Source organism: Nyctereutes procyonoides, unplaced genomic scaffold (assembly GCF_905146905.1).
Source record: "Nyctereutes procyonoides isolate TBG_1078 unplaced genomic scaffold, NYPRO_anot_genome, whole genome shotgun sequence".
NCBI classification, from domain to species: Eukaryota; Metazoa; Chordata; class Mammalia; order Carnivora; family Canidae; genus Nyctereutes; species Nyctereutes procyonoides.
The window spans coordinates 16,722,156-16,835,110 of NW_026575159.1; the positions used below are offsets into that span (position 1 = coordinate 16,722,156).

The 112,955-nt window shown below is 45.6% G+C and overlaps 3 protein-coding genes and 1 long non-coding RNA gene across 7 annotated transcripts; 2 read left to right on the forward strand and 2 right to left on the reverse strand.

The window, feature by feature from the left end:
* Nucleotides 1–9,069: 9,069 nt before the first annotated feature.
* On the forward strand, nt 9,070–36,968 carry FAM83A (family with sequence similarity 83 member A). The gene is made up of 5 exons (XM_055314286.1): nt 9,070–9,130; nt 17,292–17,884; nt 27,281–27,448; nt 29,040–29,164; nt 36,304–36,968. Exons 1-5 carry the CDS (start codon nt 9,121–9,123, stop codon nt 36,836–36,838), a joined length of 1,431 nt encoding a protein of 476 aa, XP_055170261.1. The 5' UTR covers nt 9,070–9,120; the 3' UTR covers nt 36,839–36,968.
* A 6,230-nt stretch (nt 36,969–43,198) lies between these two features.
* On the forward strand, nt 43,199–46,322 carry LOC129502574 (uncharacterized). Its single transcript, XR_008662985.1, has 2 exons — nt 43,199–43,914; nt 45,513–46,322. It is a non-coding gene; the product is annotated as an uncharacterized LOC129502574 (long non-coding RNA).
* Nucleotides 46,323–46,339: 17 nt separating this feature from the next.
* On the reverse strand, nt 46,340–66,926 carry CUNH8orf76 (chromosome unknown C8orf76 homolog). Its single transcript, XM_055314287.1, has 6 exons — nt 66,774–66,926; nt 63,287–63,382; nt 62,416–62,559; nt 57,418–57,875; nt 52,407–52,539; nt 46,340–46,711 (listed from the first exon to the last, which is right to left on the reverse strand). The coding sequence occupies exons 1-6, from the start codon at nt 66,888–66,890 to the stop codon at nt 46,514–46,516; spliced, it is 1,146 nt and encodes a 381-aa protein (XP_055170262.1). The 5' UTR covers nt 66,891–66,926; the 3' UTR covers nt 46,340–46,513.
* ZHX1 (zinc fingers and homeoboxes 1) lies at nt 63,310–99,663 on the reverse strand. 4 transcript variants are annotated; one of them, XM_055314285.1, is made up of 4 exons: nt 99,511–99,663; nt 92,030–92,142; nt 79,295–82,144; nt 63,310–63,382 (listed from the first exon to the last, which is right to left on the reverse strand). In XM_055314285.1, exon 3 carries the CDS (start codon nt 81,917–81,919, stop codon nt 79,298–79,300), a length of 2,622 nt encoding a protein of 873 aa, XP_055170260.1. In that variant the 5' UTR covers nt 81,920–82,144; nt 92,030–92,142; nt 99,511–99,663; the 3' UTR covers nt 63,310–63,382; nt 79,295–79,297. The 4 variants fall into 4 exon arrangements, with proteins under 4 accessions (XP_055170260.1, XP_055170257.1, XP_055170256.1 ...); XM_055314282.1 differs by lacking the exon at nt 63,310–63,382 and adding an exon at nt 75,199–76,834; XM_055314281.1 differs by lacking the exon at nt 63,310–63,382 and adding an exon at nt 75,199–76,808 and having other exon boundaries at nt 99,511–99,662.
* Between the last annotated feature and the right edge of the window lie 13,292 nt (nt 99,664–112,955).

Here is a 112,955-nt window from a genome sequence, read left to right on the forward strand (position 1 = left end):
TCATCCACGGAAAGCGGGGTGGGTTGGTTGGTTTGTTTGTTTGTTTGTTTGTTTGTTTAAGAATAGGTTAGAACAAATGCCCGACTATCACGCTAGAACGTCCTCTCCCGCGTGTCCCCTGAGCTCGGCCGACGTGGCGCCGACACCTGTACCCTCGCCGCGTGCCCTGGGCCCGGAGCTGAGAGCCTCCCCGAGCCGGCCTGCCGACGGGTCCTATTTTTCCTGAAATCTGCCATTATAGGATGTGGCGGGAGGAATCGCGTTGGTCCCCCGAGGTCGGGAGACGCGGCGGGACGTGAAGGGGACGGAAGGCCCACGTGAGCGCCGGGAGGTGGAGGCCGCGCCGGCGACCCTGGGGCGGGGAGCGCGGCGGGGCGCTAAGGGGAGGGGCCCTGGCGCGGGAGGTGAGCGCGGTGCGCGGGGGCGACTGCGAGCGAGATCCCGGGGCGGGGGGGCGGGGGGGGCCAAGGAGGGGTCGCGGGTGCAGCGGGAGGCCCGGCTGCAGGACTCGCGGATTGGCTGCACCCTCCCCCCAGGGGTCTCCCCACCCTCACCCGCCCCAGGGGAAGCCCCACGGCCACTCAGTCCGGGGGCAGCTCTCCCTCCCCGCTCCCTGGGGGACCCCGCAGGAGCCGTGCCCCAGGTGCGGCCTCAGGGCAGCTCGGGGCGCAGCAGGGCGAGGGCCGGAGAGGGAACCCCCCAGAGAACACACTCATAGGAAGCCTTGCGGGGGGGGGGGGGGGTCCAGTGACTCGCTCCAGGGTCCCGCAGGCCAACGGATGCCCTCCCCCGCCGCCGGGGTTATGCCCTCAAGCCGCGTTAGACCTGCAAAAATTTGGGAAGAGCCCAAGTCCAGGAGCAGGGACGAGGCCACTGGAAGGAGGGGCCGTCCAGGCTGGAAGCAGGAACGCGGGGCGCTGAGTGAAGCAAGCCCGGGCACAACGGGGTGTGGGGCCTGCCGCTGCCGCTGCCACTGCCGGATGGGGGGTGCGGTGGGGCTGAGGATATGCACAGGTGCTCGTGTTTGCATCCTGAATCTCTGAACGGATACACAGAAAACCAAGATCAATGATCAATATGTATTGGAGGAGGCCGGAAGCTGCACGGTTGAAGGCGTGGATGGGAGGAAGGCTTTTTAGAAAGTAAACTATTATGTTAGCAGGTTTAGATTTACAGAGAAATGGCAGGTGCTAGAGTTCCCATAAAGACCACCCCCAGTTTCCCCTATTACTAACCTCCCACATTAGTGTGGTATGCTGGTTACAATCCCTGAACCAGTGTGGATATTTTATTGCCTGAAGTCCATCCTGATTCACATTTCCTTGGTTTCCCCTAAATGTCCTTTTTCTGGTCCAGGAGCGCATGCAGGATCCCGTATCATGTGTAAAAGTCGTGCCCCCTTAGGCCCCTCCTGGCCTTGGCAGTTTCTCAGACTTGCCTTCTTTTTCTCCTCCTCCTCCTCCTCCTCCTCCTCCTCCTCCTCCTCCTCCTCCTCCTCCTCCTCCTCCTCTTCTTCTTCTTCTTCTTCTTCTTCTTCTTTAGTTTTCCATTTTTAATATTTGGTTAAACAAAATACATCTTTTGGGGGATCCCTGAGTGGGTCAGCGGCTTAGCGCTTGCCTCCGGCCCAGGGCGTGATCCTGGAGACCTGCGTTGTGCCCCCTGCGTGGAGCCTGCTTCTCCCTCTGCCTGTGTCTCTGCCTCTCTCTCTCTGTGTCTCTCATGAATAAATGAATAATCTTTTTAAAAAAATACATCTTTTGTAAACAAACCCAGCACAAGGCCAACAACAAAAAAAAGGAATAAAAGCAAGAAAAACAAAAAGCCTAGGGTTGCCCCTTATTGGGTATCGGGGTCAGGCCTGCCCCCTTCCTTAAAGGAAGTGGGGCTTTCTGCCCTCGGGTATCAGCATGGGCCCCTGTTCTAAGCACCAGAATTGGATATGAACAGAGAACCAGCCCTGAAATGTCTGAGCGTCCTGCGTATCCCCCTGGCTCCTGGCCTCCAAGTGCACAGGGACTCCTCTGAAGTGCCCTTTGCACAGGCCCAAGCAGATTGGTGGAGAGGACCCCCCCCCAACCCCAATAAGTAGTTACTATCACTGACAGTGGCCCTGGACCCCAGTGTTGGGGAGGACTGGTCCGATATTTTATAGACTGATCCTCAGTTTGGGGATTTGCCTCAAGTTCTTCTGGAAGGAAGACGTTTCACGGTTTACCTTTGAATAGTTGAAAATAAAATATTCCAACTTTGTTCTTCTGCTGCCTATTTAAGATGTTAAGTCCATTAACCTAAAAGATCTAAACTGCAGGAACATAGAAGGAGGCGGGGCGCGGCGGAGAGCGAGGAGGGGATGGTGCAGATGGGGAGGAGGGCGTCGGTGCGCGGGGAGGGGGCGCAGCGGTCTCCCCATCTCCGGGTGGGGGTCCCCTCGGGGAGGGGGGAGGGCCCGTCCGTTGGGTTCTAGAGCCCGTGGGCCCGCAGCCCGGGGAACAGGGCGGGAGGCCGAGGGGGGCGCGGCCACTGGGGGGAACCGGGCTGGGCCCACGGGGGGGGGGGGGGGACCGCAGCATCACCCAAACCTTCCCATGCAAAGTAGAGCACGCGAGGAGCGGCGCGGGGGGGGGGGAGCACCGGGTCAATATTCCACCAAATAAAGCGTCTCCATCTTTTAAATGCGCGTGTCACCAATTTTCAAAGACTTTGACAAGGAGCCCGTGTGCACACACACGCACACTCGTGCTTCCTCCGTGAGGCCCGCGCCCCTGCAGAACCCGGGCAGGTGCCGGCCCCCCACGTGGCACCCCCTGGCTGCTGCGCAGGGTCCGTGGCCTGGCTGTGCCCCGAGTCAGTGTCACCTGCCCACCAGGGTGGCAGACGCAGACCCCCAGGCCTGGCTGCCAGTGAGTGACCCAAGGCTGAGGACCTGTGTCTGCGCAGAGGGTCCCCAGACGAGCCCCTTCCACCCAGAGGCCTGGCACCAAAGGCCTGGCAGCCTTTTCCACCGTCAAGCACCTTGTTTGTGACAAGGGTCTTTTCCCTGCTTTTCTCCAGCCTGGTAAACTGGCCACCCCCTCTGCAAAAACCTGATCCCCGTTGCCTTCCTCCTTTGCTTCTTTCCCCGGCCCCACCCCCAAACCCCTCCCTTGGGTGGATGGGGTGGGGGTGGGGGGCTTTGTCCTCGCAGCGGAACACTCTCTCCCTGGGGCTCACGTACTCCCCAGAACAACCTGAAGGGGTCAGTACCACCCCTGCTCTTCACTTACAGGGGTGCAAACTCAAGGAGGCGGGTTAGGTGGCCTGCTGGCCTAGGAACCCCTGGCTGCCAGGGAGGCAAAGACCTCAGCCCTAGTCAGGCACCGGTGGGGGCCTCCCTCCAGCGCCCCCCGGGCACCCCCAGCAGCAACTGGCCAACATGCAGGGGAGGAGCAGAGGGAGAGAGAGAGAGTGAGTCTCAAGCAGGCTCCAGGCTGGGCTCCATCTCACCACCTGGAGATCAGGACCCTGAGATCATAACTGGATCCGAGGTCATAACCTGATCCGAAATCGAGTCCCCGGCTTAAGGGCCTGAGCCCCCCAGGCGCCCCTGGCTGCAGTGTTCTATGTAGTTCACAGAGTGAACAACTATTAGTACGTTTTGCTAGAATAAGATGGGATTCCGCATTAATTTTATTCCTATTTTTCATATTTACAGACATAAAAGTTGAGAAACTGTTCACATAAAGAAGAAAAAAGGGTGGAGAGAGCTTTGCTTCAGCGCTAGAATCAATTCCTTCAGCATATTTCAAGTTACAGCCTAAAAAGCACTTCAGAACTAATTTTCATCCATTTAGCAGCCTGGTTGGTCCTCTTTCAGCTTGGGATTGGAAGCCACGATCATTAGTCGTTAGAATCTTTAGCTTTCTCAACTTCTGAGTGATGTTGAATTGAACATTCCCCTTGCTTGTGGTGCTGGAGCTTTCCACACCCACCTAGTAGTACGACGATCCGAAATATGGAAGAACAGATGGGAAATGGGAGATGGAGAAGGAACAGGAACCCCTCCTCTTGATTAATTTTAGGACCTCTTCACGTACCCCTGCGGGTACTGACAGGCAGTAGAGGCTGTTGTAAACCCATTTTACAGAGTGAAAAGTTGGTGTGCTTGAGTGTGTGTGTGTGTTTTGAGAAGGGGGCCTCAGGGCCAGCTGGACAGGGGAACTTAATGGAAACGTGTTGCAAATTATTGCTTTCCCACAGCCTGGCTGGACCCAGGCAGGGAGGTCACCAGGGGAACCAGACAGACAATCCAGGCCCAGGGAGATGGCTACAGAGACGAGGATTAGGGAGCCAATGGAGACACGTTCTCCAGAAACAGTCAGGACTTGGATCTGGTCAACTGCCAAGGATAGACAGAGAAGCCAGGAGTCATTCCAAATTAGGATGAGCAATGTCCAGAAACATCCTGGTGCCACCACCAGGCAGGAAGACAGAGGGCCTGTTTAAGGGAAACCCAATACATGCTGATTTTGCATCTTTTGTATTACACAAATAACGTGTGCTCAGTGTAGACACACACACACACACAGCTCTCTGTCAAAAATTGCCATACAAGTGCTACTTCAACCAATCATCCAAAAGTCAATGACTTAAACAACAAGCAGGTATTTTTCTTTTGTAAAAATAGCTTTATGGGACGCCTGCCTGGCTCAGTGGTTGAGTCAGGGCGTGCTCCCAGGGTCCTGGGATCAAGTCCCACATCAGGCTCCCCACGGGGAACCTGCTTCTCCCCAATGCCTATGTCTCTGCCTCTCTCTCTGTCTCTAATGAATAAATAAATAAAATATTTTAAAAAATAAAAATAAAAATAGCTTTATTGTGGGCACCTGGAGGGCTCAGTTGGTTAAGTGGCTGACTTCAGCTCAGGGCATGATCCCAGGATCCTGGGATGGAGTCTCGCATCGGGCTCCCAGCTCAGCGTGGAATCTGCTTCTCCCTTTCCCTCTGCCCCTCTGCTTGTCTCTCTCTCTCAAATAAAATCTTTTTTAAAAAATAATAAATTGTAACCAAAGATATACAAAATTTACCATCTTAACCACTCTCACTGTGCAATTCAGTGGCACTAGGTACATTTATGATGCAACCATCTTAACTATCAATTTCCAAAACCTTTGCCTCACCCCAAGCAGAAACTGTACCCATTAAGCAATAGCTCCCTAATCCCCCTCCTCCGTGTTCCTGGTGGCCTGTAATCTACTGTCTATGGATTTGCCTAATCGAGGTATTTCATGTACATGGAATTATACAACACTTGTCCCTCTGTGTCTGGTTTACTCCGCTCAGCCTACTGTTTTCAAGGTAAGCATGTATTTTTCTTGCTCCTGCAGGTTGCAGGACTCACACCAGGTGAGGTTGAATTCAGCTCTGCTCAGGGCTGTCTCCGTGTTCTCCTGGGACCAGCTACCCCCCGGGGATATTCTTCTCAGTGAGGGTCATGGCAGCCCAAGAGGCCAAGCTGCCAAGAAAGCACATTTAAGGCCTCTGCTCTGGGTACATCCATCAAAATTCCGTTGGGCAAACCAAACCACCTGGCCAAGTTCAACATCCATGGGGCAGGGAAGCATTCTCGGCCCACAGTGGGAGGCCGCAAAGCCAGGGAAGGGAGGGAGTGAAGAGGTGAGGGCAAGAAGCCAGTCTGCCACATACCCATATGTCAACACGGACTCAAGCACGTTAGTCCTCCTCGTCCCACCCTGGCCCCTAATCTGTTCCCTCTCCAGAGGGAGACCACTGGTATCAGTATCCTTTTGTCCCGTTACTAACAGTAAGCTTGGAACTCTTTTAACTCTTTTTTTTTTTTTAATTATTCATGAGAGACACAGAGAGAGGCAGAGACACAGGCAGAGGGAGAAGCAGGCTCCATGCAGGGAGCCCGATGTGGGACTCGATCCCAGGACCCCAGGATCACAACCTGAACTGAAGGCTGACACTCAACCACTGAGCCACCCAGGCATCCCGAGCTCGGAACTCTTTTCCTGCCAATACATATACATCTTCCTGTTCTTTGTCACCACAGCAGAGTGTCTCTAAGAGGAGATGGGGCGGTAGACGCACAAGGGGGAGACCGTGTGAGGGCACAGGGAGAAGATGGCAGAGTACAGGCCAGGGAGAGAGGCCACAGAGAAGCCCTGCCGACTCCTCAGCCGCAGGCTTCCAGCCTCCAGAACTGTGACAGGCCAGATCTCTGTTGTTCCAGCCACCCAGGCTGGTCCTTTGTAGTGGCAGCCCCAGCTGCTCTAGGTCTTCTGATTCTGGAACGTCTCATCCTTCCCAATCAGTTACAAGTGCTGTAGTGAACACTCTTGTGCTGGTGTTTGACAGCGGACATCCAAGGGGCTTGTGGACAGCCAAAAACTTTGTTCTGTCCTGGATTCTGGTAGATTTGCTGTTTTGCTCCCAAGGGAGCACAGACGGGGTTGTCCATTTACCTGAGGGTGAACCCCAGAAGCTCCAGGGTCGCTGTGCAGTTAGGAGCTGGGACTTCTCTTTCCACCCTGACCTGTCCCTGCACCTCCACGCCACCCTCGGACCACTGACTCCATCTGCTTGGCAGGGTCACCAGCACACTGTGAGCCCATCTGACCTGACCATGACCCACAGCCCATCTTTCCTCAAACAGCTCTCCTGTCACTGGTCCAGGTAGAGGGAAGTCAGAGTGAGCGGCTTCCAGGGCCCACGCTCACGTGATTCTCATCTCCTTTCCAGCTCTCTCTCTGCTAAAATAAATAAATAAAATAAAATAAAATAAAATAATAAAATAAAGTAATATCTCTATCATCTATCATCTATCTATCTATCTATCATCTATCTATCTATCTATCTATCATCTACCTATAGATATATAAAGAGAGGGCTAAGTGAGGGGAAAGGCTATGAGGGAAGGAAGGACGCTGAGGAGAAAAGCCTCATTTATGGTAGGTTCCCCTGTGGCACTTTGGGAGCAGCAGAGGCTTCCAGGCCTGGCCCCTTGCCAGCCAGGACTTGGTAACTGGCTGCAGGCCCTTGTGTCTTGTCTCATTATCCTGGCTGTGACAAGCCAGAAGTGAGGCCACAGCCAGCTGGGCAGGTCTAGGGGAGACTGAGAGAGACGGAATGTGGGGCCAAGAGAGGAGGATTTTCCTCAGACTTTCCCTGCAGGAAGTCCTCCTGTGCCCCCAGAGGCCTCGGCTTTGGGGTTCATCTGTCCCCTGCCCTCACCACCCTCCCCTCCACACAACCTCAACACCACTTGGGTGCCCATTCCCTCCCGCCTCCCCCAGCTGATTCCCACCACCCCGCTGGTCCCCACCTACACATGGCTGTGACCTGAGAGATGCCTCCTGACCCCCGGGGCTGGGTCAAGCCTCTCTGTTCTGCATTCTCTTGGCTCCCTTGACCTTAAGGTTCACCACAGTCTGACGTGGTGACTTCTCATCTGCTGTCTTTCCCGTGGACTGTCAGAGCCATCGCGACAGGGGTCTGCGGCAGGCTGAGCAGAACCCACGCTGGGCCCTCCAGTGTTCGCTGAGGAGGGGAAGCTTCTCACATTCTACTGTAACGGCTTGCCTTTCCTGGAGGGCGGGGGCTGTGGTTGGTTCATTTCTGGATCTCCAACTTTGAGGCTGATCAAAGACCTATTTCTTAGTTCCAAACATGTGCAGGATCTGATCTAATAACCAAGTGGGCCTTGCCATGACCCGGCCAGGAATGGGCTTCAAGATCCATTGCCCACTGGGTGCCTGGGTGGCTCAGTGGTTGAGTGTCTGCCTTTGGCTCAGGTCATGATCCCGGGGTCCTGGGATGGAGTCCTGAGTCCCATAACAGGCTCCCCGCAGGGAGCCTGCTTCTCCCTCTTATGTCTCTGCCTCTCTCTCTGTGTCTCCCATGAATAAATAAATTAAAAATCTTTAACGACAACAACAACAAAAGATCCATGACCCACTCCCCACACACAGGGTGGGGAGGACAGCCAGGTGTCCTAGCCAGAGGAGAGGAAAGGGTTACAGCACTCCCTTCCCAGGGCCCTCCCACTCCGCCCCCTCTGACAGGTGAGACAGGTGGTGAAGGGTGTGGTCCCAGCAGCCCTGGGGCACCAGCAGGTGGGCCTCCCCCTTCCAGGGTCAGATTGAAGGTTCCAACAGACACAATGACAGTGACAGGGGTCACAGTGTGTGTCCTGGGACCCCAGTCGGTGTTGAGACACAGAGGCTCGAGGCTCCCTTCTTCACAGAGCTAATGGGCGTCATGGTTCCCACCTGCAGTAGCCAGGCTTCCAGGGCCTGGGCTGCTTAAATATTAATGCTTTCAAATCATATCACTAAAATCTACTCCTGCACCTGTATTTCAAACATAGCTTTGTGCCTGAAATTGCACAACTACATTATGGCAAAGTTGCATCATCTGGCTCCTAATTTAAGGCTTAGAGGCTTCAACTAATCTAGGTGACAGTCTGATAGCCAAAGGGAGAAAGTCTGTTTACAAAGTGGCATTTGCTGGGAGGTCCAGGCTGCCTCCTGCACTTTATACACACATACATGCATAGCAGACCCATGGTCGGTGTTTGCAGAATGAATGAATGATCCAATGTCTGCTATTCTGAGTCTGTGGGGTTTTCTATTCAGAAAAATCTGTCCCCACTGAACACACACGGACATACACACACTCATCACGGAGCGGGTCTTTGCTCATTGAAGCAGAGCAAGGAATTGGCCGTGGTGAGCTCATTCATCTGTAGGACCTTGAGTCACTAGAGCCAGGGTGTGCAAGCTGGTATCTTCTAGAACAGTGCATTTCTCTGGGAAAGAGACAGGAAATGTTGGTGGGGGGGCATACATGAAGAAAGAATATCCCCAACTCGATCCAGAAGTGGCTGGTGCTAGGACTACTCCACTCCCCCCTTGGTGCAAAGTAAGGGCTGCTGGACAGGAGCAAGTACTTCACAGATACTTGCCAAGTGCTGCCACGGGACAGCCACGGGGATCAACGCGGTGGATGAGACAGTTGGGTCCTCCCTCATTAAGACATATTAAGTAGAGGCACCTGGGTGGCTCCGTTGGTTAAGCGTCCAACTCTTGATTTCAGCTCAGGTCACGATCTCAGGTGATGATCTCAGGTAAGTGCTATGAAGGAGGTTGGGAGGAGTGAAGCTGAGGCCCCAGCAGCGAGTTCTTCATTGCAGACAACAGAATCCACTCTAGCCGGCTGAGCAGAAGGGGCTTTGTTGCAGAGTATTAGTTCATTCCAGAATTTCCAGGAGGGCTAGGGAACCGTGCTCAGATGCCACAGAGTCAAGGACAAGCCCAGGCAGATGCCTGGCCACACCATGGATGGTTCCAGGGGAACCCTGCTGCTGTGGCTCTGCATCTCTGACACCCGGACTGGAGCCTGCACCCATTCCCACCCGAGCTCCGATCTCTTAAGAGCGAGCACCTTCCAAGTCATGGGGGGACGCTCCTGCCTGGCAGAGCTTGGGTCCTATGCAGAGCTCTGGCTTTGGGGAGTCCTGGGGGGGGGAAGGGAGTAGCACTCTCTAGAGGGACATTACAGAGGGTCCCAGAGAGATCTAATCTATGCTGTGGCCACAACGCACAACCAGTGTTAAAAATTGTGATGTCACTGGTGTGCGGCTGTGGAAGACAGGGTGGGTGGGGTTCCATCTTAATGCATTTTACTCATTTTTGTTTATCTGGATTTTTTTCACAAATTTTTTCTGGGTTCACTTCACAAATGACTATGTAATAGTCACAAAACAAAGGGGAAAGCCAATGGAATTATTTTCCAAAGCCAAGGAGACAGGGTGGAGTTCTACAAAAGAAGTTTCCCAGCTGGGCTTGGAGGGAAGGTCCCTCCGACTACCCACACCTGCCCGGTGGCCACCTTGGGCAGGTTCTGACTATTTGCTGACCTGTACCAGGAACTATATGAAATTCCTGAGAGTCATTTCTGAGTTGCTGAGATGTTGCTGGGTTGACCTACTTATATATTCCTTCCTTTACCAGCTGATATCTTCAGCCTTCTTACCCCGTCCCCTGCCAGCTGTGTGTGGGGTGAGGGTCATCATGGGGGAGCCTCAATGCTCTCACTCCCCCCTTGCTCCCACACAGAGTCAGGGGTGCAGGGGAGGCTTATTCCAGCACAGTGGTTTTCCTGAGGGCCTGTGGGTGCCCTGGCCAGGCCAGGGGTTGTGCCCTGTAATGAAAGAACAGAAGTTGTGTTCTTGGGACATGTGGGTGGCTCAGTGGTTGAGCATCTGTTTTCGGCTCAGGGCATGGTCCCGGGGTCCTGGGATCAAGTCCCACGTCAGACTCCCCACAGGAAGCCTGCTTTTCCCTCTGCTTATGTCTCTGCCTCTCTCTGTGTGTCTCTCAAGAATAAATCAATAAAATCTTAGAAAAAAAATAAAAAGAAGGGCAGCCCGGGTGGCTCAGTGGTTTAGCACCGCCTTCAGCCCAGGGCCTGATCCTGGGACCCGGAATTGAGTCCCATGTCGGGCTCCCTGCATGGAGCCTGCTTCTCCCTCTACCTGTATCTCTGCCTCTCTCTCCCTCTGTGTCTCTCATGAATAAATAAATAAAATCTTTTTAAAAAATTAAATTTAAAAATTAAAATTAAAAAGAAGTTGTGTTCTTCATTCTAGAAAAAGGAACAATGTCCTCAGACAGACAAAGCTTAAGTTAATCACCTAAAGAACAGAATACCCCAAATAACATAATTACCTAGGATCTCAGGGATGGACTTTTTTTTATAAAAAAAGGATATGATAAAAGTCTTTTAATCTGGTATCACAGAGGATGTGCACGTCAAAGAACTCGTTTCTCCAGGCAGCCCGTGGGGTCAGTCCCGTAGGTCCCAGGCTCACAGGAGCCCTAGGCTTGGTCTAAGGCTCTCCTGTCACCATCTTGAAATTCTTGAATGATTTTGATCGTTGAACTGGGGTTTTGTAAGTGAAGTCCAACAGCTTGGTGAGCAGGAGAGAGGCAGCTCCTGGCTGAGCCACTAGCACAGAGCACGGACAGTGCCCGTGAGCTCTGAACCCCAGTGGGTGGGAAGTCAGTGAGACTCCCAGGGAAGACAAGGAAAGTGGGAGCAAGAGCAGACCCCCGAGAGGTCACGCCTTCTGTTGGAACCAGAATTTGCTTTGGTTGCAGGAAAGGGCATTGTTCTGGGAAACAACCAAGGAATTCTCCATATGCTCACTGAAGAGAATGAAGGTACCTCCTTCTTGTCTCTGTCCTTCCTTATGCACCGGTAAGCCAAAGGTAGAGAGTGTTTGTAGGTAGGACATGCACATGGTAAGAAGTGAGACAAAAACAGGTGAGCCTAGGTGGCTCCATCCGGTTAAGTGGGATCATGACCTGCCTTCAGCTCAGGTCATGATCCCAGGGTCCTGGGAGGGAGGGAGCTCTGCACTGGGCTCCCTGCTCAGTGGGGAGCCTGCTTCTCCCTCTCCCTCTCCCCTTGCTTGTGCTCTCTCTTGGTCAGATAAATAAAACTGTACTTGCTTGTGCTCTCTCACTCTGTCAAATAAATAAAATCTTAAAAAAAAAAAAAGGAAAACAGGTGAGCTCGTTTTGTGCAGCATTTCCACTTTCTGGGAAGACCAAAATACATATGCATGTACAAACAAAATGCGATTTGTATAATTTCAGTGATTCTACGTACAGGTTAAATGCGCTCATATTTGCATTTGAAACAGCATTGCACAATATAAAGATGAAGGGTAAAATCCATGTTAACAGTTTTGAATTTTAATGTTTCTTTACTCAAAACATGAAATAGCAAGTAAAAAAAAAAAACACACCACCATGAGAAGTGGAGAGAAAGACTATGGTAGAAAGGAAAAGGCTTTCTATTTTAATATTGTTAATGACACTTTTTTTCTTGAAAATTAGGGCCCTGAAAATTATGCCGCCATCCCTGCTATCAGCAGCGATGGATAGCACTGTTTTTTGAGGTCTACACCCTGGCAAAGATGCAAAGCTCCTGGAAGTCCCATATATTGCCGGTGGGATGCAAAATGGTACAGGACTTAAGGAAACCACTTGACAGTTTCTTATATAGTTGCCTACACACCTAGCATAAGACCCAGCAAACTCACCCCTAGGTATTTATCTAAGACAAGTGCACAAAATTCGTGTTCATACAAAAGCTTATATATGAATATTTATAGTGGCTTTGTTCATAAACACTCAAAACTAGAAACAACCCGGTGTCCTTCAACTGGGAAACAGATAAACCAGTGTATTTGTGCTGTAAGACACTACTCAGCAATACGAAGTAGCTAATCACTGGCACACATCACAATATGGATCAATCCCTAGTGCATTATGCTAAGCGAAAGGAAGCCAGACTCAAAAGGTTCACGCTGTATGATTCCATTTATAGAACTTTCTGGAATAGGACCTCTCGGGAGAGGTCATGGATCAGTGCTTGCCAGGGGTTGGGCGTGGAGAGCAGTTGACTACTAGGAGAGGGCAGGAGATAGAAATGTTCTAGATCTTAGCTGTGGTGTGGCTACATGACTGTAGGCATTTCTCAAAGCACATAGAGCTGAACACTAACGAGGGTGCATTATACTCATTTAAGTTATACCTTCATTTGAAAAAAGCATCTGCAAAAAAAATTAAAATAAATTAATTAATTAATTAAATTTTTAAAAAAGCATCTGCAGATTTGCTAGTCCCAAACTGGGAGCTCCCATGGTTTTTATGCGTGTTTATGGTTTTTACACACACCAGGAATATTGAGCAACACACGGGGAACTCAAAAGTAGGAAGCTGGAGAAGACAAAGGGCTCCGGGGAGTAAAGCTGTGGTTTTGCTGGGTGCCCGGATGGAATCACTGAGGACGGCCAGGGAGAGGCTGCTCTGCTGAAGAGCAACTGTAGAGCACCTGTGGGTGCAGCTTAGCATGGGGGGGGGCGGGGGGCTGGACATCCTGGCCCCTTTGGGCTCCCACCCTCTGCCCTTGCCTGCCAGAGGAAGGAAGGATCAGCTGCAGGAGCTCCTAGGCCGCCTTCGTGGAGCTGATTATATGCAGAATGAATTGATTGGTGTTGACAGGGAGCTATTTACCCGTCTAATTAATTATGCCAACTAATTTTCAACTTAATTGCACTTCTTGGGTCACTGGGTAATGAGCATACAGTTTGCATGCTGCTGCAGGCCCGGATGGAGAGGTGGTAGGGAGGCGGGGGCAGCTGCTTCGTAAGGTCAAACAGGCAGATTCCTGCCCGCAAGGCCCAGGCTCGCAGCCCCTGGCTGCTCCACAGACAAGCTCTGGGGTCCTCATTCCAGAAGATTCTGTGCGAGCTGGCCTCCGCCCCAGGAGCCCTTCGCCATCATCCACCTGACAAATGTGTATTAGGTGCCTACTGTGTGCCAGCTCCAAGCGGCATAGGCCCCGAGGGGTGTCAAGAAGCGAAGTCCTGCCTTGCTTGCCCCCCCATCCCTCACCCTAACTTGCTCACAGCCTGAAGGAGGAGAATCTCACCTAAACTGCTTAGCGTGGAGTCTGCTTAAGACCTTCTCTCTCTTATGCTATATGTTGGCAAATCGAACTCCAATAAAAAAAAAAAATCTGTTGAAAAAACTGCAAAAAAAAAATTCTCCTCCCTCTGCCCCTCCCCCTTCTCTCTCTCTCTCTCTCTCTCTCTCTCTCTCTCTCTCTCTCTCTCTCCCTCTCTCTCTCAAACTGTTCAGCCAGGAAGGGGGTGGGAGACAAGGGAGCAGGAAGCATGGACATTTTTTAATGACATGAAAAATACACTTCTGGGTATTATGATGCTATCAAAGAAGATTAAGCTATAAAATTGCATGGATAGTATCCTACGTAAAGAGCTCAGAAAAAAAAAAAACACTGCAGCTGTCTCAGGCTGAAGAGTGGAGCAAAACTGGAACAAGGTTTGATCATGTATGACACAGGGCTTTCCCTTTATTATTATTTTTTTAAGATTTCATATATTTATGTATTCATGAGAGACACAGAGAGAGAGGCAGAGACACAGGCAGAGGGAGGAGCAGGCTCCCTGCGGGGAGCCTGATGCTGGGCTCCATCCCAGGACCCCAGGATCAGGACCTGAGCCGAAGGCAGATGCTCAACCACGGAGCTCCCCAGGCGCCCCACTCAGGGCTCTTTGGCAAGGATTCCTCAGCATGTGTGGCTCAACAGCTGGCCAGATTTCCTGTGCCAGAAGCGCAGTCCCGTGTGTGTGTGTGGGGGGGGTGTTATTTCAGCCAGCAGATCCAGCAGGAACAGTGATGGTCCCCAGGGCCGGGGCTGCAGAGGAGCAGAGGGGGGGCGACACCCATGACCAGCACCTGCCAGCTGTCTGACGTCCCCTCTCTGGGCTTCCCGTTTTATCATCAGCAAATGGAAGGCTTATGGTACATCTAAGATTCCTCCCGGTGAGGACTTCTCTCTGAGCCCCGTAAAGAGCAGGGGGGGTATGGTCCCCCATTCCTGGGGAAAGAGCTCTGTGATCAACTAGTAATGTCTGCCAGGGACACAGAAATAGGGGGATAAACTGTGTCGCAGCACATTGAATGTATGGGTGTCTATTCTGAAGGATTAAAGTAGAATCTCTGGGGTCTTTGTGAGGGCACAGAGCTGAGAAAAAGAGAAACAGGGCTCTTCTTCCTCATGCAGTTCTAGAGGTGAAAGTTCCATTCAGATGTGGTTTTTTGTTTTTTTTTTTTTTAAATTAGAGCTGCTCTGCAAGTGCAAAGGTAAAAATAGTCCCTATAAGGCCCTGGAGACTGGCCACTGGTTCGGGGGTCCCTCAATCATTTATTCATCAAACAAAGAGAATTGGGGCCTGGGTGAGACCAGAAGCCCATCTCCTCCACCCACTTCTTAGGTCTCCCTTGTATAGACTCTGGAACTGGTAGGAGGATGTGGATTGTTCTGAGGGTAGAAGGGGAAAGGGCAGGGGAAGCTTGGCACAGTGAGCACATGAGCTTTGGGGTGACAGTGCCTGGGCTATGCCACTCGCTAGCTGTGTGATCCTGGACAAGTTACTCAACCTCTCTGAGCCTTGGTCTCCTCATCTGTGAAACAAAGCCCACTAATCTGTGTCTCCCTCAGCACAGATGGCCAGCATGCAATGAGCACTTAATTATGGCCAAGTGTAGGAAGGGTCAGGCTGGAATGTTCCCACGGGTCTCAAACACACAAGGTCTTCAACGCAGGGCTTGGGAATCAGTACTTAACACGGCAGGCAGTGGAGAGCCATGGACAGCTGTAGAGCCCTGGCACGAACCAGGAGAAATCCGGGGGTTATTACTGTCCTCCCCAGGTTGGTTTCACCAGACTGGGCACTGGACTTAGGTGACACAGCTGGAAGAAGGGACCGAGGAGGGCCAGAGAGGAAGCAGGCTCAGAGGCGAACGTGGGGAAGAGGTTAAGTCAATCTGTCCAAGCAAGAGTCAGCCAAAGGGAGAGGCGCGGAGCCAGAAGGGCACTAGGGAGAGAGTTAGGTTTGTCATACTAGGGGTTCTAGGGGTTGCAGGGAAGAGAGAAAGTCAAATACGAGAGAGGGTTGCACAAGGGTGTGAATTGGATTTCTTCAATGACCTTCAAAAGAAGGAATTTCGTTTAATTTCTTTTTCTCTTCTTGGACTGTGATTTTTTTTTAAAAGATATTATTTATCTTTTTGACACAGAGAGAGAGGGAACACAAGCAGGGGGAGCAGGAGAGAGAGAAGCAGGCTCCCCACTGAGCAGGGGGCCTGAGGTAGGACTCGATCTCAGGACCCTGGGATCATGACCTGAGCTGAAGGCAGGTGCTTAACTGACTGAGCCACCAATGAGCCACCCAGGTGCCCCTGGACTGTGTTTTTTAAAATGCTACTACTGTCCTTCTGGACTGAGCCACTTGGGCCATGGCTTTGGTGGGTTATAGATGCTGACAGCGATTTTTCTCCAAAGAATAGATAAGCCACAGACAGACTTCTGGCTCTTTCTACATGCCAGCTGTGTGAGGACCCCACAGGCCCACTCCTCTGGCATTGTTCTCTTAGCAGACATTGTCAGGGCCCTATTTCGCTCCCATTAGCACTCACCACTCCCCTGAATCTCTGACCCTGCCTCTGAGAGTTGGACCACATGTCTCCTCTGGCTTCAAGGTTTGCTTGGTGAGCACACAGGGCGGGCCAGCCACGTGGGGGTTGATGTGGGCCGGGGAGCAGCCCTCCCCCCATGACAAATGGAGATTGGTAGATAAATCCTCACCCTTTAGGTAGGAAAATTCTTTTTTGGGGGGGGAGGCTGTAGGAAAATTCTAAGATGTACTCAATACCATCTCCCAGAGGGCCTGGCAGGAATGACCCCAGATGGTCCCTAGGTGTTCATAAATCCCAGATGTGCACAACAGTCACCTGCTCATTAGCATATGCCCCGGTGGTGCCCTATGGTGCTCCCTGCCCTTCCTGTCTCATTCCTCCCCAGACCCGTTGGCGCTTCTTGGAATGACCTTCCAATGAGCAAATCCTGTGTCATTTTGTTTCTGGTAGGAAGATAGACATTGCATTCCCCCGACACTGACTTGACCATGACCTGACCTGGGGAGAAAATGCGGCTTCTAAAAAAAGGAAGAGAGAGATTGAGAAAGAGAGAAAGAGAGAAAGAGAAGGAGAAGGAGAAAGAAAGGAAGGAAGGAAGGAAGGAAGGAAGGAAAGAAAGAAAGAAAGAAAGAAAGAAAGAAAGAAAGAAAGAAAGAAAGAAAGAAAGAAAGAAAGAAAGAAAGAGGCTTCTCCCTTAGCTGCTCTGCTGCCACCTGCCTCCAGCGCAGGGCGGGCAGGCCCCGTCACCCCCGCGCAGACAGCAGCAGCCTCCCCTCCAGGCGCTTCTCCAAGCAGGTGGCGCAGCCCCCCTCCCGGAGCTTCTCTCCAGGCTCTGTTCAAACACGACGGTGACAAACACAGCAGGGGGAGAGGGCGCCCAGGGAGCTTTTTCGGAGGAGGAGGCCGGGAACCGGGGCGTCCCGGGAGAAGGGAGGGGCGCGTGGCGGACAGCTCTGGGCCGGCCGGTCCTCCCCAACCTCAGGGCGGCATCTGGCCCGCAGGGGAGGCCTGGCTCGAACCAGTGGTGTCTGAACTGAGAGCAGGGGACAGCCTCCCCGCTCTGCCCCGCCGCCGGCTGGGGGAGGGGGGGTGCAGGGCGGAGCGTGCGGGGCGTGCCCCGGGCAGGGCAGGGCGGTGGCGCCCACAGGTGGGCCTGGCCGGGATGCTGATCCCCGGAGCGCTGCTCGGCCAGGTAACCACTTCCCCGCGCAGGTGGATGCGGGGGCTTCCCGGGAGCGCTAGCCTCCCCCCCTGCCCTGCAGCGAGGCCCACTGGCCTCAAGGAGACCTGGAGCAGCAGCGGCCTCCCCAGCACCACTGCGCAGCATGAGCCGGTCAAGGCACGTGGGCAAGATCCAGAAGCGCCTGGAAGACGTCAAGAGCCAGTGGGTCCGGCCGGGCAGGGCCGATTTCAGTGACAACGAGAGCGCCCGGCTGGCCACAGATGCCCTCCTGGATGGGGGTCCCGAGGCCTACTGGCAGGCGCTGGGCCAGGAAGGGGAGGTGGACTTCTTGTCCTCCGAGGAGGCCCAGTTCATCCAGGCCCGGGCCAGGGAGCCGCCGGGCGCCCCCGAGCCCGCAGCGGGGGCAGAGGCAGGCGCCAGGGGACTGGACTCCTGCTCCCTGCCCTCGGGCACCTACTTCCCCGCGGCCTCCGAGGGCAGCGAGCCCACCCTGCTGCACACCTGGGCCTCAGCCCAGAAGCCCTACCTGAAGGAAAAATCCAGCGCCACCGTCTATTTCCAGATGGACAAGCACAACAACATCCGAGACCTCATTCGCCGCTGCATCACCCGGACCAGCCAGGTACAGGTGGTGGGGCCTGTGTCTCCTTGGCCGTGGGGTCGGGGGCAAACGGGGCTGGTAGAGGAGGAATGGGGCTGGGTCCGACCCCACGGGATGGGGTTCAGAGGCTGGGGCTGAGGATGGAGTCAGGTGCTATTCTCTCTCTTGCCCTGGATCACCGACTTTCTGGTCCCACCTGTCACCATCTGGGTCCCGACCACAACCCACCCCTCCCTAGCATCCTGCCTGTCCCTCGACTTCCTTTTTTTTTTAAATTATTTTTTAAGGATTTTATTTATCTGTTCCTGAGAGACACGGAGAGAGAGAGGCAGAGACCCAGGCGGAGGGAGAGGCAGGCTCCGTGCAGGGAGCCGTGGGACTCGATCCCAGGTCTCCAGGATCAGGCCCTGGGCCGAAGGCGGTGCTAAACCGCTGAGCCCCGGGCTGCCCTGCCCCTCGCCTTCGGTGGGGATCCCCAACCACCCAGACTCCATGCCGCCCCCCCCAGTACTTCTGCGCTTCCAGTCTAGCCTGGTCCCTTCCCACTGGGAGCCTCCGGGTCTCCCCGGCGCCCCGCAGTGGGAAGAGCAACTCTGCGGGGCTCCCAGCTCGTGCAGCCGGTCCCGGGACCTGCAGACCCTCCAGCCCGCCTTGCTCCATCCCCCTGCCCGGCACCCCTCACCTTCCCTGCTCTTCACCTGATGATGACACCGGCTGCTTCTTCAGGACGCAGCACCCGAGTCCCCTTCTCAGGAAGGCCTCACCTCAGAGTCAGGCCGCAGAGGCTCATGCCCGCCCTTGGGCCCCCAGCCTCGGCTTAGACCTGGTCACAACAGGCCAGGCAGCACCTGGGTCCAGCTAGTGTCACACGGAAGACAGGACAGGCAGAGAGGTTTCTCCCGCGTGTCTGCACGCCAATATGTGACTTTGGAAGAAGAAAACCATTTCAAGACTGGGGCGTGGTTGATTGAATTTTGGACACGATCTTTAAAAGAAAAGAAAGAAAAAGAAAGAAAGAAAGAAAGAAAGAAAGAAAGAAAGAAAGAAAGAAACAAAGAAAGGGATCCCTGGGTGGCCCAGCGGTTTGGCACCTGCTTTCAGCCCAGGGTGTGATCCCTGAGTCCAGGGATCCAGTCCCACATCGGGCTCCCTGCATGGAGCCTGCTTCTCCCTCTACCTGGGTCTCTGCCTCTCTCTCTCTTTGTGTCTCATGAATAAATAAATAAAATCTTAAAAAAAAAAAGAATTTTGGGAACGGCCGGAGCCACTCTGGCTCATTCTCCCCCAGCTGCATGAGACAACGGTTCCGAACAAACAGGGCTGGGGAGGCTCCCTCCTGCCACCTGAAGCTCAGAGAGGGGAGAGGGAATCATTTTTTTTTTCTCAATTTTATTTATTCATGAGACTCACAGAGAGAGGCAGAGACACAGGCAGAGGGAGAATCGGGCTCCTTTGCCGAGAGCCCAATGTGGGACTTGATCCCACGACTCAGGGATCATGCCCTGGGCTAAAGGCAGGCGCCAAACCGCTGAGCCACTCAGGTGTCCCGAGACTCTTTTTTTTTTTTTTTTTTTTTTTTTTTGAGAGGAGACTCAAAGAAAGAACAAGCTGATGCTTCAGCTCATTTTCTGCCGGGATCCCAGGCCCCTGACCGAATGCCCTCAGAGGGTCGGTACTCTGTGAAATCTTCAGGCTCCAGAAAAAGCCCCCCTTAAGATGGGGAGGTGGTGTGTGGACCGGCAGGGAAAGAGTGGAGTTCTGGAAAATGAAATAAAGTTACAATGGGTGGAGTGTTGGTTTTTCAAGTGGCAGGGCTGCTTGAGAGCAGTATTTCATGTTTCCGGGCCAGGTCAGCATTAGGGATTGACAGATGGGCCCAGGCAGGCAGCCAGGAGCGCAGGCCATGCCTGGGGCTGACTGCGGGACCTGGGGCAAGTCGCTCGACCTCCCCAGGCCTCAGACTCCACTCTGGCCTCTCCACGTGTGCAGTTCAGTGGCCTCCCGAGGGGGAGGGACCACTGGTATGGGGAACATTCTCACCCAGGGCCGCAGCTCGGACCCTGAGTGAGTGAGGCTCCCGGGAAAGAAGCCAGGTTAGGGCTTGTGAAGCAATCCCCAGGCTGAGTCCCTCTCCCCCCACACCCACCCTCCACCCAGAGAGGCTTCCCTCCCTCTGTGGCCCTGAGGCCCCCTCAATATCCTTTGTTTCACCAAAACAGCGTGTTATAAATTTAAGACAACACTGAAAAGCTGAAGATTTCGGGGTTCCTGGGTGGTTCAGTGGTTCAGCGTCTGCCTTCAGCTCAGGTTGTGATCCCGGCCGGGGTCCCTGGATCAAGTCCCACATCGGGCTCCCCGCACGGAGCCTGCTTCTCCCTCTGCCTGTGTCTCTGCCTCTCTGTGTGTCTCTCATGAATAAATGGATAAAATCTTAAAAAAAAAAAAAAAGCCTGAAGAGTTCACTTAGAACTCTTAGAGTGAGAATTTCTAGTTCCTCTAAGCAAGTAGGAAGAGCTGGCTCTGCTGGCGCTGAGTGGTGACCACAACTTTGGGGGAGTGTGCTTTGCCACAGTCCCCACCACGCCCTCTTGTCCCAGGCCTTGATGAGCTGCACCCATGTTGTTGCCTGTCAGGCCCCTGCAGGCAGTTTGTGATATTCTACACACACACACACACACACACACACACACACACACACACGGGGGCTCAGCGGTGGCCATCCCCCACAGAGATGCCAGGGCCGGGGGACCTGGTCACAGGCTGTCCTCAGAAGCAGGCTGTGCCCCTGCCTCCCCACTCAGAGCTGGAGGGTGCATCTGTTGGCGTCCTTCCTCTATGGCTTCAGCCTCCCGAGAGGGGAACAAACAGAGCCAGCCTGCTCAGGGTTTTCCAGACCAGTTTCCACTCCCTCAGCTTGCAGGAATTGTCTGTCTTTCCCTTCTTGCTCACATTCCTTTATCCCACAGAGCCTAATTCATAGCCAGGTCCCATACCCAGGATGGCCAAGCAGAACGGGGGGCCTCCCTCCATCCCTCGGGGAGTGCCCTGCCTCTGTGCCCATTAGGGGAGGAGAAGAGGACACTGGGTGGGAGGCAGCCCCGGGGTGTGAGCAACCGTCTGTGCCTGGGAGGACAGGGTGACTAAGGCTGGCTTCACGGAAAAGGTGGCCTCTGAGCTGAGTCTCCAAGGCTGAGTAAGAGGTTGTGAGGCAGAGAGGGACGGGACGGGAGTCTAGGCAGAGGTCAGGAGGTGTGAGAGGGTTGGGTGTCCCGGAGCGGGGGTGATGTGCAGGCATGGAAATGCCTGGTGTGAAACAAGCTTTTGCTCACAGTTCCTTAGAAGCAGGGGGCATAGCGTGGGCTGCAGGACCACACAGGAAGCACCAGGGGGGTCAGGAGGCAGAAGGGGCGCGGGGAACGCATGCGCACAGGCCCTTACTGTGCTTCTGCAGGGAAGGGAGGGCAGGCAGGGTACACGGATCAGGATCGGCTAGTTGGAAGGAGGCCCTGTTCAGCAGGCTCTGCTGCCCAGCCCGTGGCCCTGGGGTCATTCAGGGCCACTCAGGGCAGGGGCAGTGTTGGCTTGGCGTGCCTACCAAAGGCGTGCTCCGAGGCACGGTGCTTGCCGCCTCTCCGGGAATCAGCTGGCCCTGCAGGACGAAGCATCCTGAAATATGGAAACACCAGGATTAATACGTCCTCCGAGGGCAGTCAGGATCCCCGAGGGTTTCCCAGACCCCGTCCGTGGGCCTGGGCCGTCATGTCCTCTCTCACCACTTACCTGTGTGAGGCCAGATTATCTTCGTTGGCTTCCACCCAGCAACATAGCACAACAGGTTGCTGCAGAAGCAGGTTTGAGAAGCCAGCTGTCTTCCGTGGGGCCAGATACCGCAGGGATTTGCCAAACTGGGAAAGGTGTGCTCTGCTCCCTACATGTGGCTGTTGCTGTTGTTTTTGGAAAACAAAGGAGCCTCAGCACACAGAAGAGAAAGAGGCAAGAGAAATGGAAGCCAGGGTGGGGGGCGATAGTGTTCCCACCATGCTTGGGCCCCACCAGGACCCAAATCCCATCGCCCCTCTTCCACCCTGCCATCCCCTACAGACGGATGAGGCAGCAGCCCTCTAGCCCAGGAGGAGCTCGCATCTGCCAGGCAGGGAGTGAGGTCTCCATAGGATGACCCTGGCATATGGGCATGCCCCCAGCAGAGCAGCACCCCCCTGGGGGACCTCCTCCGTCTCTCTGCAGCTCTGGTTCCCAGAGCCAGCTGCCACCCTGGGCTTCCTCCTTTAGGGTCTCCAGAGTACTTCCTCCTTCTCAGCCAACCCCACTCCAAAGTGCCCATCCCACTGATATGCCTACTTGATTTCTTCTTTCTGCCACAGAGGTGCAGGCACTAATTTTAATCCCCTTCCATAATCCAGACTAAAACATGTTTGCATGGTGATTTTTAGAGATTTTATTTATTTATTCATGAGAGACACAGAGAGAGAGGCTGAGACACAGGCAGAGGGAGAAGCAGGCTCCATGCAGGGAGCCCGATGTGGGACACTATCCCAGGACTCCAGGATCACACCCTGGGCCGAAGGTAGATGCTCAACCACTGAGCCACCCAGGCTCCCCTGCATGGTGTTGTTCTAACATTATTCATACTTGTTCCCAATGCATATAAAAACCACACTAATTTTTAAACTACAAACTAGAATAAAAACTTTTACTTTTTGCACGCGGTTTCCTCTATGTTATCTGGGCTCAGCGTTGGACGCAGCTGGAATGATAGCTAATGCTCTTTTTGGGTAAAGAAACTGAGGCCCAGAGACGGTAAGTGACTTGTCTGAAGGGACTCAGCTCATCTCTGGTAGCACCAGGGCTGGCGCCAGGGTTCCCTAACACCCCATAGAGCACTGTCCTCTGGATTGTGTGCTACCCCTCCCTATTAGTGTCCCAGGGCTGCTGTGACAAGTTCCTGCACAGCTGGTGGTTTCAAATAAGACATATTTATTCTCTCCTAGTTCTGGAAGCCAGACCTAAAATGAAGACATCCGCTGAGCCATACTTGCTCTGAAGTGTCTGGGGGAGGGTCCTGTCTTCTGCCCCCAGCTTCTGGTGGCGGCAGGTGTTCCTCAGCTTATGTTCCTTCACTCCAGGCTCTGCCTCTGTCTTCACATGGCCTCTTCTCCTTGTCTCTCCTCTGGGTGTCTTCTTTTTTTTTTTTTTTTTTTTAAGATTTTATTTATTCATTCATTCATGAGAGACAGAGAGAGGCAGAAGGAGAAGCAGAGGGAGAAGCAGGCTCCATGCAGGGAGCCTGACGTGGGACTTGATCCTGGATCTCCAGGATCACACCCTGGGCCAAAGGCAGGGGCTAAACCGGGCTGCCCTCCTCTAGGTATCTTTTATGAGGATACTTGCCAGTGAATTTAGGGCCCACTGGATAATCCAGGATGATCTCCTCTTGCAATTTTTTTTTGAAGATTTTATTTATTTATTTATTCATGGGAGACACAGAGAGTCAGAGACATAGGCAGAGGGAGAAGCAGGCTCCCCAAGGGGAGCCTGATGAGGGACTTGATCCCAGGACCCCAGGATCATGACCTGAGCCAAAGGCGGCCACTTAACCACTGAGCCACCCAGGTGCCCCTCACTTGGGAGCTTAATTGCACCTGTGAAGACTTTTTCCAAGTGAGGTCACATCCATAGGCTCTGGTGGTTAGGATGTAGACCTGTCTTTTGGGAGGTCCTCATTCACCCCACCACACCTGTAAGGTAGCCTGACCACGCAGGGGACTGAAGAGGTTATGGGCCTTAAAACAGTCTGGCTGGGAGCCAATCCCAACAGGAGGCCAACACGATAAACCTAGACTTCTTGAGCCTGTTTTTCCAAGTATCCCTTAAATCATGACCTGGGGTTATTTGTAAACATGCCCCCTCACTGGAACACAACAGGGGGTGAAGCGTGGGCAGGAGCAGAGAGAATTGTCCCTTTCATCTATACCCCCCTCAAGGAGGAAGCAGTTATCTTTCTGCAGAGAGGGCCTGGGCTGCTGTTGGCATCAGAAGGTTAAATGTGTAGAGACAATCACGTGCTAACAGGGCCATGGTTCTAAAGGAGCGTGGCCTCCTTGTGAGAACATCTTTTCCGACTTCTGACCCAGGCAGTTCTTTCCCCTGTGCAGACACCCATGTCATCTGAGCAGGAAGTCAGCTCCAAGAGGTACTAGACATCTCCTTTGTCTGTGTCAATGACCCTCTTCTTGTCCTTGCTACTTCCCAGATGCTAATGGTCCATATATCTACAGATCTGGGGATCCCTGGGTGGTGCAGCGGTTTGGCGCCTGCCTTTGGCCCAGGGCGCGATCCTGGAGACCTGGGATCGAGTCCCACGTCGGGCTCCCGGTGCATGGAGCCTGCTTCTTCCTCTGCCTGTGTCTCTGCCTCTCTCTCTCTCTCTCTCTGTAGGACTATCGTAAATTAAAAATAAATAAATAAATAAATATCTACAGATCTGTATGTACATATACATCTCCATCTACCTATATATATATAATTACTATACTTTTATAGCAATTATTAGAAAAATGGTGGAACGTTGTTATAGGTAATGTTGAAAGCTGCCCTCATGCCCAGTCCAAACCGCTAGTTTTGGCTTTGTGCCTGCTTATGTATCTCCACGCCACTTGCCCTCACTGGCAACCGTACCAGAAGTACTATCATTTTGTGCTCTGTTAAGCCGTTTTCACTGAATTCGTTCATTGCTAACACACCTGTGTTGAGCATGGATTTCTTAAGATTTTATTTATTTATTTGAGAGAAAGAAATACAGAGATAGTGAGAGAGAGCGCACCAGCAGAGAAGAGAAGGAGCAGACTCTGCTAAGCAGGGAGTCTGACGTGGGACTCGATCCCAGGACCCTGGGATCATGACCTGAGCCAAAGGCAGACACCCAATCTCTAAGCCACCCAGGTGTCCCTTAAGGGTGATTATACAGCACTTTTACTTCGACATTTTGCCATGTCTTACAGTTTTTATATGACGGTTGTAATTATCATTGTGAATGGCTGCTGAATCCACTTGTCCATATGCCATGATCCGGGTGTGAGGACTGACTTTCAATTGAGTGACAGCCGTCTAGTTCTGCTCCCACCCCACTGTGTGGGAGTCTCCCACCACCGGGCAATTCTCAGACCCCAGCTGGGCGTCTCAGGTTGTCACCGGTGCCTCTGCCTGACCAGCTCAGAGTCTGGAGACTCCAAAGGCCCTCTCCTTGGGTTTGATCAATCCGCTAGACTAGCTCACAACAAAGAAATCTTTTACTTTCTAGATTGCCAGCTATTATAAGGGCGAGCACTCAGGAACAGCCAGATGGAAGAGATGCATAGGGAAGGGCATGGAACTTGCACGCCTCCTCTGAGCACTCAGCTCTCCCCGAATCACCAACCCAGAGGCACTCAGAGCCCAGCCTCACACAGGCACGACCCCGACATCATTGGCACTGGCAGCTGATTCAACCTCCACCACCCCTTTCCCTGGGGCAGGGGGCGGAAGGGACAGAAAATTCCAACCCTCCAACCCCTTAGTGGGTTCCCCTGGCAACCAGCCCCATCCAAAAGTCACCTTATTAACATAACAAAGCACCTTTATCTCTCTCCGCTCTCACCACTTAGCAAATTCCAGGTGTGTTAGAGCTTGGTGCCAAAAGCAGGGACAAGGATCAAATATATATTTTTTTATAAATCACAATATCGGGGAAACAACCCCAAACAAGTGTAAGGAGAGGAGCAGGCATTGACTTCCACGGTGGGAAGGTCAAGGGTAGGGCCGGCTTCGGGCATGGCCGAAACCGGATGATCGGATGGTGCTGCAGAGCCCCTGCTCGGCCGGGCTGTCGCCGGATCTGCCTTCACGCTCGGGTACGCTGTCCCCAAGTGGCGGCGAGACAGCAGCCGAAGCCTCCCCCGCGCTGCAGCCCAGCGACCGCCCGCGGGGCTCTCATTAGCGTAACGTGGGTCACGTGACAGCCCCGGGCCAATCCCTGTGGCCCTCAGGGGATGCCGCGCTCTCATTGGCCTGGCCGCGGTGATGGGCCCTCCCCACCCCGGTGGCCCCGCCCAAACCACTTTGCTTGCGGAGGAGAGGGGAGTCCTCCAAGTGAGGCTGGGAGCCGCTGGCAGGAGGAGGGCTGGGTGCCTGGCAGGTGGAGACGCACACACTGGGTGCCTGGCAGGTGGAGACACACACACACTGGGTGCCTGGCAGGTGGAGACACACACGCGCGCACACACACACTGGGTGCCTGGCAGGTGGAGACACACACACACACACACACACACACACACACACACACACACACTGGGTGCCTGGCAGGTGGAGACGCACACACTGGGTGCCTGGCAGGTGGAGACGCACACACACTGGGTGCCTGGCAGGTGGAGACGCACACACACTGGGTGCCTGGCAGGTGGAGACACACACGCGCGCACACACACACTGGGTGCCTGGCAGGTGGAGACACACAGCGCGCACACACACTGGGTGCCTGGCAGGTGGAGACGCACACACACTGGGTGCCTGGCAGGTGGAGACACACACACACACACACACACACACACACACTGGGTGCCTGGCAGGTGGAGACACACACACACACACACACACACACACACACACACACACACTGGGTGCCTGGCAGGTGGAGACACACACACACACTCACATCCCCCCTTTGCTGCATTTCTAGGGCTCTCTCCTCCCCCAGATCCCCCAGATCCTGTTATGATAGAGGTGGCAGTGGCTACTCTGCACGTAGGGGTCTCCAGACACAGAGAGAGAGAGGCAGAGACACAGGCAGAGGAAGAAGCAGGCTCCATGCCGGGAACCTGATGCGGGACTCGATCCCGGGTCTGGGCTGCAGCATTGAGTCCTGGGCCAAAGGCAGGTGCTAATCCGCTGAGCCACCCAGGGATCCCCTCCACCAGGGTTCTGTTGGAGGCGAATGTACGTGGCTTCAAAGCAGGTGAAAACCAGTGGCCACTGGGGGCCTTCGAGCTCATCTGGCTGAGCAGCCCTGTGGTCATATCTGTCCCTCAGCCCTGAACCTGCGTGGCCGCCTCCCCTTGCTCTGCCCTTCCCTCCTGCTCCTTTCTCTGCCTTTCTCTCCTTCCTGCTGTGGGTGCTGCACTCCAGCAGTGGGCCAAGAGGCCCGAGGGGCCGTGGTCGGGCGATGGAGTCAGGGCGGAGGCCTCCAGCTCTTTCCCCTTGAATGTGCCCTGGTGGAGCCCCCACTCCTCGCTCCCTCCAGTGCAGCAGCCCTGGGGGCTGCTCTCCCAGGAAGGCCCACGGGGTCGGGGCCGTGGGAAGCCAGGTGGAAACCAATTAGCACCTGGCCCCTGACTCTGTTTCCATCCCTCTGCCCTGGCCCAGGTCCTGGCTATCCTGATGGATGTGTTCACCGACGTGGAGATCTTCTGTGACATTCTAGAGGCGGCCAACAAGCGCGGGGTGTTTGTCTGTGTGCTCCTGGACCAGGGAGGAGTGAAGCTCTTCCAGGAGATGTGTGACAAAGTCCAGATCTCTGACAGCCACCTCAAGGTAGGGGCCCCCAGTGGGAGTGAGGACAGCATGGCTGGCGCCTGCTAACAGTTCCCTCCCACACACCCCATCTCAATGGCTTAGCATATAGAAAGGTTTGTCTCTCGCTCAAAAGTCCCCTGTAAAACAGACGGCCCTCCCTCACCTTGTAGCTACACCATAGGAATACGTGGCCTCGGGGTGGCAGTGACAGGGAGAGAGGGCAGGGGAATGCCGCAGGACCTGACCTGGAGGACGCGTCCATCATGCCTGCTTAGGCCCTCTGGCTCACGCAGCCCACGGGGGCTGGGAACTGGAAGGGGCCCGTGGGTATCTCGTGGGCCGCAATCTCTGCTGCGCATGCCTGTTGTCTTCTCTGCTGAAGGACCTCGTGGCTCCACAGGCCAGGTCAGCATCCGGGCTGTTTGGTACACGTATAGGACTCCGCAGAACCCCAGGAAGCTGATCCTTTTGGACAGAACCCAATTGCCCACGGACTTCCTTCTTCTGGCAAGGAGAAAAGAAACGCAGGCATAGAGGGTCATTTAGTCATGTCGAATTTAGGGCAGCTACTTCAGGGTCAAAGGTAAAACCGCCTAGTTTTTATGAGCAGGCTCTACTCACCAGGGGTGGGTGGTTCCCTCGGTGACTGGGCTCTAGTTCAGACAGGTCAGCCTCCGGGAGACCCCCCAACCTCCCTTCCTCCATCCCTTGTCCTCCCCACTGCCTGGGATGCAGCCGAGCTCAGGCATCTGGAGTGGCAGGCCTCGGTCCTGTGATTACCAGGCCTGCTTGGCCTGGATCGCACCTCCTCGACACGAGGCCGTCGACACAGGTGCAGCGTCCACGCAGGCCTTGCATCCATGGCCCACACCAGCCACAGCTGCCAGTCCTCTGCTCGCCAAGGGACAGTGAGACGAGACCCTCCTCTCAACAGGTCACAGAGCTTATGGGGAGGCTGGGAATCACTAGGAAGCTCGTGGGTGTCCCCTTCCCAGAGCCTGCCCAGCCACCAGGGACATTCACGGGATCCCAGCAGTATCCTGGCTTCCCCAGAGATCCCTGGCTTTACCCACCCTTTCATTTCTCCAGCCTCCCAAGGGTTCTGGGCAGGGGCTGGGGCAGCAGGTGTTCCTGGGGGCAGAGGAAGGGACACGCAGGGCCATGATTTGGGTTGTGGACACACCTTTCCTTAGGACGATCTAAGGTCCACTGAGGTCTCCACAGAGCCACCCCTCCGGCTGCACTTCCCTGTGACCAGCTTGGGGTCAGGGACTCATGTAACTGAAGCCCCCTACAAGGCAAGGTGGGCATTAGGCCCTCATCTTTCTTTTCTTTGTCACTTTGTTTAAATCCTACCATCTAAAAAAAAAAAAAAAAATCCTACCATCTCTCTCCCCCTCCCCCCACCCCATTTCTCAAATAATGTCAGGACAATGAAAAGAATCTAGAAAATTCAGCAAAGGGAAAAATAAAAATAGCCGATGAGCCTGCAAATTAGAGATAACCCCTGCTCATGTCTTGCTGAGCATCCTTCCAGATGTTTTCCTAGGCAAACATATATCTACACGTACGTAATTAGCAAATGAGGCCTTGACTCTCCTTCCAACAGAACATTTCCATCCGGAGTGTGGAAGGAGAGGTGTACTGTGCCAAATCAGGTCGGAAGTTCGCCGGTCAAATCCAGGAGAAGTTCATCATCTCAGATTGGAGATATGTCCTGTCGGGATCGTACAGGTGAGCGCTGGGTTTCACAGGCCCAAGGCTTTGAGGAGGCCCAGGCTGAGCGTGGCACAGTCCTGGCCGCTCAGGCATGTAGCCTGCAGCCCTCCCAGGGGCTCCCAGGGGGCTGCTTCTGTGCCTGCCGAGCTGAGACTTCATCACATACGTGCGGCTGGAGGCAGGACTAGCCTGGGAAGAAGGGGGCCTTCTGGGCTTGAGGGTAGAGAGGCACTTTGAAGTTTCCCTTCAGATTGCAACAGGACATAGAATCTTCTTTTTCCTTCCTCAGCTCCATCAAGCGTGATTGTAAAACTACGCAATTTGTTTTGGGCTGTGTGTGTGTGTGTGTGTGTGTCCTATTTTGTTTTCAGAAGTGTGTCCCAATTCACTGGGACCTAAGGCTAGTGCTAGATACTGGACGTGGCAGCAGCCTGGACTAGACGTTGGGTTCAATTCCCAGCTCTGTAGCTTTCTGGCTGGGTGACCTTGGGCAAGTCACCATGTGTCTCTGTTCCTTCATTCATTCGACAGCTATGTAGAGACCTACTGGGTACATAGTAGGCATGCTTCAAGGCTGGGGCGCCCCTCTGGAGCTGCCATTCAAACCAAGGAGATAGACTACAGCCGGTCATGGCTGGTTCAGTCGGTACAGTGTGTAACTCTCGATCTTGGGGCCGTGAGTTCAAGCCCTGTGTTGGGTGTAGACGAAGAAGAAAGAAGAAAGAAGAAAGAAGAAAGAAGAAAGAAGAAGAAGAAGAGGAAGAAGAGGAAGAAGAAGGAAGAAGAAGAAGAAGGAGAACCAGTACAGAGGGACAGAGAAAGAAGAGTGATGGGGGGAGGGAGGGGGTCTTTGGAGGGGGGCTGAGCTGCCTAAAGCTCCCCTTTGCTCCCCTCTGGCTGTCTCCACCTTTTCCTGGACCTGGTTTCCTTGGCTGTGCATGGGCCTGTGCTCTCTGCCTCACAGACTGCACCCGAGCTGAATGAGGTGTGGTCCATCTGCAGGGGGAATAGTTGTTCCTTAGCTCCTATGCCAGGAGGGGCTCTGAGACCAGACAGCCCTGAGGGGACACCCAGCGTCCCGGGGTCACTGAGCCCCATGTGCATTTCCTCCCACAGCTTCTCTCCTCATTGTTTTGCTTCACTGGGGCACCTGTGCAAAAGGGACCCCACGTACTTCTGATCCTAGGGCCCCGCATTAGCGCTCGGTTGTTTTATAAGAGGATGAGGTGGGGCTGAGTTACCCTCCCCAAGTGGCCAAAGCCACTTTCTCAGCTTTTTGTTCTTTCAGATTTGAAAGTGACAAAGGCCTCTGGGCAGCAAGCCAGCAAGCCATAAGCTCTGGGTGGGATCTCAGCCTCAAACCCCACATCAGGACTGGAGGCCTCTGACCTTGACCTCTGACCTTAGCTAAGCTGCCACTAGAGACCTAGCTCACCACCTGGATGGGCCGCTGGAGTCAGGGGCCCACCATAGCTGAAGAGTCCTCCTTCATTCTTTTTTATTATTATGGGGAAATTCGCATAACCTAAAATTAGCCATTTTCAATGTGTGATTCAGTGGCATTTAGTTCATTCCCTGTGTGTGCAACCATCACTGCTACCTAGGTCCAGAATATTTTTATCACCTCAAAAACAAACAAACAAACCCATACCCAGTATATGAGGAGGAAAACCCTCATTTTCCTATTACCTTTCTAGGTGCTCTGGCTGGGGCCTGTAAACTGGACAAAAGATAGACTAACAAGAGAAAAGCATGTGGATTTATTTCTAAGTATCATGTGGCATGGGACCTCCAGAAAGAAATGATCCTAAGAAATGGTTAAGCCTGAGCATTTAAAAAAAAAAAAAATTCATTTATTCATGAGAGACAGAGAGAGAGGCAGACACAGGCAGAGGGAGAAGCAGGCTCCATGCAGGGGGCCCTGATCCAGGACTGGATCCTGAGACCCCGGGATCACAACCTGAGCCCAAGGCAGACGCTCAACCACTGAGCCACCCAGGTGCCTCTAGCCTGGGCGTTTTTATATGAGCTTTGATGAAGAGCAGAGTCAAGGAAAGTCCTGGAAAACGTGGTAGGGCAAAAGGGTACGAGCTAAAGGTTGTCACTGGGGAAATGTAGCAAGGCCCACTCATTCGGATTCCTCCCTTGTCTTCTGGGCCAGGGCCAGAGAAAGAAATTCTGAAAGAGAAAATGCAGAGGAATGAGAGTGTCTCCTTTTGTTTGGGAGAATTATGCTTCTTTGTTTTTGTTTGTATTTGCCCTTGCGGAGCTCATCATGCTGCTGGCGAGGGGGGTGGGTTGGGGGTGGGGGTCTTTGCCCTTGGTGGATGCAGAAGGAAGCAGAACTAACCTTGTTGAGCTTTGTGCCAGGCCCTAGGCTGGGTGTGATGAGACTTTTAGGAAGGATTTAACCCTTTGAGGGAGGCATTATTCTTCCCAATGACGGTTGGGGGAACTGAGGCACGGCAAGTGTAGGTGATTGGCCCAGGGTCACCAGCCTTCTCAGCTAGGATCTCCAGCTCTCTAGTGCCTTCTGAGCTTGTCATCCTGATATGGGAGGTGCCGGGAGGAGGGTGGCACCGGGCCTGAAGACACACAGGGCCATTCCTGAGAACCGAAGAACCCAGCTCCTGGAGAGAGGGCAGGACAACTGTAACTTCATGTGCACTCAGCGGTCAGAGGAGATCTGTTTGCTGGCCTTCAGTTAGATCCTTCTCCGTGGGGACTCTCAAGGTTGTCTCCAGTTGAAACAAAACGTGTCTCCCTCCCATTCTTCCAATGCAGCTGTCCTTGGGCTTCGGATATTTTGACCCTGGTTGTATACAGTTCTCCCAAACTGAGGTGCTCTGTGCACATCTTTAGCTGAGGGGTGGGGGTGAGGTGGGGGGTGTACATTTCAACATTTAAGCTCTGTTAGAAAGTCTTACCCAGGGACGCCTGGGTGGCTCAGCAGTTGGGCATCTGCCTTTGGCTCAGGTCGTGATCCTGGAGTCCCGGAATCGAGTCCTCCATCAGGCTCCCTGCATGGAGCCTGCTTCTCCCTCTGCCTGTGTCTCTGCCTCTCTTTATCTATGTCTCATGAATAAATAACAAAAATCTTTAAAAAAAAAAAAAAAAGTGAAGTCTTATCCAGCACAGGCAGTATGCCAGGTGCTGGGGACACAGAGCTCTTCTCTCTTATGAAAAAACATGGACAAATGGCCACAGAGCGGTGTGGCGTGTGTTCTAAGATCAGTATGAGCTTAGGAAGTGCTCTGTAGTCAGCCAGGAAGGAGCTCCCACTTCTGCTGGCAAGTCCAGGAGGTTGGTGCCTTTGGGGTTGGGCCTTGGTGGCCACAGCGTGAGAACCGAACCACCCCTGATTCCATTCCTGCCCTGACCCACACTTCTACCTCTGGGCTTTCTGTACCAGGAACAGAAAGATTTTTAAACAAAAACCAGATCAAATCACTAGCCTCCTTAAGATCCTTCTATGCTTGTCACTGCTCCTAGAAAAGAAAAAAAAAATCATTCTTACCATGGCCTCTGCAGGATTTTCCTTCCTCTCCACTGTGCTGTAGACACACTGTGTTCCTCCAGGTCTTTCATGCCTCAGGGCCTCAGGGCCTTTGCACTTGCTGTACATGCCCTCTGCTGGAGAGGTAATTCCTGCTGTCTTATCCTGCTAACTCCTTATCTTGGAGTTTCCAGATCGTCTCCTAGAGAGCTTCTCTGTGGACTTGTTTATCCAAGATCATAAACATGATGTCAGAACCTGGATCGAGTCTGTTTTCTCCTCTGTTATATCCCTGGAATGAAATATAGCTAACCCAGTGCCCGAACATTATATATGATCGTAATATATGTGGAATGAATGAGTGAATAAATTAATGAAAGTCTATATAAGGTTCTGGCCATCCAATGTAGCTAGAGGAACAAAGTTTTTCAAACCGTGTGCATCATTATCCATTAGCAGGATATGAAATCAAGTTAGTGGATGATGCCTGGAATTATTTTTATAATGATATAGGATAGAATAAACATACAGAGAGCATTCCTGAGGTCAGGAATGTTCTGGAAACTGTTGTGTACTTATGTATGTGTTTGTATATGTGAGTAGGTCAAAACATTAAATGTATCTCTCCAAGATTAGCCGAGGTAAGTCGGAAGAAGAACAGGTAGGGAGGACTTGCCCCTGCCAGGGATCAGGCTGTGTTGTGGAGCTGGAATAATCTAGACAATGTGGCATCGGAGGAGGTACAGGCAAACTGACAAATGGAACAGAGCAGAAAGCCCGGAGACAGACCCACACATGATGGGGCATGTCCGCACAGTGGGGAAAGGAGAAACTGGAAAACAATAATTCTGCACACAGAAAATTGGATTCCATGTCACACATATACAAAAAAAAAATCACCTTCCAATAGATTAAAAACTCTTAAATGTCAAAAAAAAACCCCACAAACTTTAAAACTCTTAATAGAAAAGAATAGATGAATATCTTTTTAGGCCTTAGGATAAGAATTAAGTGTCTTAACACGGACACCTGTCTTTTGTGTGAAACAACACAAAAAAAGCCTTGACACTGAAAGATTGCTATATCTGACTGTATTCCGATGAAGAACTTCGGTTCATTGAAAGATACCTGAAAGAAAGGAAAAGTCAGATTACAGAGTGAGAGCGGGCTTTCCTGATGCCCTGATGCGATTAGTGTCAGAACCACAAGCAGCTCCCGAGGCTCAGCACCAGAATAGGGGGTGCGAGTGGGCATCCCAGCCAGGAGCACGCAGGGAGAGGCGTTCGCATCTCAGTGACCAGAAAGTGCAGATCGAGGCTAGGACCAGTGGCCTTTTTATACCTTTTCAACTGGCAAGAAAATAAGACTGACGATACCAGATGCTGGCTGTACAGGATCTTTCCTGCATGGCTGAGGGGATTGTAGGGCGAAAGAGTGATTTTTTAAAAAAATTATTTATTCATGAGAAACGAGAGAGAGAGAGAGAGAGAGGCAAAGACACAGGCAGAGAGAGAAGCAGGCTCCATGCAGGGACCTGATGTGGGACTCAATTCTGGGACTCCAGGATCACTGCCTGGGCCAAAGGCAGGAGCTACACCACTGAGCCACCCAGGGATCCCCAAGACAGTGACTTTTAAAAGAGTTTGGAATTTCTCCTGAAGCTGACTATTCACCTGGCTTATGATCCAGCACTTCCACTCCCAGGGGTATTTCCAAGAGAAGGAGTCCACGGTGTAGTAAAAGACAGGTATGAGAATGCTTGCTATAGCACAGGTCCCAACAGAAATACCGTGGAAGCAATCCGAATGCCTGTCAACGGGAGAGTGGATGAATAAACCATGATCTAGCCACCTGTGGAATATTATACAGCAGTCAAAAATGGATGAGGCACAGCAACAAGAAAGAACATGGATAAATCTTAGCAATATACTATTAAATGGGAAAACCCCCAAAATATCACATATATATTAAACTCGAAAATATTTTCTTTCCAGAATACATAAAACATTTTTTTAAGGAGAAAGGAAAGTATGGGAACTATGACACAGGATTCAGGGTGATGATTCCTTCTTTTGGGGAGGGAGGGACTGTATGGTTTGATGCTGATTATTGCCAAGATGCTAGCTTTTTATTTTTTTTAGGTGCTGGGTTTGTCGGTGCTTATTACGTTATTTAAAATAACTAAGTAAATAGCTGAATAGATTAAAACGGGCGAGGAATAGACCAGTCATGAGAGTGGTTCTTGAGCCAAAGATTGTGACAACATCAGTTCCATGTACTAAGGGCCAAAAAGCAATAGAAATGAAGCGTATTTCTTACCTCGGGTGGTGATAAAGAGAAAGTGTAAAAGGGCATAGAATGAATGGCAATGCAGGGTGTAAAGGAGGTTCATAGGTGTGCAGGGGCTGCAGGGACACCAAGGACCTGGGGTGGGGGGCAGGTGCAGAGGCCACCAGGGTGTGGGAGCCTGAAAAGTTGCCAGGGCACCTGTGGGACTGTTCTGTTGCATAAAGCAAGCAGTTGCTTGGCCTAATCTCGTATGATTCCAAGCAACACCAGGCGACTGATTTCTTAGTGTAGCCGAGTCCCGCTGTCCCCACGTTTGCTGCCTTCCCTGTCACCTGGCTGGCCCTAGGCTCTGCGTCAGTTGCTCACCTCTCTGGGGTGTGTGGGTGGCTTGTGGGCCGGAGGTGAGGTTTGAACAAAGCCTCATTGTTCTTCCCCGGATTGCTCAGCCTTGCTCACCTGTCCTGCCTCACCGGAGTGGGGACTCTGCTGGTTGGGCCAGGCCTTTTTGGGTAGCAAGGCCCGTGGGGGGTGGGGGGAAGGCTGAGACCGTTGGTGGGGGGTCGTTCCTGTCCCCCATGTTGACCGTGTGTCCCTGACCATCCTGTCACTATTGCCCTCTATGCCTGGGTTCCCATTATTAGGGACCCAGGAATCTCTACCCTGACCCTTTGGGTGGGTCCTCTGTGCTGCCCACCAGGGCTTTTCAAGGGGTTTGAGTATGTGGGTGTGTGTAAGTGGGGTTAATAAGGGGACTTTCCCATCAGAGATAAAAGGGAACTCAGTTAAATCAAGGAATCATAAAACGCAATCCATAAATGCCTTCAGCATTTTGTTTTCATTTGAAACCAGTTAATGGAGGGAGGGCCGAGGCCTCCACCCACCTCCCTGGGGGTCGGGGCAAAGTGCACTCGTCCAGTTCCGTGGGAATCCCCCTCCCCTGCCGCCTGCCCCTTGGGGTCCCTGGGCCTCAAGTGTGGCCACACCCTCAAGACTTTCCTGAGAACCCGCCCTGCCTTCTAAGGAGCAGCCTGCGTTCTGCAGCTGCCTCCGCCAGACCCCCCCTTTGGTTAGAAGAGGCAGGTGTTCCCACATGTCACAGGTGGCCTCAGCAGTCCGGGGACTCGGCTGTCACTTAGCCCTCTTGCACTTTGGCAGGGAGTGCAAGAGTTCGAGCCCCAGGAGGGAGGCTGGCCTGACCCAGGGCTTCGGTCTGGTGTCTTTAGGGTTCACCTGCGGACACTGGCTGGTCCCCTCTGGCTAGTGGTTGGTCCCTTCGGGCAGCCGTGCCGGGAGCCCACTGCCACCGGAGCGGCCTGCGGGGGCTCTGCGGGCCTCCCCGTTGCCAGCCCGCTCTCCTCTTCCCCTGCAGCTTCACCTGGCTCTGTGGACACGTCCACCGGAACATCCTCTCCAAGTTCACGGGCCCGGCGGTGGAGCTGTTTGACGAGGAGTTCCGCCACCTATACGCATCCTCCAAGCCCGTGATGGGCCCGAAGTCCCCCAGGCTGGGGGCACCCCTGCAGCCCAGGGCCGGCTGCAGCCCCCCGCCTGGCCGCCTCAGTGGCAGCAGCAGCTCTGCCAGCGACCACACGTCCTCCAACCCTTTCAGCAGCCCGTCGACGGGCAGCAACCCCCAGAACCGGAATGTGTCGGCGGCGTCAGGGCCCAGCAGTTCCCCGGCCCCCAACCCACCACTGCCCGCCAGGCTTCAGCCCCACCATGGCCCGTGGGGGGCCCTGAGCCCGCAGGCCCACTTCTCCCCGAGGCCCCACGACGGCACAGCAGCTCCCTACAGCAACCTCAATGCCTACAGGCCCACGCGGCTGCAGCTCGAGCAGCTTGGCTTGGTGCCCAGGGTGGCCCACATCTGGAGACCCTTTCTACAGGCCTCCCCTCACTTCTGAAGGGTCACTTCCCCCAGCAGCCCTCCCCAGGGCCAGGGCTGGGCGTTCCGGGACTGTCCGGCCCAAGGACCCCACCTCAAGGACTAGCAGCTTTGAACTTTAGCTTTGAACTAAAAGTGCTTGGACAACATCGTTGCCTGTGTTTGAATGTTTCCAGGCCTGCGACCATTCGCTGGCCAACACCCACCAGTCCTGGGGTTTCCCTCTTTAGTTTGGCCTATGGAGCACATTCCAGAAAGTTCCAGGGAGGTGGGGATGGGTGAGGAGGTAGAGGACAAAAGCATGAAAATAGAGCCCTTTTCTTCCGAAGAACAGCTGGCGCTTTAATAATGTTTCCTGAATCTCTGTATTGTAAGAAGGGGCAGATGTGGTCCAGGTTTTACATATGGGTAAACTGAGGCACACAGAGGTAGGCTGTGGGTGTGACTAAGGTAGTTCTGTTTCTCAGTGCCCAGGGATAGCCCAGTCCACAGAGATTCAGAAGGTATGGGAACCTTGTGGATGTTTCTGGGAAGGGTGGTGAAGGCATACCACTACCCCTGGGCTGGTGAATTAGGGGTAAGGCCGCAGGATGTGCCCCTCTAAGCAGTGGCGGGTCGGTTGAAATGGTAGCCTCCAGGGATGGGGCAAGCCGAGGTGTCTGGGGGGTAGAGTTGGGCAAGGCTGTTCATGAGCTCAGGTTCTGGCTTCAGGGAGCCTCGGGCAGGTCAAGAGGTCCCAGAGTCTGGCCAGGCCCAGGGGTTGGCGCTGTCAGGGTCTGGAGAGATCCCTGCCACAGTGCCCAGGGCAGCCGGGAGCAACCCGGGTGGGGGGGGGGGCGTTCAGCTGAACCGCAAGGTCACACCCAGGGGCTTCTGAAGCAAGGACGCTGGGCCCTCGAAGGCCCCATCATGCACTCACTGTCAGACTCACAGCAAGCAAGGCGAGGGCCGGGCAGCCCGGTCTGGGGAGGTCAGGGGACACTTCCCAGAGAAGTGACAGTTAACGAGACCTGATGGACATGCGTGTGAAAGGTGGTGGTGGGGGGACGACAACTCAGACTGTTCCAACCCCACAGAGGCAGGCACAGAAAGCCCCACAGGCATCCCCGTTTCCCTCCCTCTGCCACCAAATCACCGAGCCAATGTCTTCCTGTTGCTCGAGCCTGGCTCAGAAGCTTTGCCTTCGCCATGGAGGACTGGGAGGACAGAGCCCTTTGTCCTGATGGCTTCTGAAGCCCAGCAGCATCTGGCAGCCCAAGTCACGCTCCCCAGGGGGTACCTCCTTTCAGCCCATCCCTGTGTTTGCCCAGTACTCCTGGCAAAGGCAAAGGCATCTTTGCTTCTTTTAAATAGTATTCCTGTCCTCATTTCACTTTTCCCCTCCTTAGTTCCTAAAAGTCCAACAACAACAAAAAACCCTTTTGGTTCCTGAAGGTTCTTTAAACCCCAGTCCTGATGTGCTGTTTTCCTGCTGACTGCCCTAACGAGGCTGGAGCTGGAACGGTTGGGGGCCGCTGAAAGTTCTAAGCTGGATTCCAGTCTGCTGAGAAAGCTTCGGGAAGGTAAAGCCTGCCAGGGACCAAGAGCCCCAAAGGCCGGCTTTGCCTCGGCCTGCAGCTGGCTCAGTCTGAACGGAGAGGAACGAGCCCCCTTGCCCCCACTCACTCTGCACCAGCCAGTCACCCCCCATCCCGAGGTCTTCTTAGCAGTTCACACATATGGTTTTTCCTCCTCTGGACATTTTGTCATGTGTGACTCCTGCCTGCCGGGGAAGTTAGCTCTGGTTTGCTGTGGTTGGTGGAATATGGGCAAAGTGGTGGGGATCACTTCCAGCCCGAGCTTTAAGAGATTGGGTGCAGGTGGCCGTGCAGGAGCTCGCCTCCGATGGAGCCCCTCCGTCAGCCCAGATTCCCAAGGGATGGTGCTGAGCAGGACCTCCCACTCCCACCCACCGACCCCCGCAGTGGATAAGTAGCAGGAGCCAGAAATCAACCTTTGTTGTGCAAGCCCTGAGATTTGGGATTATTTATCACTGCATCATGATCCACCCTAGCCCGCTGGGACCTGCCTACGTGAGGCTGGGCCGTTCCTTTGTGGAACTGGATTCCCAAGGGCCCCCCAAGCCCTGGGCTCTCACCCCAAGACGCTATTTCCACCAGACACCAGGAGGGTTTTACACACATGGCAAGGGGGTGACTGAGGATCAAAGCAAATGCTAATCCAAGTTTCCAATCCTCCCAAACCCAGTTTGCCCTGTCTCTAATTCTGCTCTGGGCTAAAACCACACCTGTACCTGCCTTGGCTGCCCTGCTCGCTGGGGGCTGTCCTAAACACATGGCGTCTCTGCCACCGTGTGAAATTCGACGGTAGCCAGGGGACACCTGCCATGTGTGTGCTGACACCATTTCAGCTCCAGGCAGGGACCCAGACTCACGTCTGTCCTGGAGAACTCCAAAAGTGGCCGAGGCGTGACACCCACGTGAACCACCATCGTGAAGAACATGACAGAATGAAATAGTATGACAGGCATGGTGGAGGGTGGAGGGGGGCGTCACTGACGGCCAGATGCATGCCCCATACCGGGGATGAGGGCTCATGTTACCCAGAAGGATTATCAGCCAGGACTGACTGGAAATGTTAGTCCCACAAGCCTCTCCTAGAAATTATCTGTTGTGCTCACGTGCTCCTCACCAGATTCTGACCTTTTATCGCCCTGTCTGCCCTGTAAGAGCCCAGAGGCCAAGGTTACCTTTGCTGGCCCTGGGGGCCCTAACCTCAGCGCCTGGGTGGTCCCAGCCCACAGTGAGTGCCACCTGACTGCTGAAGGGGCTTGGCTCCTGCTGGGGACACTGACACAGCGCAGGATGACTTCTCCTCTCCCAGCTCCTGCTCTCACCTCGACGTGGGCTCCCTGTCTCCAGCCTTGCTTGCCATGCTGGCCTGTCACGGAAGGTGCCAGAGCCACATCTTCAAACGCTTCGTTTGCTGGACTTGGTCCAAGAAGTTGTTGGACACAGAGAAACTGCCACTCACTTTCTCAGCTTCCTCCTGAAGAGCGTATGTGTGTCAGAAAAACTGTTACCAGAGAGTATAAATATCACAGACACACATGCACGAGCATAAACACAACCTCCTTTCTTGTTGTTTGCTGTGTTTCGCCTGAGGCAGACATGTTGCTTCCTGAGGTGCGGTGTCCCTCTCCCCTCGGGAGGGCGTGCTTGAGGGGGCGTCTGCAGGAGCCACCCTCGAGGCTGACCCTCCCCAAGGAAGACACTCCTTCTACCTGACTGCCTTTGAACTGGGACATAGGTCTTTCCTGTCATCAGACTCACACTGAAACCCTGGCTGTCCCTGGGCCTTGAGCCTGTTGGCCTTTGGACTGGAACCACACGCTGGACTCCCCCGGGTCCCCAGCCTGTCTGCTCACCCTGAGGACCTTGGGACTTGCCGGCCTCCGGAATCACATCAGCCAATGCATGTACTAGATCTCTCTGGACAGACGGAGCCACAGGTACAGATACAAGTACAAATAGGCATGTTGCGGTTCTGTTGCCCCAGACAATCCTGGCTAACAGTGATTTTGGTGCCAGGCGTTTAAGGGCCTTATCTCCAAATACTTTAAGGGCCTTGTCTCCAAATACAAATGAGGTACTGGGTTAGGCCTTCAACATACAACTTTGGGGCGGGATAGGGGGAGGGGAATACAGGCCAGCCATGACAGGCAGGCCTCCCACGTAGGCCCACGTGGCCAGAGCAGCCTGGCCTGGACACCGGGCTGCCCCTTGCAGCCCTGCCCTTGCCCCCCACCTGTCCCCACGGCACTCCCCTCCTGCCCTGCCGTGGGACAACAGACAGCTGAGTCAGCTCAGCTAGGCCTCCGGAGACGGCCCTTCTCCATTCAAACTCTGGCAGCAGAGTCAGGGGCTTGCTCTGGGGGCTGTTCTTCGAGAACATGTGTGAGTTCCTCACAGGCCCTGCAGTGCAGCCCACAGAGGGGTGAGCCCGCCACTGCTGTGCTGGGAACCCTCCCCGCAGGGCGGCGTGAAGAAACGTCCAGCTCACGTTTCCTTGCTGAATTATTCTATCCCAAGTCCTGGGAGGCCAGCCTCGGTTTCCACACCAAAAGGGCCTGGATTCATGTATTTAATCACAAACTTGGCCCTCTGGGGTGCCAGGAGCTGGGTGGCCAATGTGGATGGAAGCGGATGTGCTCCCTGTTTTCCATGAGCTTAGACAGCAGCGTCAAGGGCCTTGCTGCCTGCCTGCATCTTGCTATCTGTGGTTTGTTGGGTCTGAGAGTGACGGGGGGCAGGGAAGGCCTGTATGAGGGGAGACAGGGGTGGACACTAGAATGTGAGAAGCAGTCAACCACGAAAAAGGTGGGAAGAGCGCGCCAGACAGCAGGCAAAGGCTGGTTGGAGTTGGCCTTCTAAGTGTAATGGGAAGCCCTGAAGAGTAACAAATTCTTCACAACAATGTGAATTCCCTAAGGCCCTTGGAACATCCGGGGGATCTTGAGGCCACCTCCACCTTCCACATTGGTACCAATATCTGGAGCTTTCCTAGACCAGCCCCCAAACACATGTTGCATGAAGCTAAAAGACTTTTAACATTTGGAAAGTAAAATCAGATTTATCAGACCAAAGCACAACCCTAACCCTGCTCAAAAACTTTCTCTAGTTTGGTATTTGTTCCCTGAGTGAAGTCAAACTTTTTACATGGCATCAATGTCCTTTCATAATGTGACGCTAGCTCACCTGCCCTGCCTCATCTCCCATGTCCCCTCATGCCCGCTAACCTGGACAACCAGCCTTCACATCCTCCAGGTCGTGGCTCCTTACATCTTCTTACTGAGAAACTCAACATGCCTGTCTCTTGTTCCCCACAGACCCTGCTGCAAACCCTCCCCTTCCCAAGGTCCAGCTCGGATGTTTCCACCTTCATGAAACTTCTTTGGAAGCCCCACCTTCCTCTGTACCCTGCAATAGCCAGACCTCCCTCCTGCCCATTATCTACTATTTATGTGGATGTCCCGTTACTTCAGCTAGAGAATGGAAGCTCTTGAAAGCAGGTGCTGCATTTTTTATTTGATACCTTCTACAATAATGTTCTATCAAAGTTTTAAAAAGGAAAGTCATGTATAAAAGAAATTGCCTTCTGAGAATCAAATTCTTATTCTAAAACCGAGATTGAAGGGGCCCAAGTGGTCTGTATTAGGATTCTTTGGTTGCAAGTAACAGGAGCTGAAACTAGCTCAAGCAGTCATCTTATGACCACAAACATCATAGCTTGAAACAACACACATTACACACATTCATTACCTTACAGTTCTCTAGTTCAGAACTCCAACATGGATTTCACTGGGCCAGCAGGACACCCTAGGAGAGAGTCCATTTCCTTGTCTTTTGCAATTTCCATAGGCCACCTGCATTCCTTGGCTCGTGGACCCTTTCTCTATCTTCAAAGCCAGTAGCATAGCATCTCTCTGACCCTGACTCACTCCTTCTGTCTCCATGTGATGGTTAATTTTATGTGTCAACTTGACTAGGCGAAGGGATGCCCAGATAGCTGGTAGGACATTATTTTGGGTGTGTTTTGAGAGTTTCTGGTAGAGATGAGCATTTGAATCTGCGAACTGAGTAAAGAAGATCACCTTCCCCGTGCAGGTGGGCATCATTCATCCTGCTGAAAGCCTGAATGGAACAAAAAGGCAGAGGAAGGGCAAATTTGCTCTTTGCTTGAGCTGAGACATCAATCTTCTGCCTTTGGACACTGGCACTTCTGGTTCTCTGGCTTTGGTATGCAGATCAGGACATAGACCGTTAACCCCATTGACTTTCAGGCCTTTCAACTTCTCAGCCTCCATAATCATATGAACCAACTCCCATAAAAAATTTCTCTCTATATACACACACGCATTTATACATATACATGGATAAGTACATACATATATCTGTATCTATAGCTACAGATATACAGATATCTCCTGCTGGTTCTATTTCTCTGGAGAGCCCTAATACATTCCATCTTCCATTTGGAAAGATCCCAGTGATTACACTGGGCCTACCTGGATAATCCAGGATAGTCTCCCTATTTTTAGGTCTGCTGATTAGCAACCTTAATTCCCCTTTGCCGTGTAACCTAAAGTATTCACAGGTTGTGGGAATTAAGACATGGACATCCTTAGGTGGCTCTTATTCTGCTCACCACACTCCAGGTGTCTCATGGAGATTTCAGCCAGGAATGTAGCTGGGGGTAGAGAACAGGAAGGGCTTGCAATCAGGAAGTAGCCAGGCATCTGGGCATTACTTTTCCTCCTCTGTAGACTTTCTCTGTCCGTTCCTCAGTCCACTTTGGCAGAACACAGCCACTCCCAGGTTTTGACCCTGTTAGTTTCAGACAGGAGAAGAGTCTTTGATTTCTAAATCTCTTGGGTGAGATTGATTGGTTGAGATATTCCCAGGTAAACCCTCCATCCTCTCTCCAAATAGAGTCACTGAGTACAAATATGGCAGCCAGGTACCCACCTGTGAGGGTGAGAGGGTAGTTCCCAGAGATAGGGGGTCGGTCGGGTGGTTGTTAACTCAAGGGCTGAGCAGACCCAACACTGAAGCTTTAGGTAGTAAAGTCACTCTGCTAAGGAGGGAGAAAATGACAAGAGTGAGTCCCAAATAGACAAAGGCCAGTCCTCTATTTTTTCAATTATAATCCCATTTGGTGCTTTGGGGGAAAAAGCACAGAGACTATGAAATTTAAAGGGGGACCTAAGCTAGTCTGGGATCAGGAACATTTTGTATGAGAATGACCCCTGAGCTGAGATCTGTAGGAAGGGGAAACTAATGGCAGGGTTGGGAGACTACGGGAAAGAATGTTCCCAGTAGAGGTAACTGCATGGGCAAAGGGCTTGGGTGGGAATGAATTGGGAAGTCCACTACTGCACTGAAAACGATCTTTCTAAGACCCTCTGGCTACAGTATGAAGATTGTGGATGTGTGAGAGCATACAGGAGAAAGGACTTTCATCAGCTCAAATGCCAGCTACAAACTCCACCTTGGGAGAAAATGTTGCAGACAGACCTTTTGGGAGTCACAAGAGGTGAGGATTGCCCTTGGGTCCCACCCCACCCACCTGGAGTGCAGTCATCCCCCTGGTTCACATTTGCTCACCTTCCCTGTGATTCACTCATTGACAAGAGGGTGGGGTCTCTAAGTAGGCAGGCCTGAGATTTTTCTTGAGCATAATCATTGCTCAGTTAACCCTGCCCTTCACCATCTGTGCTGGAAATGATCAAGATGACGTGTGTGAGGAAACTCTGAGGTGCCCAGTATTTCTGAGTGCCCTTCCCCACCTTGCATTACAGCCAAGCATCATGGTGAAGGAGGCTGGCTTCTCACACACATCATCATCATATTGCTGCCAGGAAAGTGAGGTGGGGCAGGGGTGCGGGAAGATTCACATGGAGACCACTCAGGGAGTTCAGGACAGCACAGACACTGGATCTGGGAGGACTGCCAGAGGGCTGAGAGCTGAAAGCATGGATGCAGCAAGAAGGGCACTAGAATGGAGATGGGGAGCCAAGCCAGACTGGAGGGGAAAGGGTATTTCTAGGAGGCCTAGACTAACAGGGGGAAGGTGTTCAGCTCCAGAAAGAGAAACAGGCAGGGTGTTTCCACTGCCTCAGCACTGTGTTGGGTCTTTGGGGAATTAAGTTTTTGTGCCAACAAAATAAGATGTTTTGTAATTAACTGAATTAATGCAGTTAATTCAGAAATTCAACAAATATTTAATGAAATGTCGAGTATTCTGTCCTGAGGATACCTCTATGAAAAAGACAGTCTTAGTCCCTAGTTTTACAAAGTTTAAAGTCTACCGTGATAAACAAGCAGGTGATCACCACGGAGTAGTGAAATAGTGAAGGAGCATGAAAGTATGGGAGTGAAATAGTGAAGGAGCATGAAAGAGGGAAACCTACTGCCACCTGGAGGTCAAGACTTCTGGGAAGCTGTAAGAAGTAGAGACTGGAAAGGCTTAGAGAAGCAGCCCTATGATAGGGGATGGGGAGAGGTGCCAGGCCAAACTGCCAGTGCGAAGGCCTGAAGGCAAAAGCTATGGCACATTTAAAGCTGGGGAGCTGGGAAGGAGGGAGCCTGGGAGCCAAAGGCTTGGCAAACCAGGTTTCTGTTTGGGCTCTATCCTTGGGGGCCATCCGCAACTAGACCATAAACTCCCAGAGCCAGTGTCTCCACGGCAACCACACAATGCTTGTCACTGAACAGGAGCTCCACAGTGATTGTTCATTGACTCCGTGAGTGGATGGATGGAGGACAATGGGGAGCTGTTGAGAGGCTTCCATATAATGGTTCCTAAAAATTAAAATGTCTATTAATCATACCAATCTTTTGTTTCACATTAGAGATAAATGACAACTTAAAATCGCTAGTCAAGCTATCATACATACTAAAAGACCAGTCAAAATAGAAAGAGAATCAGACATTTCTGTTTTGTGAAGGGGCCTGGGAAGGGGTGAAGCAGCCGGTGAAGTGGAAGGGAAATCTCGAGGATTCCACTTCTTTGCCCAGGGCTGGAATTCTTTTCCCTCTGCTGAGAAGAATAAAAAGCTGTGTGGGACACTTGATGAAGTTTTTGGTTTACTATTAAATTCCACTCCTCATAAGGGCGCTCTTCCATTCTAGATGATGCGAGTAAGATGATGGCCTTTTGTATGGAAGATTTTAGAGGCTGTGACTCTAATCAAGTGGCTGGAAGGACAGACCATCACCCTGGATGACAGTGCCCTGTGGGCCTTGTGTTTTTGTGCCTCTGGTGAGCAAGACTGCCCTTCATTCCAGACTGTAATTTCAATGATGCCTGCACAGCAAACAGCCTTACAAAAGAGAAGGTGTCCTCCCCTGGAGCACAAGGCCAGCATGCTGAGTACTGCCCACGAGAGAGAGACCTGAGTTTCTATACTACAGCCTACTCCATGCGCACTCTTTGTTCAGACCCATATACAAAATCTCAGAGCCTTCAAAGACTTTGATACACCCTTCTTAGAAATGGTTTACTTTTATGTTTCAACATTCTCGTTCTTTCCTGATGAATTTACCTAAACAATGTGGATACTTTTATTGTTGATTATAACACAGTACCTGTTTTAAAAAAAAAAACTATTAGTATCTAAAAGCCTCTTTTATTCACTTTCCCAACAGGTACCTTCTAAAGGGATAGTAGGTTTAAGATAAGTGAATGGTAAAAATCTACAATGGAAACAAAAAAATCAAGAAATGACACAGTAGAGGGATCCCTGGGTGGCGAAGCGGTTTAGCGCCTGCCTTTGGCCCAGGGCGTGATCCTGGAGACCCAGGATCAAATCCCACGTCGGGCTCCCGGTGCATGGAGCCTGCTTCTCCCTCTGCCTATGTCTCTGCCTCTCTCTCTGTGTGTGTGTGTGACTATCATAAATAAATAAAAATTAAAAAAAAAAAGAAAACGTTTAAAAAAAATGACACAGTAGAAATAATCTGGAAGAGAAGCTGTTTTTATAAAACAATCATTTTAAATTTACTGTATTCCAAAAAAAATTTTTTTAAATAAATAAATTTATTATATTCCATGATTAGTATGGATTCTATCCGAAATAAATAAGGACAATTAAAACAGTGCAGGATGTTTTCTTTTGTTTTTAAAGGGACCACTAAGCCAAGATTTGTATCTCTGTATGGAACTGATTTTGAAAAGGACAGAAGTGGTCTTTGATCTTTTTGAACCACTTGTCTTCAAATTCTTTCGAAGATGCAATCACCAAGGCAGTCAGGGCTGTAGAACCAACACACTTCACCTCTGTATGAACCTCATCTTTTATTTTTTCTGGGACGATATCTTCTCCCATAACCTGCAGCAGGAGGAAAAATACAAAACATGTCCCAGTGAAAGGGGCAGCAGACATGGAATAGAAGACTATGCTATGCATCAAGTATAAAGGATTTCATACCAAAAAGCAAGCAGAAATATTTTAGCAGCCAGGGGATAATTCCAACAATTCCAACATATTGAAAAGATGTTTGTTCAGAAGTAGTGATCCAAGGACTACATAAGTAAAATACCCCATATTTCTCCTCTTATCTTCCCCCGAGTGAACAAATCACTGAAATGACCAATGTGGCAGCTATTCAGTCTACAGAGAGTGCCCAGTCAACCATCTCAAATCAAAGATCACCTTTTGCTGGCAAGAACACATCTGTGAGTACTTCTCCCTCCTCATAAAATAATCAGAAAGCAGAGCTTGGGCAGAAAACTGCTGCTGGGGGTGAGATGGGGGCATAGATTCTTCCTCTTAGAAGTTCTCCAAAGAAGTCAAAGGCAGCAAATAGGCAAGTAGCAAGTAGCTGGGCCTACCCTCTCCTGACCCAGAGAGTACTCAATCCCTCTGGAGAGGTCACAGCAGCCTCCAGAACCTTGAGGAGCTTGTTTACCCTCCCAAGGCACAACACTGCTCCCTACTGGTCATAATCAGGCCCAGATATTTTGTTAGTTTCTCTGATAAGACTCGCAAAAGTTAAGATGTGGAAAGCTTGCACCTGAACCCACTAAGTGATCAGCCCATCTTTGGTAAGGACAGTGAACTAAAATTAAGTTCCAACCCACTTCATACCATTGGCACAAAAGGTTAGGGAACCATCTGCAGGGATGCTGTAGAGAGAATTTAAGTCACTTGGATTTGGACTAGATTATGCCTAAATTTCTTGCAAACCCTGAGATCCAATGTGTTCATGAATACTCAAATTATAGTGGATTAATAAGCACATCCAAAGAACAGTTTCCACTGACTTTAAATCTTCAAAGACTACTTATTATTTGAGGTGAGGCAGGAGCTAACGAGATGAATAGCTTTCCCAGTCAACTATCAGCATTTATTATAGCTTTGTATTTTCATTAATTCTAAGACAATTTTTGTTTTGTATTTTAACATTTCTGACATCAAGCAACACCGGCATGTCACAGCATAAATGGCATCTTAATTTTCTTTTTAGTGGCCCATCAAATAATGATGTGTCTTACAATTGATGATTTCTTGAACTCAATGAAATGAAGTATTTTAAAATCTAGGATATAACCCTAAAAGTCTTTTTTTTTAATAAAAAAGAATTGAATAGTAATATCCAAATAATACAATATTCCAGAAAGAGGGATTAGCAGGTGCATAATTCACAGTTGTCAAAATAACTGTAAAAACATTTGACCATATAAAATAATTTAAACTTCTATATATCAAAAAAAATCATATACTTCAGAAAATACTACAACATATAAAAGGTTAGCAAGCCTAGTAAGAGAGAGCTCTTAAAAATTATTAAGAAAAACAGAAACATACAAATAGAATAATGAAAAAGCATGACTAGGTATTTCACAAAATAGGGGCCCATAAACATATGAAAAAACTGTTCATCTTAAGAGTAATCAAATAAGTAAATTAACACTAAAAAGTGCCATTTTTACTAATCAAGTTGCAGATTTTGAAAAATAAGTTGACTAATACGTATAAAACTGTTTTTATAGGTCAAAATGATCACCTTGACAATTTCATATGGTTCAATCTAAATAGGATTTAGAGAAGGAAAATCAGTATTCTCATACAGGATATGTAAATTGAACCAGCTTTCTGAATCACAATTTGGAAAGAGTTTCTTTAAAAATGTTTATATATTTTAACCCAGTGATTCTATTCCTAGTAATCTATTCTAAAAGGAATACACTGATTTTTTTTTGGCAAAGAGTTATTAAAATAGACAGCTAATATTTGTTAAATGTTCAATATAGAGGACTTAAGTAAATAAATGATAGCTCATCCAAAGCTATAACTGGACCACTATCCCGCCATTAAAAAGGACATACTTGGGCAGCCCTGGTGACAGCAGTTTAGCCCCGCCTGCAGCCTGGGGTGTGATCCTGGAGACCTGGGATCGAGTCCCACGTTGGGCTCCCTGCATGGAGCCTGCTTCTCCCTCTGCCTGTGTCTCTGCCTCTCTCTCTCTCTCTGTCTCTCATGAATAAATAAATAAAATTAAATTTTTTAAAAAAGGACATACTTAAACAACCCTGTAGAGGTACGGGTTGTGATCTCAGGGTCATGGGATCAAGCCCCACATCGGGCTTTGTGCTCTGCACTCAGTGCAGAGTCTGTTTGAGTTTCTCCCTCCCTGTCCCTCTACCTCTCCCCAAGAAGGCATGCTCTCTCTCTAAAATAAATAAATCTTAAAAAAAAAAAAAGATACAGGGACACAATCATGTTACTATGTCAGGTAAAAATAAGAGTATAAGGTGAAATGTACAGTTTGGCAGTTCTTCAAAACTTAAACAGAATCACCACGTGACCCAGCAAACTCCATTCTTAGGTGTATATATATCCAGAAGAATTTGAATCAGAAATTCAAACAGATACTTGTATGCCAATGTTCATAGTAGTATTATTCACAATAGCCAAAAGGTGGAAATGATCTAAGTGCCATTTGACAGATGAATGGATAAACAAAATGTGGCATATACATAAATGCAATGGAACATTATTCAGCTATAAAAAGGAATGAAGTTCTGACACATGCTACAATAATGGATGAACCTTGAAACACTACATTAAGTGAAAGAAGCCAGACATAAAAGGGCAAATATTATAGGACTCCACTGTTTGAAATATCTAATATAGGCAAATTCATAGACACAGGAAGTAGATTAGAGGTTACTAGAGGTTGGGAGGGAATGGAAATTATTGCTTAATGGTTAGAGTTTCTCTTAGGGATGATGAAAAAATTTTGGAAGTAGTGCTGATGGCTGCACAACACTGTGCATGTGATTAATGAATTGTACATTAAACATGGTTAAGATGGCAAATTTTATGTTATATATTTTTCATCTTAAAAAAGCAGAGAAGGGTAGCTTTTATAGAATAAAAGAGATATAAGAGACAGAAGAACCAAATACAGTCCATGGATCTTATATGGACACACCCAATGTGAGGCTTGTACCCACATTAGAGAAGAAGAGTTGGATGTTCTACCAACTGAGCCAGCCAGGTGCCCTAGAACCTAATTCAAATAAAACAATGATAAGAAGAAAAAAATGTATGCAATCAAAGGATATTTAAGCACACAGGGTCATGCTCATGTCACCAAGTAAGATTTATGGAGCACAAAATGAAGTGTATATTATAATCCCAATGAGGGTCCAGACATTAGTCTTTTTTTTTTTTTTAAGATTTTATTTATTTATTCATGAGAAACACAGAGAGGAGAGAGAGAGGCAGAGACACAGGCAGAGGGAGAAGCAGGCTCCATGCAGGGAGCCCAACATGGGACTCGATCCCGGGTCTCCAGGATCACGCCTGGGCTGAAGGTGGCGCCAAACTGCTGAGCCACCCGGGGCTGCCCCCAGACATTAGTCTTTGTTAAAAAGCTCCACAGGTACTTCACATGCATTGTCAAGGTGGAGAACTACTATTGCACTCAGTCCACAGATGTACTGAGCGTGGTAAATATAAAGAGTATGAAGATTTTTAAGACATCTTGTAAGGATGTCGTCTTTTTAAGGATAACCTTACTTATAAGGAAACCTAAAATCTAGTTGAAAAGTTGAGACATATTCTTGTATTTCTTATAGGGTCCAAAGAGCTACCTATTCAACACTTCACTCTTCCTGAGCTGAGAGGAGGGAGCCATTGCCACAGACAGGAACGTTCAGGGAAAGCTTCCTACAGGGTATGGAACCTCAGTGGGGTCTTTGAGGATGGAAATACAGTAAGTGGGTGGAGATGAGAAAACCCACAAGTCTGTTAGATGTGGCAGATCAGTTTAGAGGATGCAAAAGATTTGTGTAAGGAATTACTAGGTCCTAAGTTTGGGGTTACTCTCTGGGAGGACTTGGATATCATATGGAGGCACCTAAAATAGACTTGACCTCCGAGGTGATGGTGACACACTTTGGTTTTAGGGCAAGCAGGTAATACACTCAAAGCAATGTTGTAAGAGAAAGCCAGCAGCAGCAACGTTTCAGTCAGATCTGAGGGGAGAAAGTAAGGAGGCAAGGAGAGCCAAGCCAGGAGGTCACTGTGAGCCAAGCAGAGGTGGTAGGGATGAGGGTGCTGGCGGTGCAAGAGAAACGAAAGGTGGACCTGAAGGAAGGGTGACTGCGTGCCTGCAGGAGAGGAGATGGCTCACAGCTAGCGAGGCCCCAGGTCTAGATAACAGAATGACAGACAGCAGTGATGAAAAAAACAAAGTCTAGCATGGAGAGGGTTCTCTCCAACTTCTCTCTGCTAGATACTGACAGAAGATTGACTGGAAAGTGTTTTGATGAGTAGCTCCATTTTAGACACTTTGTACCTGAAGTGACAGTAGGATCATCAGTTATCATTTCAGATTAATCACTTAGTAGGTAACTGGTCTGAGACGTGAGACAAGTGTTCCAGAGATGGGACTAGAGAGAGATACAGATTGGAGGCTAATCAACCCAGAGGTGACCACTGAAACCATGAGTGTGGTTATGACTTCTGTGGGAGATGGCAAAGAGAACAGAGAACCTAAGTAGAACCTCAGACGATGTCATTACTTAAGACCCAGAGGAAAGCAGCAAGTTCCAAGAGGCAGAGGACTATTAGGAAAATAGGAGAAAATTAGACTAATATTGCCTCTCTGAAGTAAAGGGAAGTGGAAAGAAAAAGTGGGTGGCTAATAGCTATAAATGCCACATAAGGATGAAGGAAAGCAAAGACTAAAGAAAGGCTACAGGAAACTGAGGATGGACAGACTATCTGTTGCACATGTCTGTGGGCTCAAGGGAAAAAGCCCATGAAAGGGAAAAGGTTGAAAAAGGCTCACAGAGAATGGGTAGGAGAGCGTGGCCCCATAAGAGAGAAAAGGGGTCCAAGTGGATGCTTAGTTTGAAGGAAGAAAGGAGCCAGACAATTGAGATATGCAGTATTTCTTAAAGAATGACGGTGGGATGGATATGGATATAGACTAACTGCATGGGAAAAGCACCTGTATTGTCAAGTTTCAGTTACAGTCAAATGTCAAAACCTTGACATTTCAATTTTTCTGCAACCATCAAGGTAGTCGAAAAGTAGGCAATAAAGAATATGGACTTTGTGGTGGGACAGGCTCCCATCTAATGCTGCAGCTTATGATCTGACCTTAGGCAGGTCCTAACCTGTCTGATTCTCACTCCCAGATTCACCTGTCCCACAGGCCATGCTGAAGGTTCTGAGGACAAATGGAGGAAAAAAAGGTACAGAAATTCTGCAAGAATGTCAACATTCATTCATTCGTTTAATCAGCACTCAAATAACAGTTACTGGGCATTTACGATGTTCAAGCAGGCAGGTACTAACAAGCACCGACAAGAAAATGAAGAGTCCCTGCCTCCAGCATGCTGCAGGAGAGAGATGACGATGAGGCTGCTTTCAGGGATTGAGTGATCAAAAGGCATGTAAAGCAGGGAAAAAGAGTCCCTTCGTAGAGATTTGGCTGTTTCTTAAAAAACGGTACCAGAGCCAAGAAAAATACCTCTGATGCCTGGGGGTTTATGTGAACACTCACCTCAGCTATCAACAGCAAAGTGTCTTCTTTGAAGCTGAACCCTTTCATTTTATCTTCAATTTCCTGCTGAGTCCTTAAATTCTTCTCCAAAGCAAATGATGTTTGCTGAGATTGGGTGAGCTGAAGCAAAAGCCTGAAAAACATTAAGTTCCAACGTGTGAGCAACAGGTAAGGGAAAGCAGTGAGGAAATGTTTGCAGAGAGCACAGGTACTGGGCTGGATGGGAGTCCTACCAGAATAAAGGAAGGTACTCACCTTCGTTTTAATCCCTAAAGCTTCTTACCTGAGCAAATGGAGCAAACTGCAATGGAGAGACATCTTTTCTAAAATTCATAGACCAAAGCTTCTCAAATAAATCTTTAGAGGGCAAAATCTCAAAAGGGCTTCCTGTGGAAGTCAAGTGATTGAAAGCACAAACAATTTGGAGTGAAAAGGACAAGCTTCCTAATCAAAGGCTCCTCCTCACAAAGTGTCTGGGATGCGTTCTTTTGAAGTCCGTGTTCTGCGACCCTTTAAATCTCTCCGAACCCACAGCCACTCAACTTCAAGGACTAATTAGATCCTCCAGCATACTTTAATTACCCCAAGCAAGGTCAAATCTTTGACAAGCCTCTGATGACCACCTGGCAATTGCCTCACCACTAACTTCCATCATGAGCATAACCTGGTTTTCTCTTTCCTCCTCCCTCGTGTCCTCTTCACACAGCTCTTCTCTTCATTGTTTCTTAAAATATCGAATGTGGGGAATCCCTGGTGGCTCAGAGGTTTGGTGCTTGCCTTTGGCCCAGGGCATGATCCTGGAGACCCAGGATCGAGTCCCACGTCGAGCTCCCTGCATGGAGCCTGCTTCTCCCTCTGCCTGTGTCTCTGCCTCTCTCTCTCCTGTGTTTCTCATGAATAAATAAATAAAATCTTTAAAAAAAAATATTAAATGTGGGGGCGCCCGGGTAGCCCAGTCCTTTAAGTGGCTGACTCTTGATTTTTGGCTCAGGTCATGATCTCAGGGTCATGAGATTGAGCCATGTCGGGCTCCCTGCTCAGCAGGGGGAGTCTGCTTGAGATTCTCTCTTCTCATTCTGCTCCTCTCCTGGCTTCTGCGCACTCATGCACTCTAACAAAAATTTCAATCTTTAAAAACAATATTGAGTGTGTAAAATTTCCCAATTTCCCTCAGGCCTCACTGGTCCCTATTGCTATTCCATAAGCACTCGGCTCTTCCATTCACTCATTTCACATCTTGAATGGACCACTCACTATTCTAGGCATTGGGAGATACTGGTAGGCGAAAAACAGGGTCCTGCTTCATGGAACAGAAGGAGAGATCACAAATAAGATGACTTCAGGCAGTGAGGACTGCTGTACAAACAAAACAACCCATGCAGGGGGAATAAAGTGTCTGCTTTAGGTGGGGAAGTGAAGGAAGGCTTTTCTGTGTTACCACTCAAGCCAAGACCTAATGATGAGCCAGCCACCAGAATATCCGGGGGAAGGAGGCCCCTGACACATGAATTAGCTTGATGTGTTTGAAAATTATGAAGATCACTGTGGCTAGAACAGAGAGGAAAAAATAACTGCAGTAAGTGAGGAGAAAAGGAAAGGCAAGGTCAACATCTTGCAGGCCATGGAAAGAAGCGGGGCGTTTATGTAAGTGCAACGGGAAGTCACCGGAGAGCCTGGTAGGAGAGCATGCTCTGACCCACATTCCCCCATTCACTCAAACCTGCTTACTTATATGACCTACCTGGCCTCTGGAGGCATGTATATTTGTGACCCCTTTTATCTTTGATGGGTATCAAAGATGTACATTTCTCCTCTTCCTCCTGAAAGTACCTGAAAATATAGCTTACACTCATTCCTTCCGTGTCATGCTCATTCAGCCCTCTGCCTCGTCATCCATCACCATTAAAACTGCCTTCTCAAAGGCTGCAATGACCTCACTTTCAAATATCAGAATCGATTCTACCTGACTTCTATCATCTGGTTGCTATTTTCTCTCCTGAAAACTCCTTCATCTCTAGCTCCCTTCTTCTGAGCTGAACTCCTCCTTGTGAAAAGCTCCAGCTGGATGTCCTACAGGCACTCAAATGTCAGCACACTGAACCAAAATCTTTACTGCCATCCTAAGTCTGCTCTGCTCTTTGTCCCGTGTGTCCTATCGCAGCAAAAGGTGCCACCATCCACCCAAGGTAGACCCTTGACTGGTCTTGGACTCCTTTTCTCCCCTCCTTGTCTTTCCTACACCCTCAGCTGGTCACTCAGTTTGGGCTATTCCATCCTGCAGTGAAGTCCATTTCCTCTTGGGTCAGGTCCTGGGTCAGGTCTTGATTGCCATCCACTGATGATTCCACAGCTCCTTTACCGGTGTTCTGGGATCCCTACTCTTTCTTCCAAAATATCCTGCCAGCCACCAGATCTCTCTCTTGAAATCACAGCTCTTGTCACACCACTTGGACATTTAAAACTTTCAAATACTATTCAGGCCTTCAGCCTAAAGACCAAATTCTTAAAGATGACGTTTAACATCTTATGCTAATAGTATAGAAGTACAACCTTCACCAAATGCTGTCCAAATACTGTGCACTACACCAAGAGCTTCAGATACTTTAATTCTAACGATCCCATGAAGAAGGCATTTCCCCATTTCTCCATGAAGATGAAGATGAAGGAACTGGAGATCAGAGAGTTTAAGTAATTTGTGCAAGATCAGACCACTAGCAAGTGGAGGAGTCCACACTCATTCACTTAGTAACAATTTATTAGGTTCTTTAACACCTTAACTCCAAAACCCCTCTTCCTCCTTCTCACTATGTCATCCTGGCTCAGGGTCTACAACGCACCTCTCCAGCTCCACCACCAATGCTGCTGTCATTGCAGCAGATTGTGTTACACCAGGCCTTCCACCCCGTGGACTCTGCTTTCTTTCTCTTTACCCAGCCTCTTCTCATTTGGAGACGTATTCCACAGAGTCAGCAAGATACCCCAGAAGGAACACAAGCTGTGGAATCAAAGGCCTGGGTCCAAAACATGGCAGCATTTCCTAGCTGTGCCACTTTGGGCATAATTCTAAGTTATGATGCCTAGTCTCCCCAATGGGATCCAAATGTCCACCCCAGGGAGCAGCGAGTGAAATAAGGTATACAAAGCTCTAGCACACATTTCTCTACAGCTGATGGAGGTTCCCAGAAACATTCGACAGAAGCATCACTCCCTCTGTAAAGGCTTCCTTCTTCCTGCTACACTGAACAGCTCCTGCTACCTGTCCCCATAGGGTTCTACTCACATACCCGTTAGCACCTGTGCCACCTGTCACTGACTCTTCATGTATTTTCCTCAGAGCACTGAGTGGTGTAAGGAAAGGGCCTTTAAAAAAAAAAAAAAAAGATTTTATTTTTCTTTTTAAAAAAAGATTTTATTTTTTCTTTTTAAAAAAAGATTTTATTTTTCTTTTTAAAAAAAGATTTTATTTTTCTTTTTAAAAAAAGATTTATTTTTTCTTTTTAAAAAAAGATTTTATTTTTCTTTTTAAAAAAAGATTTTATTTTTCTTTTTAAAAAAAGATTTATTTATTTTATTTATTGAGAAAGAGAGAGAGCACAAGCAGGAGAAGTAGCAGAGGGAGAGAGAGAAGTAGACTCCCTGTTGAGCAGGGAGCCTGATGCGATGTGGGGTTGGATACTAGGACCCTGGGATCATGACCTGAGCCAGAGGTGGGTGCTTATACGAGTGAGCCACCCAGGGGTCCCAAAAAGGGCCTCTTTTTAACTATCTTTATGATCCCAGCACCCCGCATGTGCCTGGCATACCACTGATTCAACATAACTTCTTCTTCTTTTTTTATTTTTTAAATTTTTTTTAAATTTTTTTAAATTTTTTATTTATTTATGATAGTCACACACAGAGAGAGAGAAAGAGAGGCAGAGACACAGGCAGAGGGAGAAGCAGGCTCCATGCACCGGGAGCCCGACGTGGGATTCGATCCCGGGTCTCCAGGATCGTGCCCTGGGCCAAAGGCAGGCGCTAAACCGCTGCGCCACCCAGGGATCCCCTTTTTTTTTTTTTAAATACAGATCACCTTTTTATTTATTTATTTATGATAGTCACAGAGAGAGAGAGGGTGGGGGGCAGAGACACAGGCAGAGGGAGAAGCAGGCTCCATGCACCGGGAGCCCGACGTGGGATTCGATCCCGGGTCTCCAGGATCGCGCCCTGGGCCAAAGGCAGGCGCCAAACCACCGCGCCACCCAGGGATCCCTGATTCAACATACTTCTGAATCACAAAGTAACACAGTCAACACTAAACATCTGCTGAATAAAGTTTACAATTTTGCCTCAGAGATACCACTTCTCAGTGAGCCTCACTGTTAATATTTCTAGAATTCTCCAGAGTTAAAAACAATGACAACAACAACAACAAAAGCACTCCCTTTTTGGCATCATGTGAGACCCAAGAGAATCCGTTTCTTTCACAAATTATGGGATTTGGTCAAGTGTATGTTCCCCTTTTCCTTAAACTTTTTTTTTTTTTTTCCTCTTAAACTCTTGTTATGATGGATTTAAAGTGTCTGGAGTCCCTAAACCACAGGAATTCTCTGTAGAATGAGTTAAACAGTGTTTATTCATATTATTAATACTGATTCAAACACAAGAACAAATTTTGGTCTTTAGTAGATTTCTATGGAAACTGCAAGTGAAAAATTCCTTGTTTAAAATACCTCTTCCCCTCTGTTAATGTTTTATACATTTAGTTTTCTTTTTCTAGTTTTAATGTTTTTGAATTTTAACATTTTATCTGGAGCAATGATACAAATCATATTCTTGAGCAAACATAGTTTTGTTTTTAAATCTTACTAAAAGGACATGTTCAAAGGATTCCATCTAGACTATAGGGAAAATAATCTCAAAACATACCAAATGTCTAGCCTACCTAGAATTTTTTGAAGTTTAAAATTAGAAAAATAACACCTTTACCCTTGGCCTAGTCCCCTGTGTTGTTTAATCCATTCTTCATTACCTGGTTCGTATAAAAGAGGCACACGCTTTCATCTGAGTCTCTAGCAACACTGCTTCTCTCTTTTCTGCCATACAGTTTTGAATATTTTTCAGAGCTTTCTCATTCTTCTGGTTATTACTGCTGCTTGCTTCCATAGAAAACACAGAGCTCTCAGGCAACGTTTCAGGAAAACACAAAAGACAGTCTTTTCCTGAGTGTGGAAAGGAGGATTTGATAGTTTTGTCACTGGAGGTGAAACTGTTCTGTTTCTGAGATGACGCACACAATGTTGACAGAGCTGGCCCCAGATTCAGGTAAGCCTCTGCCAATTTGCCCCAGTTCCAAGGATTAAAAGGATGCAAAGAAATTAGTTTCTGTAGGCAGAGAATTGTTTTCTCCAAGTTCTGCAGACTTGAACAGATAGCCAACTGGAGATAGAGCACAGTGGTTAAATGGTCTGTGTTAGTTGCTTTATTTTCCTAAGGAGAAAAAAAAAAGTTAAAAACTTTATTATTTTTTTTTAAGATTCTATTTTTAAACAATCTCTATACGCAATGTGGGGCCCCAACCCACAGCTCCAAGATCAATACTTGCATGCTCCACCGACTGAGCTAGCCAGGGGCCCCAAGAGTTAAAAACTTTAAACTGCGGAATGTTTTTCATGTAAAAATGGAGATGCCTAAAAACCCAACTTGTGTATGCTGTAAATGAGAGGTATCTTTCTGTAGCTACAAGTACAGAGAACTGTTTGAAGCTGTAAACCTAGAGAAATACATACTACCTACCAAAATAACCACCAGACACTCCCAAACATCCTGTCATAACTGTAACATAATTCATGTGACAGTGGCCTGACAAAATTCAGCACCCAAATTATAAAATGGCAGTTTATCTTCAATTTTTATTGTAATCTTCATTGTCTTAGCCAGAAAGCTGAAAGACCTAAGCCAACTCTTTTTAACCCTGGGCTAGCGGTTCCATTTTAATATTCCAGGTTTTCTAAAAATCCAAATGGTAATTTCCTTGAGGATTCAAATGGACTCCATTTCCAAATCTGACTTGGCTTAGACATCTTAAACAGGAGAGCCCTGAAGCTCTCAGTGCTTCACGATGCATCATAATTGAATCCAAATGCCGTCCCTGGTAACTATTACCAAGGCCAATTATTTTTGGCCAGAAGGGGTTGCTTGGTTTCCTTCTGATCAGAAAATGCTTTTCAAGTCTCTTTAACCAGAGCCACCACCTCTTGCCTAACTTGCCATATGGCAAAAGCCCTGTGGGTTAGGGAAAACAAGGCTTCTTTTTCTAAGTTAGTCTGTGGAGAGCAGATGGCAGACTAAAATTACCTTTCAGTTAATTTTAAGCCTAAAGAAAACCTGGCCTACTAATATCCAGATCAAACTCCTGTACAAAACTACAATGAGCCAGAAATACAAGTAAAACTACCCAGTATGCAGCCTGAAGAAACAGGCCAGTGAGTGAAAGCTTGGGGAGGATCCTAAACATTTCTCTATTAAGTGAGAATACAGAAAATAAAGCTCCATGCAATCTATCTGGTGATACTGCAACTTCCCAAAGACAAATATATTTGGTTTTATTACTATTGTTTAGCATTTTGTCCTTCCTAACAGAACATTAGGTTCCAAAAGGTTTTTTTTTTGTTGTTTACTTTTTAAAACTCATTTATTTCAACCTTAGTTCTGACCAGATATAAAACTCTTTTTTCTAAAGTTTTTCCCTTCAGAAATCTTCTATAATTTTTTCTTTTTAAGTTTATTTTATTTTCAGTTAGTTAACATATAGTGTTTTATTAGTTACAGGCGTACAATATAGTGATTTACCCCTTTCACACACCGCTCTGTGCTCATCACAAGTGCACTCCTTAATCCCCACTACCTAGTTCACCCACCATCCCACTCCCACCCCCCTCCCCTCTGGTAACCATCAGTTTGTTCTCTGTAGTTAAGAATCTGTTTCTTGCTTTTTTACTTCTCTCATTTCTCCCCGCAAAAGTTTTTCTGTTCAATGCTGAATTCCTAGTAGAGAGCATAGCACCATGGACATAGCAGATATTCAGTAACTAAGTAATACATCTTCATGTCATTTATTTATAAGGAGAACAACACACAGACTTTAAGAAATGCTACCTTTCTTCTACAACTAGTCTATAGTGCTTTATGCTATTTAACAACATTTCATATTGAGAATGTATGTTGGGGTAGAGGCTATTACATACAAACTATGATTTTGATGGAAGAGTTTTTACAGCATAAAAAATAATTCTATGGAAATTAAATTCCATTTAAATGACTTTGTGTGATTTTTCCAGAATAATGCAACTCCTGAAATGCAATAATGATGACAACAGTTAATATTTATTGAGTGCTGGGCAGACCGGGTGGCTCAGCAGTTTAGCGCCGCCTTCAGCCCAGGGCATGATCCTGGAGACCGGGGATTGAGTCCCACGTCCGGCTCCCTGCATGGAGCCTGCTTCTCCCTCTGCCTGTCTCTCTCTCTGTCTCTAACAAATAAATAAAATCTTTTCTTTTTAAAGATTTATTTTTTTATGATAGACATAGAGAGAGAGAGAGAGGCAGAGACACAGGAGGAGGGAGAAGCAGGCTCCATGCCGGGAGCCCGACGTGGGATTTGATCCTGGGACTCCAGGACCGCGCTCTGGGCCAAAGTAAAGGCAGGCGCCAAACCGCTGAGCCACCCAGGGATCCCAAATAAATAAAATCTTAAAAAAATATATTTATTGAATGCTAATATGTGTCAGGCACTAGTTATACTCATTTATTCCTCATGACAATCCTTTAAAATAGATTCCATTATTATCCCATTTCATAGAAGAGGGAACCGAGTTACAGCAGAGAAGTTGGAGAGCTTGCCTACATAGCTAGTAAGTAGCAGAGCTATAGTCAGTCATATCAGAAGGCACAGGATGCAGGGTACTTTAGAAGAGCTGACGCATGTTAGCTGGCTTGGGATTCTCCCTCCAGATACAAGATGAGCAGTGTATTGGGGGTGGGGTATGGATATGCTTCATCTGTCACCTTAGCACTGAACCCAGAACTGGGCATGTGGGACTCAACATTTGTAGAGTACACACATTTAAAAAAAGAGTCATTTACCGTCAGAAAGCAACATCGTTACCATAGCTTATCTCATGAGCCTATCAGTTACTGTAAGATGTTTAATTATTTAAAATAATAAAATATAAATGAGTTCTATTACAAATTCTGCCCAAAAATCATTAAGAAGAGAGTGAATTAGAAGTTGTGAGCATAAAGTGTTCGCATCCTGAGGGGCACTCTAGGACTGTGTATTTTATTCAATGCAATATACCGACCTGTCCCCCGTACAGAATACAAAAGGACAATAACCACCGAGACAAAAACAGAAATGGGCCAGAGCTAATAACAAAAGAGAAAGGTCTGTAAGGAAGAAATTTAAAAAATAAAACAAAACACGGGGTACCAGGCAATGGGAAACTATGCAAATTGGTAGAGGTCTGAGGTCATGTAGAGACTCAAAGAAAGAGTGAAAGCCACTGGCCTACACTGCTGGTTCGTTCTCCAACAAGGGGCCTACAAGCCTGATGGATAGTTCTCGGTCCTGGCAGGGGAGCTGAAGGTCTTCTGACTGGTTCCTCTTCCTGCTTCATAACATCCTAAGCTCTGGACAGCTGGCATCTGCTGACAGGCAACAGATGTTTCTCTGAGCCACAGAAACAGACTTCCTAAGCTAGAAGGAACCACAGAAATGATCCAGACACTAATGCTGCTGCCACTGCCTTCAGTAGGTTAGGCAGGGAAGAGCACAGTGGTGCAAGAGATGCCAGGAAGAGAGAGGGGAGAGAGAGCATAGAACAGGAACGAAGGACGGGTGCCTGATGTCTAGAAAAAGGCACAAAGGGCCAAAGCTGCTACTAATTTGCAGACCCCAGAGACAGAGAATGAATGCTGTTAAATCCCATCAAGTTCACTGTGCCACGTACTTCTGAAGAAGCTAATCTTACCTTCCAGCTTAAGAATTAACCTGCATTTATTAAAGGGGAGAAAAAGAAGAAGACATAGCTGTTTTCTACATTCTAAAGACAAATTCCAAGGTCTGCTCTCACTGCAAGAGGCTGAGGTCTGAGGCAGTGAACCCACCAGCAAATAAATTTAGGGATTTCTCTTAGTGAAATGGAGGAGGACAGCTCAATCGTATACATACTTTAGGCTGACCTCCCAGCAACTTCAACTGCCGGGGTCATGGATCAGTGTCTTGGCGCCTCATTAATTCCCTCTGAGCAAGAAAACTGGTCATCTATAAACTAAGATTGGTCTGTTTTGACCAATCCTTATATAAAATTTACACACAGAAAAAAAAAAATTTACACACAGAAAAACCAGAAGTAAATAAAAAAATGCTTTCATCTGAAAACAAAAACAAGCAGAATCTAGAACTGCAAATAACTGCTTTTCTTCATCCCTTAAAAAGGGATTCTGCGAATTCCATTTAAGAATAAAAAGGCTGTTAAGCTTGGCTCAGTATTGTATTTAGCTTTTTTTTGATTAACTTTTTTTCTTGTTTACAAAAGTAATCCATGTTCATTGTAGAAATTTTGGAAAACAAAATCTAAAATAAATAAAATAAAATAAAATAAAATAAAATAAAATAAAATAAAATAAAATAAAATAAAATAAAATAAAATAAATAAAATAAAATAAAATAAAATAAACGTTACTGATGATCTTCCTACTCTGAACGTTTACTCTTAACAAGAGTAAAACTTTTACAAATGAGATTTTTAGGCATAACACAGGAAAGAAAAAATATTACAAGAAAATGACTGTCTAGAGCTCTGAACTGTTCATTACAAAGTTCTTGCACCACTGACAATTTTCCTATACTTATCCAAACCCGCAGATTTTGCTGCTGGCAAGAAGTTGTTTTTGTTTTCGTTTTAGAAAATAAACTATTCAAAAATCCCAAGAAAGCAAAAGGAAAATAAGCAACCAAACCACTTACCAAGTTTGCAGCAATCTCCAAGGCTTCTGTGTGCCTTCCCAGGTGAGCCAGACACCGAGCCTGGCCTTCCTGGACATCTCTCTTCATGGCAAAATTCGTAGACGGCAATTTTTCAGAGATGCTGGAATACTCTTGCAGTGCTTTCTGCCAATTATTTGTTACATAAAGGAAATGAATAGAAGGAATAAAAAGAGTGGCAAAACTATAGTAGAAATAAGGATTCAGTTATAGGGATGACTTTTTTCTTGGCAGAAGGTATTATGATAATGGACTCCGCAACGAACCAAGGAAGGCTTGAGTAACTTGTCAGTACTATTCTTCTAAAAGGTAGAAAAGAAATGGCTGGAGAATATAACCGCTACCACCATGGGAAATATCACCATAGGGTAGGAAGAGCTTTCTGAAGCCAAATAGACCAGGACTGAATCCTGGTTGTGCCACTAACTTGTTACACTACCTGCCATTTCTCATCAGCAAAGTAACAACAAGACTCTTGCGAAGAAATGAGATCTTCTATGTAAAGCAAGCTGGTATCTATTTGTCCTTCCCTTTTCTTACACATTTTGGGGTGCCCTACCCCGTGATTCCGTGAGGAATCTGTGCTAGAGGCTCCCACAGAATGAGGAGGTAACAGAACCTGGGGAAACAGACCTGCAAGGATCCCAAAAAGATCCCTGTGTTGTAGATAGAGGACACAAAACAAATGACATAGAGGCATGTAGAAACAGAAACTTGGGGTTCTGAGTTTACAAACACTTATCACAGAAGATCAAATTCACCCTCACAAACAACATGCTCACAACTAACATCCTACGACTGACAGAACAAGAGCTTATGTCAGGTAGCGCAACCTCACGGAGCTGAACTCTACCTGATACTCCTGCCGTCTGTAGGCAAGGTCCCCTTTGAATTTCTTCAGAGTTAGAGCTTCAGCATCATCACTGCTCCCCGTTTCTTCATCAAACCACTAGAAATTGTGAAAATAGCATGTTACAGAAATTAAGTTTTGATTTTCCACCTACTTAAATAGAAGCAATTTCCCACATATAGTTGATTAAACCTCAAAGAGAGACATACTTCTTTAAGGTGAGACTCACAGGAAAACATCCAACAAGAATGACAATTTTAGCATTGGTTCAGTTTTCATTAGAGTTATTTTGAATTGGGAAGCCTGGGTGACTCAGTGGTTGAGCGTCTGTCTTTGGCTCAGGGTGTGATCTTGGGGTTCCCGGATCGAGTCCTGCATCGGGCTGCCTGTGAGGAGCCTGCTTCTCCCTCTGCCTATGTCTCTCTGCCTTTCTCTCTCATGAATAAATAAATAAATAAATTATTTTGAGTAATAAACATACCAATAATACGAAACCCCTCGACTGAAAAAGCAGCACAGGCATATACGGTTCTATCTAGAGCATTTTTTTTTTTTTAATCTAGAGCATTTTGAAATGGGGTGGTGCCTGGGAAGCTACATTTTTAACTAGCACAGTTCCCAATGCTGCCTTTTTTTTAAAATTTTATTTATTTATTCATGAGAGACAGAGACAGAGAGAGAGAGAGAGACAGAGAGAGAGATGGAGAAGCAGGCTCCATGCAGGGAGCCCAACATGGGACTCGATCCCGGGTCTCCAGGATCACGCCCCAGTTGAAGGCAGCGCTTAAAGTGCTGAGCCAGGGATCCCTGGGTGGCGCAGCGGGTTTGGTGCCTGCCTTTGGCCCAGGGCGCGGTCCTGGAGACCCGGGATCGAGTCCCACGTCGGGCTCCCGGCATGGGGCCTGCTTCTCCCTTTCCCTCTGCCTGTGCCTCGCCTCTCTCTCTCTCTCTGTGACTATCGTAAATAAATAAAAACTAAAACAAACAAACAAAAAAATAAAGTGCTGAGCCACTCAGGGATCCCACCAATGCTTCTTTAGACTGAGACACATTTCCCTGTAGAGACACTTTTAGAAGAGATGGAACAGGGATTGACAACGCTTTATGGAAAGGACAAAGGAAAGAGGAATTACCTTTATTTACAGTGCTTTTATGAAAATGTCATAAAAGCAAAGATAGACTCTAACCAAAGAGACTGAAATTAAGGCTGAAAGGAGGTTTCTGTGCAATCTAATGCCAAGGACCTGTAGAAGAGAAATTTGAGGAAATGCCATTCTGGAATATTTTATTCACTTTTCTACTGATTTAAACCCTATGGATAGGGATCCCTGGGTGGCGCAGCGGTTTGGCGCCTGCCTTTGGCCCAGGGCGCGATCCTGGAGACCCGGGATCGAATCCCACGTCGGGCTCCCGGTACATGGAGCCTGCTTCTCCCTCTGCCTGTGTCTCTGCCTCTCTCTCTCTCTGTGTGTGTGTGTGTGACTATCATAAATAAATAAAAATTGAAAAATAAATAAATAAACCCTATGGATAAAAAAATAAAAATAAACTCTATGGATAGAAAGGAAAGTGACATTGGATTTGGTTAGTAAAGAACGTCAAGATGAGGCAAAAGGTATAATAAAAAGCAGTCTGTGTGCCAGTTTTTCCAGCTTCACCATAGTAGCTCAACCTCCTTTTTTACTCACAGTAAAACATACTGAGGCTGGATGTAGTCTGTCCCCAGGTAAATGCTATTAAAATGCAACTGCATTTGTGGTGGTGGTACCATCATGTCAAAATTGCTTGGTCCTATTTCTAAAAGAGTTGCCTGGCTATCAGTGCCCTCCTATCATCTTAGTAAAACACTTTATCTCCTTGGCCTGTTCCATCCCAGCAAAGAAAGCTAGTAAGTGCTGTTTTTCTGTTGTCCCTTAAGTATTGCGTAAGTCAACAAGTCTAGGTACTAAACCCATAATTTTCCTTCGTGCTCTGTTGCTTTCCAGTCACGGTGCCAGCCCCAACTTGCTGAACAATAACCACCTAACTGCAACCCTTCTTCCAATTTTCATGATCCCACTGGGAAATGATGGAGAAAAACTGGCTTTCAAATGATTGTTTCTATTCTCCCACATACGCTGCAGGTCCGCAATGATTCAGACAGAAATGGCTTCAAATCCCCCTTTCTGGTAAGAGAAAGCTTGTGAGCAAATGTGGAACTAACAGGAGAAGTACTGGATAAGGCCAACCTCTGTCCCACAAAGAATCTGGGCAGGGACAGCAGAAATCTTCTAACCCAGGCTCCAGGTTTTTCACCCAGGGAAATCAACATGACTCGAGTAAGGAAGGCCTCTTTGAGGTTATGAGCAGTATCCTATACCAAACAAATCCTAAAGACAAGTGATTTTGGGTTTTACCTGTGAGTTCGTACAGCACATCACACCTGACAAAGTATCTCACCCATCGCACTCCACAATAACCCTGTGAGCCAGCAAATATTATTTTCCCCGAACTACAAATAAGGAATCGACACTCTGAAAGGCAAGTAGTAAAAGCCAAGGCTGCAATTCAGGGTCTTGTCTCATGGCGATGGCTTTTAATGCTGTGCCACATGACTTCCCAAGTCTGTTCCTGTTTTTAGTCTGCAAGATCAACTACTACAGGTAACTCTGAAAGAAGGTATGCGTTAAGGAGAAAAGGTAAGTGAAATAAAACAAACATAATCCGGTCACTACTGAGCACCCGACACCTTTAAGTACAATGGGTTTTAAGGAAACATGAAGACAATACCGGAAAAGGAACCTAGCCAGCATTTCCAGAAACAGGTGAGTTTCTGATACATAGTAGGGTAGTTCTTACACATGAGAGATTTACATATGTGCAATAATACAAAGTAATATTCTACGGACTCAAAATATTCACGGAGCTCCTGTTATGAACAGAAACTGCCAGGCACTGGAGGACGTAAAGATAAGCCCCCCACTCTAATGTGATCCATTAATTAGCTTTATGGTACAGGCAAGGGCTGTAATACAAACTGAAGGGGGCGGGGAGGGAGGGAGGCAAAGACAAACATATTTGCTGGAAAGGAGGAATCAGAGAAGACTTCCTGGAGGAAGCGGCAGTCAAGGTGTGCTCCGAGATGGGTGTACCTGCACACCCTGACCCCGCGAGCCGGGCCGACGGCGCTGGGGGAGGTGCCCGAACAGGGGCCGGCCGGTGGGGGCGGCGTCGCCGTTTGGGGAGCAGGTGAGCTTCGGGAGGTGGGCGCTGCCCGCCGGGCTGCAGGCTCAGCGAGGGCGCACGTCGTGACCCGAGGTTTCAGGACCGGGCGCCGCGGGGACCCCCGCCGCCGACAGCGCGGCGCCGCCGGCCAGGCCCACCGGCTGAGGTTCGGAAACGGCCGGGCCTCTCGGGGAGCCGAGGCCTGCGGGGGCGGCGGGCCGCCCGGGACCCGGGGCCCCAGGCCTGCGGGGGTCGGCAGACAGGCCAGCAGGCCCCGCCCTCTCACCTGCGGCTCGCAGCGCTTGGCGCAGTAGGGCGCCGCCGGTCCCGGCCGCCGCTCCCGCCTCTCTTCGAACACCGCGTCCTCGAACTCGCCGCCCAGCAACCAGCAACCGGTCTCCATGGCGCTCCCGCCGCCGCTGTACCGGGAGGGGGTGGGGCCTAGAACGGCGCCCACGTGCGGGCCAACGCGGAAGGGGCGGGGCCGTCAAGGCCAGAGCGCGGCATGCTGGGACTCGTAGTCTCTAGGTGGAGGCGGGGGGACCCAAACCGGGATCCGGCCCGCGGCTGCGCTGCTGGCGTGCAGTCGTGGTGGAACTCCGATCTTTATCTGACTCACACTGACCGAAGCCAGGACAAAATGTTTGACCGCTCCCTTTCAGCAGATGGACAGAGAGAGCCTTACCTGCACGCATCAAAAAGCACTGGCTCCAGGGTAGCTTTTTAAAACTAGTGCATACCAGTTTTTCACCACTGAAGATACTCGTGACACTGTGTTAAGCATGTTTTTTTGCACTTTGTATCCTCTCCTAACAATTTATGAAAGGCGCAGTGATTCTCACTTTCCAAATGAAGCTATTGGGGTTTAGAGAAGTTAAGTAACTTGCTCAGGATCAATTTTTATGTGGCTAAGAGCTGGGAAATACAGAAATGAATCACTAGTCCCCATGTCTCCAGAAAAGAGACACCACCACCATCAAAAACAAAGACCAGAGTAATTCACGCATTTATAGAACGGAGGACAGAAATTCACTCTGATGCTCCATCAAGGACCATTAATTCTACCTGGAGAAAAATACCAAATTCCAGAAGTCAAAAACTAACATTTACTAGATTTCTTATACATTCAAGATATCCCTTGAGACTGGAAAATAGAAATTGACAAAATAACCACCAATATTGCACAACACAATATTACTGTGACATATTACACAGCAGGTTTTTCCTTGCTTTCCTCCTATTTCTCCTCATTCACCTATTCCTCTTCCACCATTTGTCTCACAAGTTTTTTTCTTTCTTTCTTTTTTTTAAGATTATATTTATTCATGATAGACACAGAAAGAGAGAGGCAGAGACACAGGCAGAGGGAGAAGCAGGCTCCATGCAAGGAGCCCGATGTGGGACTCAATCCTGGGACTCCAGGATCATGCCCCGGGCTGAGCCACCCAAGGATCCCTCAAGTTTCTTTCTTTAACCCAATCTTCTATTCCACAAATTCACCCTGGGAGAGTCTAAGCTACTCCCCAAAGTTTCAAAATCTCTCTGCTGATCACTCCTCAAATCTAGAATCAGCCCATATATCCAACAGCCTTGAGTGGAAGGCTTCACCAGGATAGCCTTCAGACATTAGCTACTGATGCATTCATCCATAGAAGGGTCATTAAAAAAAAAAAAAAAACAAGAAAAAAATGTTTGTTTTCCCATCAGAGATGTAATAGTCCTAATTTGGAAAAACTTAGAAATTATAGAAAAGTAGAAGAAAAAGAGGTATCCATAATATAAGCATCCAGAAGTAATGGAGTCTAAAAGGGTAGAGATATTTGCCCTAATCCTAATATGCCCTGTTCTAGCAGAAAAGGCAATATAGTATAGTGTTGAAAGGGCCTCATGGACCAGATTTGTCTGGGTTCATGATCCTGGTTTAGTTATTCACTAGCGGTGTGATCCAATTTGTGAAATGGGCATTGATTAAAATAATGCATGTAAAGTGCTTGTCGGATAGCAAGTGAGTAAGATATGGTCATTCAAAATTCCTGTTTCAGGTGCAAAGTAAGAACAAAGCAAAGGCAGGCAGAGAGAACTTTTTTTTTTTTCCAGTTTTTTCTTTTTTAAGGCTGTTTGGTTTTGGAATCTCCACCCTATTGGGATCTGTGCCCTCTACCTCCCACCTCATTCTAGCCTCCTAGCCTCCTCCTGGCCCAACGAAACTATCTAAGCTAGATATTCTTTTTTTTAATATTTTATTTTTTTATTTATTCATGAGAGACACAGAGAGGGAGAGAGAGAGGCAGAGACACAGGCAGAGAGAGAAGCAGGCTCCATGCAGGGAGCCCAACGTGGGACTTGATTCTGGGTCTCCAGGATCACACCCTGAGCTGAAGGCGGCGCTAAACCGCTGAGCCACCGGGGCTGCCCTAAGCTAGATATTCTTGCCACAGTGGTCAAGAAGCCACAGAACAGCAGCTTATGAGTATGAGAGAGTTCTTCAGCCTTTGAACTCAGGATTCCTGAGGTGCGGGGTTTCTAGCCTTTTTACCACTAAGAAGCCTTTGTTATTTTCCCCAAAGTTGTGGAGGATTTGTGCACACAATAAAACTGCACTAATTAACTAATAATTGCTTCATTTTCCTTTAAAACATTGAATCTAAATTCTATATAACAGCCAATACAAGCTTCTGCTCAGCCTGAGCCTACCAGCCAACGTCATTGTGTATTAGAGTTTTAGTTGAAAGCAAAGAGGTAGCTGTTAGGGACCCCAGGAAGCCTGGGGAAAGGTTAAATGTAATTAACATCAGGCCTTTGGCAATAATGGAAACAGCTCAAAGGGCCCTTATCACTGTTGAGGACCTGGCATCTAGACCCCAAGTTTTAAATCACTGCGTCATTTGACAGAAAGGCCCTAGGATTATGTCATTTTTTAAAAAGAGAGGGAAGCCTGGATGGCTCTGTAGGTAGAGCAAGAGATTCTTAATCTTGGGGTTGTGAGTTTGAATCCCATACTGGGTGTGGAGCCTAGTTAAAAAAATAAAAAGAAGAGAGTAAAATAAAAGAGAAGAGTAAAAAATAAAATAAAATAAAAGAGAAGAGTACTTTGTAACTATTAAATACATAGGAAATGCTAGGTGTTAGGCACTGTTAGGGAGTAAAAGGGAATTCTACAAGTGTTTAAGATTTTGTTGGTTGTCATTAAAATCTGTTTTTATAGATTATTAGATTGAGTTTCCCACCACAAGATACCACCTCCTCCAGGTAGCTGTCCCTCCTCATTCTTCTAATTCCTCCATGCTTTCATGCACTGTGGCATTTATCACAGTCCATTTAACAGTCCACAGTTGGAAATTAAAGATAGTGTCTTTCTCACTCTTTGGAAACTCAGCGCTCAGACAGAGCTTGGTCCAGAGCTGCTCTATCAATGCTCGTTGAATGGACAGGAAGTGGCACTTTGAAGTTTTAAGTCACATAATGAGGCCTTTTCTGAGAGGGAGGGGAGGAACCAATATTTATTGAGCATAAGAAAATGACAAGCATCACTATGTGTCCCCTTTCCAGGTCATTGGCCAAGAGATTCTAATGGCCAAAGAGTGAGATGCCATCTCAAAGAACTGAAAGCTGAAGGTTCTGGTGGTCTCCTGGTGGCTCGGGGGGTGGGGGTGGGGGCTGTGGAACTGGGAGGTGGCAGGGAGCCAAGTGTACATATATGTGTGGTCTACGGAATTTGCAGTCACTATGCCAGGCAGAGAGCTGGGTCTTTGCTTTGGCATTGGCTGGGAGCCCCTGGGGTAGAGTCTAGTCTCTTGGGTACATCATTCCACAGACTCAAGGGTGCTTCCAGAGTACAAGATTGTTCTCACTATACTTAGAAATTACAGACCTCCACACCTCTCCCGGTCTTGAGCCCTGCTCAATTTCTATTTCTGCCTCTCAAAGATACTCCCTTCCAGAACACCAGAATATTATCTTTGACTATAGGCTTTAACCAAAGGTGGGAAGACTGGTTGTTTTCAAATCGTTTTTGGAACTACCCAGAAATCCAGATGCTCTATGAAGCAAGAGGAAGTTTTATCCAGCCCTCAAAGATGGGTGTCTGAGGTTACTACTTTCCTGGCCCAAGGGAGGTACTTTTAAAAAGCCCAATACCAGGACACCTGGGTGGCTCAAAGGTTGAGCACCTGCCTTCGGATCAGGGCCTGGTCCTAGGATCCGGGATCCAGTTCCACATTGGGCTCTCTGTGAGGAACCTGCTTCTTCCTCTGCCTATGTCTCTGCTTCTCTGTGTGTGTCTCATGAGTAAATAAATACATCTTTAAAAAAATAAAATAAAAAGCGCAATGCCTTACTAACTATACATTCCTTAGGCATTCAAAGCCATCTACAGTCTGACACCAAACTAACTCATACTGTTTTATTCTTTTATTTGTTTATTTATTTTTGTGTTTCTGTTTATACAACTTTATTAAGTTATAATTAACAACTACACATATTTAAAATGAATTTTGACATAGGTATGTATCTATGAAACCCTCCTTCCACTCACGATGATGAACATATCCATCACCTATAAACGTTTTATCCTTCCTTACCTCATTTCTTTCACTGAATCCTGCTTTGTAGCCAGGCTGGGTTCTCTCCAGAATAGGCCTCCTACATTGCCCCTGTCCCCCACTCCAAGTCTTTCCTTTATCTTACAACCTTCCCTGCATTTACTAGGTCTCAGCTCACCACTTCTTTTTTTTTTTTTAAGATTTTATTCATTTATTCATGAGAGACACAGATTGAGAGAGAGAGGCAGAGACACAGGCAGAGGGAGAAACAGGCTCCACGCAGGGAGCCCAAAGTGGGACTCGATCCCGGATACCGGGATCATACCCTGGGCTGAAGGCAGACGCTCAACCGCTGAGCCATCCAGGCATCCCAGCTCACCACTTCTTTCATCAGGAAAACCCCTCCCAGTGCCCTCCCACTATAACCAAGTGGGATTTATTTTAGGAATACAAGAGTGGTTTAACGCAAGAAAATTAATCAATATAAGACATCATATTAATAGAATGAAGGGGGGAAAACCATAGAATCATCTCAATTGATGCCAGAAAAAGCATCTGACACAAATCCAGCACTCTTTCACAATTAAATCTGTCAGAACACTAAGACTACAACTTCCCTAACATGATAAAGGACATTAATAAAAAGCCCACAGATAATGATATTTGATGGCAAGGTTAAAAGCCTTCTTTTGTGATCAGGAACAAGACAAGGATGTCCTCTTTCACCAGTGCTATTCAGCACAGTGTCAGAAGTTCCAGCCAGAGCAATTAGATGAGAAAAATAGGTATCCAGATGGGAAAAGAGTAAAACTACATCTATTTAAGGAGGGCATGATCCTACATTAGAAAATCCTAAAGAATCCACAAGAAAACTACTAGAGCTAATAAGTTAATCCAGCAAAATTGGAGGTTATGAGATCAACAAACAAAAATTAGTTGCTTCTGTACAATAAACAATCTGAAGAACAAATTAAGACAGCAATTCCAATAACAATAGCATCTAAAGAATATCTATGAATAACATGTAACCAAGGAGGTGAAAGACTTATCCACTGAAAACTACAAAACTTGCTGAAAGAAATAAGACCTAAATAAGTGGAAAGGCATCTCATCTTCATAGATAGGAATACTGAATATTGTTAAGATGTCAATACTACCCAAAGCAATCTAAAGATTCAACATAACTGCTTCCATGGTTCATAATTTAAACTTCTAATAACTTTTTTTCAGAAATGGAAAAGCCAATCCTCAAATTTACATATAATTGCAAGGGACCCCAAGTATACAAAATAATCTTGAAAAAGAAGAAAGTTAAGGGCTCATACTCCTGATGTGAAAACTTACTATAAAACTAAAATAACCAAAACAGTGTGGCAATGGCAAAAGGATAAGTATATATACCAAAGGAATAGAAGTGAAAGTCTAGAAATAAACCTTCATAAATATAGGCAACTGATTTTTGACTAGGGTGCTATATCCATTCAGTAAGAGAAAGATAGTTGTTTCAACAAATAGCACTAGGATAACTGGATTACCACAAACTAAAGAATGAAGTTGGACTTTTACCTCGCGCCATATACAAAAATTTATTCACAATGCATTAATGATCTAAATATAAGATCTGTAACCATAAAAAATAAAATAAAAAACATAAAAAAGAGCTGTAACCATAAAACTCTTAGAAGAAAACATAGGGGTAAATCTTTATGACCTTGGATTTGGCAATGGCTTTTTTTCTTATTAAATAATTTGTAGGCCCAATACAGGGCTTGAACTCAATCTAGAGATCAAAAGTCTCATGATCTACCAACTGAGCCAGCCAGGCACCCCTTGGAAATGGATTCTTAGATATGACATCAAAAGCATAAATAACAACAATAACAAAAATAGATAAACTAAGCATTATCACAGTAGAAAATTTTTTGATCAAATGATACTATCAAGAAAGTGAAAATACAATCCACAGAAGGAAGAAAATATAGTCAATTTTTGTTCCTCTCAATAGTTATGTCCTATAGAGTCACTAATTTAGTGAATACTGAACAAATTCTCCTAGGGTTAAGATCCTGGGAGTTTTTTGATCATAACGTTTTCATAAACTGATTAATACATAACCTGTTTTATGTGTTCTTCTGTTTAAAGATACCCTATTTAATATACATTGTTGATTCATTAACATTGAACTCTCAGCCGACAGCACCATAACTCATGCCTGAATAAAGCTTGTCTAACACGTGTTTTCTCCATAAGGCACCTCACAGCTTTCTTGCTTTATGAACACTAGACAGTCCTTCAGCACTACACTTAGGGTCATTTTAAACAGCTAAATCACCAACAAAAGACGCAAAAATACTTTAAAAGTGGCACTAACAGACTACAGAAGGGATGTTTCTTTATAATCTGAGAGTTGAAATAAGAGGCAAAGCATAACTTTTTTTTTTTAAATTTCATCTGGGAACACGCAGTTTGACAATTCAAATGTTTTGCCACCATTCACGTGTGTGGATAAGCACAAAAGTGCCATGAATATTGATTTCGGCATTGCAAATAAATGTTAGTGAGTAGTCAAATTTCATAAACAGAATCTGTGGATAATGAGAACTGACTGTATCTGCAAATCATATAATCTGTTAAAGGTGTCCATCCAGAAAAAAAAATAAAAAAAATAAAAAAAAAAGGTGTCCATCCAGAATATACAAAGAACCCCTAAAACTCAACGACAAAAAGCAACCCAATTATACTTGGGCAAAGGACTTGAACACACACTTACTTCTCCAAAGAAAATCTATAAATGGTCAATAAACAGCTAAAAGATGTGGAACATCATTAGTCATTAGAGAAATGCAAATCAAAACTATGAGACACCACTTCATACCTATTAGGATAGTAATACTAGTAGTAATAACAATGACTTTTTAAAACTGAAAATAAAAAATGTTGGCTAGGATACAAAGAAACTGGAGTAAAATGGTTACAGACACTATGGAAGACATTTTGTCACTGTAGAAAAGTTTGGTGGTTCCTCAAAAATTTAAACACAGAATTACTATTTGATTCAGCAATTCCACTCCTAGATAAATACCTGAAAGAACTGAAAACAGAGACTCTAAATGGATACTTATACACGCCCATGTTTACTGTAGCATTTTTCTGGCCAAAAGGTAAAAACAACTCAAATGTCTATCATCTATCAACAGAAGAATAAATAAAATGTATATATCGGATTGTTCAATCACTATGTTGTATACTTGAAACTAATGTAACATCGTGTGGCAACTATACTCAAATAAAACAACAAACAAACAAAACACAGCTACAGTCTGGAATATTATTCTGCCATAAAAAGTATCAGAAGTACCTGGGGTGGCTCAATCAGTTAAGCCTCCAACTCTTGATCTTGATTCAGGTCTTGATCTCAGGGTTCAAGACCAAGATCTCATGAGTTCAAGCCCCATATTGGGCTCCACGCTGGGCATGGAGCCTACTTAAAAAAAAAAAAAAAGGAACAAAGTACTGATATATATTACAACATGAATGCACCTTGAAAACATGATGATAATCAAGTACAAAAGGAAAAGTATTGTATAATTCCACTTACTTGAAATATCAAAAATAGGCAATTTTAGAGAAATAGAATAGTAGATTAAAGGTTACCAGGGGCTTGGGGGAGGGGGAATGCTTAACGTTTATGGAGTTTCTGTTTGGGATGATGAAAACGTTTTGTTAATAGTGGTAATGGTTGCCCAACATTGTGAACATAATTAATGCCATTGAATCACACACCTAAAAACAGCTATAGTGGTAAATTTTGTTATGTGTATTTTACCACAGTTTTTTTAAAAACTCAGTTAATAAAATGGAAAAAAAATAACTGAAACCTACTAATCACTGCTAATTTTTATTCTGTATTCAAGGACATCATTAACCCGGAAAAGAGGGCTTTTGCTCTGTCAAATAAATATATTTAAAATCTAGCAAACATCAGAGCAGAATGAAGTGTCAAGTTTATAAAAGAGACAGAGAGGGAAATTACTACTAGTTATTTATGGTTATACAAAGTTTACATATAGCAGGGGAAACATAATATAAATATATTATTCAAAGGCTTTATTTCTAATACTTGACATTTCAAATATGAAAATTGTCAAACAAAACGCAGACCACATTAGCAATGGTTTAAAAAAGGGAGCAATTTAATTATTATAATACAGAGGGCTTTAAGAAGTTTTTAAATGTGTAAAAGAAAGAACAGTTTAGTGCATTAAATTGTTACAGTCTTTACATTGCTTCTTCTTAAAAAAGTTAACAGTAGTATGAAAAAGCCACCCACAAAGCCAGCTGTCTGAGTGAAGAAATCAGCTAAATTGCAGCATTTTGGAATTACTAATAAAGCTATAGTTAAAAAATAAAAAGTTTATAAAAATGAAAGCAGCATGCATATTCAAGGCTTTTTCATAACATTTCATTAGCTGACAAACATTTAGGTAAAAACAAGAGCTTAATATTATTCATTAAATTAGACAAAAGAAACTGGCCAAGCCCACTACATCCGGTCATTCGGAAAAACATTTTCAAATCCAGAGCTAATTAAACTGAACATTTTTTTTCTATGAAGAAAGCACATTTTGAAAAACGATCCTAAAGTCACAAAAAAAAAAAAGGGGGGGGGTCCTTCTCAACATGAATGAACAGCACCGGTCTTTACAAAGTTTATAAGTTAGTATGAACTTTCAGTCTCCTGATATGGCAAGAGTTAACAGTTAACACTCCCATGATTCATAAATGAAAAGCTAACCTTTAACTCATTATGATCAGTTCAGAATTTTCTCTCTATTCACTGAAATTGCTACATAAAGTAGAATTTCCCTGAAAGAGAATTCTTGAAAATTCTGATCTGATACCTGTACAAACATTTCTGATTTCTATATGATTGTTAAGAAAACATTAAGTATATATTTACTAAATGGTTCTTCTTCACATTTTTGGTAAAATAATTATTTCAGAGTTTCACCCTACCCAAATTCTTATGCCTTTTTCTTTTCCTTCTTCAGAATTGATTATCTTCAGGTTAATACAAAGCAAATTCAGCTTCTAATGAAAAAAATGAACAGAGTATTACAGAATAATAGTGGTATCCATGAATGTGTTAAATTAAAGATCCATCATTAAGGGCCAATGATATCACAAAATCTTACTGTTTCAACATGTGTCAATAGGCTGCTTTTTTCACTTACGTTGAAATTGTATAAGCCCATGCACAAATTTTAATCTCAGTGCAGGGCCTGATAAATAAGACATAGAAATACATCAAGTTTTTCCTCTTCCTGTTTCTAACAATTTTTACTCTGTAAAATGTTTGGTCACTCAAAGCTATAAGCTTAATCACATATCAAAGAATACAGGCAATAAGGCCCATCTCACTAGACATACAGTATTAAGCTGGACAAAATATGAGGACAAGCTCTAGTGGTCATTAAACCCCCTCAGAACGTCTAAGAATCAGAACATCTCCATCATATCAGAATAAAAATGTACTATATTAAAATTCGAATTTTTACAAGTTGCTTAATTAGTGTTCTATTTACATTGCAGAACTTCCGCCAAATGCAGTAGTTTAACTTTGGCACAACATTAAGTTCCATTTCTTTTGGGTATTGGATCCTATTTTTTTGAGAATGTGTATGCCCCAAAACATTTTCAGTGTCATCAAAGATTGGGCCCATTCACAGTAAATCAGACATCTTGCGTTGAAGAATTGATTCTCCTCCAACGTTAGGCAGCTATAAAAGAAAAACATAATAAAAAACTAAAATTTTTTTAAAACCCATATTTTAATGTTTACCACTTTAGAAACAAAAATTATACAAATTAGCCATGAAAATACATCCTTTGTATTTGCTTATTAAACACTGAGATCACTTGCTATATACATTTTATATAAAGTAGATTTTGTGTGCAACTCCTATGTATAGGTTCTGCATATGGACATTTTCACCTTTATGTTAAAATTTATAAAAACAATTATTAGTAGGAAGTGTATACTCACTGTCAGTATTTGTAATAAACAGACTGAGATCTAAAGGCTCTTGTATTTTTTTTCTATTTATATACAAGTCTCACTTATGCAAAAGATATATATGTATTTCACCTTTTGCAATAACTATTTTGGAGAAGTTTTGGTTACTTATTTTTGGTAAACTGAACCATATTTAAGTGAAGAAATAACTATTAAGAGGAAACTTAAGATGAATCCTCTTATAAGATGAAAAATTATTTTGTTAAGCCAACAGTAACTTGCTAATTAATGCATTTTTAAATTTTAGACTTTTGAATATTTTTAAAGGCATGTCTGAATATGTACCATGAAAGTGCATGAATAACATACATAATTTTTTGAAAACTGTGGCTTTGTATGAATTTTTTTTATCATAGTATCCATTAGAGTGTCAATACAGAACATGAGAATTATCCACACAAAGCCAAAAACTGTACAAAAAAGTTCCTGTTATTTTTAGAAGATTGCAGCTCCCTACAGAATCATTGCTGAAGTTACTACAACCACAAGGACAATTCACTGCAGCAACACATTTGTTGATTTAATCTTGGCCGAGTGAGAATTGTGTTTAGAAAAAAAAAAAAAAAGCCTGGTAAAAATATTTTATGCATCTGGGTCAGAAGAAAGCCTGTCCTGAAAATTTCTGACATTAGGAAATGGAGAACTGCACTTCAGGATAAAGCTATACAACATTGTTTAACTTCCTGTTACTTACATTACGCTCAAAACCTGGAGTAAGATTTACTCTAAAATAGATGCTTTAGTTTCATCTATATTTCTGCTTGAAAAAAAATGTTAATGAAAAGAAAGTCTGGAAAAGGACTGCTAAGCAAAAAGAAAAGTGCCTGGTACATATTAAGCTCTCTATAAATAACTGTTCAACAAAATAAATAAAACCAGTGAGGAAGACATGGGGGAGTCAAGGAAATACTGCGCAGAATAATAGAGCATAAAAGTAGAGGATGGGGTAGGGATACAAACAGCTAAGGAGGTAAGTAAACATGCTCATACGATAATGAGGATCTATTCCTCGTTTCCTTTTTTACTGTTTGAGAACACGGCAGTAATCTCTGATAATAAGATGCTTTTGGACTACTGACAGACATATACAAACATTTTGTGACGAGTGCATTAATCGCAATAGAATATGGTTTACTCTATACTCAACAGAGTATAGTTTTATCCTAGAACACTCCAAAACAGAGAGTAGAATAGAACTATGCTATTAAATTCCAAAAGTATTAAGAATTGAAGTCCTAACTCGAAATCAGGTGTCTGATTGCAGCTACAGTGAAATTTTAATTCAATCTATAAAGGAATTAAAATTTAAGGAACATGCCAAACCTTTCAGATTTAAAGCATGTTTACTTGCGCTTTTATAGCAAGAGATGTATTTTTAACCAATTACAGCATTTCTTCTGGTAGCAGGTTTGTTTTCTATCAAAGAATGAAAAGACACTTTAGGCAACTGAGTTAATTTAATATCAAATCTGTTATTTACCTTTTGATCTCTAAGACAGAAATAATTTATATCACAGTTTTCAAAAACAGATGCCCTCCAAGCAAATATGAATTTACATAAAGCCTAAAATAGACCTTTGGCTTTCAACAGAAAAATTACTGAATAATTTTAACACATAAAGCATTTTAAACTCTAGTTAAAAACCTAATAGTTTGGGGGGCAATACAATAAATAAAAAAAGATACCCATTTTCACCTAGTTTCCTAAAACTGAGCAATCCTCGCCCCTGTGGTAAGTTTGTCCTTCGGTACACTTTTCCCCTTCTCTTTAGTTTTCGTTTTTGAATTCTTCCCTTAAATAGGCAAAAAATGAAGCTTTAGTGAAGGAGGGTTGCAAACAATACATTTTAGTTATCTTTAGTATTTTGTGAATCCCCCCACTCCAACACCAGTCTAGTCTCCCTTCTCTGAGAATGGGTACCTTTCCCTTAAAACAAAGTGAAAAAAAAAAAACATTTTATGTAAAAATGATAGCAGCATTAAATTCTACATAATAAATGTAACAATCATAATAATCAGACTACACATAATAATCACGTGTCTCTTGGCCACAGTCATGGTCCTTAGTCCTCTTATTAGCTAAAAGGAAAACCATCTCAGAAAAAACTGTCAAGAGTGAAGGCGTCAGATATAAGGTGACTATTCTAAATGTATATGGTTGATGAATATACACTCAGATTAGAAACTTACATTTCAGTCATCTGATTTAGAAAGCTTCCGTTTCACATGTCGTGGGGGTTCCCAAGTGTCACTATCATCTGTTTCTTCTTCGTCCTCTTCCTGATCATCGATCACTTCATCTTCCTCCTCGTTTTCCTCAAATAATTCCATACCTAACTCGGATCTCCTCTGTCTTTCTGCAAACCACTCTCTGACCTGCTCATAGCCCATATGTGATTTGTTCACGAGCTCATCAAGGTCTTGCTCATTAAGAAATTTGTGCTTCAGGTAATAATCCTTAAGTATTGCAGTTCCAGTTTTAAATTTTATGAGTGATGGCCCCCTGTCCCAGTTGTTCATTCTCTTGCTTCCTCTCGGCCGCCCACGTGGTCTTCCTCTTCCCCTTCCTTTGGGTCTTCCCCTCCCCCTTTTCCTAAGGGAGGACAGCCCATTCATACTACTCGAATTGGCGCTTTGATAGTAGTAGTACCATTTTAAGTTTCCATTTTTCCAAGCATAACGGGTGTCCCCAAACCAACTGACGATGTCTGTTCTAGCAAGCCCGCTTTCTTCAGCCAACTTGTCATATTCTTCTGGTGATGGCCACTGGGTTCGGACAAATGCACTCTTAAGCATGTGCAACTGCTCAGGTGTTTTTTTACAGATCTTGCCCGTATTTCCTGGCTTAGGTGCACCAGATTCATCTCTGGGAGAAGTTTCTCCAGGTTCTTCTTTGGAACTACCTGCATTATTTTCATCTACTTCCATTTTCTCTTCCTTTAAAGCTTTTGATTTCTTCTTCTCTGTAAACCAAGCATCAATTTCCCTTCTGGTAAGTTTGGTTTGAGCTCTTAACCTATTTAACTCTTCATCTGTGAGTATGGAGCTGTTGAGAAAACTTGCCTGAAGGGCACGGAGCTGTTCTGCAGTCTTCTCTTTAAATTTCTGGGGAGTGAAGTCGGGAAAAGGATTCCAGGATTGTTTAGGCTGTGAAGTAACAACAGTTGGAGATTCTGTGGTTTCATCACTGGAGTCTATAATAATAGTCGTGGAGGAATCATTGTTGAGATGTAAGCACTGATTACTCTTCGAATTTCTCTGGTTGTACCTTGTGTCACTAAACCATTTTTTAATCTCTCCTTTAGTCAGGCCTGTGATTTTCATAAGTCTGATAATTTCTGAATCATGGGGAAACTGATTTTTAAGGTAGCTGACTTTTAATTCGGCCAGTTGTTCTTTAGTCTTTTTGGCTCGAATGCCAAATGAATCAGGGTTTGCCCCTGTGGTTTCATGTTTAACAAGCTGAGAAGGTGGGATTGCTGCTGTTGCTGGCTTTGTCTCTGCAATAGGCTGGGCAGCAGGTGCCTGACTTTTTTGTACATTTGTTTGATTTGGAACCCCTGCCACTGTCAAGGCTATAGGTGCTGTTACTGGCAAGGGGTTTGTTCCAGCTACTTGTGTAAGAACCAGTCCTGGCTGACCAACTATTTGGCATGTCTGTAAAATGGATGGTAAACCATTACTCCCTGTGGAAATGTGTGTAGGAATAACGGTTATGGTCTGAGGTACAGTGTGTACTGTTCCATTGAATTGTTTTCTTCTGGCCTCCTCTACTTCCTCAGGAGTCCAGCTAACACCATGTTTTAAACGTTGGGCTGAAAACCATATCTTGATCTGTTCTTCTGTGTATTTTGCTTGAGCAGAAAGAACAGTAATTTCTGACATCGTGGGATAAGGGAACTTGTTGTAGGTGTTAAGCAACAAGGGGTTGTTATCCAATGCAGCATTGTAGGTAGGAATGCTATTAACGGGGATTAAGACTTTGGGAATCAAATTGGAATTCTGCTGAGCTGATACAGCAGTTATCACCTGTGCTAACCCAGGAAGAACTGCTGCTGGGGTCATGACTGTGCTGGCAGTATTTGGATGTATTCTGTTGACAATGGAAGTACTTGTATTAGATTCAGAGGCTGAGGAACTTGGATTTTCCACAGTTTCTTCACGGTCTGGTTTGATCTCATTCTCTTTGTCTTCAGGAATGTCCTCAACTGAGTTGTGATGAACTGTGATCCGTTTGTTCTCCACTTTATTTTTCATCATTTTCATGATTGGGGTTTTACTGATAGATATTCCTGAAGAAGAAACTTCTGTAGATTCACCTTGCTCTGAATTCTCCTCTTTGACAAAACTACCATCAAAAGTCAGATCATTTATTGTCTGTTCAAAGATTGTCTGGTTATTTCGTTTCACCATAGTCAACTTAAAATTCTCTTCTCCTGGGTGATATTTCAGATTATGCTCAGAAAGTGCATCATACCTTTTGGTAAGAAAATTGCATTCGACACAAACATAGGATGAATTTAGCACTACATTGGGATGTTCTGAATCCACATGAAAAGTAAACATATTTAGATCTGGGGTTTGAAAAGTACAATATTTACATTCATAGCCACCTTCAACTTTTTTATTTTGTTGATTGTCAGAATCCACAGATTCATGAACTTCTTCATCACTTGAGATACTCTCCGCTCTGGTGTTTTCTACAGGTGTAAGTACAGGAGGACCTTCATCCAAATCTGATATCAACTCCAGGTCTGGATCCTGTTCACTGGCAAGGACCATGCAAGGTGTTGTGGATTTTCGCCTGCTTGCCATTCTGATGTTATGAGGAAAATCTCACTGGTGATTAAAAAGCATCAAGGCTTAAAATTGTTCAGTATTCTTCATTTGAAAACAATGCCTTTTGGTTCTTCAAGTCCATTTTTGTGTTCAGCAAGTTTCATTAGCAGCTTTCTCATGGTGCAATCAAGTAAAGAGCTTATTGTTGGCAGATAAAATACTGTTGAACTGCTGAAATTTTTGAAGCACAACTCCAATCACCTATATTAAAATAAATTTAAAAATGTTTTTAAATGTGTGATTATGATCTTTTAAACAAGCTGCAGTTATATTTCACTTATATGAAGTTGTTGGATAGTTCAGTTATAAAGATCTAGAATAAGACCAGAACCAGGAAAAAAAGTCATCTAAGGATCAAAATATATGTCTCCAAGTCAAATCACTGAAAGTCACATACTGTATCATGGTCAGCCCCCAGCTGTTTACTTGGATTTTTCAGCCAGCTCTATATTGAAAAGGAGAAGAGTTTGCTTTGGCAAGCACACTATTATCAATGTGAAATGATAATCTGTTAATAAGGGAGGAAATTTAAAACTCTAAAAGGTAGTCACAGGTACTCAGAGCCATTAAGTATATAAGAAATTCAATCCATCACTTATGCCCTCTTCCTCCTACTAGGCTGTTTTATGATTCTAGTAGTAGAGCCAAGTATGACAGAAGCAGCAAAGATGGGTAAGAGTGATCAAAGTTTTAGTTTTAGAGACATTATTCTTAATCATTCTCCATAATGCTACTAGAATTTATAAAACTTATATGATCATATCAATCTTCTGACTTAAAGTTTCCCCAGTGTTGAAAGAATGAAACCCAAACTCCTTAAGCCACGTGTAGTTCTCTTTACACCTGGTTTCAACCTCAACTTCCTGTAGTCTCCCTCCTGACTCCTATTTCTTATGCTTTGAACACAGTAGATACAACTGTTGTCCAGGGACACACAATGGGGTCATTCCCTATGCCAGAAGCCTTGTTTGTGCATGAGCTGTGATTATCTTTGTCTGCTCTATAGATCACCTTCTCCCTTTAACTTGGCCTGACCTCCTCCTCAATTTATCTTCTAGTCTAGCACTTACCATATTGTGGCAGAGGAGTGTTACATTTCTATCCCACAACCTATCCATACTCCTGGTCTCCTTACAACAGTGCATCTCATTCTTCCAAGGACCTTTGTATCTTCAGTGTAATGCTCTCCCAGCTGAACTATCTTCAGCTGAACTATCTTGGCTGCCTTCTCATTTATTTCTGTAGCCCCTCTGCATGCAAAAAGCCTACAAGTAGGGACTCATTAAATGTTTATTAACTTGAACTAGAATGAACAGGAAAACAGTCCTATGAAACTCAACATACCCCGCCAAATTATGGAAAGAGCCCAAATGTCCATCGACTGATGAATGGACAGGTGGCTCAGCGGCTGAGTGTCTGCCTTGGGCTCAGGGTATGATCCAGGGGTCCTGGGATTGAGTCCTGCATCAGGCTCCCTGTGGGGAGCCTGCTTCTCCCTCTGCCTATGTCTCTGCCTCTCTCTCTGTGTCTCTAATCAATCAATAAATAAAATCTTTTTTTTAAAAAAAAAGATGTGGTATACATATATACAATGGAATATTACTCAGTCATCAAAGAGAATGAAATCTTGCCATTGGCAACAATGTGGACAGAGCCAGAGAGTATTATGCTAAGCAAAATAAGTCCCAGAGAAAGACAAATACCATATGATTTCACTCATATGTGGAATTTAAAAAACAAAACAGATGAACATAAGGGAAGGGGGAAAAGAGGGGTAACAAACCATAAGAAACTCTTAACAACAGAGAACAAACTAAGGGCTGATGGAGGGAGGTGTGTGTAGGATGGGCTGAATGGGTGATGGGGATTAAGGAGGGCACTTGTGACAAGCACTGTTTTTTTGTTTTTATTTTTTTTAAATATTTCATTTATTTATTCATGAGCGACAGAGAGAGAGAGAGAGGCAGAGAAACAGGCCGAGGGAGAAGCAGGCTCCATGCAGGGAGCCCTACACATAACTCGATTCCAGGTCTCCAGGATCACGCCCTGGGCTGAAGGTGGCGCTAAACCACTGAGCCACCCGGGCTGCCCCTGTTTTTTGTTTTTAAAGACTTATTTATTCATTCATAAAATACACAGAGGGAGAGGCAGAAACACAGGCACAGGGAGAAGCAGCTCCCTGCAGGGAGCTGATGCAGCACTCCATCCTGTATCCTGGGATCATACCCTGAGCTGAAGGCAGATGCCCAACCCCTTAGCCACCCAGGCGTCCAAGCACTGGGTTTTGTATTTAAGTGATGAATCACTAAATTCTACACCTGAAACTAATATTAGCATATATGTTCACTATTGAAATAAGAAATTGAAATAAAAAATAAAAGAAACTCAACATGCCCTGAGAACATCACCACAGAGAACAGCAGCAGAAATTCACAAGAATGATTGTGATTTATCAAGAAAAAGTGAATTATGTTTATACAAATACATTTTAGTAATTTTGTATCCAAATACTTAAAATTTTTATGCTACAACAATGAAAGGTAATGTGCTTTGAAGTCTAAACCAAAGAAAAATGAATGAGTTAAGTGGTCTCCCTTACTCTCTACTCCAAATTAGAACTATTTTCATTTGTTAGTCTGATCCTTATTCTCACTGAACTGAGGAGATAAAGTTTACTTCAAAGATTATAAAGCAAAACCCAGGGTGTATGAGGAGATATATTGACTCAGGAAAAGCAGAAACATCTTTAGGAAACAGAACTGTCCAAAGAGAGAATGCCTTGCCTTTGATTTGAAGGTAGGAAGATCCTCTTCACTGGGATTATTCAAATATATACTACATATCTATTTGATGTATCCAAGCAACAGAAGGAAAGTTGGCCTAAATGTCTTTCATTCCCCAATTTCCCATATCATAAAATAAAAAGCATCCACTTAATAATAATAGTATTCGATTCTCAAAGGTGTCATTCCCCACCCCCACCCAGGAAAAAGCCTCTGATTTCTAAGGTAATATAAAGAAATCACTGATATTTAAAACTATTTCTTAACTGAATATTTTATGCTAGGCTAATGCCATCTCTCCTAGTCATTTCAGTAGGATTTGAACTATTTTGTTCAAGTGCTAGTATAGCTGTTTGATCATTTTTTGGTTATTAGGAACAGGGAATTCCTCAAATAGCCTGAAGTAAGTGGATGAGTAACAAATGAGCAGTACTCATATTTTTGGCAGTGAGGGAGAATTGTTGAAAGGCAGGGAGTAAGTTATTTTGTAACTGTTATTCTCCTAGAATCTTAGATTATATCATTGGGAGTATACTAATAGTTAAAAATCAAAGATAGAAGGTTTTTTTGAAACTACCTTTCCTTAGTGATGGTTTTCAAACTTTTTGTTGTAAGTAGGGGAGCCCTTTCTTCAAACAAAATTCTATGAGAAGCCTTGGGGCAAAACAGATAAAAGAACAGCTGTCTGGTTGAAGAAGGAAAGGCTAAACTACTTCCTGACTCCATCCCATGGATCCCACAAACCCTACCTCCATCTCCAACGGGTTCTGAGATGTGTTTGAAAGCCTGTGCTTTAAAAAACTTAAATACTTTCAAGACAATGTATCTATCAGTGTCACTAAAAATCCTTTGCAGCTTAACTGCTGAGCCATGAAATTTGAAAACTAATCTAAAGTAAATTTAATGTGTCCTTCAGCTTGTTTCACTGTGGAAGGCAGGGCTTGGGCACTCAGGGTAGAACAGAGTTGCCAGTACTACTAAGAGATACAAAAGAGAAACTTGAGGACCTAAGGTCCCTTTATTGATCTGGCTCTCTAGGTCTTAGGTTAAGCTGCTTACTTTTCATTTTATCTAGCTTAAAAATAGGAATTTGCTAAATTCACACACACACACACACACACACAGAGAGAGAGAGAGAGAGAGAGAGAGAGGGAGAGAGAGGCAGGGACACAGGCAGAGGGAGAAACAGGCTCCATGCAGGAAGCCTGACGTGGGACTCGATCCTCGGTCTCCAGGATCAGGCCCTGGGCTGAAGGCAGCACTAAACCACTGAGTCCCCCGGGCTGCCCCAATTTTAAAGTCTTAAATATTTTTTGCTAAAGCCATAAAAAATTACAAAATATTCATAGATTATTTTACAATCTAATGATGTATATGCACTATTGTGTGTTTTCTGTTGAAAGCACTGGTTTGGGCAATATAAACTTAAGCTACTTAAAAGAGAAGCTTTAAAAAAAATCTTCAGTAATGCAAAAGACTCAAATCTGATTATCTCAGGTATTAAAGATGGCCTCCAACTCAGGTGACTTTTATACCCAAATACACAGATCCAAGAAATACTCCCCACTTTATTCCTGATACTGTTTACATTTTCCCAACAAAACCAGAGTCACTATATTGTTTAGTATTATTTCTAAGGGTGACTGAGAATTCCCAAAAAACCTCAAGATTTGGTCTAATGGCTCTAGTCTACTATAATGTATATAGCTCAAAAATAGACCAAAGCACAAACAAAGAGATCCTCGGGGTCCTGATTACATAAAGTCATAATTTGGGGGGAAGCAGGGAACTCAGTACAAATACCCCATTTTCATGACAGAAGAAACTCAGGCCCAGAGGAACACATTCACAGAGGAGCTGTGATATAGGATAAAACCACAGGTTCTAGAGTCTGCTCTGTTACTCAGTGGTTCGGTGCCTGGAAAAGTTACTCAGAATCAACCTCAGTTTTCTTATCTATAAAACCAAGATTCTTCAATTCAACAAATTCATTCAACTATTTGTTGGATGTCAACCATGAGCCAAGCACTGTGTTAGGCACTATAGTAAGGCAATGACCATGATAGATTGCCTCAGGTCCCTCAGTACTAGCAGTTGAGCAAGAAAAACAGGTAGTAAACAATCACTTAAAATAGCTGTGATCAATGCAATGAGAGAGGAAACATCAGGAACTCTATGAGCACACTGTAGGAGGCTTCTAGAAAGGAAACAGAAAGGCTGCTCTGGAAAAAATAAGAATGGTGCTATCCACATCAGAGGCCTATCAAATAAAATGCTTCACACACAGTAAAACATAGTCGGTGCCCAATTAATGCTATTTTCCAGTCTCTAAAAATTCTTTTGGGGATGAAGAAGTACCATTTATTTAGTATTGTCCTCTCTCTCTCTCTTTCTATCTCTTACAATTTAATCAGCTGACACAAACTGAATGAAAAAGGAGAAAGGATAAAAAGAATAAGAATTTTTTTGGTGTGGTTCCAATTTATCTCCTTTTATCATTAAAGTGCAACGGGGCTGAGACACGAAAATTGCCATACAGAAATCACTATTAGCTGACAGGTGAAGGTCAACAAAAAACAGCTCAAAATCAATTAGGGGAACCTTGCACTATTTACCTGTAAAAAGGGGGTAGAGTTCAGTTGCACAACTGAGTAGATAGCTAGGTGGCTTTGCAATTAAAACACAAAGTGAAGACTGCCAAAAAGATAAAAAAATTATACTCTCAATGCATATAGCACTGTAAATATATTTGAAACCTATTTTCAGGTAACTTTTCAGTAGAAAAATGGTAAAAATGTAACAAAAAACCCCCAACCTGATCAACTATTATATGATTTTTTTTTTTAGATTTATTTATTTATTCATGATAGACACAGAGAGAGAGAGAGGCAGAGACACAGGCAGAGGGAAGAGCAGGCTCCATGCCAGGAGCCTGATGTGGGACTCGATCCTGGAACTCCAGGATCGCGCCCTGGGCCAAAGGCAGGTGCCAAACCGCTGCGCCACCCAGGGATCCCCCTATTATATGATTATTTTAAAATGTAATCAAGGGATCCCTGGGTGGCGCAGCGGTTTGGCGCCTGCCTTTGGCCCAGGGCGCGATCCTGGAGACCCGGGATCGAATCCCACATCGGGCTCCCAGTGCATGGAGCCTGCTTCTCCCTCTGCCTGTGTCTCTGCCTCTCTCTCTCTCTCTCTCTCTCTCTCTCTCTCTCTCTCTCTCTGTGACTATCATAAATAAATAAATAAATAAATAAATAAATAAATAAATAAATAAATAAATAAAACAAAAATATAAAATGTAATCAAGAGTAATTAAGGAATATAAAAAAAATCGCCTCTCAGCCTTTGACTAAGATCAAGTGTAGGAATATGAAAAAATATTTATCCACTTTTACTGCTAAACTTTTTATAGAATCATAACAAAAAATCATAACAAAATTTGCATATTAATTATAAAATAACTGGGAAAATATGCATATGGGCAAAAACTAGATGAGAATATAAAGAAATTAAATTTTCACATGAGACTATGGGTGAAATTTTTATGTGTGCTATTTACAAATTTTCTTTATTATAACATTGCTTTATTATAAAATACAACAAACAATTTCAAGGCCTTAAAATTGCAAATAGACTAGAATATTCTGATGGTCATTTATCTGGAGCTGGAAACAAAGTTTACTTTCTATTTTTAGGGCAAAAACATGTGCTACATAAAGGTTTTTTTTCAGGAGAAGCAGAAATCTCTGAGTATGTATAGCATTCGAGTATATTCCACACACTTTGGGGACCTGCTCCACGGTCTGAGAAGTCAAACTAGTTCTAAGAACCCTCAGGAGCACTCAGAATGTGCGGTATATGCATCTAGGTCAAGTCAATTTCCATGGTTCCATCTGCATCCTAGCTCTTCTTCTGAGGGTAAGATACTTCTTAAACAATTCATGATTCTAAACTCATCAAAATAATTTCAACAAAGTTTCTCTACAGAAGAGCATTTAATGAAAGCAAAATTCATTTTATCAGGGACAGTTCCAACAGCAGTTCTTATATAGTCAGAAAGAATGTCTACCTAGCTCTCCACTGTATATTCCAAGAGCCCAGCACATTGCCTATTAAGGCCTCAATAATATTTGTTGGAAAAAAAACCTTTTATAATATATCGGTATCATGTATTATAACATTTTTACTTCATTAAACACTCTTTTACAGAGGAGTTATAAAGAACAACTGTGCTTAATATATAGTAAATTACTTCCAATGGTGAAATCCTTACTAATAAAATTACCTTAGTCATTAGAATATTAAAACATCTTCCTATATAAAACATTCTATTTATTAAAATATAGCAATGAATATTCAACAAATATTTACTATCATCTATAATTCTGTTGTAACAAATCAGTTTTATGTATGAGTAGTACATGTCTAAATTTGTGGACCGCATAAGAATGAAACAAGGGAAATAAAGTCATTCACAGAATTAGTCCTGCAGTCAAATTCAGGAGAAAAATGTTCCTGTAAAAATAGCAAATGTAAATCTGAACTTAGAATCATTATTTTTCTGTTCCTGGAGAAAACTATACTTTAATGGTGTTGTACATTTTTAAAGAGATTAAAAAATAAGTTATCAATTAATACATTATAAATAGTAAGATTGTTTCAAATTCTATGCTTAGTGCTACAAAAAGTCTAAAATTTTTTATGGTTAAGCAGACTTGTGATTATACTGAATTTCCATGCCTCTATTTTTTTGTCTGTCTTATACTTCAAATTAAATGATTAACAGACAATAATTTACTCGCCTCGTTAGCCACAAAAGCATATTATTTTGGTAAGATTTTATGTGAATAAAAACAACTTTCATACCAATTCTTAATCAAATACGAACACTTATAAAATAATTATAATTTTTAAGGATTATGTTAGTTTTGATCTGGTACTAGCTAAAATTGTTCTCAAGGTAGCTAAAATATAAACTGATAAATCCTTTGGGATATGTATTCAGACCTATACTGAGAATTCTGTATTTTATTTAGTTTCATTTCTTATTCTCTGAGTCAGAGTTCTGTTTAGCCAATTGAAAATACTTATTTTTGCATGTTTATATTCAAATTAAAAGTTACAAATCCACCAAAATCACAGAATGCCCGGAATAATAATAGGAATAAAGAATAATGGGGTCAAATTAAAACACAGAATATCCATCATGTTAAAGAAAAAGGTGTCCAAGAAGATACCTTCTTTACTTAAAGAAAGCAAACCCATTTTGGCCTGTATACACTTCAGGCACTTTTCAAAGCCAAAATGTAAAAATATTTAGAAACAATGGCTAATTTCCTAAAAAAAAATTAAATAAGAAATTTGATAACCCAAATTTGTACCCACAGCATAGGTTTTTAAGAATTATTACCTAAAAGATAAATCTCAAGAAAATTGCCAAAATGGTCTCAAGATGATCAAAATTCAAGTATGAAGGTGAATACAGACAGAAGTAAATGTGCTAAAAATAGAAGCACCGAAGAAACTTTGGCCAAAAATCATCTAATTTCAGGTCCCTTTGCTAATACTAAACTAAGGCTTAATGGTTTAGAAATTCTATCCTCTCTACCTATATTTTTCTACCTGAAAAAGCCAACCTTAATACTGTTAAAGATTAAAAGAAGAATCTAAGCTGGACAGATTTCTCCTGGCAAGCACTGACCCCAGATTTGAGGAGTGAAATGTCTTTTTGTAAGGCTTCTACAACACTAACCACTATCCTGGTTTTCTATCTTCTGCTGGCATGTAGGTAGGTAAGTAACATATTGAGAGTGATACATAAATAAGTACTAAAATGAAATCCACTATTTTTGTTATTAAAGTTTATAGTATTGCCCCAAAGTAATTTTTTTTTGCTGGAAAAAGTTTTCCCTAACTTTTTCCAAGAAGGTACATTAAATCTTTCACAGACAGTCTAACACAAGAATGCTATTCTTGACTGTAAGTGATATTATCATTGAGAGGCTGAAAAACCATTCATCTGTCTATTATCGTCCCCATTTATAAAATAAAATAACTTACATATTTTACTCAGAATATAATCATTCAATTATAAAAAATACTTTGAAACATAATAGTAATTAGTATTGGTAATGTCAACTTGTAAGGACTCTTAACAATTTTTTAAAAATGAAAGTTGAACCACCACATTAATAGCTAGAGAATCTGGGGTGCCTGGGTAGCTCAGGCAGTTAAGCGTTCAACTTTTGGTTTCGGCTCAGGTCACGATCTCAGAGTGATGGGATCAAGCCCCAGTTTGGGCTCCATACTCAGCTGGGAGTCCGCTTGAAGATTATCTCCCTCTGTGTGTACCCATGCGCCTACACTCTCTCTCTCTCTCTAAAATAACATAAATTCCATTCCTGGGTGGCTCAGTGGTTTAGCTCCTGCCTTTGGCCCAGGGTGGGATCCTGCAGTCCCGGATTAGAGTCCCACGTCAGGCTCCCTGCATGGAGCCTGCTTCTCCCTCTGCCTGTGTCTCTGCTTCTTTCTCTCTGTGTGTATCTCATGAATAAATAAATAAAATTAAAAAATATATAAATAAAATACATAAATAAATCTTTAAAAAATCCTTCTTGGTACTTTCTAGAATTATCTAAAATAACAATAGGACTAAAGTGTAAATATTTCAACACTACAGTATGTGATCTAATGCTTCTTATGAAAGCCAATTTATGTCAGTTAAATAAAATATAAAAGTAATTAGGTACAAATATATTCAGATATTTAAATACTGGCATGCTTAACCTAAAACTAAGTACTTAATCACCAATATCTTAACTTTTAGAATTATAATTATTATTAGTAGACTATATACTGGAAATATATTTTCAGGAATTGTTCTCTGAAGTCTTGAAGAATTTTTCTGGATATAGGCAAAAAAACAGTAAAATTTCTAGATCAATTTTCCCACACTAAAGTTATCTGCCCTCATGATCTTCATTTGTCTTGTTTACCACTGTTACCACAGCACTGAATATAGTGTCTGACAGTGTATTTCAACAAATATTAATTGAAAAATCAATGATTAATATACCACATAGATTTATCATGAACTGTGATGCTGTTTCCTTTGAAATTAAAGCAGCCAGTACTCCTATATTTTTAAAGTTTGAAAGCGCATTTCTTAACAGTATCAAGACTAAGTCTGCTGCTTTTTTACGGAAAGCTTTTAAGAGGTTAGCCAAATATAGTATCATGGGATCTAAAGTGAACATATTCAGAATTTGAGTTTTATCATACTCAACAATGAAATACATACTTGCCATAGCTTCTTCAGCATTCTGTTCTTTGACACGGAGGGTGTCCCTTCAAATTAGGTGTTTAGCTCAGGCCATCATTACCAACAGGTCTGAAGTACCTATCTGCCATTTCCTAAAAAAAATTAATAATAATATCACCTTATTATCCTAGATATAATACGGTCTTAGGACTTTAAAGTTTATGCCTTGATTTTTTAAAATAAATGTAATTTTGGAAAAAAATTTAATTTCCTCATAGAAATTGTAAAGGAAGCATTTAACTGTCAAACCCAATATTACTAAGAAACACAAAATTTAAAACATTCCCCAAAACTGGATTTATATTATATAAAACAACCAGATACTATTTTCACTATTATGTTATTTTCAATAAAAATTTCCAAAATGTGGATGGATATATGCAGGCTGTAATATAAAAGGAGAGATGAAGAAGTTGGGAACTGTAAAATATTAGACCCATAACAAAAGTTATGAAAGATAATTTAGTTAAACTAAGAGGTGGGAGAAAGTGTATGTTTGTATGCTTACACATAAACCCACTGATATCTGTATCCTATTTACAATGCATTAATTGGAATGCAGTGGTTATTAATCCTGGCAACAAGACAATATAACTTAACTAGCGGTACTCTACCCCAAAGCATGTATTATCTAGTAGAATGACCTGTGTTTATTTCATTTTTACAAGAAACTACTACCAGATGGCTTTTCAATCCGTGTGTTGTAAGCATTAGACCATACAATCGAACTGAAGATCATTTACCAAAAATTGAGATATGTGTCCAAAATTCTTGGGACATATTATTCAGAGTATTTAACCCAATCAGGAAAACGTAACAAAAACTGTAACTGCTTCTCTTAATAAATAATAGTAAATGGCACTTATGAAGGGTCAAAGCATTTTAGCTGTTGTTCTTTAAGCACTGAAACTCTATAAACCAAGCGAATAAATATTAAGGAAGATGATTTCTTCCAAATACCTTATCCTTTGATTCTTTTTTTTTATAGATTTATTTATTTATTTATGATAGACATAGAGATAGAGAGAGAGGCAGAGACACAGGAGGAGGGAGAAGCAGGCTCCATGCCGGGAGCCCGACGTGGGACTCGATCCCGGGACTCCAGGATCGCGCCCTGGGCCAAAGGCAGGCGCTAAACCGCTGAGCCACCCAAGGATCCCCTGATTCTTTTATTATATACATGTTCATGAAGAGGCTCTTAAGAAATAAAGTAAATACACCAACCCTTTAGTAAGATACTTCTAGATTAAGTTAAAGCTTAGGCTGAATAGTTACACTATTTTCATGAAAAGCAAAAGAGCATTTTCCTGGTAGGCCCAGAAGAGCATCCTGCTCTCTGCAGCCTGGGATTCTACAGTTTCATTTCCTGGTATCTCCTTGTTTGGAAGCTCCTTAGCTATCCATCCACAGGATGTGGACTAGAAGAGAAGATAGGAAACAGCTGCCAAAGAGGGGAAGTTATTTTCCAAAATGAATTATTAATATTATAGGAAATTGGTAACCTATTTGAATCCATTCTTGAATCACACAGTAATTGCAAGACATTTTACCGAACGAGAGTCTCTTGAGAAGAGCTGCTGAGACATTGCAAGGGCACAAGGCAACTAGAAGAGCAACAAAGCTGCTCCTTGATACTTCTGGATGAAAAGTATACTTGCCCGATGTTATTTTAGCTCTTGACACTGGGGTTATTTTTAAATACTTCTAACTCAAAGTATCTTTTAAGATTTTAATATTAGAATGAACTTCAAAAATTACAGAAATCATCTCAGCTATATACATTATATAGTAAAACAGAGGAGTTGTTTTGGCAGAAGATGGGACTGTAAATAAAGATGAAGACCTTTGGCTTTGGAACCAAGACTGCATGGGTTCAAATCTCAGCTCTGTCACTTATTAGCTGGATGGTCTTAAACAAGTGACTTAGCTTATGTTATTGCCCCCTCATCTCAAGTGGGGCTCTAATAACATGTGTTTAAAATAACCCATGTAAAGCTTGTAGACTTAGTAAGTCCACAATTAGATTTTTCTTTTTAAAAATATTTTATTTAGGGATCCCTGGGTGGCGCAGTGGTTTATTGCGCCTGCCTTTGGCCCGGGGCGTGATCCTGGAGACCCAGGATCGAATCCCACGTCGGGCTCCCAGTGCATGGAGCCTGCTTCTCCCTCTGCCTATGTCTCTGCCTCTCTCTCTCTCTCTCTGTGACTATCATAAATAAATAAAAATTTAAAAAAATATATTTTATTTATTTACTCATGGTAGGCACAGAGAGAGAGACAGAGACATAGGCAGAGGGAGAAGCAGGCTCCCTGCAAAGATCCGGATGCAGGACTTGATCCCAGACCCTTGGGTTAACACCCTGAGCCAAAGGCAGACACTCAACTGCTGAGCCACCCGGGTGTCCCCACAACTAGATTTTTCTGACTTTTATTTAAGGTATTAACTTTAAGTTATACAACAGAGGAAGTCTTCACATAAACTTTGCTAAATGTTGAGACATTATAAAATATTTTAAAGGTCTGGGCAACAATCAATAAATTTTATTTTCCACTTCATACTTTTGAGCATATTAAGCAATGCTAGAACAAGTTGGCTTTAACAGGTAGGCATTAAGCAATCATAATTTACACCCCCCACCCCAACATACACATACTTTCTCTGACCTTAGCTTCAAGGAGAATCATTAATGCGTAACACATTTTAAAATGTGTTTCATAGAACTAACAAAGCTCTGATACAAATCATCCTGTTGTATTATGAAGAAAAATTGTTCCCTCCTCACCATACCCTCACTTAAAAATTTTTTTTTGTTTAAATTCAATTTGCCAACATATAGTATAACACCCAGTGTTCATCCCATCAAGTGCCATCCTCAGTGCCTGTCACCCAGTTACCCCATCTCCCCACCCAGCACCCCTTCCACAACCCTTTGTTTCCCAGAGTTAGGAGTCTCTCATGGTTTGTCTCCCTCTCTGACTTATCCCCACTCAATTTCCCTCCTTTCTCTTATAATCCCTTTCACTATTTCTTATATTCCACGTATGAGTGAAACCCTATGATGATTGTCCTTCCCCAACTGACTTATTTCACTCAGCCTAATACCCTCTAGTTCATCTATGCTGAAGCAAATGGTGGGTATTCATCCTTCCTGATGGCTGAGTAACATTCCATTGTATATATACCACATCTTCTTTATTGATTCATCTGTCGAAAGACATCATGGCTCCTTCCATAGTTTGGCTATTGTGGACACTGCTGCTATGAACATTGGGGTGCAGGTGTCCCAGCATTTCACTACATCGGTATCTTGGGGTAAATACTCAGTAGTGCAATTACCATTCCCTCACTTTCAAATAGAGCCCATGTCCAGCAAAGTTTTAACAAACTTCTTTTTGACAATATTAGAAGTTAAAAGGGAATAGATTTTGTATAGAAGAAAAACATAATTATTGAGTGAATTGCTTAGAAATATAAAAATCAGAATTTCTATCTCCTTTCATTCCTCACAATAACCTCCCCCCCCAAAAAAAAAACCAGAAAGACCATCAGGAAGGAGGAAAAGGGGAGTCAGAAATCCTATGGGAAATATGAAATCACTAAGATTTAATGACAAAGTTCTTTTGTTTAAAAATAATATGTATATGGTTCCTACTTCAATGATTTTTTTAGATAGGCTTTGAGAAGATTATTTTTAAAAAATCTAAATCTAAAAACTCAAAACAAAAATCCTGCATAAAAATTTTGACAGCTTTGGGTATCTGGGTGACTCAGTTGGTTGAGTGACACTTGGTCTTGGCTCAGGTCTTGATCTCGGGTTGTGACTTCAAGCCCCCATGTTGGGCTCCACGCTGAGTATGGAGGCTACTTAAAAAAAAAAGTAAAAAATTTTGACTGTCTTGAATAAATGTCATTCTTAACCTACTCATAAAAACTTATTTTCTGGGACACCTGGGTGGCTTAGTAGTTGAGCGTCTGCCTTTGGCTCAGGGTGTGATCCCAGGTCCCACATCAGGGTCCTTGCATGGAGCCTGCTTCTCTCTCTGCCTATGCCTCTCTCTGTGTCTCTCATGAATAAATAAACAAAATCTTTTAAAAAAAACCACTTTTTTTTCCAAAGTATATCATCATATTTGCTTCAATCAAAGGGATTAAAGACCATCTTAATACCTCTTGAATACACCATAGAATATGGATTATATAATTTGCAAAGATTATGTACCCCTTAAGACCCAAACTTGGCAACTATATAAAAATTTACATAAACATTTACTTAAAAATTAACTGTATGAAATACAGTTCCCCAAAATGTAAATTCAAATGTATCTTGATTAGTAATCTAAATTAGCAGCTTCAGCCATTCAAATTTGTTTACTCACAACCACAAATATATCAGAGCAACAGGAGACAATAAGATAGATCAGTAATATTATAGAAGCATTGGCTATTATTCAAAGGCTAGCATCACAGCTTTCCCCCCCCCTTAATTAAATGTAGTTTAAATTACCTTTGAGATTACATAGGATGATTTGGAAGGATTTTAGTTCAGAAGAAATTTAGATGTAAAAGTGGATGTGTTACACTGGCTATAGTGCAACAGATATTTCCAAACACCTCCCTACATTAATGAATATGATATTAAATTAAAACCTAGCTTAGGCACTGAAGTTTTAACACTGCTAATGTTCAAATAAGTAGAGTCTCTTGAGCCCACATCCACAATGATGCAATGTATATAAAAAGGTTATTTCCTCAGCTACATTTGTAATCATTTTAGTAATGTTAAGAGTAATTCTACTTAAATATAAAGCCATGATTCACAGCAAATTAAGTCTCAAATAACCCATTTTTGTGCCCAATTAACAGTATAAGAAAGAAAATATAAATACATTAAAGTATCACTTTTAAATCTTAATGTAAGTTATAAAAGGGAGAAAATCTTCAACATGAAGCACCTCACCTATGCTGTTAAGGTCACTAATAAAATAACTGTTAAACTTTATTCATATTTATTTTTAAAAACCTTGCAAGTATCACCAAAGGTGAAATAATTGCTACATCATTCACGAACTGTCCTCCAAATCCAGTGAAATAATAAGCTCGCTATAAGGGAAAGACATCTACTATTAATGAGTACAAGCACAGCACAAGCACATTTATGTTTTCAGCCTTAGCATATTTTCAAACCATCTGGCATCAATGCTACTCTGGTTCATCCAGCCTAATCTGTTCAGAATTGAATACAAAAACTAGAGCTACGTGCACTTTGGGGAAACCAAAGAATAGCTCACATTGTATAATAATGCTCTAAATGTGCAGCTCTCAACTAGTTTACACTTGAAATGTGTTTGAGAAGACATTTCTATGAAAGACATTAAAGCTCTTTTAAAAATACTAGAATGGTTCAAGAAATCTGTATGAATCATAGCTGTCATCAGGTACCCAAATCTTACTTGATTTTTTTCTCATTTTAATCCTGATCATTACATAAAGCATTTGAAGAGGTACTTCTACAAAAGACTCACTTCACTGGTAAGTGAAATGCTATCATTTCTATATTGAACGAACCCAACACTTTACATTTTACTTTGTGTAAAATTAGTTAGCTTCGCCCTAAAATGCTTGGAGTAAGGAGAGACAGATTAGGAGGAAAAAATATTCATGAGGGCCCTTTTACATCCTGTTATGCATTATTGTCTTTGGCAGCACCCACATTTCTTTTGCCTGGAATCAAGAGTCAGAATTGCTCCTTAAGAACATTGTTTAAACTCTATGGATATACTAAGGCCGTGTGAAAACCAACTCCCGTTCATCCTCACTGATGGCATAAAAACATAACGACTTTTGGGGAGATAATTTCTCAGAAACAAGGACAATCCACGTTAACACCGTGTAAGACAAGTTAAAGCTTTAAGACAAAGACTGAGATGCAATGACCAACACCAACAAGTCTAAAGGTGCACTACCGTAGGGAAGGCGCGCACACGGGCACGCGCGCGCACACACACACACACACACACACACACACACACACACACACACTCCAAACCCACGAATAGGCACTAGTCCTGGAGGGAAAGCTGCTGCTTCCTCCCTGTGAACTCTATTTCCCAATCCTGTGATTTTCCTCCCTTTTCTGTTATATTCTCAACCTCCAAGAGAATTGCTTTTTCAAGTTACATGCAATCCCCACCTAATCACATTACAGACTATCAGCCTTTTTTTTTTACACCCCCCCCCCCGCCCCTTAAAGATGAGCTCCTTCTGTTTTCAGCTCGGGGTGGGGGGGGGGGGTGACGACAGAACAGCGCGGTAGGATCCGCACTGTGCCCAGCTCTGCACCGCACTCCTCGACCCCCGCCCCCAGTCTCTCCCGGAGCGGGGTCACAGCTGGCCGCTCCGCTCAGCGCTATGACCTAAACTTAGGATATCCAACGGAGCCTTCTCTTCCAGTGGGGGTTCTGCTCTCTCCTTACTGTTACCTACAGGGGGGAGAGGTGGAGGGAGGTGCACGGAACAAAGAATTCCAAGTCCCTCTACCCACAACTTCAGGGTAAACCCCAGGGGAAGGGCATCATCCGCCAGGGCTCCTCGTGCCCTCAGCCCCCGCGCCTTGCCCCCTCGCACCCCCTCCGCAGCCCTTCCTCCCTCGCTGAGACTGCGAGGCTGTTCCCGTTAGGCCCCGAGGCTCGGGCGAGTGCCCGGTGGGGCCTCCCTCGTCTCCCTCCTGCAAGGGGACGGGGGCCGCCTCCATTCTCTTGAATGAACTTCGGAGTGCCAGTCTGCCTCTAAGCGGAAGAGAGCTCGTCGGGACTCGACTCCGAGTCTTGGCCCCCAGGGGCGGGCACCGCCTGGCCGCGAGATGGGCGCCGAGCCTTCCGTCAAGCGGGGGGCAGCCCTCCCGCGGCGCGTTGCCCGGGGGCTCCGACGCCGACTGCACTCGCTCAGCTCCGCAAGGGGGGCTCTGCTCGCCGCCCCGCGGGCAGCACCCACCAGCCGGCGCGCGCCCCCGCGGGGCGGGCCTCCCGACCTCCGCCAGGACCCTCCCCGCGCCCCGCGGCGCCCCCCCCCGCCCCGGCGGCCGCGTCTTCACTCCGCTCCAGTCCCAAGTTGCGCGGTGCTCCCGTAAGAACCGGGGCTGACAGGACTCCTCCCAGAGCCCCCCGCCAGCTCCCTCCACGGCCGCAGACACCCCGAGGGCGCGAGGGAACCTCAGGGGCCGTCCCTCGGCGGCGACTCCCCGAGGCCGGCAGGCAGGCGGGGTCCCTCCCCCTCGGGCGCCCCGCGCCGCGTCCTCCTCGCCAGCCGCCGCCGCCGCCGCCGCCGGCGCGCGGAGCCCCCGGGGTCCCTGCCCCGGAGCCGCCTTCCCCCGGCCGGCCCACGCTGCCGGTTCCCCGCGCCCCCCCCCGCGGCCCCCCGGGCGTCCCGGCCCGCTCGTCCCGGAGCCCGCTCGCGCCGCTACCTGCAGGGGCCGCCGCGCCTCTCAGCGCCCCGCCGCCGCCATCTTGCATTTCAAACCGGCTGCACTTTTCAGGGAGTCAACTCTGACCTGTGAACCCTACACCCGGAACCGCTCCGCGGGCCGGCACACGGCCTCGGCAGCTCGGCGGGCCCCGCGGAGCGCGGAGGGTCGGGGGGTGGGGGGGCGAGGCGAGGCGCGCGCCCCGGCGGCCGACCGGGGCGGGGAGGGAGGGAAGCAGCCGGCCGAGGCGGGGCCCTCCCGCGCGCACGCCGTCCCCGCGCGCCCCCACCCCGCTCCGCGCCGGGCTCTCGGCTCCCGGACCCCGCGGCTCCCCTGGGGTCCGACCCCGGCCTCTACCCTCAGGATTGGCGCACTGGGAGGTAGGGCGCCGCCCCGCCCCTCTGTCAACAGAAGCCCCGCCCCTTGCCCGCGCTGGCCCCGCCCCCTGTCAGCAGGAGACCCGCCTTCTCCGGAGCGCGGAGCGGCCCCGCCCCTTGCCCGCGGTGGCCCCGCCCCCTGTCAGCAGAAGGCCCGCCCTCTCCGGATCGCGGAGCGGCCCCGCCCCCTGTCAGCAGAAGGCCCGCCCTCTCCGGATCGCGGAGCGGCCCCGCCCCTTGCGCTATCAGAAGCCTCGTCTTAACTCGGGTCGGTTCCCTCCTCCTGTCACTTGTGGGCCTGCCCTCTGGGCGCTCCGCCCTGCTACTGTCACCGCCGGACCTCAAGAAACGCCCCTTGTCAGCGTAAGCCCCGTCTCCCGGGGGCCCTCCGCCCAAGCCCCGCCCCTTCATCGGAATCCCCGCCCACTGTCAAAAAGAAGCCCCGCCTGGCCGAGGCCGGTCTGGATCCCAGCCCGAAGCCCCACCTTCTGTCACCCTCCGCCCCGCCTCTTCTCGCCTCCGGGTCCCCACTCCACCACAAACCGCAGCTCCACCCGCTGACACCGAAAGTTCAGTTCAGCCTCACTTCCAACTGTCGTTGAAGACGGAGCCACCCTTTGCTCCCCTGGAACCCTCCTTTCCCCTCTTACGAGCCGCTCTGCCGAAAGGCTTCCTTTTCCAGCCGAGCTCTTCAAACCCGGACAGCTTCCATGTGCACTAGTCCTGCAGAGAGGGGGGCCAGCCAAGCACCCAGGCTTTGGGAAAAACCGAACGGCGTCACCGCCCCTCCTCACCACCCCTCCACCATCACTTTCAAAATTATGAAACGTGCAAACCAAAGGGATGAGAAATGTTTCACTCTCCAAGCCGCTCTGCACAGATTCATGAGCCTGGACGCTGGACCCTCTGTGCTTTGACAGCAATGCTTCCCTGAGCCACATGAATCCTAAAACGTGCAGTTGCTTAAAGTGAAAGCCTGATTGTTGAAATCAATGTACACCAGCTTCTTTATTTGTATGTTTCGTCTTAGAATCCTAGAACTTGGGGAAGCAGAAGCAAGCAAAGCTTGATGATCTTATAAGCAGAGGTACTCAACCCTACCATACTCAACATCCCCGTTATTTACAACATAAATGTAATACCACTTCACTCTCCTAGAGTTAAATTCACAGATAATGTAAACTACCCAAATAAATTCAATAAACCAGTGTAGGGATCCCTGGGTGGCGCAGCGGTTTGGCGCCTGCCTTTGGCCCAGGGTGCGATCCTGGAGACCCGGGATCGAATCCCACATCGGGCTCCCGGTGCATGGAGCCTGCTTCTCCCTCTGCCTATGTCTCTGCCTCTCTCTCTCTGTGACTATCCTAAGTAAATAAAAATTATAAAAAAAAAACTTTAAAAAAAATAAATAAACCAGTGTAATGTTATAAAGGTGGAAAAAGAGAAAGTTCGAAAATACTATACTAATATCAAGGAAAACAATAAAATATGTTTTGCACTGTGTAAACACTCTGGCCCCAATACGAGAACTACTGAACAAAAACTGCCCCCATAAATTTTCAGGACGCCCCCTAGGGGGCAGTACCGTGCCCTTAGGACTTCTTTCTGTGGAAAGGAAATGCTTCAGTTACAGAAATGCATTCTTTTGTTCATACATTTAATAGCTAGGTTTTTGAGCACCAGCGTCCACCAGGCTCTGTGGGAGATGCAAAGCTGAGTCAGGTAATATTTCTGTCTTCAAGGAGGCTACAGTCGAGTAACCAAGTGAAAAACATGAGCATAAAAACATCAGTCAAAGGGAGAGGTGAGACGAGACCAAGACGGAATACAAAAAGAGATCCCTTTAAGGGTATGGACTGATGAATAGAAATCTCACCCTCTCCCTTTCTCCATTTCCCTTCTTCTATCCCTCCTTCCCTTTCTTTTTCTCCTCCTCCTCATCCTCTTAGTACCATTTTATAGAATCACCTCCTTCTCACTGTAAGCTGTCTGCCTGGTTCACTGCCCAATGCCAGCAGCCCAGAGTCCTCCCAATTTAGGGCCATGCCCACAGGGCAATTCTGTCCAGGAAAACAACTTCAACAGCACAGTGCTTAGAACAGTGTCTTTGGCTGAATTGCTGCCAATTATTTGGTATCCTTGTACAAAGCAAGACTGTTATCACCCTCAAAAACACACACACACACACATACACACAAAAAAGAACCCTGCTTGCAGACCCAAGCAATATGAATATATGTTTAGCATAGCAGATTGTGCCAGCCCACATAAATCTGTTTAGAGATCATGCTCACAGAGTAACTTGTTTTTATTAAAATAAACTCATTTGTAAAAATTGTAAATATGACTGATTTCAACAGCTGTGTGGCTCCAGAAGTAAGTTTTTAGCCATGCATTGGCACAATAGAAGAGTCTAGATTTTTTATGCATATGTTTTGCAGTTTGTCATACACAGTCTGGTATGGCAAAACTTCAGTACTGCTAGAGATGAAAAGTTGTCCAGCAGGTTTTTAAAAAGCACAGCACTTTTGCTATTCAGAACCTCTTCCGTATTTGGAACAGTGAAAAAAAAATATTTGTAGGAAATGAAGAGATTTGAATCAAAAGTTCTAAGCACTGGTGTCATCTGAAGAGGAATAGGCTTCCAAAAGCACTTTTTTTGTAGTAGTTCCTTCTGTTATTATTTTTTTCCTTTTTCCCCTTTTGGTGACAGTCTTTAAAACACACACACACACACACACACACACACACACACACACACGATACCTTGAATACAGATCAGCCGGGAAGACGTCAAATGAAGAAGACACTTTAAAGTTTTAATTACAGGTAGGTGAACTCAAGAATTTAGCCTTAGTGAAATACTCCCACAGCGCTCTCCAATGGCTAGTTCCGAAGGTAAACAAAAACGTTCAGGCTAAAGCTGGTTCAGACTGAACAAACTTCCAAAGTCAGTTTAGGGTCAAGTCATTTCCTATTCCTCTGAATGCTTGCTTTGTGGAAATAGGAATGTTGTTGATAATAACAAGAGTAAAAACAAGGTAATATTCTTAGTAATGTTCTCCCCATCCCACTCTTCCCGTTTCTGTATCTAGCTAGCATAAGACTATACTACATACAGGACTATGAGACTGCAGATGCAAAACAAGAAAAACAGGAAAAATGGATTTCCCAGTGTTTATTCAAGGAGTAACATGTTGATGCATTTTTTTTTTAAATCATGGTGTCATCTGGGTTGGTTCAATCATTGCTATGTGGTCTATTTTCACCAAAAAGTTAGTGGCTATGTCAACACCATCTCTGGGAGAAAAAAAAAAATGGTGCCAGTGTTATCTTTTTTTTTTTTTTTTTTTTTTTTTTTTTTTTGATTTTTTTTTTTTTTTTTTTATAAATTAATTTTTATTGGTGTTCAATTTACCAACATACAGAATAACACCCAGTGCTCATCCCGTCAAGTGTCCCCCTCAGTGCCCGTCACCCATTCACCCCCACCCCCCGCCCTCCTCCCCCTCCACCACCCCTAGTTCATTTCCCAGAGTTAGAAGTCTTTATGTTCTGTCTCCCTTTCTGATATTTCTCACACATTTCTTCTCCCTTCCCTTATATTCCCTTTCACTATTATTCATATTCCCCAAATGAATGAGAACATACACTGTTTGTCCTTCTCCGGTTACTGTGGCCAAGTTCAAAAAGGGTGTTGCCTGAGTTCTCCTCTGGGATTTTGATGGAATCTTGTCTCACATTTAGATCTTTCATCTATTTTGAGTTTATCTTTGTGTATGGTGCAAGAGAGTGGTCCAGTTTCATTCTTCTGCATGTGGATGTCCAATTTTCCCAGCACCATTTATTGAAGAGACTGTCTTTCTTCCAGTGGATCGTCTTTCCTCCTTTATCGTATATTAGTTGACCATAAAGTTCAGGGTCCACTTCTGGGTTCTCTGTTCTGTTCCGTTGATCTATATGTCTGTTTTTGTGCCAGTACCACACTGTCTTGATGAACACAGCTTTGTAGTACAACCTGAAATCTGGCATTGTGATGCCCCCAGATACGGTTTTCTTTTTTAAAATTCCCCTGGCTGTTTGGGGTTTTTTCTGATTCCACACAAATCTTAAAATAATTTGTTCTAAGTCTCTGAAGAAAGTCCATGGTATTTTGATAGGGATTGCATTATACGTGTAAATTGCCCTGGGTAACATTGACATTTTCACAATATTAATTCTGCCAATCCATGAGCATGGAATATTTTTCCATCTCTTTGTGTCTTCCTCAATTTCTTTCAGAAGTGTTCTATAGTTTTTAGGGTATTTTTTGAGAACCATTTGAATGGTAAATGGTTCTCTAACCTTTTATTTTCAGGTTGTAGGTGTCCTTCTGTCTAAAATGAGTCTCTTGTAGACAGCAAATAGATGGGTCCTGCTTTTTTATCCAGTCTGAAACCCTGCGCCTTTTGATGGGGTCATTAAGGCCATTCACGTTCAGAGTTACTATTGACAGATATGAGTTTAGTGTCATCATGATATCTATTTAGTCCTTGTTTTTGTGGATTGTTCCACTGAACTTCTTATTAAAGGGGAGTTTTAAGAGTCCCCCTTAAAATTTCTTGCAGAGCTGGTTTGGAGGTCACATATTCTTTCAGTTCCTGCCTGTCTTGGAAGCTCTTTATCTCTCCTTCCATTCTGAATGAGAGCCTTGCTGGATAAAGTATTCTTGGTTGCAGGTTCTTCTCATTTAGGACCCTGAATATATCCTGCCAGCCCTTTCTGGCCTGCCAGGTCTCTGTGGAGAGGTCTGCTGTTACCCTAATATTCCTCCCCATGAAAGTCAGGGACTTCTTGTCTCTTGCTGCTTTAAGGATCTTCTCTTTATCTTTGGAATTTGCAAGCTTCACTATTAGATGTCGAGGTGTTGAACGGTTTTTATTGATTTTAGGGGGGGATCTCTCTATTTCCTGGATCTGAATGCCAGTTTCCCTTCCCAGATTGGGAAAGTTTTCAGCTAGGATTTGTTCAAATACATATTCTGGCCCTCTGTCCCTTTCGGCGCCCTCGGGAACCCCAATTAAACGTAGGTTTTTCCTCCTTAGAGTGTCATTTATTTGCCTTAATCTGTCTTCATGGTTCTTTAATTGTTTATCTCTTTTTTCCTCAGTTTCCCTCCTTGCCATCAACTTGTCTTCTATGTCACTCACTCGTTCTTCCACCTCGTTAACCCTCGTCGTTAGGACTTCTAGTTTGGATTGCATCTCATTCAATTGATTTTTAATTTCTGCCTGATTGGATCTAAATTCTGCAGTCATGAAGTCTCGTGAGTCCTTAATGCTTTTTTCTAGAGCCACCAGTAGCTGTAGAATAGTGCTTCTGAATTGGCTTTCTGACATTGAAGTGTAATCCAGATTCTGTAACTCTGTGGGAGAGAGGGCTGTTTCTGATTCTTTCTTTTGAGGTGAGGTTTTCCTTCTAGTCATTTTGCTCAGTGCAGAGTGGCCAAAAACAAGTTGTATTGGAACACGGGGGAGTATCACTGGTCCGTCCAGCTGGTCTTCTGGGGGAGGGGCCTGCTGTGCTGATTCTCAGGTGTTAGCACTTGGGGGAGCTGCTCTGCCCCTGCCTGCTGCAGGGCTCAGCGGGGGTTGTTCACCCCGTGGGGCCCCGGGAGGATCACCCGCAGTTGCTATGGCAACTCTGGAAGCCTGGATTCAGCCTCCGCAGGAACAACGGGGCTCGGGGCTCTCGGTTCTCCGTCTGCAGGGCCTGGAGGCTCCGGGGCGGGGCCGCTGATCTGCTCAGCTCGGGGCAGGAACGTCCTCGCTGTCCTGGGCCCTCCCGGCCTCTGCCTGTCCCGGGGGAGGCCGGATCCTGGGCTGTGTCCCGGCGCCCTGTGCTCCGGGGCCTGCGCTGTTGGATTCGCGCTCCCGCCCCGCAGCTCCCTCCCTGGAGCCGCTCCCGAGCCCCTCCGAGCTGCTCCGGTTGGTCCCCGCCGTGCGCGCTGCAGCCCTTAGGGAGCTCGGCGCACTCTCCTGCGCTCGCAGGTGTCTGTTAGTGTCCAAGGGAGCCCGAGGGCATCCCCGCCCTCCTGGGTCCTGCTCCAACTCCCTGCGAGCCCCTTTCCGCCCGCCCGGGAAGGTTGGTGCAGCTCCTGCTCCTCCGGGACGGGGCTCTCCTGTCCTGGGGACACTCGCCCCGGCCTCAGCCCGGCTCCTCGCGGGGCCCCTCCCCCTCGGAGGCCTTTTGTTCCTTTATTTCTTTTTCCCCGTCTTCCTACCTTGATAGAAGCGCGGACTCTTCTCACTGTAGCGTTCCAGCTGGTCTCTCTTTACATCTCAGGCCGAATTCGTAAATTTTCAGGATGATTTGAAGGTTATCTAGGTAATTTGGTGGGGACAGGTGACCTGGGGACCCTGCTCTTCCGCCATCTTGCCCCTCCCTCCAGTGTTATCTTTTTTGACCTAAAATCTTGGGACATGAGTAACACTAGAGGAACACCCAACTAAAAAGCAGTACTAGAGTGAGAAGATGAAATACTTCACTGTATTTCAAAGTCTTAGCCAAGGAGTCTAGGGCAGCAACTCTTAAATTTTAATGTGTGTGAAAATTACCGATAACTTGTTTAAAATGTAGGTTCTCAAACTCTGCTCCTGGGAGAGTCTCTAATTCAGTAGGTCTGGGATGAGGCTATGAATCTGCCAGGCAGCTGGTGAGGCTCAGGCAAGTGAACTGTAGGTTTACTTTGAGAAACAGTGATCTAGAAAAATGCTTATAATTGAGGAAAAAGTTATTGCATTCTTGTAGAACCAAAGGCTACAAGCCATCAAAAGTCATTATCTCTAAGACATATTCATTCCTAAAACTGTCAGTTGGTTGGATATCAACACCAAAACGGAAATTCTTCGGTCTTCAAGAACTTTTGGAGCACTGCAAATATCCGTCTTCCAGGAAAACCCATGCACTTTAGATATACTATCTTGTTTTACCTTCCTGGGGTCTGTGTGAAGTAGTTGGTATTGCTTGAAGTTAACATAATGAGGATGCCAATGTTTGGAGAGGTTAAGCTGCCAGTCAGTTGCCCAGTGACCTACATGGTAAAGGGTTTTGAACCCACCTTGACCAATCCTAAAATCTAATGAAGACGCTACATGCACTCCTTCTTAGAAGGACGGTTTTGCATTAGCCAGGCTACAAGGGACACAGGATTTGAGAGCATTCTCTGGTGTTGGAAGTCAGACAGTCTTCTTCTGTTCAAGTCCCAGATCCTCTGCATCAGCAACTGTTGCTTCATAACAAACCCATAAAAATTTAGTGGCTTAAAAGCCCAAGCAGGGCAGCCCGGGTGGCTCAGCGGTTTGCGCCGCCTTCAGCCCAGCGCGTGATCCTGGAGACCAGGATCGAGTCCCACGTCGGGCTCCCTGCATGGAGCCTGCTTCTCCCTCTGCCTGTGTCTCTGCATCTCTCATGAATAAATAAATAAAATATTTTTAAAAAGCCCAAGCAGTTATGTAGCTCATAAACCTGTGGGTCAGCTGGGTGGTTCTGCTGATCTGGGCCAGGTTTGGTTGACCTTGACTGGATTCACTCATGCATCATGGTTAGCAGGTGGGTTGTCTAGAGGCTGCTTGGTTTAGGAGAGATTCGTTCATGTAGCTGGCAGTTGGCTGATGGTCAGTGGATCATCTAGGTGCTGGCTCATCTAGGATGGCCTCAGTCCCCTTCCCTTGGGTGATTGGTTATTGATCATAGGGTGACCACATGTGTCTCATCTTCCAATAGAACATAGCCTAGACTCCTTCACATGCACAGAGTTCTAAGAAATTGAGAAGGAAAGTTTAAGACTTCTTATGGCCAGCCTCGGAACTGACACACTTGTCATTTCTGCCATGATCTACTAGTCAAAGCAAGTCACAGGGCCAGCCCAGATGCCACCTCTTGATGGGAGCCGCTGCAGTCACACTGCAAAGGATGAGGATACAGGATAGATAAACAACCATGGCCATTTTTTTGTAATTGATTTTCCACAATAACTATATGACTCAACATAACTTTCTTTTTCTTTTTTTCCTAAAGATTTTATTTATTTACTCATGAGAGACACAGAGAGAGGCAGAGACATAGGCAGAGGAGAAGTAGGCTTCCTGTGGGGAGCCCGATGTAGGACTCAATCCCAGGACCCTGGAATCAAGACCTGAGCCAAAGGCTGCTCAACCACTGAGCCAGCCACCCAGGTGCCCCTCAAGGCAGGTTTCTTAACTTGTATTTCTACTCATCTTCAAAATGAAGATAATATTACAATTGTTGTGTCCATCTCAAAGAGTTGATAGTTCATGCAAAGGGCCTTAATTTTTCAGTAAATATTGGCCATGGCATGCTGATGCTGCCCTCTAGGGTCTTCCTAGCTTGAAAGTCTTAGGAATCTGTGTGGTAGAGAGAGTAGGCGTATTTTTTTTGTGACCTCTTAGGGCACGACTTTGGCTCTGATTTCCTCTGTTGATTTCATGCTGTTCCACTTAGCACTCTTCTGGTTGTGGTACAGAAACCCATTCAAGCTAGCTCAATAAAAGAAGCCAAAGTTACTGTTTGTTCCTGCATGTTCACGCCATTCTCTCCTCCCTTGACTCTCCTTTTCAAGACTCCTCTAGAACATGCCCCGGCCAAGTGGCCTTAGCCCTGGAGTCCAATATGACTGTTCAGCTTTGTTCATTAGAGCTAAATGGCCTGGTTCTCAGTGTCCCAATTCCAACATCTGAAGAGAGAATCTGCTTGGTCCAGCACATCTCTTCTTAAAAGGTTAGTTTAATCTAATCTGCCATGTCAGGAGGGTGGGCAGTTTGGGGGGGAAGGGGCAGCTTTATGTGGGCAACAGAGGCTATGAGCAGAAGCAGTTCCTTCAGGAGATGGCTGTGAGCCAGCAGACAAAATGATTCACATTTCCTGGACACAGGCAGCCTTCTCTAATATTTTAAATTACCTTCCCATCAAACAAAGTACACAACTTCAAGGACTTTATAAAAATCCATCTCTTCTCTGACCATATTTTAATAAAGTGGAGGTAAGTGGCTATTTCTCCCACCCACTCACCAAAAAATCCTACCACATGCTTTCGCTGTAAGCAGAGGTATATTTGTTTGCTAGGGCTTCCACAGATGGGGTGGCTTACACAGCAGAAATGTATTTTTCTTACAGTTGCAGAGGCTACAAGTTCGGAGGTCAAGGCAGGATTAGTTCCTTCTGACGGTTGTTAAGAGAGAGATCTGTTGCAGGTTTCTCTCTTTGACTTGTGGATGGCTGTCTTCTCCCAGGGTCTTCACATCATCTTCCCTCTGTACATGTCTGTGTTCAAATTCCTCTCTTGTAAGGACACCAATCATACAAGATTAGGGTCCACCCTAAAGCCCTCATTTTACCTAATTCCCTCTGCAAAGATCTTTTCTCCAAATAGTCACATTCTGACGAGGTTAGAACTTCTAACACAAGTTCTGAGGGGAGACATAGTAATTCAGCCCATAACAGCATGAAAATACTTATCATTGTAAGCAATGTAAATTCTTATCTGAGCCTGTACTTTTCATTGCAACATCACTGCGTTTATCTACAGTTCTGCTTATCAGAATGCCCTAGAGTCCCTGAGAGCATCCAGTACCAACTTATTGACTCTTTTCATCTGTCATTTATAAATAAGCCTTATTTTTTATTTCATTTTATTTTTTAAGATTTTTTTTTATTCATAAGAGATACACACAGAGAGAGAGGCAGAGACACAGGCAGAGGGAGAAGCAGGCTCGATCCCAGAATCCTGGGATCAGGACCTGAACCAAAGGCAGATGCTCATCACTGTGCCACCTAGGCGCCCCTATAAATAAGCCTTCTTCAAAGCTCCAAGTGGTCATACTGTGTACTTTTTGAAGGCACTTTTGAAAAAATTCTGTTATCAAAGAGCATTTTGTTTGTACCTTGCCTAAGAAAATGGTTCTTGACCCTGGTTAGACAAAAGAGTCATCTACTGCTTTTAAACAATAGCTCCCCCCAGCCTCCCCTGCCAGTTCTACTTCCAAAGATTCTGATTATTTGATGTAGGTTGGGATACAGGAACTGATTTAAAAAAACAAAAAGCAAAAACCAGAAACCTTCCCAAATGATTCTAAAGTCAAGTCAGTGTTGAGAACCATTGGCTTCAGATAAAACATAGGGGAGGCAAACAACTCTTATAAAGCACCTCAACCTGCCAGGCACTGAGCTAGGCGCTTGCTATATGATTTAATCTTCAAAATAATCCTATAAATATTAGTACTACATCCTCCATTTCTTTTTTTTTGATTTGTTTATACATCCTCCATTTCCTAGACAAGAAAACTGAGACTCAAGAAGACTGCCTTAGTCAAGTCCCATAAGCTGTGGAACCAGAGGGTTTATTCAGGTTTAAATATTGGGTAGCAGAAGCCTGGACAGAGCTGGAGGTTGGTCAGGCCTTTTCCATTGAGGAGACAGCACAGAAAAACAACAATTTCTAGCCACCTAAAAACAAGCAGATCTGTCTTACTTTCACACTGATTCTTCCATCACAGGCTCAACAACCATCAAGGAAATATTTCTATTTTTCAGAATAGACCTTTAAAGCTATAACAAACCCGCAATAAATCTCAGTTTAACATATTGTGATTTATCTCTTACTCATTAAGTTTTCTTATAGCTCTCAGTGACTCTCTGGGTCAGCTCCTACCAAATAACGATTTGTGCTAGACTGCTCCCTCTTTTTGGCTATACCTTTTGGAATACATGTCTTCTAGGTTGCTCAGACAGGGAGGAAAAGATATTTCTACCAGTTGTTAAATGTTTCGGTTTACAAGTGACACATGGCACTTCTGCTTAGAGCTCTTTGATCAGCCCTAATCACAGGAAATGTAGGAAAGTACAAGGACATTTGGGTGAGCAGCAAATGTCTCTGCCCTATTACTGTAACAAAAGATATCTTTTTTGGAGAACATTTTGAAGAAGATTGAAAGCCATGTTTTGACTCCACAGGCCCTCTTTTTCCACTGCATAGTGAAGCCTACAATCCATTCTTCTGTAAAGGCAAACTTAAGTTCTTAACTGAGGTGTGAGGAACTTTAGGTGTGTTCACATGTAATTTTGCCATATTATACATTTCTTAGGGGACAGGGCTCATATTTCATTTTTCTCTCTCCTAATGCATTGTACACAGTAGAGCCTCGATAATAGTATGTATGTACACAGACACATAAATTCAGAAAATATTAATTGGAGGGATGCTGGGGTGCCTCAGCGGTTGAGCATCTGCCTTCGGCTGGGGTCGTGATCCTGTAATTCCAGCATCAAGTCCCACATCAGACTCTCTGCATGGAGCCTGCTTCTCCCTCTACCTCTGTCTCTGCCTCTCTCTCTCTGTGTCTCTCATGGATAAATAAATAAGATCTTTAAAAAAATATTAATTGGACAAGACAGACATAGTCTCTGCTTTCATGACTATAATTAGAATACTCTAATAATAACATACTGGTTTTGTGTCTTGTCATTTGCAATGTATTTTAACTATACCATTATCTCATTTTAATTATGAATGCCATAAATTGAAAATAGAGACCAATTAGCTTGGGCTTCTCGTTAATTTCTCAGCTGTTTTGTATGTTAGATATTTTATTATCTACCTCCTTACACATTTCTTTCCTCCGTTTCGTAGCTGGATGAGAGTTATGTCATTTATAGCTGGCAAGGTGATACAATGCCACGCTTATGTTATGCATGTACCAAGGGTCACACACCTCTTTTCTGATCATGCAGAGATATGCAGACTTTTAACAACTTTTTTGAGATATACTTGCCCCAAGACAGTTGAAGGACAATATAAAAATTAAAGAACTACATAATTTTTTCCTGATTTTTCCCTTCCTTTAGATACTTCACATTTCATAACTAAGAATTATAGCTTAAAAGCAACTTTAACATTTTTAATATTTTCATTACCAAAGAAATACAATCACTTTGCAGAAACTTAAAATGACAACAGAGGTAAGAACCCATTTATGGTTCTCCCTAACCACTATTAGCATTTTGGTGTATTTCTGGATTAGCCTATTTTTAGATGAAAGAAAATGTTATCTTTGTTTCTTCTTCTGCAAGGTTATTTCATATAAGAATACTAGAAAATTGTCATTTTGGATAGACATTTTCATTGGGATTATATTTCATGCAACAGCTGTGAGGTGAAAGTTCATAAAATACCAGGGAATTCATTTGAGTGATGATGGTAAATCACATTTCCTCCCTAGTGGGGTGGGGAAGGAGACTTAGGAAAAATTTGAGGAAGAAACAGAAGAGAGACATATGCTGTGGTCCTAAATATAAAACATGTAAATTGAATGAAAAAAATAATTATAGAACATAAGATTGGGGTAACTTATTTTTCTTCCTAAATAATTAAAGCAAAAGCTTGTGTCTTTTTTTAAGACCCTGATTTTCCTAAATATTCACCACAGTAAATAGCTATAATTAAGATTCATCACACGTAATCAGTTTCCAAATTATTTCATGAATACATTATCTATTGCAACAGGCCCCCTCCTTTTTTCCTCCAAGTCAATCTTTAAGCAAGTTGAAGTTTCACAATGGTCCTTTAAACCAATATTTGTAGCTCACAATGTCTGCATGTCCAGGGTGCCCATTTTTGGCACTCCTCGATCCAGTAAATGTTTTAGTCTCATATATTTTGGATGTTTAAATCACTTTGATTTGGCATGTGGTCTGAAGGTAGTGGTATTCCAAGAGCCCTCTCACTGCATGTTAAGTGCTGTTCTCTGACTCTCAGCCAGAATTCGGATGTTGGCAGGGTTGATTGCTCAAATGTAGTGATTTCATTTCCAACCTTTGCATACTAAAATTACATAGCCCAAACATGAAGCTTCCAGATTTTTCCTCTTGAAAACAGAATAATTTAACATTGCTACAAAATAATAAAGACATTCTTTGAAATGGGAATACATTTGGAAATTGTTGTCACGATAATGAGGAAATTTTTAATTTTTTTTTTATTTATGATAGTCACAGAGAGAGAGAGAGAGAGAG

Bases quoted from the DNA above. Each gene is read 5' to 3' on its own strand.
- FAM83A (XM_055314286.1), top strand. The intron at 27,449-29,039 runs GTAGGGGCCCCC...TCCTTCCAACAG, and splicing joins TCTCTGACAGCCACCTCAAG to AACATTTCCATCCGGAGTGT. The intron at 29,165-36,303 runs GTGAGCGCTGGG...CTTCCCCTGCAG, and splicing joins GTCCTGTCGGGATCGTACAG to CTTCACCTGGCTCTGTGGAC.
- CUNH8orf76 (XM_055314287.1), bottom strand. From the start codon at position 66,890: ATGGAGACCGGTTGCTGGTTGCTGGGCGGCGAGTTCGAGGACGCGGTG. The intron at 63,383-66,773 runs GTGAGAGGGCGG...CACAATTTCTAG, and splicing joins CCAAGCGCTGCGAGCCGCAG to TGGTTTGATGAAGAAACGGG. The intron at 62,560-63,286 runs GTAGAGTTCAGC...AATAATTGGCAG, and splicing joins ACAGACGGCAGGAGTATCAG to AAAGCACTGCAAGAGTATTC.
- ZHX1 (XM_055314285.1), bottom strand. From the start codon at position 81,919: ATGGCAAGCAGGCGAAAATCCACAACACCTTGCATGGTCCTTGCCAGT.